At 40.6% G+C, this 144,179-nt stretch overlaps 4 protein-coding genes and 1 long non-coding RNA gene across 8 annotated transcripts in view; 3 read left to right on the plus strand and 2 right to left on the minus strand.

Moving 5' to 3' along the window:
* Positions 1–3,410: 3,410 nt before the first annotated feature.
* LOC138626193 (protein FAM200C-like) lies at positions 3,411–13,336 on the minus strand. The gene is made up of 3 exons (XM_069707683.1): positions 12,810–13,336; positions 11,798–12,517; positions 3,411–3,471 (listed from the first exon to the last, which is right to left on the minus strand). Exons 1-3 carry the CDS (start codon positions 13,334–13,336, stop codon positions 3,411–3,413), a joined length of 1,308 nt encoding a protein of 435 aa, XP_069563784.1.
* A 50,160-nt stretch (positions 13,337–63,496) lies between these two features.
* LOC138626208 (uncharacterized) lies at positions 63,497–67,436 on the minus strand. The gene is made up of 2 exons (XR_011311280.1): positions 67,216–67,436; positions 63,497–66,933 (listed from the first exon to the last, which is right to left on the minus strand). It is a non-coding gene; the product is annotated as an uncharacterized lncRNA (long non-coding RNA).
* Positions 67,437–68,126: 690 nt separating this feature from the next.
* slitrk4 (SLIT and NTRK-like family, member 4) lies at positions 68,127–107,406 on the plus strand. Of its 4 annotated transcripts, none has more exons than XM_069707701.1 (3): positions 68,127–69,453; positions 70,310–72,851; positions 107,177–107,406. In XM_069707701.1, exons 2-3 carry the CDS (start codon positions 70,352–70,354, stop codon positions 107,404–107,406), a joined length of 2,730 nt encoding a protein of 909 aa, XP_069563802.1. In that variant the 5' UTR covers positions 68,127–69,453; positions 70,310–70,351. The 4 variants fall into 4 exon arrangements, with proteins under 4 accessions (XP_069563802.1, XP_069563803.1, XP_069563805.1 ...); XM_069707702.1 differs by lacking the exon at positions 107,177–107,406 and adding an exon at positions 73,214–75,178; XM_069707704.1 differs by lacking the exon at positions 107,177–107,406 and adding an exon at positions 73,537–75,178.
* A 33,082-nt stretch (positions 107,407–140,488) lies between these two features.
* On the plus strand, positions 140,489–143,364 carry LOC138626194 (uncharacterized; the record flags this gene model as incomplete). The annotated part of the gene is given in 4 exon segments (XM_069707684.1): positions 140,489–140,506; positions 142,669–142,844; positions 142,846–142,900; positions 142,996–143,364. Coding segments are annotated over 4 exon segments (618 nt in total), but the record flags the coding sequence as incomplete, so codon positions are not given.
* Positions 143,365–144,039: 675 nt separating this feature from the next.
* LOC138626195 (homeodomain-interacting protein kinase 2-like) overlaps positions 144,040–144,179 on the plus strand; it is a 2,018-nt gene continuing 1,878 nt past the window's right edge. Inside the window, exon 1 of the mRNA XM_069707686.1 lies at positions 144,040–144,179. This exon is cut by the window's right edge and continues 58 nt beyond it. Within this exon, the coding sequence (XP_069563787.1) occupies positions 144,040–144,179 (140 nt within the window).

Genomic DNA, 144,179 nt, shown 5'->3' on the forward strand with positions numbered 1-144,179 from the left:
TGGAAGCATAATGACTAAAGCATAATGACTAAATCATGGCTAAATCATGTGTTTACTTTCAGTCAGACTCCAAAACAACGTTTAGCATGACGTGATCGCGCCGATGTGTGCTGTTTTGTGCAACTTTTCATAGTTTTTTTTTTTAACCTTTACTGAAGTAAAATTATATTCTAGGTAATTAGAACTGATGGAAACATTCTCATCTGCAGGGCCTGTTTTGTGTTTCTACATGTACTTTTGTTGTGCCAGCTTTATGTCAGTATATGATTTCAAACTATCTGTGTGCTTTGTGATTTCTTTGGAGTTCATGTTAGGCTCCCAGCCCATCAGTGCACATGTCACATTTAAACAAAAAAATACCTGATGACATACAGACAGATGTTTCCCTTATGTGCCTATTAAATTAGAATAAATTAAACGTTAAATTAATTAAACTTAGGTGTGCGCTGTTTTTACCCTCCTGAAAACGGGTAGAAATCATCACGAGAGTGATGTGGTGATGTTCTCCCAGGTCTCAAGCAGCCACAGGATTACAGGAAGCATTTTCAGGCACTTTAACAAGTTATTAATACAATTTATTGATACAATTAAATAATACGCAGATACTATGAACTAACAATGCCTTCGAGGTGAGCCAAGGCCAAAACAACAAACACAACAAAACTATCTTATGAACATAATCTTCGAACCTATCCAAACCATAATCACAAAATCTTACCTTCCTAACCAAACCAAAACAGGAGAAAACAGGCAACATAAATGGCAGCTCACCCCTACCAGCTTCACCACTAAAGGTATGCAATGTCCTAAATCACAAGGTGCGTGTGCAGGTTGGAGTCTGGGGGGAAATCCTCCTGCCTCGAGCAACATCTGGGTTGGCCTGGAGTAATGGACGTCATCTGCCAGGGACCAATCATCATCATCGCCAGGGACGCTTTCCACCAATCCGGCTAGTGCACCTGTACACTTATTTGCATACAAACACCACACCAGCTACAACTCTCATTCATACGGAAACAAAACACATACACAATCCCAATGCACAAAAACACCACTACGACCAAAGTCGTAACAATTCGTCATGATGACATATGATCTTTTTAACCATTTTACAGGATTTTAATCTATTTGAGTATGAATACTCTTTTTTTTTTAAATGAGAACAGATCATTAATATTTACACTTCTCACACTGTCCTCTAGAAAATAAATGCCGTCTCAACATTAACACAATTAAACATTTTCTCTTCTTTCTTCTCTCATAAACTTGACTCAGAAGATCTTCTGTGAGTTGTGACTCAAACAGTCTGTACAACAGTTTCTACATTGTCCCTGGGGTTAGTCACATATGTCACGTCAGCAACTTGCTGGAGTCCATACATGAAGGAGGGCTGGAAGTAGTATGGCTGTAAGGGTGGCAGCCATGGGACCAGTCCTGGTGCATGATAGAACGGTAACATCTGAGGTGCTGGCTGGACACTGTAGCAGGAGGGGATGCCAAGCTGATCGTAGGTCATGCGTCGTGGTGGGTGTCTGTCTCTGCGGTCGCTGGTAGAGCGACTCCTCGGATCCAGCAGCAGCACTCGATGAGGGAGAAGCATCAAGTGAAGGTCCATCGGGCAAGTTTCCATCAGGTAAGTCTATTTCCTCACCAAACAGGTTTTCAGCAGGTGCATTCAATCCGTCCAGCTGGTCTCCTCCTGGAGGCTGTGCTGGCGGTGCCAAAGGAGCTTGTGGTCCAACTCTGTCTTCTGTCGTTGGGGGCCAGTGTGTAAGTTCTGTCTCTGATTCACCAAACGTCTCATCTCTTTCCATGGGCACTGTAGTGGCTCGTAATGAAGTTCATACTCATCTCCACTATGAGTTTGTAGACTGATGTCTCTCTTTCTGTTTTCCTCTAGCCCTTTCATGTATAGAGGTCACTACAGTGGACAGCAATTCAAATGTTGTTTTCTTGTATATGCATAGGTTTTGATGGCATAGTTGCACATCAGCCACTACTTTCTGTTAATCTGTACAATCAGCATATGGGAGGAGTAGATCTCATGGATCAATGTGTCGCAATGTATCCCCACAGACGCAAAAACAAACGGTGGTACATCAGAGTGTTCTTCCACTTCTTGGACATGACCACTGTGAATAACTGGCACCTCCACAAAATGTCTGGACATGTCTGGAACAGAAGTCTCACAACGTGTACCGTTATAAACATACACTAGTTTGTTCAGGGACTCCTTCCAGTTAGATTTCTCTCTCTCAGTCAGTGTCTTAAGCATTTGCAAGAGTGCCCTGTTCATCCGTTCCACTTGGCCGTTTCCCATCGGGTGACAGGGTGTCGACCTGGATCCAGCCACCCCGCTGAGTTTCTTTAACTGACTGAACAGTTCATTCTCAAATTCTCCTCCTCGGTCATGGTGGATGCGAGAGGGGAAGACAAACTTCAGAGCAAAGTCGTTAAAGACCAGGTTTGCAGCAGTTTTTCCTGACTTTGACGTGGTGGTGTATGTCTGGGCAAAACGTGTGAAATGATCAACAACGACAAGGATGCACTCGTATCCGTCTTTGCATCGGTCAAGATGGAGGAAATCCATGCGTACCATCTCAAATGGTGAAATTAGGTGAGTCCAGGATCTCTGAAACATCTCTCAGCTTTGTGGTTGGTAAGTGTTCCTCTTTCCATCTTTCATCAATTATGGATACCTGAGAACCAGTGTCCCATAGAGCTTGCACTTGGTGGCTATTCAGGTGACATTCAACAAAATTTGGCACCAACATGGACTCGGCTGCACACCGACATGCGGACTGATGGTAGGTTGGATCTGGTGCTGCATCTCAGGACCAGGGCAATTAGAGGCGAGCTGCTCCGCTCGTACATTGTTATGCTGTTCTGCAGTTCTTTGTTCGTCTATGTTCCTCTTTGTCTCTGTTGTTAACACCATTTCCTCAGCCTGTGCTGTTCCAGGATCTGTGCCAGCGGCCAGGTCTGTGATTTTATCTTTTAGGAGTAACAGTTCTGACATACCGTCATCTTCTGGTTCTGAGACCTCTTCTCTGTCAAGGTATTTCATTATGTGCGTCACAACCGACATGCGTGATTTTCCTTCAATCCTCGTTCTCTGATCACCAGAAATATGTAGAAAATCACACACTGCCAGCAAATCGTCTCTTGTCAGTGTCTGTAATTCTTTCACTACCTCGTCCTGTAGCTCTTCCAAGGCCGTCATGTTCACAGGTCAGTAGAAACGCTACTGTGCAGGAGTCAACTACGAAGTGGATGTTCGTTGATGTCCTCGATGACCTCTGGCTGGCCCCGGTGACATTCAGTCAGTCAGTCCACAGCTTCTAGCTCTCCTCGCACAGCAACACCTTTCACACTGCGCCTGGGTTGTGTAGTGGGAGGATTTAGCTGCCTCAGGGTTCAGCTGCCTGCTTGTAGACACCAAACATCTGAGGAGCAATCCCAGCGGTGCCTCTGAAAACGAGTAGAAATCATCACGAGAGTGATGTGGTGATGTTTCCTCAGCGGACCATTTACTGGAATGAGGAAAACACCGTGAATTCCCCGGGTATGCAGGTGAAGACAAAAGTAATCGATCTCAGGATAGCTGATCAGGCTACTTAGCAGATGATTGATAAAACAATGATGAATTAACTTTGAACAAAAATGGATGAAATAAACAATGAATGAATAACTTTCTCAGTATTTCAACCTATTTTAGCACACTGTGCGTTCTCACTGTGTTAAAACCCTTTTTGAACACATTTTATACATTCTTCGTTATGACATCTGATCTTTTTAACCATTTTACAGGATTTTAACCTATTTGAGTATGAATTGACTCTTTTTTTAAATCAGAACAGATCATTGATATTTACACTGGTCACACTGTCACAACGTGCAGCAGTCCAGCCAACTGCAACAAAGTGACTTACAGTCACACGGATTCCTGCCACGAGTAAGAGAAGTGCATTAGTCTGGGACACTGACACTATCTGTAACATAATGAGGGTCAATGAATGTTTTACTGCCGGCCAATGTATACAGTCTAATGGTAATATATAATACATGAAGCCCCCTGACACTTATATAACTTAGACATACATAATTCACTGGTTTAGACACCCTTTGCTTTTGCACACACACAGTTGTTTCCATCACTTCAGAGGACATTTATTTCCTGGGACAATACTGAAATGTAATGATTTACATTATGGAGACTCATTTTTTGTTCCCAAAGAGAAGCTGATTTTTAACTTAACAGCATGACTTACACACACACACACACACACACACACACACACACACACACACACACACACACACACACACACACACACACACACACACACACACACACACACACACACACACAATAGATGAGATGTGATATAGTAATACAGTATAACTCACATAATGACATGCAAATACACTTCCACCTAACATGCAGTGTACATAATGTAGACACGTCAACGGTAAACCCATGCACGTACAAATTGACATGTTCAGAAGCACGTCTGATAAAAAAGCCCAAAAAAGCCTAAATGACGAGTAGCATAATTCAGCCTTTGACAAATTGATGCCTTCAGCCCATTACTGATGCAATACTGAGATTAAAATGCACAAATGCTCACATACGCTGCATCGCAATTCTAAAACAGCTTTTACACCATACATTCAGCAGACACAGTACAGTGAGTGATGAGGTGAGGGTCATCAGGCAATCATCAATGGTTGTATTGACTGACAGCTACAGAGCATGGACAGGAGAACAGGAACCGCACACAAGACGTAAAATAAGAAGGAATGAATTAAAGTAAGAAGGAATGAATGGACAAAAATGACTCTAATGTCAATAACACGGACAGGCGGGACAAAATAGTTCTTAGTTAATATTGTTATAATTACCTTAAAATGTAAGTGTTATTAGGCCATTCAGGTAAACCAAGCCATTTATTACATATAAATTAAGAAAATTATTAACAATGAAAAACCCACTCAAGATATTTTGTTGCTACATATAAAAAAAATGTTGACACCATCTCATGTTGCACACGGACCATGATCTTTTCACATGGAGTGACTCCTACCAAACCCAAATTAATCAGCACAGTGATCACTAAAGCAGTCACTTGCTAGTAGTTTTTACGATGTGGATGTGACACCACTCCTTTGAGTTGTTCAGCTTTGAGTGGTTTTGATTCTGGTCAAACTGAAGTCCAGCCACTTCTCTCCTTTTCTCCAGCCAGCTGAATTCTGATATTTTCTAGCAACCTGCACGTTGTGTGTGTTTTCCTGCCTTTCCAAGCTGGAAATTTCCCCTCAAATATATATATATATATATATATATTTTTTTTTTTTTTTTTTTTTTTCATGAGAACCAAGTAGAGGAAATTGAGGTTAAAATATGAGATTCTCTCATCAGTCTGAACTTCTCTTGGGACCATTACTTGGATGTATTTGGACTATTGTCTGTCTGTGAAGAGCTTTGACATTCTCCCAGTACATCTTCATCTTCATAGCATATTTTTTTTTCTTTGTCTCTAAGAGCTCCATTGTTGTGCAAAATGATATAACACGCATCAGTGAGCCACACTGTTGCACTGGGTGACGTATCTTTATTTCCGAGCACACACACTCTACTTTATTGCAACTCAGGGCTCTATTGTAACGATCTAAGGACGCATGCACGGTGCAAGTGCATTCAGTGTGTTTCCAAATCCATTTTTGCTAGTTCAGAAGCAGATAAGATGAGCCCAGTCTAAGTCGCATTGTTCGAAGAGAATGTACTTAGTGCCCTATTTACAGTAAGTAAAGGTGTATTTTGAGCCTGAGTGTAATCTACCATTCCTTTTAAGCTTGCACCTTGGTAAATAAAATAGCATCCAAATTGCAAAGTAGTAGCCCAGGAAAGAACACTTCTCTGCACAGGAAACGGTTCTGCATGTGCACAGATTGAGCTAATGTGATGTGCACTATAATGATGTTTTACACTGTCATCTTTGTGTCTTAATAATTGTGCAGCTGCCTATGTAGAAACATATTGCTATCTTAAAAATGCACCCTAAACACAACAGTAATATACTGCACCATTGACTGAAGACCAGGTTTTTGTCCGTCGATGCTAAGACCAGGTGCTATTTAATTAGCGTGGGTGCTGGATGGAGAAATGGCAACTGTGTCAGCCTGAAGCCAGCAAGATGCTTGCGTAGCACTTACAATGTTTGCAACAACCTGTTTTTACAAACATTAGACAAAAAGAAAAACTGACTTAAGCCTTTTTTTTATGGTAAAGTGTTGGAAAGCACATAAACAACCCTCCGCTCTACCTGACCATTGGGTTCCTCAGCAAGATGCATTAAGGGGCCTCACAATGCAGCAGAGCGAGGGTTGTAACTTAATGATAAACCTGATGACAAGCTATCAAAGGATCTTTAATCATATTTGACACTTCAAATAAGGCTGTAGCTGTCGGCTTTGTTCCAACATGCATCTTGCGTACATGTGAATGCCACAGCACCACATGTTTATGTATTCCTGTCTCTCGAAATTATGGATTTTCTATACTCTCACTGATTTGTCTGCGCTGCCTCTTATCTGTACATCCCTGAGGGTTTGACTCCTCTCTTGTCTGAATCTTTAGCATTGCAACATGCGGAATATGTGCTGTCAAAAACTACTGTACAATTATTAGTACTATCATTTGAATTTCATGACACACGTGTTTCTTTTTGGAGTTGTCAGCTAGAAAGTTGATTTAATTTTAACAACACGGCCAGTGAGCTGAAGGTGTCCTTTGATGCTTTCGGTCATGTTCCCATCTGGTTTAGCAGCCACAGTAATAACAGCATCCTGCTTTGGTTGAGAGGCTGAGAAAACAAAACAAAAATCCAATCTGCTAAGGCCTCTTATCAAACTTTTAGGACTTTCAGAGCAATTCATTTTCACACGAGCCAGTGTAAGCACCTTTGCTGCGTTCAAAGACCCCTGACCACTTACTGTTTCACTGCTCATGTGCTTTTGACAACCTGTTATTAGGGATTAAGATATAAATTGTTGCCTTTATCTTTCAAGTAAAATATGCTTTCTCGGTGTGTAGCTAAGTAAAGCTTTGTATTATACTGAAGCACGGGTACTGTCATCAATATGCAAAGCTCAGTCTTTCTAATTTCACATACATAATGACATTCAGATTTAGCGTGTGTGTGTGTGTGTGTGTGTGTGTGTGTGTGTGTGTGTGTGTGTGTGTGTGTGTGTGTGTGTGTGTGCTCGAATATTTAGCGTAAACGTTCATAATGTGTGTTTTCACGAAGTACAGTAGAGCACGGGAGAACGGCAAACCTCACAGACAGTATAATCTGTTGCTGCTGTTTAAACTGCACGCATGTTGATCTACCAAATCATGATTGATGTCTTCATTGCCTTTTTTTTTCCTCCTATAATAACAAAAGCACACATTGAAATTCATTTCCATTCAGTTTGAGTGAAAGCTGCAGAGCTGATGTCTTCATAAGTCCTGTGTTTTCTGTGCCAAGTCAGCTCCACAGAAGAGGCGATGAATGTAAATCCATGCCTATAGATTATCCATTTTCTTAGCACAAAAACTGCCAGCCACAATCCCCTATTCACCCTCTTTATATTCCTTCCCTTCATATGGATTGTAGCACTCAAATCGTATTATGTGGAGACACCTCGGTGGCTCGCTGGGCACAGATGTGCAATGTGGTGCTTGTAAGTTTGTCAGTTAAAAATCAAACCCTTGAGTTGCTTTTGTATGCTCTAAACCTTTTCTACCCCTCACACAATGCAGCCGTTGTTATGAACCTCAAAAGTACTCTTTTTACATTGTGAATTATAATCAAGTAATTTAGAATATTCATTCCCTTGGCTCAAATCTCATTATGACAGCACTCAGTGCATTTTGTATTATTTATTTGTCTAAGTGTTTGTGTTGCTGTGGGAAGTTATCATGTAAATATGGGTTAAGTACTTAATTATGCAAGGTCACAAAGATGTACCGTAAAAGTATGATAAATTCAGCGCTGTCCAAACTGACCAAAGAAAATCAACCATTATCTGACATCTTTCACAATTAGGATGCACAATTTCATAGGAATGGAGTGGAAAAATCATAGCTGAGACTCGTTTTGAATAATCAAAATGTAAAGCTGGAGTTTGAGATTTTAGACAATAAATTATTTGCTTTCTTGCCAAGACTAAGAAGAGAAGATTGATACCTATGACTTTAATGTCTGCACACTACTTCAAAGTGGTCGATAGCTAGCTAAAGACTGGAAGGAGGTCGACTGGCCTGGTTCTGCCCAAAGGTATGCAAATTCTTCCTTGTTAAACACATTGGCTTTTCCTCCTTCGACTGTAGTAGACATTAATGCTGTGTTCCAAATGTTGTACTTGTGTACTAACACTTACTACTTTGAGGGCATCAGTGCGTTTACATCATCAAGTACAGAAACATTGAGGTACACTACAAGTACCAGGATAATACACTCAAAATGGTCATAAAAAAAGAGTGAAACTCTGGACACTTTCCACCCTAAATGGTCAGTCAATCAATCAATCAATCAATCAATCAATCAATCAATCAATCAATCAATCAATCAATCAATCAATCAATCAATCAACCAACATGTATTTGTCTAGCACATTTTAAAACACAACAAAGGTTTCCCAAAGTGCTGCACATACATAAGCAGTCATACATTTGAAAAGACTGGATTAATAAAAATAAGTAACATTAAAATCAAGACAAACTAACACAAATCACACAAAAGTGCCAAGTTAAGATCAAAGCAGATAGGCCAGGGAAAATAAATAGTTTTTTTTTAAATTTGGTAAGGTGGATGACAACCTAATATGAAGGGGAAGGTTGTTCCAGAGTTTAGGGGCAGCAACAGAGAAGGACCGGTCGGCCTGGGTTGTCATTTTTGCTGACTTTGACAATGGATGTAACTTGGAGATCCAATATTAAAAATGAGTCCAAAATCACACCCAGGTTTTTTACATGGAAATGACAGTGGGTTGCCATGGGGCCAAAACACAATGAGGGAGTGTCCGGTATAGCAGCTGAAAGGTGAGAGGGATTGATTAGCAGGATCTCTGTTTTACCTTCATTGAGAAATAGAACATTTGACATCAGCCGGGCAGCTCATTAATCAAACCATAGAGGCAGTTCCAGATTTGAGGGGAAGGTATATTTGAATATCGTCTGCAGAGAGGTGATAAGAAATGTTATGTTTTTGGAAAATGGATCCAAGAGGAAGCATGTAGAGTGAGAACAGTAGTGGACCCAAAATGGACCCCTGTGATACCCCACAGGTCAGGGGGGCCTGTTGAGAGGAGCAGTTGCCCACGTTGACAGAGAATGATCTGTCATTCAGGTAGGACTTAAAACATCGTAGGGCAGTACCTCGGATGCCGACGGAGGGCTCAAGGCGGGAGATTAAACTCTCATGGTCCACAGTGTCAAAAGCAGCAGTGAGATCAAGTAAAAGCAAAATGACGGGATCACCAACATCAGCAATGAGTAAGAGGTCGTTAAACACTTTTAAAAAGGCAGATTAAGTGCTGTGAGACGTTCTAAAACCAGATTGAAAAACATCACAGATGCCTTTAAAACTGATAAAAGATTGAAGCTGTTGAAATACAACGTTCTCAAAGATCTTGGACAGAAAAGGGAAGGTGGATATTGGTCTGTAATTTGATGGGTCAGAGGGCTCCAGATTAGTTTTTTTGATGAGAGGAATCACTGTTGCATGTTTAAAATAGACTGGGACTGAACCAGAAGACAGACAGCTGTTGATAATTGACAATATATATTGGAAGGTTGTCCAATTTCAACAAAAAACATTTTAAACAGACCTGAGGGGATGGTGTCAGAGTGGCACATTGTAGTTTTTAGTTGATCAACAATTTTACTGAGAGCTGTGAGGGAAACGGGCTCAAAGTGGTCCAACACAGCAGAGGAAGTGGGATAATTAGTTGGATCAATGTAATGGGATGTAACACCAGACCTAAGTTTGGAGATTTTATCCTGGAAGAACCTAAGAAAGGTGTCACACTGTGTCGGAGACATACTTGAACATGTCAGGATTGGGGGGTTGATAACAGAGTTAATGGTGTTGAAGATAATTGTTGTCCTGTGGCAGTGATTTGCAATTAAGTCAGAGAAGTAGCTATTTCTGGCTGACTTAACTGCATTCTGGTAGTTTGTGAGTGAGTTCCTTAAGATTTCAAAGGACACATGGAGTCTGTCTTTCTTCCATTTTCTATCATTTGCCATCTTGGCTACGTAGAGGAAGGGGCGCAAATCATTTTCAAATTAAGGAAGCTGCAGCTCTTCCTGAACACAAACATCTTTCTCTTTTAGGACAGAATAATTAGTGTGTTTATTGTGTTAAACAGAGGGCACAAAATCACATTCATTTCTGGGAAAAATAATTAAAGCTGCAGATATTTTGGTTTGAGATGTGTTCACATGCTGAGGTTGTTTCCTGTAAGTGGAGAAGAGCAGTATGCGATTTGAAACAACACTACCCCATATAATTTCCTACACTACACAAGTACGAGTCAGCTACACAAGTGTCAGATAATTTTGGAGAAAGCTTAGAAAGAAAAACGTACATTTTACCAGCAGGTGTTTGATATGTTCAGTTTTGCACCTTCTTGTTAGACATATAAAATATGACATGGCTACATGTGACCTTTTCAGAGATCTCATTATAAGAGACTTCATACAAACTTGCCCCCCAATAAATGCTGTCTTTATCAAATGACAGACAAATGTAAATTAATTGCTAGAGATTATATATTCTCCTCAAGGGGAAACGCAAACTGTCACACTGTCCTTTCATTCCAGCCAAATAATACAGTCAAATCCGTAGGGTGCCAGCAAGTAAGGGTGTGTGTGTGTGTGTGTGTGGTGGGGGGGTTCTTCCAGACAACAAGGCACACATTTTCCTTTCAATCTCCTGTCTTCACCAAGAACTCTCCTGTCATTCCTCTCCATCATAATCTTCTGGTTTCTGTGTTTCCTGTCAAGACTGTGACAGATGCCACACACAGGAGAGGAACATGAATCTCATCCTGTTTTTTATTTTGTTGCTGCTGGCTTTTCTCAGATCCAAATGTCTCAAAGTCTTAACTCTAGATTTTTATACCTGTGCCTTCAGATTTTAGACTCAGCCTTGAATTAGCCACACACTTCACAAAAAGCTTTTTCTGCAGGTCAGAATTTCTCTCAAACCAACAGTTCAGAATCTCCAAGTATTACTTAGAACAGTGGTTCTTAACCTTATTGGAGGTACTGAACCCTGCGAGCTTCATCAGTGCATTCACCGAACCCTTCGTAATTGGAAAAATAAAATATGATTTCTTCAAAACATAGGTATATATTTTTATGAGTGCACAAAATTAACCATGCATCAGTTGCACACAAAATCACTGTGTGCAAAGAACAAAACCAACAAAACGTGAATTTCACACAAAAACATAACTCAATGAATGATTTGCGATCAGGTACGCAACTTCGTACGATGCTGTGAGGATCGGTTTGTCCACAAACAAAACATGAATTTCACACAAAAACATAACTCAGTGAATATTTACTGCAAATCGATGTGACTTTTGCTGTTGCCTTTCAGATACAAGTTCAGAAATGCGCGGCTTCACCTTGGCAAGTGCCACTCTCATATCATTTTCGCAGCAAAGTCTGTTCCTTTTCTTAGTTTTCATGTCCACCATCCTTGAAAAGGATTGCTCACAAAGATACGTTGTAACAAACGGTGTGAGTATCTCAAGGGCTTTCTTGGCAATACGGGGGTATGGTACGATTTGGTGACGCCAAAACTTTGAGAGCATTGTTGTTCCAAAGAGTTGCTGTTGAAGCTGGCTCTGCTGAAGTTCAATGATTTCGTCGAGGCATTCATCATTGACATCTGCTGTCGCAGCACTAAACGTGAGCAGCTGTCTCACCCATGCTGGATATGACTGTGTGGTGGGGAAGTATTCGTCGAGGGACTTTGCGAGCATATCTAAGTGCATGGCAATCGCTTGCTTCAGCTCCCCAGGTACAGAAATGTCTCCAATTCCAGACACGTCTTCGATCTTACTTACGCAGTCGTCCAGCAGGGGAAAGTTTGCGAAGTTGTCATTCTCTGTTCGTCGTTTCCATGAAGGTAGCTTTGTTTTAAACGCATTCAGGTTTTCTTCCGCTTCGACGATGTTGACTCCACCGCCCTGCATCTGTCGATTGAGATGATTGAGAGCATCGAAAATATCGGCCATGTACGCCAAGATGAGAATGAATTCAGAATCTTCGAAGCAATCTGCGTGACAATGTTGGTGCTCTCGCAAAAACAGGACTAATTCCACACGCATGGCAAAAACCCGATTCAGCACCTTTCCCCGGGATAACCACCGAACGTTAGAATGGTACAGAAGTACCTCAAATTCAGAGCCCATTTCCTGACAGAGCTCTTTGAAGATGCGGTGCTTCATAGCACTATTTCGCACGTAGTTTACACATTCAACTACGATTTTTAGTACTTCTGTCAGTTTTGGAGGCAAGGTTTATGTTGCCAACGCATGCCTGTGCAGAACACAGTGTTTAACAATGATGTGTGGTGCATCGGATTTCACCAGCGCTCCAAAACCAGAGTGTCGTCCCAGCATGGCTGGAGCTCCATCCGAACAAACTGAGGAAACCATATTCCATGAAAGATTGTTGTCTCTGAAGAAGTCATCCACGAGTTTCTTCACATCGACTGCCTTGGTTGTTGTTGTAAGAGGCTTACAAAATAAAAAAATCTTCCTTTATCTCGTCGTCTTTCATATAGCGCACGAATACAACAAGCTGGCTGAGATTGGAAACGTCGGTGGTCTCATCGAGTTGGAGGCTGAATTTTGCTGGGCTTGAAATCAGATCTGCAACTACTTGAGCCAAGATGTCATTGCTCATGTCGTCTATTCTGCTGCTGATCGTGTCATTTGAAAGAGGAATTTGGGATAACTTATCTTCAGCAGCTTTTCCCAGCATGATATTCGCCATCTTCAACACAGCTGGTTTCACGAGTGTTTCACCAATGGTGTGTGGTTTGCCCTGCTTTGCGATCAGGTACGCAACTTCGTACGATGCTGTGGGGATCGGTTTGTCGATGGGTACGAAGCCGAGAACAGGCAGAGTAGCCTTTTCATCGAATCTGGCTCTCTTCACCTTGAATTCAGCGAGCGTTGTGTTCTTGTATTTCCCATCATGCAGCTTTAGGAAGTGTTCCTTTAGTTTTGCCGGTGCTAGACTAGAATTGCTCAAAACGGCCGACATTGCTAGTGTGAACCGGGCTATACTACGTGTGTCTTACTGCGGTCAAGTGAGCCGTCAGCCGCTAATACTCGGTCAAGTGAGCTGCCGCTTGAAAATGTATGTGGGTAATTTGTGGCATTCGCGCCTGAAAGGGGGCGGGGCTTATCTCTGTGCCTTATCTCCCTAAAAACAGTACCGTTTCCTTCATCCACCATTGAACTAACCACTAGTTCTGTTTTATACTTGTTGTGTCTGGGTTCATAATATTATCCGTAGTCGCACAACTGTGTCTGAATGACGGCCGCTTCCAGCGTCATTCCGATGGAAATTCGCGTCATTTGCAACCATTCGCGTCTGTGCATTGACTTTACATGTAAACTACCTCGCAGTGTGTGTCTGCCGAGGGGTTCGGCGCATAGGGGTGCAGCATAAGTTTTAGCTTTCTCCATGCTTTTTGGGCTACCCAAGCCACCGTAGGGCTATCCAAGCCACTGTATCATTATGCTGCGTTCACACCGAGCGCCCCGTTCGGTGTGAACGCACCTTAAGGAATAGACGGTCATTAATTTTTAAAGCGGCGGCTCACTTGACCGCAGTGTGTGTCTGCCGAACCCCTGAGAGTGACTCATCGAACCCCTGGGGTTCGATCGAACCCAGGTTAAGAACCACTGACTTAGAAAGTAGCTGCTGTCTGACACAGTCTCTTTATATGCTGCTCGAGTTAAGATGATATACTGGAATTTATTTGGCAGTAATTGACATATATAGGCATATGTGCATTTGTGTGTTAGTATCTATGGAAAGCACTTCTTATAGACCTTTACAGAAAAACTGCAGGAATTTCACGTGCAAAAACTCAGATGTGGATACTAAAGGTTAATCCACACCTGACAGCCAATCAGAATTTAGGATTGTCAGTGACCATACAGCATAATTAAATTCAATAACCACTGGTTGTGCTTCTGAATGATAAGCACCTCTAAAAGCTTCACGAGTCCAGGGTTATCGGTACAATCTATTAGAACATTTTAACACTCCTCTTGCTGCTGTTGTTATGAATGAATTGTAGGTTGACATTTGCAAATGCTTCTGTTGTCAACTGGGTCTTGATGCTTCTGTTCTAAGCTGAGGAAAGCAGCAGAGTTTGAAGATAATATCCTGTAGGTTTTTAAATTTCATTGAGCCTCTTTTTTTAAACATGTGCAACCTGCAGTGTATAACTTTTGTCTCCCCCTTCTGCCACAGAGTATTTACTGTCCACATGTCTACATGATAGGCTCCACCGTGGCCTCCACTGTTGCGGATATAAAATTATAGATACATTGTTTTAAAACAGGTGTCTCCAATTTATAGCTCACAAACTACCAGTGGCCCACGACCTGGTTCCCGAGTTTTGAATCTGTTTATTTTTTGACTCATCTGAGAGAATGAAGTCATCAACTCGATCGATTAGCGAGTGGACACTCTTTACCTGCTCCCTTCACTTGCAGCAGAGGTGTAGCTCCGCTCACAGTGAGACACACAGAGATCAGAGGACAGAAACCGCACCAAATTCGCAGCGGAGACTCTCACACACGGTTGCTCATAAATTAAGTAAATAAAACCCCTTCCACTGAAAACATAAAGAATTGCATACAGAAAAAAGCACACACACAAATGCTGTTGAATTTCAGCTGTTGTGGTGCAAAATGTGTCAAGAGCATCACTTTGTTATTGTTCACATAAAATAAGCTTATTCAGATGGTTTTGGTGGAGCTCAGCTATGTGAATAAATGTTACCAAACATGAGCTCTCAGACACTTTCATTTTGTCAAAGTAGATCTTAGAGGGAAAAAAAGATTAGAGAGCCTGGATTTAGTGACAACATCTCCACGAAGTGACTCGTAGAAGAATTTGATCCATTCTATCAACTTCAAAACTGACCAAATGTTTTTTCTTTGTTTTTTGTTTTTTTGTTATTAGGTGTGCTTCAAACGAACCCAAATGCAGACGCAACAGCGGAATCTTAGGTGAACCAAGTCCTTTATTTCTCCTAGGTATAGATAACCAACAGGAGGCACACAAAAAGTCAGAGTCCAAATGCGCCGGTATGCCTATTCCACTCCAAGTCGGAAGTTGGCTCCTCCGCGAATGCGGCTGGCAGGCTACAGGCAGGCAGGCAGCAAGCAGCGGGGCGTGGGTTAGCTGGGGGAATCCCAAGGTCCTCCCCAGCAGGCAACAGGCTGTAGCCAGGTGGGCGGAGCTTCGCTGGGAATCCCGAGGCTTCTCCACAGGGAGGCAGGCTGACTGGCTTGGTGGAAATCCCGAGGTTCTCCACCAGCGCAGCCGATTGGCAGGATCGAATGTGTGACACCCGAGGAATCTACACAGGATGGCCAAACCTTCGACAGCTGATCTCCGAGGAATGAACTGGAAGGCTTCTTCGTTCAGGTGACACCCGAGGCTCAACACTGGATGGCAGGAAACAGGAAACAGGAAACAGACGGGAGTCAGAACTGGAGTTTCTTCGGGAGCAGAGACAGACAGACAGACTTACGGGACGGGATGTCGGGTAGGTGGACGGACGGACTGACAGTGAGTTGACGGGATACCGGGACATTTAATCCAGCTGGAGGTGATTAGTGGAATGCGATCCAGCTGGATATACTGAGGTGGGCGTTGTAGATTACGGGACTCGGACGCTGAGGCTGAGGTCATTGACGGTATCTACTGTACCCCACCTTCTCCTCCCATACGCCACCGTGCACCGACTTATATTATCCCCCTCATCACCTGTAGTGGGCGCATGTTACAAAAACAAAATGTGTCAGAGATGCACAAAATTAATTGCATATATAGATACAAAAATAATCTTAAATATGGCTGCATGATGGAAATATTTATGTTTCCCTTTCAAGTTAGCTCAGGGCTAGTGGAGTTAGCCAGGTCAGCTAGCAGAAGTCTCTAGTGAGCATGCTCTGCCCATATAACATTTCCAGCATGCATTTATCCAGCCAAACACCAGATTTTAAAACTCTGTATAATGTGAAATAAAGAGGGATTTACATGGAACTGAAAGGCTTAACCTGTAATGTGTGAATTCAAAATATTGACTGTAATTCACGTATGTAAAATTCCTACATGATGGATTTAATTAATGCATCTCCATGAATTTAGTTTAATTAGTCTACTTTTATATCTATCTATGACTCCAGTGGGCCTTCAAACACTTACGTCATCCACTGAAGGTCTGGAAGGGACAATAGAACTTGCAGCTACTTTGAAAGTAAAATGAGAGACGAGTTAAGGAGGAAGGCTTGTTATCGATGAATAAAGAAAAACGGAAAAGGGTAATTGAAAAGAGAAAAAGTGTTTATGTCCTGTGAAAACAAACTTTCCTTTTCTATGAGTCATTTGTTCAGGAGCTGTTGTTTTTGAACACTTTTATATGCACATGGACACCATACTGTGCACATGGCATCAATGCATACATGCGTCCATGTACCGCTGTTGTGTGTGTGTGTGTGTGTGTGTGTGTGTGTGTGTGTGTGTGTGTGTGTGTGTGTGTGTGTGTGTGTGTGTGTGTGTGTGTGTGTGTGTGTGTGTGTGTGTGTGTGTGTGTGTGTGTGTGTGATCCATGTGAGCTGTCTTCCCTGGCTATAATGGGCCAAGCTGGCAACCTGCTGGCAGCCTGACGTTTAACAGAAGACAATGCATATTCATCTCTCTCCCACACACACACACACACAAACACACACTGGATTGGCTCCCTGTGGTTCTGCTGCCACCGAGCCGTATGGTCGATTAGTCAAGGCCGCAGCCTTCACCTTTAAAGAGTTCTTCCTTTTTCTTTGCCCTCTTTCAAACTTGCCTCCTCTGTCCCTCTTACATCTGATCCTCTGTCCCTTTCTTCACTTTTTTAAAGTTCCCCATCATCTTTCCTCTGTACTGTCCTGTCAATATTTAATATTATCCTTCTGTGCTTCTTTTCCACTTAGATGTTTGTTTTATTTGCATGTTGTCTCCTGACATTCTCTCATCTTCTTTCAGTCCTCAGGTTTTTGTTGTTTTCTCATTAAAACTCATTTTGAATGAGATTGCTTTTTCAGGACAATGCTCATGAAACAACTGTTTAAATCTGTTAAGTGTTCTGTAACCATTGTTTTCTTGTTATTGGAGGTTTTCAAGAAAGCTGGGAATGTTTCTGGTGCACAGTCAAAGAGTGGCGAGAGGGCAGATTTGGAAATTACCAATGCTTACCAATTGATGATTACTAATGATTGCTTCAGCTCGACATTGTAAATCCCATTTGGACTCCTTTCTGAACACAGCTTCCTGCCGTCACCCTGCTCCAGTTTACTCACGATATATCTCATCCATCTCAACTTTGCCTCCCTTTGCATCATACCTTTCCACATTAAACTGATTTGACAACTGCTTTGCTACCTTAAAACTATTAACCGCATTATACCGGGGGCTGTGAGAATAACTGGGCTTGCTTCCAATCCTTTTTATGCAAATGATGATGTATCACATCTCCATAAAGATTCCTCAGCGCTTACAAGAAAAGTTTTGGTGGTCGCTTGAGGTGCAAACTAATTTACTGCTAAAGGAATGATTAACTTCAGAGACACATTTGACATCATTTTCATTGAATCGAGAAGTATCCTGAGATGTGTTCTATTTAAGATTGTACTAGTGGAAAATTCATATTTCTTACCATTTGAGTCTTGTTTTCATAGTTTTCCCAATCTTTTCCATCAGTTATGATAACATTTTCCATAAAAAAGGAACTGCTGGGATCTGGTTTTGTGTTTGTGTGTTTTAATTTTTTTGGGACAATAAACCTGAGCAGTCAGGTTGTAAACAAGCCAACAAGTTGTGCATATTATCTTACATTTACACTTGCATTTAAAACAAGACAGAATGTGAGGACATCTGAAATATCTAACAATCCCTCATGGCAGAGAAAAGTTGAACCAGGAAATAATATTTTCTTTTCTTTTTTTGAACAGTCACACTATGTTGGAGCCTATCCCAGGTCACAATCTAAATATTGTAATATTGCAAAAAAAAAAAAAAAAAACATTTTAAAGATTTGTATTTAATACATAGTATCTGTGGTGACTGCTAAAGTCGTATGACTGATCAATGCAATCTACAGTATAAATCAGGGCAACTGAATGAAACCATTTCTAAAGCTTTGAGAGTTCCAATTGTTCCGATGTGGCCTTAAACATTGTAAAATGGAAATAGTTGGAACCCCCAAGACTTATTTAAACCATCCCTACAGTGAAGCACGGTGGCGGCAGCGTCATGCGTTGGGGGTGCGTAATGAAAATCTGCTCCAGACTGCAGTGACCTGAGACAGGGTTGATGGTTTGTCTGCCTGCATGACAATGACCTGAAGCAAACAGCCATGACAACACAGGGACAAACCAAAGACTACACTTACAATGCCTATAAAAACATATTCACCCCCCCCCCCCTTGGATGTTTCACCCTTTTGTTGCTTTTATACATGAAATCATGGTCAATATAATTTGGCTTTTTTGACAAGAAATAATGAAATAGTACAAAGTAGTGGATCAGCAGTACAAGTGGAGAAGAGATGTGATTTCAAGCACACAAATATATCTACCTATTTTATCTAATAAGTTTACTAATAAAAGCTAAAATTAGCAATAAACATACTTAGCAACATACTGGTGTCATTTTGTTTGACAACTTTATTTCCTCGATCATATTTATTCATTTTGTATTCATCCATAACTTATTTGATATGCTGGAGTTTTTGATCTTGATTTCCCTGAAGGAATCATTAAAGTTCCATCTTCACCTTTCCCAGTGTCACCGCTGGCTTTGTACGTATTGTTCCTCTGAACCCAAGTGCAGATCTGACTGACGAGGTGACAACTGCAGATGACAGAAGTCTTATTTTGGTGTGAGCTCTTTATTTATTTATTTTTTTATCTCCAGCAGTGCTGTAACCTGGCTGACTCATTGGCCAGACACAAACATATGTCACAGCACTGTTTTAGAGCTATTCTTCCATTTCAGACAAATAAAGAACATCTCACTAAAATGGAATTGGCATCGTTTCCTCCGGCCTTCACTGTCTCCGTCCGGCCCTCTAGATTTGTATCTTCTCTTCCTCTAACTGTCCCTCCGTTTATTTCCCTCCTCCTCTCTTCTCTTTTTCTTCCTGTCACTTGTCAAAACCTTTTCTTTTCTTCCCTTTCCAATTGCTTTTCTTCTCTCTCTCAGCCTTATTCCAAACTTTTAGTTTAGTTTATTGTTGCACTCACTCCCTTATATTCACCCATCGGGAGTTATCAAAATACATTTTTTTTTCTAGTAATTTAAAGCCGTAGCACATATACGATTCATTCTTGTGCTTTTTGTTTTCCTTCCCACATTAAATGCTCTTCATGTGTGTGTGTTATCCTCTCCTTAACCTCTGTCTTCTCCCCTGAAACACCTCTTGGCACGTTAGAGTAAAGCTTACAACAGTCATGACAGTGAGTAGTCTGGAAGTCTTCAAAGACTTCTGCAGCTCCACTTTTACTTCCTGCAAGTGTGCTCCTGGATGACATTGGCCAAACTGCTCAGATATAAACACGAAGGGAATTCAGACACACACCATCTGAATTAGAGTTTCCAAAGAATCACACGAAAGCGACACAGATGCTACTATCATATGAATAAACACGTTTTGGTTGGTTTCATGGGTTTTATTGTCCATAAATCAAATATATTACTAACACCATCTTGATTGTGTACATAAAATACAAATCTTGCTGATCAATGTACTTTGAGTTAGAAGTGACATTTCCATCCCCTTTTTCTCTTGTTCAAATTATATTTTCCAAGAGTTAAAGCTGCGGGACAAGAGGATGAATGATTACTTCATTATTCACTAATGGTAAAGCTGAAAACCTGTTTGTTAAAGAGCGGCAACTAATCCTTATTTTCATGAATGATTAATGTATCGATTTTTTTTAATGAAATATCATAGAGCTCTTGGGATCAACTTCAAATCCCATTTTTTTTTTGGTCTGAACCGCAGTTCAATCTGTCCGTCTATCTGACGTTCAAACCTCCCTCATTCATTCCCTCTTTTCAGCCATCTATCTTATTTTAATTAATGAATAAGCCAGTCAGTTCAGAGCTGTCAGAGTGTGTGTTTGCTCTCATCAAGTTTCATCTGCTGCGCTCCAGTTTCCCCGTACAGCCTTACAGTAGGGACAACCAGCCCCATCAATATTTAAAATGCATTCTAATTAAGCCCCGGTTGCACCCTCGGCGCCTGAGACGAGCAGAGGGGTGAAATTAAAGGCGCCCCTCACCCTCTGCTGCCCCTCCGCCCCCCGTCCCCGATGACTCGTCATCAACCTAAAAACAACAACAACAACAAATTGCTGCTCACTCACCACATCTGCAGGGGAGAGGAGTGGGTCAGTGTGTGTGTGTGTGTGTGTGTGTGTGTGTGTGTGTGTGTGTGTGTGTGTGTGTGTGTGTGTGTGTGTGTGTGTGTGTGTGTGTGTGTGTGTGTGGTGTGTGGTCGCTGCACAGTGAAACAGGGTAGATCTAATAAAGGGTTAAATATTTATGACCTCCTTGATCCTCCTTTACAATGTGGCTGTGCTGATGGCTGACTGATGTATGTAGGTTAAGTTGGCCGGGGACAAGGAGGGTGGGAGGGACTGTCTTCAAATGTTGGCGTGTCTGCGTTGTTTTACGTTCCCGTGTGATCGTGTTGCAGCGCTGACGATGAGGAAAATGTTTCAGCCTCGTGTGATTGAAGTGTCCTAAAGAGACACAGTAATGCAGTCACAACTGTCTGAGTGTGTGTCAGAGTGCGATACGTATTTTATGTGGCGATTTGACAATGCTGTATGGCATCAGTCCTGCCACCTTCCTCTGACCAGTGTCCTTTTATCAGTATTCTTCAGCACCAAACAATGAAGGATTATGTGAATAAAAAAAGCTGTCAACACGTCACTTAGAAATGCATTGTTTTCTAACTGGACAGCTTAGACATGTATTATACTTTAATAGACCAGTTTAGAAATCTAGTGTGTTTTCAAAACTGAGCCCATCTTAAAGGGGACATTCATAGTTTTGGGAATTTTCCATCGTATGTATGTTGTTGTTGTTGTTGTTGAACATGGTCAAAGTTTCAAAACTTGAAGTCCAAAGGCTCAGGCCTCCTCCGTCTCTGGATATTTAACCACGCCATCAACGTCAAATCAGATTATTTGTGAATAACTGTTATTGCTCAGTGAATTATTGGTTTTGTCGAATCACTTTTTTGGACCTGATCTCTGTTTAAACATGAACAATATTTGAGCAGCTGAATGAATCTGTTTCTATGTTGTTGCTATAACAACAGCACAACACCAAGGGAAAGGAAGCATTTTATAAAACATTGATGATGATGTGGCAATTGTTACATATATAGATCACTAGTGCACTGAATCAAGCAGTTTTAATATTATCAACAACAAATATTAAAAAAATACTTTTGTTGACTTATTTTTCACAACAAAAAATGAACTAATACTAAAATAAAAATATATACATATATTTCAAGAAAGAAAAACATCTTGATGAATAAAAAGTAAACAAAACTGTAAAAGAAAGTCAAATTTGATTGAGATGTTTTTTCTTTCTCGCGGAGTCAAAACCAGTGAGTTTGGGTGGTGAGGAGCAATGATTGTGTTTGTATGAGAAACTTTAAATGACGCCATCTCGCCACATCGTTGTCATTTGCAGCAAATGTCTTCCCTCCGACGTGTCAGGACGTCACAGCAGAACTCAGCGTTGACACAAAACATGCGTCACACAGGTGCCGATGTTGATCAGCAACGCAACTTGGAATAATTACTCTTGCAAGTTATTACTTCCCTGCACCGAACGCATCACTGTGTCCATTCACGCACAACAGGAACAGACTCTGTTTGAACGCACCTCATGTCTGTTGTTCAGAAGCAGCTGATCCTTTTTATTGCCATTAATCAGAAGCACCTCAGAAACATTAAGTAATGTCAGTCAAATACTGCCAGAACAAAACACCAGAATTCAGAGCGGATTATGATGTATGAAAAGACATTTGTGGGATTTTTTCAGTGGCAGGTCCCCATGATAATCTGTAGTGAGCTTTACACCAGCAAACTACGGCTGTAACTCCTCGACAGTGTTTGTAAAAAGACTTTTGTAATGCGGTTTGTTTGTTTTCTGTCCTTTGAGTTCTATTAGATTTCACTTCCTCGCTCTAACTTTTCCTTTTTAGGGATTCTTTTCATCGATCTGTGTGGCACAGCCTAAATCTCTTGTCTGATAAAAAAAGATTGTCAAATTTGGTTTACCTGTGTTCTTGCTCGCTTCTGTGGTTCTGATCCCACTTCTTGCATCATATAGCGCCTGCACGACTGTGTTCATGTGTGCGTACACGCATGCGTGATCTTGACCTCGCTGCGTGCAATTAAAAAGACTCGTCTTCAAAGCTTTGTCAGTTAACAAGATCTATGGGAGTTCACACTGAGGGAAGTGTCTTGAAAGACGCTTGTTTCCACCTCATTACACACACATTTATGCCATACCTCCTCACATTCACACTTTCTCTCTCACACACACACACACACACACACGCACACACAATCAAATGCACAGAGATCATTAAAGACATTTCTTCCCACATATACATGCACACACACTAATAAGGGCTGGATTGAAGTGCTGATGCTTCAGAAAGGGGAGCCTCGTGTTTTGAACTCATGAGAGACTCAATCTATCAACGGATGTGGTGGCAGGTTCATAACACATGCAGAGATTAAGGAATGTGAATGTAAATGTGTGTGCTTCTGTGCTTTTGTCATATTTTGGACAACATGCTGTAGTATGAATTTGTTTTAATATTTTGGAGGACATGCTCAGGGTACTATAGCATGTTGTCTAAAATATGAAAAAAAAAGTCACCCTGGCCTTGACCTGTGGAGCCTGGCTGATTTAACCAGGGTGAATGACATGTCAGGGTGGTGCATCCTGAGCATGTGAGTGTTCGTATCAGCAGTTCATGTGCTCGGATGCAAATACATTTTTGAGCCTGTATGAGCGTGTTTAGCATCTGTTTTTCCAATGAAGTCTCAATTCGTATCTGAGATTACTCATATGTTTGTTATTCGTATACATATACATATACACATATATATGTACATATAACTGTGGAACGTATAGAAACAGAACATGTATTTGTGTCTCTGACTGATGTCTCATCGCATTACCTCAGAGCTGCATATACGGAGCGTCAGGGGAGTAAATATGAGTTTATTTGCTTGAATCACTGCAACACAACACCACTAATAAAAGGGCCAACGGTGGAAGATGATGTTCTGTGTGAAATCAATGTGCAGCTCAGTCCAACTGCCTTCACACAAACAACGAATTGATTCATCTCTTCGTGATGAGCCCGCTCGCCTGTGAGAACAACAGAATGTTTCGGTGGTTTGATCATCGCGTTCTCGTTGCCACACAACTGATTTATGACTGCTGGCGTGGGGACTGTAATTTCTGCTCTTTTCAAGAGGTTGTGCCTATTTCAGCTGTTGTTTTTGACTGTAAGACAGTTTGTGACACCTTGTTCAACCACTCGCATGAACCTTTGTGTCTGTAACTTCACAGTGACCGTCGTTATCACCACAGTACTTCATTTTGGGGTCAAATACATATAATGTATCTGAGAGCTACCAAACTTCATATGGCTTCTTCCACCCTTAAGTTTTTTGAAAGTTGTTTCCGCCAACTTCTGTGACTGAAAAAGTGAATCATATTCCAGGAAATGAAGGCACTCGTAGTTAGTGATGATTATTGAACAGAGCCCTTTCCTGAATGTAAAGTCAATGTATGGTTTTATTTGGGAAAGAACCACTTTATGTCAACTTGTGGCACACTTTATGTGGCACATGTCAACACTTTCACCTGCTGCTAACAAATATCATATGGTCTCATACATTTTAAGACGATAAAAGTCCCACGGACGTTTTGTGTGATTTAATCGGTGAGAATCTCTGTCTCTTTCTCAAAAAAGTCAGGTTGAAATGAATTCAAACTAACTCTATTGAAGTCCACACGGTGTAATGTGCCCCCACCTACCATAGCTACGTAGGATAGTAAGGAATTGGTCACAAAGCCTTGGGTGGTGTGCGTCTTCTAGATTTATTGATGTTAAGTTCAGAGGAGTTGCTCAGTCTCCCGTTGTCTTTAAAAGCCTGGCGAGCTTGCACCTTGATGGATGCATGATGTTTGTGAGCTGCTGCATGTGCCTGTGTGTGTAACAGGCAGAGTGTGAGTGTATTATGTACCTGCCTATGTAGGATCATAATACCCTCTTAATAATGAACCCTTAAATGAACAGTAAAACACTTGACTGAAGACCAGGTTTTTGCCTCAAGATAGCAGTGCACCAACGCTGCTCCTGACCACACCTCATTCTAAAGACCAACACACCAACGGGTGCTTAGATGGTTGCAAGTACATTTTCTGTCTATACAGGATGGGCACTGGATGTGGAAATGACTGCTGTGTCAATCTGACACTTGTGTTGCATCTGCCGCCACGTTATTCTGGGTGAAAGCCCATCCGTCTATTTTCTGATGCTGATGCAAGGTTGAGTTGTGGTGGCAGCAGTTTGACCGAGGTAGCTCAGATACTCTCTGCCGAGCAGTGTTTCCAGCTCCTCCTCGGTGACGGCAGAAAACTAGACTTGCAGGTTTTGAAACATTTGCTTCATACTCCCAGAGTCCTCAGTACTATCAGCTAAAACCAGGACATGACATTTCACTTCAACAAGACTACATCATTGGAATATTACAATTCATACAGCATAAAACTGAGAAACACGCTGACTTTGTAAAAGGCCTGTAAATACAGGGAATGAGCAAAAACAGCCTGGGATTCATTAGCTCTACAGTACATGTGTTGTGGATGACCATAGTTGTAGTGTCAATGGGAAGAATAGACCAGCAGGCATGCAGGGATTTTTCCAAAAATATAAATTAAATTTATTTAGAAAAACCTAAAAAACTAAGCAGACCAGAGGATGCAGTCCTGCCCTTCCCCCAGAACCACCAACCAGCTGCACCTTTTACGAGAATATTAGTTAAATACACCAACTAAAGAGTCACAATCAAACATGCAAGTAAAAACGTCACTGGAAATGACTAACAACAAAACAATATCAGCAAATAACATCACTTACAAGGAAATCTTACAGGGGGAAATACATTTCTTACAGAGTCAAAGGTCAAGGAGTTAGAATCCTCACATAGAAAACCGGTATGGGCAGAAACACTGAATACAAGTGAGCAATCATTTCTCAAATATCACAAGTTCTCAGCTCATATAAATGTTAAGTAAATAAGCGAGAGGAATGTGCACTTTCTTCTCTGCATACGCATCAACATCAAGTAAATTACATATTGAGGAAGCAGACACCATGACAACATGTGTTGATTGTACACATTAACTCCACAAGCTTTACATCGACTAGGATAAAAACAAATTACACATTTAAAATCAGAACAGAATGGAGTTGAATACACTCAACAACAAAGGATGTCTCACACACAGAAAAAACAGGAACTCAAGGATTACAACTTTATCCCCTCCCATGATGGAATAGCTGAGCCCAAAGTCAAACTTTAATTTTACGGTTCCTCTGAGATACAGCTGCGTTGCCGTTTGCTTCACACTAACCCTGCAGTGTCCATTTTGGGTAATTGTCTAATTAACAGCCAACTAATGTCATATCCTATTTCCTTCCTCTCTCTCTCTTTTTTCTCTCCCTCACTTTTACACACACACACACACACACACACACACACACACACACACACACACACACACACACACACACACACACACACACACACACACACACACACACACACACACACACACATACTCTCTCACAACATATTAGGTGCTATTATGCATTTCATCGAGGTAAAAACCACTTTCTGCCAAGCTAATTGAAACCTGTGGACTGGCGGTAAAAGGGAAATGGTCTTAACACAGAAATCAATTATTGTTATTGCTGTGGCAGAGAGAGGGAGACAGCTTGCATTAAACATTCAGAGATGGGCTACCTGTGCACTTGGGTAATGGCTGCAGACAGAGCTGTCCACTATCTGGCATTGCTGCCATTGTTGAGCAGCCACAGCAAAGGAGTTTGTGGATATGAAGAGACACACTTTGTTCTGCTAGAGTGACAGCACCGACTCTCACCAGCATATTACACAAACCCACGAGTATTCTCCAGACGCTGGCTTCTCACAGTCAGAACAGTGAAAGCACGTGGACACACACTGATAGACACACACACGTCACATCCACAATAGACGTTTCATAGAGTTTGCAGCAGACTGAGGACTAACAGCAAAAAGAAACGTCACTTTTCCTTATTTTCTTTCTTTTTTTCTTTAATTCTGAGATTCAATAAAAAGCCATTAACTGCAGTTCTGACATTTACAATGACTAAGTATTCTCAATGGCAGCAGTCTCATTTAACTCCTGTGAAATAAACTATCCCCACTGACATAATTGGTGGAAAAACACTGAAACTGAAGATTTTAGAGAATTGCACTCATTTGATGTATTAATTCTGCAGCTAAGCTTCAAAATGAAAATCCAAATAAACCTTTACACGCTCCATGATGATCAGGGAATTAAAGTTATTTGAGGTCAGTTAGACCAATTTTGTCAGGCCAGGTTTCATTTTATAAGTGTTGATTTATTTTAGGTGCATGATTAATCTACTGTTTTACAGTTTAGCTACAATAATGTCCTCTTTGATAGTTTGTTAGTGTCAATGTTCAGGTCAAATTTAAAGGAACAGAAGAAAGGCCAGAAGCATTTAAGACCTTTCATAGTAAAAATAAAAAAAAAACATAGTCATTTATTGGTCTTGAATAAAAGAAACAAAACAAAAAATAATAAAAAATGATTTAAAAAAATAAATACTTGATACATTTCAAGATCTGTAAGTACCCTGTTGTTGTAAGTCATATGTTTTCCACACATGGCGGTAGGGAGGCTGTGGCTCAGACAGTAGAGTGGGTTGCACACTAATCAGAAGGTTGGTGGTTCAATCCCCAGCTCCTCCTGTCCACATGCCTAAGTGTCCTTGAGCAAGACACTGAACCCTAATTTGCTCCCGATGGTGTACCATCGGTGTGTGAATGTTCTCCTGATGGCAGCACCTTGCATGGTGATCTGTCTCATTAGTGTGTGTGAATGAGTGAATGGGAAAACCATGTTAAAGTGCTTTGAGACCAAAAGGTGATAAAGAGCTATACAAGTACAGACCATTTACCATGGTCTCCTGTGAGCTGTTATTGTTGTACTATTATTTCTGGGATATTCATTCAAACTGTATATGTACCAGAAATGTTTGCAAAAAAAAGAAAAAGAGAATCACAAATGAAAAAGTAAAAGGTTTCATAAAGTTTTTACTTCATCACTATCTTGCTAACACACAAAATGGGACTCAGCACCTTAGTGGTTATCTTCACAATGACATTGAACACATTCAACTCTGTGTGAATTCACATTAAATGAAAAAACGTGTTTGTCCATGCACGATAGAAAAAGAACACAGCATCATATTCTGATCACTACTGTCAGTAGGACAACATGGTTGTCTGCACCTTCCGAAATGTTACAAAGACAAATCAGATCTGTGATGTGATAATTACATGCTAAAGTTTAGTCAGGTGTAGGCACAGAAGTAACTTTGTTAAGTTCAGGGAAATATCATGTTATGAGTTTAAAATAAGTTCTTTGTCAAAGATTGAATTTTTGGGCACTCATTGAATGACCCTGTTTGCAATACCTACCCTGAAATGCATGCTGGTCATAAAGACCAAATATATGCTTTGGATGTTTTCTTCTGTGCTTTATTGATGTGTGACTGAATGAGTTAAATCCTTTAAAAAAGGCTCAAGCAAGCAGCCAAGTTTTTTCAACTCAAGCCCTATGAAAGACTCGTTAAATGCTTTAATTGTCCCATTTTACTAATTGCGTTTTCTTTGCTGAACCAGAGCTTTTAAGGACACTTTCTGGCAGGAAGTTGGTAGAACATCTGTTTCTCCAAGCATCCACTTGTCAATACAATCACACCAGTGATCTGTGGAGGCCGTTCATATTTTAGTTGTAAATTAACAAAAGGTCCTGAATCTAACAGGACATCAACAAAACAGCCTCTAATGAATATCATGCAACCCATCTCACCCTTTGACCTTGGACTGCCCTCCACGAGTGCTTTACAAACACAAGCTTGGGAGAGAAATATACAGTTGAGGGAGCATTACTAAAGGCTTGCTGCACCAGTGTAATTTGAGAAGGGATTTTTAAGGACACGGCATTTTGCCTGACTTCATCCTGCTGGGTGTTACAGCATCCGGGAGCTCTGACTAAAGCTTGTTCACTATCTGAGCCATTGTAAGAATTTGTATTGTCCTGCTGAAGGACCACCGATTGTGTTATTGTTCCTACGGGGTTAAAATGTCATTATGGAGCTCAGCGCTAGACTCCACTTGGTGAAAATGTTGGGGAAAACATAATGCGTGGTTGGTATGCCAGCTTGCTTTTAAACAAATCCCCAGCTTACCCAAGGCTGGATCCCAGCTGGTTAAAGTATACTTGTTTGTGGTCATTTGTAGATGACCTGACATGAAAATCCTGTTTTAGGAGCAAATCATTTGATTTCATGAAATCATTTTAACTCACTTTATGGAGCTTCCAATCACAGCAGGTTGTTACTCGGTTGTATCCTCAGTTGTAATGGAAAACGATCTGTGGAGATGCCAGCTCAGGAACTCATCTGATTCCTTAGCATTTAATTTCATCCAGCACATCATTGGCTCCCACAGCTGATGAAGACCACATAATTTAATTTAAAAAGCTCCAGAAAAAGCTTGTAACTGGAACTTGAGTCTACTATTCCCAAAGCAGTGACCTTTATGTAATTTTTAAAACATTGCATAGGATCCACATTGGAAGTGTACATGAAAGGAGGATGTCAGGATCCCTGTCTGACCTGTGTGTTTTAACCTTTGTTTCCCCAGACCTCCTCATCTCATGTGTCCTGTCACTCCCCGGTGTATTTGTTGTTGTTTGCCATGTGCTTGCGTTTTGTTCTGTGTCCTCCTCTGCCCGCCTCCTGTCACCTCCCATGGCCTGCCCCTCATCATTCTGAGCAGCTGCCACCAATCCAGCTGATCACCACCTGCAGGTTGCTCATCACACTAATGACCTCCCTACACTATATCAACCCTGGTCCTGCAGTCCTGAGGTGTCGGTCCATTCTGTGAGCAACGTCCACTCACCCACAACCTGTCGCCAGTGCTACCAGCTGTCCATTCCTGTTCCCGTTCCGTTCTGTTGATGTCCCGTGGACTACTGCTACCCTGTGTCGGACCTTGGGAAACCACACACTTCATCCTGCCTGATACCCTGTGTCGGACCTCGGGAATTCACACAGTGGATCCAGCCTGCCCTCTTGTGTCGAACCTCAGGAAACCATGCAAGTTGCTCCAGTCTGCTGCTCCTGTGTCGGACCTCGGGAGACAACACAGAGAACCTGCTCGTAGTCCTCGTTAGGACTCCTGCCTGCCGTGTCTACGGTCCCACCTGCTGGCCCCGCCCCCCGGTGAGAGTTCGGTGGCGTTTCCCTCCCGACTCGGGAAGAGGAGTCACCGGTGAAAGAGACATTGGGCACCTAGCCCACTGTAAAATAAAGATTATTCTGTACCTGAACTTGAGTTTGTCTGTCTTTTGGTCCAATCCTACCCCACCTCATAACAGAGGAGCCATGAAAATGGCAAACGCAAAAAAAAGTTCACATTTATAAAACCTGTATGCAATGTGCCCTATATAAACCACAATCCAGGTGGACATGTAGGTACATAAATAAGCCCCATATCCTGCCATCTAAAATCTGGCTTCAATCCACCACCTCACCACTAGTCAGAGTTGTACAGGTGTGCAGTCTCCCTTCACGTTTGTTTTTATAAATCCTGAGTTTTGCATGGGGATTACGCATCATCAGGCCTCATTTGTGTGTAAGTAACGGTTATAAATGAAGCCCCAAGTCTGTTTTAACCTCACCTGCTCCCAGTTCCCCAAATTCCTCAGTTGCTGCCACTCTGCTCCCCATGTTTCCCGGTGTATATGGACAGTTTTTGATGCACGGATTGACAGACCACTAGGTTCCTGTCTTGGAGCTTACCTGTAAGTTCCTGTTTCATATCTCATCTTCATATTTCATATCCTGTTTCATATCTCAGTGTCATACGGTTTTGGCGCATGCTGATTGGTTAAATGGTGGTCCAATATTTTCAAAATAAACCCACCCAAACCTGCCTACTAGGGTGGGATGACTGCGAACACTTCCCCGTGTGAATAAATGGGTCTGGGTACGCACAGCTGCTTTGGTACAAGATTTCTTCTCTTCTCATCTCTGTCAAAATGGTCACTGTAGACAGCGCAGTGTGTGAGCGGAGGTGTTCGGATCTATTCGTAGCACAACTAGCCACAGCTTCAGCATGTTCCCATCCAAAAAAGTCAAGAAGTCAAAGTCGTGCAGATTCTGCATTTTTTTTTTTATTGTATTTATCTTTTAGATAACATGAATGTACACATTATGTACTCAAACACAACAAATTCTGACCTGGTACTATTCTCTCCAACAATCCACCTAAAGAGATCTCAGAGTGAGACTTCTCCTTGAGTGTGACTACTGGTTTACATTGAGGATTCTTTCCATAGTGTTGCCAGACAATTATATTAGGAATCTGAGATATTCAGTGGCAAAAGACTGCACTTTTACACCCAAGCATTACAGTACGACCTGCTTTGTGGCGGCTGGCTGAAGTAATCTTGCTCATTACTGGATCAATTTGAAAAGCTGTCCTCATCAGTCACTCAACCCAAAATGATTGCAAAACACAGTTCAGGTATTTTGTGTGAGTTTGGAGTTGGTTTGAATATCTTTAAGGTCTTTTGTTTGACTTTCAAACAAGGTATGTAAGCAGTCAAAACAGAGACTGAACAGGCCAAGGAATAGGAAGGAAGTACAGCTAAGGATAAAGGAAGTGTTTATGAATCATCTGTAATCATATTGTAATGAACAATGTTGTAAGGTCAGAATGTCATTGAATTAATTTGTAATTGATATATATGAAGCGTTGTACCAAATTGGTTGACTGTTTAAGGATAGCTGTAGGTTTTGAAGCTGGTCTTTCAGTAACTGCCCTACATCAATCTTAGCCTATATGGACATCCCAGCACCATGTGCACAAGCATTGTAGGGGTGAGGATGAATATGTCGACGGGGAGTCAAACCCTGAAGCCTTCTCTCTGTCTGCCCTCCTAATAGAAGCAGCAGTTATTCACTCAGTGTTATTCATTCTTCTTGCAGGCTAGAAACCTCCCTCCTCCCTATTAAAGAGACACACTGAGGTACTGAGATAAGGCAGCGCTTAGGGGCTAGGGGAATACCCGTGTGTGTGCGTGTGCGTGTGGCTGTGCGTGTGTGTGTTGGCTGTAGCCCATTACACTGTGTAATAGTGTATAGGTGAAGGAAAGAGAAAGTGTGGGAGACCTGGAGGAATGTCAGCTCCCATGGATGCACCAATCCCCAGATCTAACCCATGCTCTAATCAGAAGCCTGGAACTACCGGAGGTTCACGCTCCACTGCAGCTGATGAATCCTAAATATTAGCACACGATCGTATTCACATGGAAAACACATGAGGTGAAAAGTTATTGTTCCTCCGACTGAGGGTATCCACATGCAGCTCTCAAGACATGCTTGGAATTTTGATGATGGGACTGGAGGCTTCTGTCTACCGGTTTCTGTTGGTCTTCCATGAGAGTCTATTTATGACTCAGTAATTTTAAATCTCCTATTGATTTAACCCCATATTCCCCGTATGTAGACGGACCAACACCATCTTCTGGGTGTAAACTATTTACCCAACAGGGCGGCATGATGATCGCCATGAATTGGTCAAATCTGCAGGTGTGGGCTGAAATCCCACCACTGCTACTTAGCTTTGTTGTCCTCCTGTGCTTGGTCTTTGCAGTATGTATTTCAACTTTACAGGTGGTCCCTGTCAATATAAACAAGTGCCTTGTCTTGTATCTTTAAATACACATTTCTTGACTACAGGGACACATTGAAGCTTGAGCCGAGGCTAACCACGTTTCACTTTGTACGGATGAAACACCAACATAAATACACACACTTGACACAAATCTAAAAGCTATTGTTTCCTGCCCTCCAAGAGGTGTAACTATCTCTTGTGAACCAAATAATGAAGACGTTTAGGTTTAGATATTGAGAATGAATTCAGGGAGACTTTTGCAAATTGAAGCTTTCACAGCCAGAAAGAATTATATTAAACAACAACAGTTTCTCTTCATTACTCTTCTCTTGTTTCCTCACATATAAACAATGCAGTTTGGCTCAGAGTTGCATTGACAACACTATGTTAAGCAGATAAACACAAGGAAACCAAGAAGTTCATCAATAATGAGAGAAATAGAAGAAGTGAAATCTTTGTTGCTGCTGAAAACAGGAAATATCCATGTCACCATTCCTCCGCTGATTAGAATAGTTTTTAGTTATTTGACTAAAAACTGTGCATTTTTATACAATTTTGAACTTCTATCAAGACCTAGAAATCCCAAAGCATTGGTAAAACAAGGCATAGGTATGGACAGCATTTATTTTCTATGTTATCAATACTCTTATTGAAAACAGTTTCATATGACATGAAAAGTGATGAAAAAAAATTTCAAACGTCATTTTCAAACATGACTGCTGATTACATAGAACATTTCAAGGCACTTAGATTCAAACTGTTACTACTTTTCGAAAATGGTGGAACATATTTGAATACCTTCTCAAAATCATACATGCTGGACCACAATTGAATGAAATCTATGGGCACTGTTGTTTAATCAGAATTCCTCCATCTGTCTTTAGTCTTCAGCTGTCTGTAAAACCAGCAGCTAGAACTTTTAATCCTAACATTTAGTACTGTTGTCACTTTTTTTGTCCCTTGTAAATATATGGTTACATATCCTCAATGCTCTTTGGCAGTCAGTTACTCCATAACAAACAACAACAAAACAACAAAAACAAAGGAAGTCCGTGGGTTTTATTCCAGGATAATTAGAAAGATATACATTTGTACATTTATATTTCAGTGTTTCACTATAGAGCTGGTAAACTATCCAAAAGTACTTAATCTTCAATTTGCATTTTTTTGTGTGCTTCCCAGGCAGGCTAATTCAAGTTAATTGGTTAATTAAATCCCTGCAGCCATCTGAAGGTGGCAGGACAGATATGTGATAAATCTGCAGCCTTCAAGTTGAAGTGCTCTACAGCTCAGAGCCTTTACACACAATGATCCACTAAGTTTATCATAAATCACGTGCAAAGCACATCAGACTGCTGCAATACGACCTCACTAACTTCTGCACATCTCAAGGTGCTCACTTAAAGCCTTTTACCCTGCCGCTGAGGGGTGACATTGCATTCCACTGGACTACTTTTTGGATATGTCTTTCTGCCATTTACTGTCCAATGGACCTCCCCGACGCTGCCAGCTTCCCATTCAATATTAGGTGGAAGGTGATAGCTTGAAATTTGAGACAGATGACAGTGCAGCGACATGAGCCCACGAGCAGTTTGTTTTAATGTTGGCCAGATATCACTCAGACAAGGACAGGCAGCAATATCAATTAGCTAACATGTCATTAAGACATCTAACAGTGAACTCAGCCAAAGAGGCAAATTAATATCGCTTTGAAAGCCAAGTTGTTTGTGTCATGGCATTGTTCCTGTAACCTTCAGGTGATCCGGGTAACCATGATCACCAGTTTTAAATGTCAAAGTCAATTTAGTAAACAATAGTGCTACAGCTCAGCCTATGACAGCAGGTCTAGAAGTAGTGCTTCTGGAAGGAGCTTGGTCAGTTTCAGAAAATGATCTAAGTGTCACCCAAAAGCAGACATACTTGTTCACTCTTCTTTTCGAAGACTTGCCACAATAAGTCGCTAAATTATGAGATAATTTCTATTTGAGATGATTGGCATCAGTGTTATGTCTGTGCATGACGCACAAGATGAGATCAGCTTAGCTAAGCAAAAGCACGTCTTAAAGCAGTGGGAAACAAATTAAACAAAAATGATTATCTGCATGATCCATATACACAAAGAAATATAAAAAACAGGAATTGGTGGTTTTGGTTGCATCAATTTGAAGTATTGTGGGGCTTGGTCTAAATTGATGTTACAAAGTGCATTGTAAAATCCCTGCAGTGCACTTTCACATGAAAAGATTTTTGCTTATTTTTAGCACATTCACATTTATGGTGGGTGGATTGCTGAGACACATTCACTTTTCTCTCAGGATGAATTTGAGTTGCAAAGTGGGAGTAAATTACAAGGTGACTCACAGTTGGAACACTTTTGATCTGGTTTAAATCAGCATGAAACTCTACCAGATAATTGATCAGTCTGCATTATTAACAACTAGTTAAAAAAAAAAATATATATATATCTGATTTTTAATTAAAAAGTTGAAGTCACACACTTGTGTATATGAAAAGTTAACTAACTCCCAAGGTGCATTTTGTCAAGAAATATCCAATCAGCTTAAAATTCCATCATGTAAACTGCAAACTGGGAAACCGAAATATTTAGCTTTTAGGAAAACACTAAACACCATCTTCATTAAAATCAGTTTAATTTGAATTCTGTGTCAGGTTCGATAAAATTCAGCAGCTGTGTTACACAGAACCGTCTGAGAAACTGGCCACGACAACTGTCTACAAAAAGGCAGGCAGAGAAGCATTCGTCATCGATGGGATGAACCATCTGTCTCCCACCGTGTATTTCAGGCTACATTCAACCAATCAGATCATCGTTGTTTTTGAACGAACAGTTCCTACTTGCGTCATACGACACTTCTCAAAACAGTGATTCATCTTAACTACTCTGCTTTCTGCAGTAACACATGATCTAAAGCCTGATGAGATGGGTTCTCGCTTGATTTCATATGAACGCAGCTCTGGCACCACAGTGGTTAACAACGGCTGTGATGAGGTCTTTTGATTTACGTAACTTTCTGATTCACTCCTCAGACCGTCTTCCTCTCCATAGCTATAACGTCCAGAATGGCAGTGTGTGATATGAGACAACACGACCCTGTCATGAGTACACCAGTCAGTGTACTAACATGTTAGAGTACTATATGTGAGTGTACTAAGGAGGGAAGTGGGTCATTTCAGAAACAGCTTTAGTCTTATCTCAACCGGAAGAGGAGCATGGCCTCTCACTGGTTTGAAGCAGAATGACATTATAGCCCTGTTCATACTTGGCATTATCCGTCCCACCCGAGTACAGATATGGATACAGATCATTTAGTTGGTTTAACAAATTCAGATACAGGTAATGCTGTAGGTTTACAGGTGCTACCATGTTTTATTGTCTGTTTTCCATCGTAAACAATGGAAGGGGCTGAGCAGGAGAGAGGCTGTGGAGCCGAGGAGCAGAGGAGCCGGGCGGAGCGGAGCAACGGCCGGACGGGGAGGAACTGGCTGGTGTGGGGAAACAAGGTGGTGACCAGTGTGATCTGGAGCACAGGCAGCAGGAAGTGAGGCAGATGATACTAAACAAAGGGAAAAACAAGAAGACAGCACTTGACAACGTGCAGAATCATTTTAGTAAGTAACGATTTGGCGTTTCCTCTCACAGCTCCTTGAGCTACCGGGTAGATCTACTGGTTGGAGACCGCTGATGGAGAGGCTGGGTTGATATCAGGAGTTGATGAGGTGATGAATGGTGTGCAATAATGATGCAAGCCTTGTGTCTGGGACATCTACAACCAAGTTAAGGGCAGTGGAGAAAAAAAAAGAAAAGAACAAGGGTTATGTGGCGTCTTGCCCTTTGGAACCAGCTTTACTTTAAGATTTAGTTTTAATGAAAGCCAAATTCAATTATATTCATCTTTGTGCACTGGAGTGTACAAATAAGACTATTGAACTGAATAAAGGCTGCTGGTTGGGTGTTACAAGCATCAGCAATCATCAATAAAGAGCCTTGTGACTCACAATTGTTTGCTTATTATGAATCTAATAGGCTGCACACAGAGTTCAGAGCTCACTCTCTCATCTGAATGTCATTCTTGTTTATTTACCCATAAACCACTTGGGCTGACATTCACATTTCCCCTCGCCTAACTGGTCCTAACTGTTTTAATTTAATTGACTATACTAACGCAATGCTCCTCATCGCAATGTGAATAACTAGTGTCTAAATCCCAGCCATGTGTGCAAATGTTTAGCAGAACACACACATATAAATACACACAAACACACTTCTCTGCAGAGCCATGCGCCAGGAACAACCTGCTCGAATGATTTCTGATGTGATTGGATTTCTCTTCATAGCCACTGGTCTGTGTGTCCAATTCTGCCTGCTGCTGATTTGGTTTCCAATGAAGACCCAGTAACGATGTTGAGGTTGTGAAGCAGTGTAGTTCGCAAATCCCAATCCTTGGCATTGACCCTCCAACCCAATCCCATCTCAAGTACTCTATTTCTCATCGTGCTCTTCTTTCTTTGCCATGTTCATCTTCCCATCATTTCCTCTGTAGTTTTCATCTTTGCTGATCCGTCCTTTTATTTTATTGGATTTCTGACAGGTATGATTTTTTTTTCCATCGCATTTTCTTCTCTTACCTTACTTTGTTTTTTGTTTCTTCTCACATCTATTATAGTTTCTTTTCTTCCATTTTTTTTGTTTGTTTTGTCTTTGCATCATGTCCTACCTTTTGTAGGTTGGTGCTTTGGGATTACATGATTAACCAGGTATGTTGGTTGTGACACGTCACAACTCGTGAGCTCGAGCCTTGTAGAAAATTTAGAGTTCTGACGTCGTGAATACCACAAGAGGGGGCCGTTCGTATGGGCTCTTCATAATGACATATTTCATACTTTCAGGTGCTTTGTCGAGCTGGTTGATCACATCAACATCAAATCAGGTCAGAATAGCCTTCAGACATTGATGATGATATATTGAGAAGCCCGTGCTTTTTATTGAAAGGGCGTTGCCAGGGCGATGCAGCAAAGTTATGTTTCACCACAACACAGGAAGTTGATGTTTAAGGTCCATGGGTGCTCCAAACCTCACGAAAATGTTCACATGCAACTGGTTGTGGTGAACTCCACGGCCGCGTCCAGCCCCGACCGCTGGCTCCCGACGCTCAGCATGCAAGGGCCCACATATCACTGCATGTTAGGGCCCGAGCACTGCTGGTGCGAAAGCCTTGTTGTTATTCAAGGAATTATTCCCGTTCCTTATTCTTCTTAATAAATTGGCTTTTTGGCAGCTTTCGCATACTCAAAAATTCATGAAAGTTCGTATACGCATCTCTCCCGGCAAACAAATTACGTATTTTAGTGGTTTCGCGCATGGACCTCTATATACTATATATATACAGGAGATCATTCCTGCCCACTGCCATAAGACTTTACAATTACTCACCTCTGGCAAAATCCATCACAGTACTAAAACACTGTTGACTGTGTTTCTTGGTTGCTTGTATATTATATGTATATTATATATATAGATATATACTGTACCGTATGTATATATATATATATATATATATATATATATATATGTTGACTGTGTTCATTGGTTTGTTGTATATAATATATATAGATATTTAATGTACTGTATATATACTGTATGTACTGTGCATTTTATATTTTATATTTATATTTTTTATTTTATTGCTTTTCTATTATATTATTCTATTCTATTATTATTTTATTCTATTGTTTCTATTATTGCTCCTGTATGTATGCTGTTGTGGCGAAAAATTTTCCCCTCGGGGATTAATAAAGTATATACCTACCTACCTACCTACCTACCATACTCAAATGAATGGCTTGGCAGAACGTGTAACAGAACCTAAAATCTTCTTTTCATTGGCACAGTCCTTTTACACAGCAGATATTTTAACTTGGTGAGCTCCAAAATAAACTTACTTTAATTGATTTGATCTTGTCTCTGAAGCCTTCTTTTGTGAGTTTTGTGAACTTTTTGTGTGTACAACTGTGTGCAACACCTGCATGTCTTTCAGTAGAGAATCCAGGAGTTTACCTTATTCTCCTCTTTGTATTTGTATAATTAATTGCACCAGACGAGCGAAAGACACAATTCTTGGAGAAGAATTGGAGAGGTCGCATGATGAACCCAAGAGGAGGCTATGAAAACAGACGTTTCTCATTCAGAACAGGTACAAACTGGTATTTTAGCCTTTGCAGGTAATGGAACAACAAAGGTAATGTTTTTGTTTGAAGCATTGTGAACCTGAACACAAACAGGACAGAGATTGTTATGTCCCGTCGCCTCTTCTTTGCTCTCAGAAACCACCATCAACTACCCATTATTACATTCTTCATTATTCACAGGTACTTTTGAAGGGGCAGTTGAACCATTGGTCCAGCAACACAATTAACACAACAAAACTAAATTAAAACCCAGCTTTTCTAATACAAAAAAATAAAAAAATCAGTACTTGTGCTTTTAACTCATAAACAAAGGTCCACTACTGACGAGATGGAATCAAGAGTAAACAACTTGGGAAATACTGGTGTGAACCTTTTTTTAAGAGAATAAAATCCCTCATGCATGAATCAAAAATTGGAATTATTGATACATACAACTGTATGAGTTACATTTTTTATGTCATCATCGAAGTCTGCCGCTCTAGCAGCTAAACGGCAGCTTGTTGTTGATATATCTCCTGTCCATTCTCGATAAAAAATATCCAAGTCTGTAGTTTCTATGGTTGAACTGTTGCTTTTGCAAAGGCAATCATCCCCAAGGCTTTCTTTTAAAAAAGTTTGACTTGCTGTAAGTAAGTCATATAGGATTTCTTAACATGAGTCTACATCCAAAAAAGTTAAGCCCAAGAGTAATTCTGGAGGAATCAGGGCTTTTCAAATTGGATTTATGAGCGTAAAAACTGCATCTCAGCCACCGTAAATCCCAGAAACATGTGCTCAAATCATCTTGAATTATGGACGGCCATATGTCATGTAGAACCCGTCTGATGGTGAGGAATGCTGGGACATTCAGCAAGGAAGGAAGGGAGAGATGGATGACAGAAAAAGACTCATATTTCTGCGTTTGTTTTTCGGTATTTTCTCCCTCCCTGCATGCATCCGCTTTGTTTCTTTCAAGTCTGACTCTCATTTCAGTCATAAACCTACTAAAGAAGTTGGGACCATTTGTTGCTACAAATTGTTATCCAGCTTTATTTGGCTGTGTTGGATGATGCTTCCTAAATTAATCCTTACAGCATTATGGAAGCTCTGTTGGGAGCGCGCTAAAATGCCTCCAGCACTCTAGACATATTTCATTCAGCCGAGTGAAAAACAAAACAGTGAACCAGACATAATTCCCAAAAAAGATGGCATACAGCAAGCGTGTGTAGTGTGTGTAGCTGTAAGTAGCAGGAGAAGGCTGGGGTTGATGAAGAGAGGAAGCAGCCGTGAGATTTAGGAGTTGGAATGGAGGGAGTCTGAGCGATCAACTGTTACTGATGAGTCAACGTGCTCACAGCAGGTGATGATCAGCTAATAAGATGCACAACTCTCAAAATTCTTTAATTATCGGGTACAAGACCACTTGCTCTGGGAGCTCCTGGAAAAATAAGGGATGCCGGAAGGAAGCAACAGAGAGCAGTGGAAATAGAGTCTGTAGTCATATTTCATGTAACATTTTTGAAACGTTATGGGTCTCGTCATTTTTTATAGACTCAAATGAAAGCTCTCCGTATATTTTCACCTTTTGCTGATAACTTGCTTGACTCCAAACCACCAGAAGACATGTTTGAAGAATGAGGTTGCAAACGATACCAACATACAATAATACTTATGGATGTGTGTGGTGACGCAGCTGCAGACACTGACGGCTGAACCGAAACAATAATGTTTAACTCAGAGGTTGATCAAAGCAATGTAGAGAAGGACTTGGACAGCACCCTTTGATAATGAACTCACTTGATTGATGCAATTGCAAATGTATTGGGATGTTTGATGCAGCTATTGCAAGAGACATATCCTTACCTGACACGGGTTTAACCATGTGACCACTGCAAAGGCTTTGATTTCCTAACACTCCTGGACATAGACTGCTGAAATTCAGGTCTTATGGGTATGGTTAATTCAATTTAAGTCAATTCTGAAGTGAACAGAACTAAAACAACTAAATATGCTGCACAGACACGTCAGTCTTCTATTCAGCTCTGAGTATAAACTGGAATTCTGCATAAACCAAAAAGTGAGCCTCTAACCCAGCACATACCTGCATCTTAAAAACACGTCAGCTGAAGCATAACAATCGAATATGAGACCCAGAGCCCCAAATTAGAGTTGTAGGTACATTTGTAATTTACTTCTGTCACTACTGACGATTAGCTTACCATGCTAATGTACTGTGATCGTGTTTCCCTCTTTCCACTGGACTGTGTGTACCAACTTTAACAGGAGGAAGGTGATTGAATCAGTTTGAGAGAGAAAGAGATACAAGTCTTAAAATAGTACACCACTAATCTAGCAGTCGATCCATTGAAGCGGAACCAAAGACTGTCCTTGTTGTGGGTGCATTGTCGCTCCTCATTAACCACCTGGCGCCTATCAAGTGCCAATCCACTGGGATGTCACCCATTGGTTTGTAATATTTTCTTTTGAAAACCTTGAGTCCGGTCTTTTGCCTGTCGCCATCATTGTTTATTGTCAGGCTATGATGCTGCATTACCCACAAAATGCAGTTAGAGTTCCCATTTTTAAAATATTGCATTTGGAAATTACAATACCAAAACTGAGAAAAAGCCCCAACAGTTGCTCAAGGAATGGCACCAAACCCAGTCTTTTCATGTGGAGCAATAGATATTTGGATTTGGCTTTTAATGTTTGTTTCTCCTGCTATGCACCGATAATAGTGAAAGTGAATCATCTTTAAACATGTCCTCTTTTTGTTGGCAGTGCACAGATGTTCTAATGAAGCCTCAGTGAGCTTGAAAATCATTACCAATACATTCTAAGACATGTGCCCTCATGTTCTGTTTGGGGAAATAAGGGAGTCTGCAGCAGATTTCCTCCTGAACTTGCCTGAGAATTTCAAGATACTAAATGTCCATGTCTGTGAGAACATATTTGTGCTAATGATCGCTACGGTTGTCCGTTGTAGACTACATATTCAAAGTAGAGTGCCTCTTCATTTTGTGTATTATATTTCCTCTTTTATATTAATATTCTGTGATGTTATACTGTATTTGTCATTGTCATTGCCATGTCATTTCCATTTTCTCATTTAGTCAAAGCTCAAAGTCACTCAAATCACATTTCTAAACCAGCTAGTACATCTCAAAGACTTATAATTAAATAAAAGGCTACAATATATATAATAAAAGTTAAGTAACATTGAATATTGAGTATTTTAAACAATCTTACTGCATAGTTCCAAAGATCTGGGAGAATGTGGCAGCTAGTGGCAAGAATTGTGTATTTTTGGAGACTGCATTTTGAACGGATGCTCAGAGGAGCCACATCCAACTCCTTAATGTGAAACTAAACATAAACATCCGCCTTTAGGCCCTTCCTGAACATCACCCCCAGACAGATGAACCCCTGTTTGCATGCTAAGCAATGTATTTCCTCTAGCAGAATGTAACAACTGATGCAGGTGTGGTGGCTGAGTGCATAAACAAGGGATGGGATGCATCCATATTTAAAACAAACCAACCATATCTAGGATGGTGCCATTAGGATTAGCACACTCAAGAAAATGATACCCATTACAATTTACCATATGCCTCAAATGAATTTGGAAAATGAGAATGCACTATTACTGTTTATTAGTGAGTGCACGTTTGGAGAGAACGTCTGGGAGCGTAGTTCATGTTTACTGGGGGGATCTCTTTTACAAAAGTCCAAAACTGGACTATCTGCCACAGAACTGTTTGCACAAAAAGCTTCAGAATAACACAAGTAGAAGCTCAGCGTCAAAAAAAAGAAAGACAGAATTAAAGGGGGAAAAAAGGCCAAAACCAAAGTCAACACAATGGCTCCACTCAGACCTCAAATGACAGGGATGCATGGTCACCACCAGCTCAAAGGATAGAGATCCACGACCACCAGAGCGAACATCTCTGAATGACCTTCGGTAGAAGGTTTGCCATACCAGTAAATATTATTGTCTATAGTTTGGCAGAGCTTGCTTTGAGTTACAATCTCAAATAGCTCCATTTCGCCTGTGTGGCGTCAATCAGTTGGCGCTGAGGGGCGTGATAGTTGTGTTCGTCCCTAGCGGAACAACCACCATGTGGTGGTTAATGTGTCTCTGAACGAGCTGGTTGTCTGTGAAAAATCACCAGCAGCACAACATCAGTTTATCCATCCATCCATTGTTTATAATATTGCAAATGCAAGGGCTTTCATCAGTGGGTCACAGGCCAAATCACTGTTGTGTTACCTCATTTACCTCATTTGGAGGCAAAATAGTAACTTGACAGATGAAAATCTACAAGATAGTGCAGAAGCTCCGAGGTGTGACAGCACTCAGTCACAGCAGGAGTCCTGGAGAGTAGAAGGAACTTAAAAAAGATTACACAGTCGAGTATTGGAGGGGGAAAATAAAGGCAAGACGCAGGTGTCACAGGAGAAAAGTAAGTGGTGTTCTAGTTAAGTGACAGGATGTGGAGACACCCACTCAAGACTGGGACCTATTGACAACGCACTGGGGATCAAGAAAGAGGAGTGAGAGACAGTAGAGGGAAGAGTTTTACTGAAGGGACTGAGAAGAGAAAAAAATAAATTGACAGCACAGTTGTGAATCTTCCTACTCAATGGTGGGACCCTGCTGAATACATCAAATAGAACAGAGGGAGATTTGGGAGAAAGGAACAAGGTTGATATTTTGATTTCCTTTGAACAGTTGTGATCATGGTGACAGTGAAATATTACAATGGAGAGTAGAAAAACACTGTTGAAAAATGAAGGTGGCTGTTCGTGGCTTCAAAATCAGATATGACAGTTTAAAGGATGCAACTGTTTGCTCATTGGTAGAACTTAGTGTAATGCTAACAATGGCAAATAGTGGTATTGATGGGTTGTGGTATGACACTGCCATGAAGTTGGAGAATGAGCAAAATTGAGGCACCAAAGCATCAATAATATTAGTACAATTCTAACTCCATGCAATCCTGCATTTCCCTGTGTAATCTTGAATGCTGTTGTGAGCGAACCTTTATGCAGTGAAACATTAAGTTACTGCTGTCAATGTGAACATGTGGCCTGTCTTCCCCTTAATGTACTTGAACCCTGAGAGTCTGATCCACCCCGTCAAACATTTATTTTTAAAAACTTGAGTTATGCCCCTTCACGCCCATGTTTGGTCCTCCAATATATATGTACCAAACTACAATACTTGGTCTATTGGTTTTGTATGTCATATCTTTGACATATCTTGATATCCACTCTTTTTTGTACAACCTATAAAGATATAATCGTGAGGGGGAAAAACATTGTATCATAAGCACTAGCCCTTATGATGGGTTTCTTTCTCACATCTCTCATCATTTCCAACAAGTATCTATAACTCTCGATGTCTTCTGATGGCAGAATGATAAGTCACACTTCAGGGAGCCGTCGACGACAGAAAGAAACTCACAGGCACTTCAGTATTTAACGCCGATGCTTGATTCGACATTTCAGTGACTGAGATACATTGGAGGAGGAAGAGCGATAGGAGAGTGGGGGAATCGTGAGCGTCGCTTTCTCTCTGCCTCTCAATCACTGTCAGCGGTTTTCTGAAGCATCATTTTTTAATATAGCAAATAATTAAATTGTGAGAGTTGTGAAACAGCCAACACATTATAGACATGTTCTACAAACGTGATGCATTGTCGCCGCAGTCTCTCCATTATTGAAAGTAATGTTTGAATGGTTATTTTTTTTCTTCCCCAGACTGCACAGTGGTGCAGATACAATGAGTGTCTATATATCCTTTGCATGTATAGAATGTAAGTGTGTGTGTCTGGAAATGGTTAAGAATGTGTGCTCAAAGAGCTTTAAGCATTCAAGAGCATGAATAGGTTAAGTCTGTGTATCTGTATGTGTGTTCTAATCCCTCTATTTTCACCAAGGCTGAACACAACATGTCAGCAAGTCAAAGTTATCAAAGCGCAGTGCCGACCTTTCATTCATGTAGCATTAGCATGGTGTGTGTGTGTGTGTGTGTGTGTGTGTGTGTGTGTGTGTGTGTGTGTGTGTGTGTGTGTGTGTGTGTGTGTGTGTGTGTGTGTGTGTGTGTGTGTGTGTGTGTGTGTGTGTGTGTGTGTGTGTGTGTGTGCGTGCGTGCGTGTGTGTGTGTGTCTTTTATTAGAAAATGTATGCTGTACACGTGTACATACACACATTCACGGGGTTAATAAAAGCAATGTTGTTATTAAGAACTCAGGAAATTGCTTCTAAGACAAAATGCCGACTTGATCTCCTAAATGCTTGAATGCATTCATAATATTCCTCGGCACTAACTCTGGACCGCACAACAGATCAACGAAATTAGCTAAATAAAGGCTGACTCATTGTTTATGAAATGTACTCATTATTCCAACAGCAAATTATTGATTCATTATTATGATATGAGGAAAACCATTTTTTATCCTTAAAGCATTTCATCATTTTTTTAAAGGCAACTCTTAGCCGTGTGCAACAAAGGATTGCTGTCGTAACTTAACTATGCCTGATGAATAACAAGGTCCAACGTAAGTTAATTTAGAAAACCAAAACCTAGCAACAGCTGCAAGAGGCTGGAGGCTGGCAAAAAAGAACAAAAAGATAGATGGGGAAAAAATGGGCCAGCCACAAAATTAGGTATAGGACCCAGAGATTCTTCCCCTAAGCTTTAAACAATTGAGCGATGTGTCCAAGGATGCTTTGTCCAAAAGACAGTTCCTTCTCCTTCAACCTCTCTTAAATAAACTAAGTAGGCATGGCACGTCACTCAGCATGGAGCAGAAGCACCTGCAGGGGAGAGGGAACACAAGTAGGGAGTGGGTGACATCCTGGAGTCTGGGTGCAGTGGCACCAAGCTGGTCCTGATATTGTGGGATCCAAAAACATTCCCAGGCCGGATGAGATATACAATGTCTCCAGTGTGCCCTGGGTCTACTGCCACGTGGCCCCCTCCAGTTGGGCAAGAATGAAAAACCTCCAAAATAAAGTGCCCAGGGGGCATCCTGATCAGATGCTTCAACTGGTTCCTTTCAATTCTAAGTAATAACTCCCATCGGTCTGAGTTCTTTCTATCCAATCTCTCAGGGTAAGCTTAGCCACACTAGGGAAGGAACTCATTTCAGCCACTTGAGTTCACAGTCTCAACCTTCAGGTTTTGATACATGGAGGATTCCCAGATCTAAAACTCCTGCCGTTTCGGGGGGGTGTTTGCCTTCAATCTAATTGTCCTACAGAACTGGTGTGTAATTGCCAAGAGTAACAACTACAGTCACAATTTGGTGTAGAATTTTGCCATTTCATTTTTAACTATACACCATTTTCACCTGGCAAAATTAACCAAACTAGAGGGAAAAAAAGGCACCAAACATTTGATCAACCACTCCAGGTACTTGTTAAAGTATTATTGTAGCCCCCCGTAATATATGGCACTGTGTGTACGAGGATATTTAAAAAATGCATCTCCATCTTGGATTTCTTAGACATTCTGCCCCATTGGATTTATTGTAAGGCTGCCATTAGCATTTTACGTGTTAATAGTGAAAACCCAAAACCAGTTTATCTAGAAGCTCCTTTCAGAAAACCCACTGAAGCTTCAATTGATTCCCAGAGGTACAATTGGCTTCCCAGGTTGGATTTCTCTGGTAACCTAACAAACCTGACATGATTCCTAAAGCCCCCTTTAATGTATTGCTATGAATTTCAACAAACCCCTCATACCTGCAAAAACATCAACACCCGATCCCACTTGATTCCCAGTGGAGCCATTTAGATTTTCATGATTTGTTTCCTGCTTATTGTCTGTGAGATATGGGATCTCTATCTGCTCTATCCCAACAGAACTGGTAGATTGACTCCAACACAAAGTCCATCACTGTTGGTTCTCCACCCTCAGGACCATTCAACTCCCTACTTTAGATATTTTCCTATTTGAGTGACACAAACTAAAACATGTTTCCCTTTATTTTATCTCACCTTACTCACCATTCATTACTCACTAAGTGAAAAGCCTTTTCGTACATAATACCTGGCATTCTCAAATCCAGCAGAGGCTGTGGGACTGGTCATTGGTGACAGTTGAGATTTCACCTTGAAATATTGTATTAGATTAGAACCCCTTATAAAAAATATATATAACTACATTTTCTGACAGTGAATAACACTGACAGAATATCAATTTCTTATCTTTGTATTCAGTAAAGAACTGAAGTCCAGAGAACGTATCATAAAGCCTGGAAGCAGTCACTCAGTACAAAGTGAAAAGAGGAATTTTCTACCAAAATCTCTAAATCTGTCTCATTTCTAGCTTCCATCTTGTTTGTTTTGGTTAATTCTTACATCATTTAAACAAAATCAGATATTTTACTGCACTCATGCACGCAGCAAGTTTTATGGTTGAAATAAAACAAACTTTAACTCGCTCTTTGTATTTATCACCATCACACTGACATGACTTTTATAATTCAAGCTTTCAATTATGCATTTATTTTAAACAAATATGATGAGTTGTGTTAGTTTAATTGTATTAGTAGATATATTTGGATGGACCCAATTGAGCTGTTTCCACCTGCTTGCAGTCTTTATGGTATGCTTGGCTAAGTATACATTGACTCTGTACTCGGTGTGTGCGTCTGCACTTAAATATTTCTCAACTAATAAGTAATAGGTTTTCTTTTAAAATGTTGCGTTACCGTCCCGGCTTGCAAGCTACGACAAAAAAAGGAGAAACACACGGTCGGACTGAAGAAATAACAAAATGAACACATACTTCATGGTGTGATATATTTGTCAGTCTGATCAGATGGGTGTTTGTATGGTGAGTTGAATGTGTTGTTTTGGTGCAAACCTATGTCAACAAAATAACCCAAAATAAGCTCATGGTGCTCCAGGAGTGAGCTGTGTGGAGCGATGAGGTGGATCAGATGGACGGCTGAGAGAAAGTGAACTAGGACAAGTCAGGTCCGCATACTGTGTACTCCGAGGAGACTGTCCTGGTGCTCCCAGCTGTATTGATTAACCCCGCCCGCCACCTACCTGCGAGGAAACACACACACACAGCAGGCCTGGCTAAGGCAGGGGCTGTTACAGTCCCAATACCTTCCTGGTCAAAAACATCATTAAAATTTAAATTTTGTTCAGAGGGACTTTCCAAACATTCCAGACCAAAATAAGCAATGCAACCTTAACTTACTTGCTCAGTTAAACCTTACCTCTCACTTTTTTCATCTGTCTGGCCCCGGATGGCGCTCCAGATCTCTCTCCCTCCCGTCCACTTCAAATGACTGTGGCCTACCGTGCCTCCAGGGATTTCCATTTTAATTGACGTGGTACAGGTGCATGCCGGGGTTAGAGTTGGTGAAAATTAGAGAAATGTGTAAAAAATGAACAAATCAACACCTTCAACACCAAACTAACGACCTTTCAGAAACATCGATGTAAATTAGTCTGGAACGGGCTTGTGAGAGTCAAGAGTAAAGAGACACTACGTGTTTGTCCGTATGGCCGTGCATGTGTTGCATAAATATTTGAAGACAAGATCTGGTGTGTGTGTGTGTGTGTGTGTGTGTGTGTGTGTGTGTGTGTGTGTGTGTGTGTGTGTGTGTGTGTGTGTGTGTGTGTGTGTGTGTGTGTGTGTGTGTGTGTGTGGATATGATGTGTTCAAGCCTGTGATTGTTCATGTGTGATGTGAAGAGTAGGTGAGTCTCTGTGATTAAAGCAGACATGGCTTATTTTCTTCATGGATGTGTGGCTGGTTGGATGTCTGTCCATATGTGTATGCATTTTATATTTCCATCTCTCTGAGGATGTTCAAACATTTTTCCACTAAGAGTTTTAAAGACATCACTTGCTGTCGTTGAAGAAAGCATTAAGGCAGGTTTCATGAACTCTAAATTAAAAACATGGCTTCCTTTGGGGCCATATATGGTTGTCTGTGGTACCTACTGGATATTTTTGTGGCAGCCTGTGATATCCCGGGTAGCCAGCTGAATCGGGCCAATTAGGGCTAAGTGTTGGCACACTCGAGTGTGATCTGGCAGTGGCTCACCAAAGGGGAGTGGATCTGACCTCATAATGGTTGCCATATCATGCTGGGTTTTGGGGATGTGGACTTGGGCCAGTGAGGGCTCGGTTTTGCTTTTGTGCAAGTTGGTTCACTGTCATAGCTTAATAGGGCACTCAATGTCAAGTCAAAATGACTGCCATGAAAACGGTCTAGTGGAAAAATAATTATTTTGATAACCAGTTAATCACTTTTGTAATTTTTAAAGCATTAATTTATTTCTGGGCAACTTAAAAGTTATTTACAGTTGGGCAAAGTGTTTCAGCTCATGAGTAAAACTGATTAAATCTGTCTTTTTTAAGGCTTTGTTCTTGGCTAACAGTAAGACCAGCATTAATGCTTTGGTCACATCATACATTGAATACAGTAAAGCAGTTCCTGCTGGCATTCCTCGCAAATTGTTACAACTCATCATGTGCCGCACTTCAAAAATACTACACCGATGGCCATTATCAAAGAGCAACTCAGTGATTCAGTGGTCGGACCTGGTGACATGCAGCAGGTGTGGACACACACGCAAGCAAGCCGCAGCTAAGACGCGCTTCAGAAGCAACACACACGCCAGGCAGGCGATGTGTTCAGGCTTAAATCACCAACTTCAGCTCATCTAGAACTCTGCAGTACGGATCATCACACCTTCAAAGTCCACAATGTGTCTCACCCCTGCTGATTCAATTACACTGGCTTCTTGTGTCACAACGGATACACTTTAAAATCTTATTATTAGCAATTAGAACCTTTATAATCTTCCCCTTGCCTGTCTCACAGACATCTTTAAATGTGTCATAGTCACCTCAGCACATTGGGTGCCAAGGCCTTCTCCTGTGCTCCTCCCAGATCTGGAGCTCACTTCCTCCTCACATCCACATACGGGACTCTGTTAGAGAATTCAAAACAGCTCTTAAAACTCACCTTTTTGAATTATCTTAGTTACTTTAACTGCACCAACAGGATCTTAATCTTTATTATAACAACAGCTCATTGCTGCAGCTCTACAAACCCTGAATGTGTGCCATTGAGCGAGCGATAAATGTATACCATTGGTTTTCAGAATTCTGGGTGACTGAATTTTCAAATTAACAGCCTGTACTTCAAATAGTGTTTCATACAAGTCACATCTATTACAATATGTTTTGTGGTTTATTTTATGCTTTATTACTGATTTATTGTGAAGTGAAGTGTCCTTAAGTGCAGTGAACGGTGCCAATAAATAAAATAATATTATATTAGTATTTCATTGAAACATCCAAACACTGCATATCAGTCGGGTATTTTCTACACTTTCAACAAATAAAAGCACGTGTCCTTTACATACATATGTACATAGATATGCTGTTTCTCAGTACAGCCTCATAGAGCCGCGGGCATGACTGTAAACATACGGTAATACTTTTAACATCAACATTTTTTAAACCTGCTGCAACTCGCTGAAATCTTTCCCCAGTCTTCTCTGTAGTCTACATCCTTTAACTTGTATTCTTTATTTAATCAGAGCTACTCTAAATCCCGAATTTGAATATAGGTGTGATGATGCAATGGAAATGCTAAACAGCTCCACCCAACCCTACAACTCTTTGTGAGCGGTGATTCATTACCAGCTCATCTCACCCTAATGAACCCAGACGCTGATTACAAGCCCCCCTTCAAACAAAACACCAGCCCTTCCAAGTCTATTCCCTCACTCACGCTGTCAAGTCCCAACTACAACATGACTCACGCTCCTCTCCAGCGGGCATGTTGTTAATATTTGATGTGATGTGCTAAGTCTTACAAATAAAACCGACACTGTCATTATTCCAACTGATGTAGAAACTCTGTGGCTGTTTAGATTAAGGGAGAAGTGTAAGGGGCTGATTAAGAAGGTGGCAGATGCAGTTAAGTAAGATATCCGGAAGTGATATAAATTTGATTCAGGCGTAATATGAACTGTTAAAAGGAGAGGATAGAGAGAGAGGAGAGGCATGATTAGGAAGAGTACACTTAAATGAGACAGTTATAGCACTGGGATTTGTAGTGGTAATGTAGATTTGATTTTAATACAATAGGGCTGGATAAGGGCCTGACAGAAGGGGGTGAGGGGGTGGGGGGGGGGGCTGACAGGGTGATTAACATGTGACAGATATACTTGACTTTGAAATGTGCGTTATAAATACTTCATTTACATATCTGGGACATTGTTGGATGGCAATATGTGAGGGAGAGCAAGAGATGGAGAGGTAAATGTACTTAAGTGAGACATTTAGGGCAATTTTACTTTCACTGCTATAATTAACCATATTGTATTCCAAATTATGAGACAGAGCGAGGGACATTAAACAGCTTTCAAACTGAGCTGATACTTCAAGTACGAGACTTTGCCCAAGTGGAAACATTTACCAAGCAGCAAACTAATACTTTAACTGTGATATGATTAAGTGGGTGAAAAATGAATGAAATTCAGAAAGAAATCTGTTATAATATTTATATATATACACATGTACATACAATAACTGGGAAATGTTAGAATTAAGCAAAACAAGGAACCAAAGCCAAACTTAACCCTTTACGTGATCACCCAAAGGTAAAAGCTCTCATTCTGAGACTATGATTTATGACTAAGAAGTATCATTAACAACGACATTTGTATTACTTTATTTTACAGTTAAATTAATCTACCTTCTGTAATAGTTGTATTTACATTGCATCTTTGACAATTAAGGGGATTTTTGGATATATCAGGAGAGTTGGATGCGGCACCGGCACATTTTTCCAATGGGTACCCTCGGTATTGTAATGAACAAAAACAAAAGAAAAAGAAAAAGGCATGTTCCCCAGAGACCACCACTATAGAAGAGACTACTGTAAAACGTTCAACTGCAAACAAAACACAGAAACCAGTAAACTTTTTTGGCTCATAGACCAGGTAAATAATTTACAGATGTAAGCCTTATCCCCTTATCGCCTGCTAATCAGCCTCCTCTCATTGAGAAATCTGAGCTATGAAATGGTTCCGTTCCAGAGGAGATTTTCATGAAAACAAAAGGCACGAACAACAGTAGGTAGGAAATTCAAAAACAAAACTCAGTCCGCTGGGGCTCGATGCAAAAAGAACTAACGAGGCAAAATCCAAAACTGAGACACTGAAACTAAGTAAAACAGTGAATAATCTAAGACAAAAAAGCTACAAGGAACTATCCAAAGAAAAATAAGTGGCTGTGTTTCAAAAACACAGGAATGAACAGGCAACTGAACCAAACTCACAAAGAAGGAAGAAGAGCACTCGTACTAAATACACTCGGGAGAGGAGGGCAACGAGGGGCAGGTGAAACTAATCAGGGCAGGGTAAACAATCACACAAGGACAGGAAGTGAAGTAGACCAAGACACAGGGGTGAGAGATGAAAAGTTAAAAAAAGAGTAAGAAACACAAAACCCAGACTAAACTGTAGACTGCAAAACAGAAATTAAGTCCAAACCAGGATGAATTTTACAAAAGCGAGCGTGGTTAGCTGGTGTTACAGCAGCTAGAAAAATGTTTGAATTACTTATATAAGTACTAATAAAAGTACACTGAATGTAGATTTCTTGTGCTTCTTTTCTGCTGAGAGATTTCTAAAACAGGCGTTCCTTGTGCATTTACTGTTTGTATTTGACAGGGAAAAAGTATATATTTTGTTTCACTTTTAAAATTTTCACTCTATGATAAATACAAGTAGACTCATTGTATTTCAAAATGTTCCCAGTTGAGTCTTATTCAAACAGCCCAAGGTTGTTCATCTTGGCCTTCCGGTTGTGGAGCTGTTACTGAGTTGTCTTTTTTCAGGTGGAAATTTTTAAAAAGGCTTTAGTTTACGGTCTTAATATAGACGGGACCATTTCAATTTGTTGATCGAAGGGTTTTTATGTGATGGTTAATACATGAAAAACATGTTTTGAATTTCTATGTCAATTAAATTTTAAATGTACTGTTACAAGGAATTTAGACAAACACCATCGTAAACTTTCCTTACAGGGGCTTTAACCTCAGCCCTAACAATGAGAACCTAAAACTCCAGATTCAGCTCAGTGAACTGGGAACTGATTTGCTGTTGTGTTTCTGAACGTGTTCAGGACTCAGAGGGTTTCAGGTTTTATATCATTTTTGCAGCTCACATGAGTCTGTTCAGACCAAATCTGTAATCCTGTCACACGTCGGCACCGGATAATCTTTTCAAACTGTCGACCCCAGCCAAGCTTCAGATCAGGATTTCCCTCCCAAATGTCACGATATGAAATGGTCTGATAATCTTATGGTGTGTCCTCAGCCTCAGATGAATAGATGAGATGGCCTGTGGGTCAGATACATGCTGTCGTTACTGAAAAGGTTGGAAGAACTCCAACTGCTCTAAGGATGCCTCTGCTAAAATATGTGTATTTATTTTAAGATGTGCAGAAATATAGGAAGAGATAAAGTGACTGAAACCCTGAAAGACACTTCATTTGTCAGTATGAAAGCAGCACTATTTTTTGTGCATTTGCTTTTTAAAATGAGATTTCAAAGTTTTTGTTGCATTAATAAAAAGGTTCACTGGGAATAGATTTCAGTTTTTGATGATGATTGAGACCCAGATGCTTAGCCTTGATGGCTTAACACTGTTGTGTAAACCTGCTTGGATTTAATTCGATCTTTAGGCTTTTAGTTGGTGCTGGCCAAAAGTGAAGAAACAAATACTTTTAATGGATATTTTTTTATGGTTTCATACCAACCAATCGACTCTTACTGAATGTACCATCTCCATTCAATCGACAATAGCATTCACCTTCACTCACCCCCACAGCTTTTACATGTTACCCAACGAACTGACAGCTGTATAAATGGAAGTATGTACAACCTTGAATTGTATAAAATCTCTCTTGAGAAGTGTGTGACAGTGTTGAGCTTAAAGCATTCCGGGTGGTGACTGACTGATAAGGTTTTTTTCCCTCGTGTCTTACCACAGCTGTAAGCATCGCTGCTCAGACTGTTCCGTGCTGCAAATCTGTACAAACCCATGTTTGGACTCAACTGATGCTGATATCAGCTCTAGAAAATATTTGCTGCCTGCATCACTTCCTGTACGTTTTAAACTGTAGGCCCAATGTCAAAGGCTTGCAGAGCTTCAGGTCAGGCAGTACACTCATTGCCCGTTAGCCTCCTCACTTATTAGCCTTTGAATGTTACTTCTGAATTTTACTGCCTTCAGACTTGCTGCTGCACTTTTGGGTCTGTTTGTGTTCATTTTTGCATTTGTATTGAAAAGCTTTAACAGTGTTTAGTTTGATGGTAAACTTTTATGTTTTTCTTCTTTTGCAGTTTTTTTTTTGAATTTTTGAATTTTGAATTCTCAACAGCACTCCGACCAAAAGTGACATTTACAGGTTCGAAAGCAAAAAGTAAAACATGTTGGTTTTTTTTTGTCGAAATGACATACTTCCCTTACTACACTAACAAATACTGCTGTTACATATGTGTACTACTTGCATTTCAACAGGATAGTGTTGTTTCAAATAACTAGAAATAACTGTGGCATATATATACATATATATATTTGTATACAGTGTATATATACAGTATATCGGCTGGCTTTGATTATTAATGTGTTTTCTAGTCCGCTGTTTCATGCACACATTAAACGCATCAATGAAAAATACAGCTCTTTGTGTGGTTCTCTGCAACAACTGCAGCTAACTCAAAAACATTCATTTGAAAACCCGATTGTGAAATGTGTGTTTCACACTCAATTTTTAGACTGTTTTGAGTGTATCATCCAGGTACTTTACTTTAGTGCACTGCGTGTTTCCATACTTGTCAGTGTGAACTCATCTATACACTCAAAATAGTGAGTTAGTTTGTAAATACGCCATTTGGAAAACAGCAATAATGTGGGAATAGTACAGAAAAGTAAATAAGTCTGAAAACTGAGTGACTTTGTCTGTTGCACGAGAAGATACATCTTAGATAAACATTAACAAACATCGTGAGCCGCTGGTCATGCCATACAAACGTTCTAAGTTCACTGAATAGATAAATGATGTGTTTAATTGATTATGAATTCAACTTTAAACTTGTAAGAGGAAGAACGTGTTATTTTGTCTTTTAAAAGTTATGTGGTCTCAGTCTCACTCTGCAATTTAGAATTTATTAAAGTACGCAAATAAAGCTAACACAAAATGAAAGACAGAAATCATGAAGGTCTTATTGGAATAATACTAATAAAAAAGGAGAACATGTGCGCATGTACAAAATAAGGTGACTCTGTTGAGCTCCCTGTCAAAAAGAACATCTTTTTTAAGGTCTTAAAACACAAGATTTTTTGGAAAGCAGTGCTTATCAGACTCTTGCTGGGCTGGGACCCAACAAGTGGGCTGCTGGAAGATTAAACTGAATCCCTAAATGATTTTGCAGAAACAGTTGATGGGTTTTAACCAGAAAAGTCTAATTTAGTTTCTAGCTGCAGGCTGTGTGGTCCTGCCAAAACATTCGCTGTCCCTGAAATGGAAAATAAAGAGCAGAAAACACTGTAGGCTAGTAGGTTAGCAGCCTCCCCAAACGGGTCCTTTTAACAGCTGTACGAGCCTGCTTTGAAAAACAAAGGAATCTAAAAGGTTAAAACAAGTGATCTGAAAGGAATATACAATTTAACGTGAATGTATTCAAAGCCTGTACACTGTAGTAGCATGCTAACCTCAAATAAATACATTTCAGCTGAGCATATTTTCAGCGGTCAAATCTTTGTTACGAGTATGTAGTAGTGAATCCCAGTCACAGTCACCGTCTTCTTCTTACATTACCTGGCTTTCAAAATCAATGTAATAGAAAATAAACGGACCTTTTTTTTTCTCTCGTGATTATTGAGCTTCCCCACATTGGCCCGGTGTCTGTCTGTTCTCCTTGCTGTGGTCATGCCACATCACTTTGCTGTATCCTCGAGGGCAACAGAGCTAACAACCACGATACTCGACTGCAGCGAAATTGATTTGTATTAATGAAATTGTACTTTCTGCAGACTATACTGCTACACTGCTACATTACACACCAAGTGCACTGACTAATGGCAACTGAGTCACTCTTGTTTGCTTGTCTGATTTCTTGCGCACACACAAAATAAAAAAAGACTATTCTGTCTATCTTTTCCAAATGCTGCTGAAGGAGGATTGAAAAACAAGATACTTTTCTCACAAATTTACTGTAAAGATTTAGATTATGCAAATCCCAGTCAACAAATAACTTTGCCTGCTCTCTGCTCTCATAGTGTGACACAGAAAATACATCTGAGAAATAACATGCGCTGCTTTAATTCTGATCAAATATGCCCTGCCAAAACATATATTCTTGCCTCTCTGGAAAACAATGGGTCAAACAAAATATGCTACTCAACTGGCGCAGGACTGAAACTAATTGCAGACACGCGCTGTGCAACATCTATTGATCGTAACATGTTCCTGACTGTCCTCAAAGATAATCCATATGAACATATTCTGATCAATCTCCCCTATTGGAAGGATAAAATCTTGAGTCGCTGTTTTACCAAAGTCACATGACTACTTGGTAACCACAGTTTATGAGACTGAGACTGATCACAAATACCAAGCTGTACTGTATTCCTTTTTAAACGGGCATCACACCAAAGTAAACAGCCGTCAGTCCACTGCAGAATACTGTGTCAGTGTCACGTTGACCTTCTTTGGCCAGGAGAATAATGATCTTTCATTTCTCTGAATCAAAAGCAGAAGTGACTCAACGTTGTTGTAATGCTGTAAAACGATATTAAATTAGCTCTGTGTTGTCAGACCGATACGCTCCACGTGGTATCGTTTTCAGTTGTTGCATCAACTCCCGTTGATTTGGAAACTATTGCAGCATCTTTAACAAATCGGTATTCTAAAACTGCTGCAACTGCATTTAGACATTGGTTTCAATGTTATCGCACTTAACTGCAGACGCTGGTCACTGATCGTTCAGCCCTTCAGAGTGGTTGGTGCGAACGGTGTGTCCAGACTAGAACGTTGTGAGTGATAGTCTGGCGGAGTAATTGGTTCCCTGTAAAGATTAACTTCAGTATCATGACAAATAGTGCAATACACCCGTTAGTCCACAACAGTATGCTGCGTTGGTATCAGGTTTTCCCTTTAGAAACCCCATGGTTGGGTTAAGGGGGGAAAAAAATGTTGTGGTTGACATTTGGTTGTTTGACTTGCAGTCAGGTTGTTGATGTGGGTGGGCGGGCATCCTCCGGTTCTCACTCAGATCAACATCTACCCAGTACCGCCCTCTTGACCAAATATGGTCACCTTTGACTCCAAAGAAACAAAATGGCGAAGGCCAAAATGTCACACTCAAGGCTTCAAAGGACAGTTTACAAACCAACTGGTGTCATCACAGTGGGTTGTCTCTGGATAGGGAACAACATACGAAAAACATTTTAAAACTGTATTTTGGTCGATTCATTCAAAATCTTGAGAAACTTGTCAACAATCATCAAATACAAAAATGAAAATGTTAAAACTATGAGATTGAAGGAATTGAATATCCTGACCACCATATGCTGCAGCAACAATGGCCTGACTTGCCTGTGTACACTACAGAATCTGAGAATTGGCCGTCAGCTCACAAGCCACACTTATTGGCTCACAGCTTCCCTGCACAATGGCTCCTGTCTTTTCCCTTACCCCCCTACTCTGTCTTATATCATTATCACTGTGTACCGGGGAAAGATAATGATATGTATATCTATTCAACCTGGGTGACATGGCTCGCAGGGAGCCACTGAGCAGACAATCCGCCTCACCCCTCACTCAAACGCTCTCCTCTTTCTTTTTATCCCTCTCTTCTCCCTCAGCAGACATGGGGGCATTTGTTATTTGTCCCCTAACCTACTATGTTTTCTCTCACAATGATTTATAAATAGGGCTCTGCTTAGCATATCAAAAGACTCTGGGGCAGGGAGAGGGAGAGAGGCAGAAAGAGAAGGAGGGGAGAGACAAAAAGATGTTGGGAAGACGGAGAGAGGAAGAAGACAAAACAGTGTTTGAACTCAACTCAGGTGTCTAACACTGTCACTCAACCTGTGTGTTGATATAATGGATAGCTGCGGTGTTGAGCTGTGACTCTGAAAATCTACGGTCTTAAGCAGTGAGTTAAATATTCCCTGTTACCTGAGTATATACTGTGTATTTGACCTCATCATTTTAACTCGTGTTACATACATCACTTTATATGAAACAGTAGTTAATGTAATGCCTGTTAAAATATATGTTTTTTTTTCCTGAAAAATGAATATATTGTTTGACAGTTCATTCTAGATATTGGATACATATGGCTGTCTTCCACACAGTTTTACATTTGCTTTATTTAATGCATAATAACTGCTCATGTAAACATCACAGAAACATGGTTAATGGCTCAAACTGAGGAAGACACCTGTAAAACGGATTATTTATATGTAGGACATTGGGCATCTTTTGTGTTGTGGGTTTTACAGTGAAATTACTCAAGCCATATATATATATATATATATATATATATATATATATATATATTTATATGTATATATATACATTTTTTATGACAAAACATTTTCCACTCCTCTTATCCACAAGTGTACCAAATTACAGGGTGTAGTAAATCAAATAAAAGGGGGGCAACTACCAACTAGTTTCACATGTAAACACACTTTAGATGCATGCATGTACACACAAGTGGATACAAGCTGAAAGGTGTTGACTTATTTTCATTCCAACTGAACAAATTAAATCTGCTGATGAAGACTATGTGATGTGATGTGAAAGTATTTCCGTTCAAGAATCAACTGTCAAGCTAAACGTGAATCTTTGGACATTCAAACACCTGCAAGCAACTAATAACTCAGGAGAACTCAAACTCTCGGAATCTCTTGAATAAGTAAGAAAGTGGACTTCAAGATAAAAAAAATAATGACATCAACTTAGACGATAAAATACAGCCACTAATACCATCTTCATTTAGCATTTATTACAATTCCAACACGAGACCCATTTAACATGCTAAAGTCCCTGACAGATTTATGTGCTTTTTTGGACATTTCACAATAACAACTCACATGATATGGATAAATGTTAATATCATATTGCATTTGTTCAAACATGAAAGTCTAACGTAGGATTTGTAAGGGCTGAATGAGCCTGTGCATTGTAATTATTTAGAAAAGCGATCAAGTCATCGTGCCAATGCCTGCTGGGGTCTTAAACCCTGTTTAAATGTACCACAATGCAAATATGCTTTCACAGTGTTTGTCATGATTATAAACATTTCCGTTCTTTTGAATACATAATGTTCCCATGATTACTTTTAGTTTTCATCTTTTTTCTGCAACTTCTATTTGTCTAGCCAAATCAGTTGCACAGAGTTGTGTTCATTGGCCAGTGCATGCATACAACTTATTGAAGAGAAAGTCATGAAACTTTAGCAAGTTGTTTATTTTATCATCACAAGCTGAATCCAGATGAGAGCAGGAACCATGAACGTCCACAAAGGGTCATAACAGATCATGTATTTATAACAAGCATTTCCAAGTAGCCAAACTGAGAAAGCAGACGTCCCATGTGGTGCTGTAGTTGCACCAAAACAATGGACACTTCCTCAGTGTTATCACACTTGTTGAATGCCTTAAAAAAAAAGAAGGAATTTGTGTTTAAACAGTCATCCATCTTAACAGTTTGTTAAAAGCCAGTTTTACTCAGGAGTTCTTGCAGTTTTTACCCAGACAGTCGAGGGAACCATTCCAAATTTTGGGAAATCAGTTAATTTGCATTCATGCTGGGAGTTAGATAAGAACAATGACACCAGTCTAATGTCTGTAAACAACATATGAAGCTATAGTCAGTTAGCCTAGCTTAGCATAAAGACTGGAGAAAGGAGGAAACAGCAAGCCCGACCTTTATGACAGTAAAGCACTGTAAAGCTTAAACATCACCTCTCATCACATCTTGTACCTGATACAGTAATCCAGAACAGAGGTCAAACGGATGACTGGAACTGTTTCAGACCAGAAACAAGTACTTTGCATGCCCATTGTGTAACCAGGTATTAACTATTTTTAGATAATCATCCAAATGCAGGAGGTAGGTGTAAATATCAGACCCCAGAACATATATATATGCTGACAATGTCAACAAAACTGTGATTTAGGTTCACATATTCACAAGCTTTACTTAAAACAGGTCTGAACCAGACTGTGACCCAGTATCAGACCACAGTGCACATGTGAACAAAGCCGCTGTGTCTTCATGTGGAAACTGGGGCTTGGACTGACTGTTAGCTGAGCGGCAGGCCGAGCCCGTCGGGACACCGAGGTGCATCTGAGCCCAATTAACCTCTGTCTATATCTCGTGTGTCTCGGTGGACGGCGGAGATGAGCTCTGGACTGAACCTTGACAGGCTCACATGGTGAGTACAGCATCCTGAAATGACACCACAGACGTCTGGATGCATGAACAAAGAGAGGATCTTTTTGGTTGTTGTTGTTGTTGTTGCTGGATGTGTGGATTTAAATGGAGTACAGTTCCAGCTGCTCATCTCTGCCACTCCAGTACACAAAATACTCACTGTGACTGTCTCTGTGAGTGCGTTTGCATATTTCCAAACGCTCTATACACCTCAGCTGTTTGTAATAAATAGGGGAGTACCTCATGCCACGATGAATGCTGCTAAATAACTAATGAGCTATCAAACACTGCAGATTCATGTACAACTAGCCGGAGTCAAAGCATTTATTTTCCTTTCATTGCTGGTTGAGAGAGTAATGGGCTGCACACTCTGCTCAGAACAGGGTGTCACTATCAGTGTTAAAGCTGTCCCGCAGTGCTGATGACATGCACTAAGTCTGACTGCTTTCTTTCACCCATCCTTCCTGTCACACTTTATTTGGCTCGCCCAAACTGAGAGTCAAAATATTTTAGAGTGATTATAGCATGTTAGAATATTGTTGATATGGTCATCTTATTTTTAGAGTTTGGGTTACGTAGTCTGTGGAGGATAAGTGCTAAGTAGTACCGTAATTAAAACAAGAGACCACCCAAACGTTGCCAAATATATCTCAGTATTTTCATCTAAATGTTTAATTTAGTTTTTAATAAATATGAGAGAGGAAGTAAGAAAAAAAGAAACAGAGTTTTGCATTTTCAATTAGCTGTGTCTGTTTTGGAAAAAAATGTACATTTACTTAAGTATACATAAAGAATAATACATTAAAAACTAATAATCCAATCTGGTGTATTTTCCATTAATGTGTATATTGAGGCTCCATGGGTGATGCTATCTTTGCATTCCAGTACAAGTAATTCAGTTTTACTTGAGTATTGCTGTTGAATGCCACTTTATATATTTTTACTCCACTACACTTATCTTGCAGCTGTACTTCCTTATCTCACATTAAGACTTCGCGTATAACAATTTTATGAAACCCAATGCATCGATATATATTGAACAGATATGTCTGAGTTGTTCACACCTTCACTAAAGAGTGATTTTTCTTTTAAAGTGAATTTAATTTAAATACTTTTATCACACGAAAGAACTTAATATTTCGACTGTAAATTAATCTGTATTGAAGAGATAAAACACCATTCTTTGAAAAGATATTCTCTCACTTGATGTTTCTGTGATGGTGGTGGAGATCGCTGTCTGATACATCCAAACCCTAGATGTTCAGCTGGGTTGAGATGTGTTGACTGTGAACTTTTACTTCAAGTATTTTTACATTCTCTTGTGGTACTTTTGCTTTATTAGAAAATCGGAGTACTTTTTCCATCACTGATGATTTTCCTTTCGCATATTGTTTATTTAGAATCATTTGGAAGCCTATTATTTATAGTCCAAATACAAATTACAATCATTTTAATTGTAATGTTGCCCAAAATCAGACCTCCATTCCAGTTTCTTTCTTTGGAAAGTAATGCCTGTAAAATAAAGGGAAATGACTTGTTCTCCCTTCGTATTCCATTAATCACCTCACAGCCTCTCCGATTCATCTGCGAGGGTCCTGACCTCGAGACTGGCAGTCAGCAAAAATGGAGGACAGTTGTGATGGAAGTGTTCAGAGGAGGGATGTTACATCAGATCTGGGCTTTCTTGTTGATGTGTTAAAAATCCAGGCACCCCTCCCCCTGCTGCCGCTTCAAAGCTTATTAAACATGATACTACATATCAGAGCTACAAGGGGGTTCTATGCATGTTTTTTTATTGGCTTTGATATATGAACTATTTTTACATGATATCCATGGACCGCAAAATAACTGCAAATAATGATGTCTTAATTTCCCAAATATTACACCTTTCTTGGAAATATCCTTTTATAATGTACAGCTATGTAACAGAAAATATTATGAAATTGTTTGGAATCCGTTCAGAAAAATTGGATTAAAAGTAAAATAAGAAATCACCAGTAATTCTGAGAATGTCCTCCAAAAATGACCCTATAGTCTTCTGTGCAAGCATCTTATTATGACCCACAATTACACTCTACACTATATATATATATATATATATATATATATATACATATATTTATAACTATAACTATACAAATATTTTCTCACTTTTTCTGTGATGTGAAAAACTATATATATATACACACCATATGATCTTATGGGTTTGAGGACTTGTTAATTCTTCAGTTAGAACACTTTTATTTATTTTTTTTGACCTAATGGCCATCCTTATGATTTACAGTATGTGATGGGATGGGGACCAGGCCAGGGTGTACCATGCCTTCGCCCACAGTCAGCTAACATACTGCAGGCTCCAGCATCCTCGAGACCCTATTCAGGATGAAGCAGGTCAAAATGGATCATTTTTCAATGAATTAACAGACAACGTTTTACAATTTTCAAAAACACTAAGCCTACTTTACTTTACATGTTACAGTATATCTACATTATACACCATGAATGGAGGCCTGTTTACTTTGACTTTTGCAGCAGGCTAGAATGTGATGTGTTGATGTCTGGTGTGCATGTAGGTCAGCTCAGGACGGTGACCTGTTCAGCCTGATATCAAATAGTGACCACAGCATGCTGTGCATGCCAATCTATGAGAAAGAAGCACTGAGGCGTCAGTTCGAATGTTTTCCTGATTCATGTTGACCTCGACGACGATTGTGTTTAGAAGGGCTCCTCCATTCTCATGACTCAAAACTCTACTGCTCGTCTCTCCAGCTTTCCAAATAGGGACTGATTTATATTGCGTCTCGCCGATCTGGTAGAGAACCAGCAGCACTGAGTGGTTGTAGTGTCAGGAAACATAGCATGATTACTACAAGCGTGTTCAGATAAACCTGAAACATGTCTTCTGCTTTTCACACATTTAAGACTGGATTCACAGCAGATTGGTCACAGACTGCTTGGGAAGTCTCCAAAAACTGCTCAAAACACATCATTGACCCACACTATCACTCCATTTGACATGTTCCTTCACTACCATGAACACACTCTGTAGTTTATTTAGCCTCGGCTCCACCAAGTACGCCATCTTGCTGCTGGAAACTCATCCGATAATAATCTGAAGTTCTTTGGAATTGATATTGAACTGTATGTTATTTAACCTTTTTATATGAAAATAGCAACTGCAGTAATAACCTCTGAAGTTACAGAACATTACTGCAGCAGAGCCCTAAACGTATTAAACCACAGCTAAAAATACAACACATATACTTCAACAAATACATTATTTGACTCGTTTGTCAGAATTTGGGACTCAAATGCTCAACCAGAAACACAAACATCAGAAACAAAAATCTTTAATGAAGAAGGTGCAGAAAATAATAAGCAGAAGACACTCAGTCAAAAGACAGTCCAGAGTCCAAAAGCCAGGCAAGCAGATTCACGCACAGAGGTACCAAAGGGAAAAGGCGAGACAGACAGAGGACGAGGAAAAGACAGGTTGACAAAACTAAACAACTCCATACTAAAAGGGACAGGAAGAAACTGATATGACAAAACTAAGCAACAAGGACAAGGATGAAGTGTGACATTATTTGCTCTTGTTGAAGCATACTTTCTAAAAAAAAAAAAAAAAAGCTACAGAAACTACTGTTGTAGGAAACCTAAAATAAACAATATAAAAAACATGTTTGTGATTCATTTCTGAATATGTAGAACAACAGGACTGGACATTCTATTTGCAGTATATGATCACCATCTTATTGCCAGAAGGGGTTAGTAGTTAAGTACATTTACTACTTAAAGTGGTACACCAGATATGTAATGAATACAAATAACTGAGGACAGATCGTTGGCTGTATATAAAAAGGGATGTTAGAGGTCGGCTCCCAAAAGCCTCCGGCTCCACAGACTCCCGTTCAACTTCTCTGAGTCAGTGAGTAATTTCAGTGTTGTTAGCTAGTCACTCCTTCTTATTAGTTTTCTGGAGGTCCATCTGAAAATAATCCCTCATTCATTAGAAAATAATCCTTAAAAGAATAGTTTTTTGGGGTGTGTCTGTTTGATTGACAGGCCTGTGGTGCAGTCAGGTTACAGCTCTCGATGGCCGGGGTTTAGTATCGGCGGGATTTCCAATCAGATCGGTCAGATCCACCGCTGGCTCCTCCCCAGCTCGTCCAAATATGGTCACTTTTGCTGGTAACAGAGTATTTCTTGCTTTTACTGCTGTTACTTAAGTGAGAGAGAGATCTGGATATTTCTCCATCAGTACGAGTCAGTAGTCAGAGACTATTCTCACCTGTGCTTCCACTCCGGACGGACATCACATATCTTTGCTCTCGCTGCACCGCTGCTGCCTATGTTAGATTAAAGGTCTGAGCAGTAAAAACCTGGTGATCTTAACACTGCTTTATGATCTGCCCTTTTTTTACTGCTTACATTAGACTTTCATAAACTGCAGACGGGGTCCCAGAGTGAAAGACTGCAGGCCTCTCTTTCTGCTGATGACGTGTCTTGTCTTGAGACTAGATTTAGAGCAGCGTGACAGATTGTCGAGGCGACCTTCTTCCCAGTGTGCCCCGTGCTTTTCCATTACCGCATATCACTTCATTACTGTACAAGTTTTACATTTAATCCTTACAATTTACAGTCCGGATTTTTTACCTTGGGAGTAAATCGGATTTAGAAACACTGCTTGTATTATTATGAAACTCCCACTTTTGCCACTATTAAAATATCGGTGAAAGGAAAGACAAAGGAGAGAAAATCTCCCCTTTCATGGGGCTAATATGAAAAAAAAAAAGGAGTGTGAAAATGGTATTTTGCTAACAGTTTTGCATCAGTGCTGCTGCTGGCAGGATGCAGGATAACTGGTAACTGTGATACAAACAGGCCAAAGCCGGTGGTCAGAGAGCGAGAACGTCCATGGAACATTATCAGAATGAGGAGAAAACAAGCCTCACCTGAGCAGCATTACCTGCCTATTTATGAATGGGGTGCAGTTACTTTTTAGTCCAGATGAGGGCGACACATCAAACACTAAATTCCGCAGCGGAGGAGACATTCCCAGCAGTCACAGAGCTGTGAGGGACAAAACAAGAGCAAAAGAGTGGGGCGGCACACAGATCCCTTTAAAAGACATCATAAAATGCTTTATGGTAATCCAAGAAATGGGATTAGAGCACACGAGATTCAAGGTTTTTCCAGCGTTTGGACACAGGAAGCAGCGTCTCGGCCACATGGCCAGACTACCAACGACAGCTGAGACGGAAGCAGGGGCTTTGCCAACTGTCTGGCTCATTCTCTTGTATAGGCCTGCTTCCCTCAGGCCACTCACAGCCAGAGTAGGAACATGTCCAAGACTGTCAAATATCAGCACACATTTGCAGTCCCGTGTATTAATCTGCACACACACACCGAGGAGGAGCGCTCGGTTTGCTGTTCACACGTAGGCTGCTTTGGAGGTGGTTTATAGGAACTCAACCACACCCCAGTTTGGAGACATTGATGTGAACCAGTAACTGGAGAGGGGGAAATAATTGAGACCATAAAATGTCCCTAATTACCATCTGACTTTGTGGAGTGGAGGGGATTGTATCAAAGGACTGTCAGAGCAGCACAAATGCAATTCACTTTTCAGACATGTCTAAAACCCTTCGTGTGTATACTCATTTGTACAACGGCTTATTGTCCGACTTAATATATTTCTTAAACATTGAATGAATGTGGTTTCAGTTTAAGACAATGTATTTCATTCAATTATGCTCCTTCCAGGACACAAATATATATATTTTTTTACTGTAAAAGTTACCAAAGTATTTACCTTTACAGATAAAGAAATCACATCAAAACACATGATGCAAGACAGTGAACGGCTGAATATGTGCATTCTCTGTTCTAAAAACACTCTTTATTAGCACGTGATGTGACGTTTATCAACACATATTTACAACTATTTCTTCCATGTTATGATTATGCACTGACACGTTTTTGAAGGCTCGTTGTAGGCCGTTAGGCAGCGACGCTCGTTTTCACCTCAGACGTTGCCATTTGACAAAACAATTGGTTGAAAGCTGCAGAATAAGGCAGTAAGTGGATCTTAAGTATTGTCAAATGTTATCTCTGAAATGGATACCAACAAGCGCAGAAAAGCATAATTTGGAAATATTAACAATACACACCTGCGATGCACCAAACGTCATTGAAAAATGTCCTGAAAACTGCTATCACCTGTATATTCAATTTGTTCTTCGGTTTACTGCATAATAAGATCTTGTTACAAATTACAATGACTGTATTCAAAGTAGGAACTTAAACATTTTGTTTTGGGTGTTGACTCAAGAGTTGATAACCTATTTGTTGGTATTTGGTGTTGAGAATTATACAATTCATAGTCAGGCATTATTACATAAAGTTGTAAATCATACAGTGCTGAATGTTACAGTGCTGATGAGCGAAGACACTTAAACGTCTAGATTTTAGGCACAAAAGTCCTCAATTAACAACTAAATTATGACAATAAGCAATAATTGTACATTTTATTTTGAAATTATGTGGAGCATAATCCCCAAAAATATATATATTTCTATTTAAGCAACATTCCTATCATATATTCTAACAATATATGATTCACCCTCGCTGTTGCATCATAACCATCATCATCATCACCATATTTAAACAAATCCAGCCACACTGCGGGGCTGGGCGGATGAAATCCATACTTCCCGTCTTGCCTTTCTCCAACCCTGGTTTTATTTGTGCGTCACTTGGCTCCGCCACCTGTTGCAAGAGGAAACCAGAGGTGAGGCTTCCGGTGAGGCCGAACACTGTCAGGTTTCAGGTCCGACTCCCTTTTCTCCCAAAAGTGTCAGCTGTATGGACAAGAGCGCGGGCACTGCGCCATGCTGCCACTACACTCAGCCCGGGACTCATCTCGCATGCAGAGGGTTCATAGATAGATAGATAATATTTCCATATATATCTTGACGATTATTCAAAGCAGATATTTGACAGGCTACAGTTGGAGAGATGAGATTATTAGAAGTAGTGGTGTTGCTGTACCTTAAGGCGGTCCTCTCCTCCTCCTCCACTGCTCCTCCTCTCCTCCGCTCCATCCATCTCTCCGCTCCGCTCCGCTCCCTTCTCTCCTGCAAACACACACAAAATGAGTGGAACCGCGTGAGCCGCACAAGCCTCTGATTGACTGATCCCCCACCTCCTTCTTCGGTTTTTCCTTTTGCAGCTCGTCTAACTGCAGCACTCTTGAATAATAACTCCCTCTCCTTCTTTCCTCTATTTAAAATGCCGCTCACAGGCGCGCTCCCGTTCCCGATTTTAAGCACACACAGATTCTCTCTCTCTCTCTCTCTCTCTCTCTCTCTCTCTCTCTCTCTCTCTCTCTCTCTCCCTCTCCCTCCAATCGGACCACGGAGACGCGCTCGATCGGGCCGCGTCGACCAAGTCAAACCCAATGCAACGATTTGGCAGGTAAAGCTTTTTTTTTTAAATTACCCCCACCACCAAGTCCACCCAAACACACACACACACACACACACACACACACACACACACACACACACACACACACACACACACACACACACACACACACACACACACACACACACACACTCCCCTCCTCGGTTTTCATCAGCTTTGATCTTGATCCCCGTGGAGGTTACACAGGAGTAGGACTAAAACAGGTGAGAGCCTTCTTGTGTTCAAATTAAAATGATAGTAAAAATAATATTTCAGAGGTCATAATACAGAAGGAAGACATGCAGACGTATAGGTGTGCGCGCCACATAATGGATCTGTTTCAAGGTCTGAAGTTTATTTTTTTTTTCCAACGCGAGAGATCCCCCCCCCACTCCTCCTCCTCCTCCTCCCCTCTCTCTCTCTCTCTCACCTCCCTCCCTCCCCCTTCTCTCTCTCGACATCTCTGCATTCTCCTCTTTTAGTCGTGTAGGAAGCTCAGTGAATGCGGCTGCAGAAAGAGCCAGCATACTTATGCGCCTGACACGGATACTGTTCTGTCTTTACAGGAGGGGGGAACACAAGCTTGGTTTCCTCCTGTTTGACTCCCCTCCGTTACTTCGACCTGGATATTTGTTTTCTTTTAGGGGGACGTTTTAAAAATCCTCACATTCACTCATCAAGTTTATTTCGATGGCATTTTCTCTGGATGGAAGCGAGAGAAAACGCGGACTTTCCAGCTCCTCACTTGCACCACAGCGGACTAAAGGCTGAATAACTGCATTATTCATTTTTACGCACCGGTTTCTGTTGTCCTGACTAGTCTCTCTTGTTTCTCGCCGCTTTTTTTTTTTTTTTTTCTTTTAATCCGGGAAAGGAGCTTCAATATCGCCACAGCCCTTCATTTTACATCCGTCCTTTCTTAAATTCCCTCCCGTTTGATGAGACTGAAATAATCTCCTCTGCCTGCAAACAAACTGAAGAGAAAAGAACTGTTTTGCACAAGGACTGGATTTATGATGCCTGGATGGGAAACAGTAAAGTGATATCCTGATGGGAGCGTTTTGGCAGCTTTTGCCCTCTGAAGCATTATCCCGGTGCGCAACTTCGCTCGAAACAAACCAGTATTTATTTATTGGATCGTTGGGGGTTGCTGAGCCGAGCTGAAGCCAGGCGCACAGCGCTGGCCACACTCTCTCCCCCATTTTCTCTTTTCCACTCCTTTGCTCTTCTTCCTCATCCAGTTTCCCATCAAATAAAAAACTCCAAGAATGACGGACTCATTTCACCGCATCACCGTCCGCCTTGCGCCTTTTTTCACGCCTTGGAGTCGCCGGACGCGCCGTCAAGATCTCTGAAAGCTGTCTGCCTCTCCCTTTCTCCCTCTATCTCCCCGTCCTTCCCCTATCTCTGCCTCTTTCTCCCAGTCTCTCTCTCGATCTCTACTGCGCCCAAATGAATGCTCTCTCATGGAGGTAGGACAGCCACCTTGGGGACCGAACGACCAGAGGGGTGATTTTTCCAAGCAAGAGGAGCCCGTCAGTAAGAGACGCATCGGGTGAAATCGGACCCCCCCCTCCTCCTCCTCCTCCTTCCTCTGTTTCTCCATCTCCACCGCACCCCCCCCTTCCAGTTTGCTTGGCTCGTGTTGATCTACAGGAGCCTGCATGGGGATATAGGCGCTGAAGAAACCTTGTTGCGCCCTATAACTGCCTGCATTCTACTTCAGCTGGGAGGACTGTTTGCGCACATCTCCATCCATGTCTCACCAATGCTGCCCCGTGTCTCCAGAGGGAGCCGCATTCATTACCACCTCAGCTTTGGGTAAGTCTACTTTATTTAAATTCCACCTGTGTTCATTTTAAATGACCTGATTTAAAAAAATAAAAAAAAGCCATTAGTCTACCAACATTTTAATATCTTCCTCTATTTGGTGTTAAAGGTAGAAAAATGGTTCTCCGGGTGATATATGGGTGCTGCTTAAAACCTCTCAATATGTCAGCGATGGGCACAGACCCAATTCTTCCTCTTCCTTTTTCTCCCACAGTTGCTTTGCTAAATAACCTGAATGTGCAGCTCAGTGGCACTGTTGTCGGCTTCAGCTGAGATCCCCATGAAAAACACAACTGCAGTCGTTTGACTTTGATTTTGTTGAATCTGCACGGGGGGTGGGGGGGGGGGGTACGGCTGCGGTTCTTCAATATTTTCAAGACAATGCTTCATGCTTTGGATGTCAGAATAAGATGCATAGATGTGCAGCAGTTCATGAGTTTGGTTAATTTCGAGAAAATGTGGTACTTTTCCTGCAGGACCGAATAATCTGCATTAAACATTTGTGTCGTCCAGGGATGAGGGAGAAGCAGTGTCAATGCCAAAGCCTCTCACTCAAATGATTCCAATGAAAAAGTGCAATAACTGGAAATGTGCATCACTACGGTAGATATTGTAGTACGCTGTGTATACAGTAAAATATCAGAATAATATATCTCGTGTCTTTTATTAAAAAGCATGCCAAAATTGATGAAATATTGTAATTACAGTATAATCAATCTACAATATGCATTTTGATGGTTTGCTTTCTGTGTGTTTGTGTGCACACATGCTTCTCTGGTCTCGTATGTACATGTGTGTCTGTGTGTGTGACTGTGCATGCACCTCTCTCTTTTTTTCCTCTCCAAAGGTTACTAAATGGTTTTCTGGGGGAGGATTTCTAACCGGCGAGATGCTGCTCGTACTCCTGCTGGCAGCCTTTTCTTCTTCCATCTCCGGCTCCCTCTCCTCCTCCCTCTCCTCCCCCTCCATGTCGGACGGACCCCCGATGGTAGACCCGTCCGCCTCGGACTTAATGGCCGAGACCTGCAGCGCCTGCTCCTGCATGTCGGTGGAAAACGTGCTGTACGTCAATTGCGAGAAGATCACCGTCTATCGACCCACGCAGCTCATCCCCCCGGCCTCGTCTCTGTACCACATGAACTTCCAGAACAACTTCTTAATCATACTCTACCCAAACTCGTTCCTCAACTTCACCCACGCAGTGTCACTGCAGCTGGGGAACAATAAATTGCAGAACATCGAAGGTGGTGCATTCATGGGGATGAGCGCATTGAAACAGCTGCATCTGAACAATAACGAGTTAAAGGTGCTACGAGCAGACACTTTTCAAGGGATAGAAAACTTGGAATACCTCCAGGCTGACTACAACTTGATTAAATACATCGAAAAGGGAGCATTTAACAAACTTCACAAGCTAAAAGTGTTGATCCTGAATGATAACCTCATACAGGCACTTCCTGACAACATATTTCGCTTTGCCTCGCTCACGCACCTGGATATAAGGGGGAACAGGATCCAGAAGCTTCCATATTTGGGGGTTCTGGAGCACATCGGGCGCATTGTAGAGCTACAGTTGGATGACAACCCCTGGAATTGTACCTGTGATTTAGCACCTCTCAAGGCATGGCTTGAAAACATGCCCTATAATATTTTTATCGGCGAGGCCATATGTGAAACACCGAGTGACTTGTACGGGAGGCTCCTGAAAGAAACTAACAAACAGGAGCTTTGTCCCATGGGAACAGGAAGTGATTTCGATGTCAGGATGCCGCCCGCACTGCCTGATAATGGGCAGTTTCCCTCCAAAATGTCCCCAACCACTGTGGCTCCTCTTGCCACGAAAGCGCCAAAAACCACTGACTCATCTAAAATTTACGGTAATGGTATTGTGGCTGGTTTACCCCCTTTTGGAAGAAATAGCCAGATTGTTTCCTTCCAGACACGGACCCCTCCGTTGTTGTGTCCACAGCCGTGCAGCTGTAAAGCCCACCCTTCTGACTTCGGCATTAGTGTCAGTTGTCAAGAGAGGAATATTAAAAATCTAGCCGATCTCATTCCCAAACCCCCAAACGCCAAGAAACTTCACCTGAGTGGGAATTACATCCGCGACATCAGCCCGATTGATTTCCAGGGGTTTGAGGGTTTAGATTTACTTCATCTTGGCAGCAATCAAATTGTCACAGTGCAGAAAGGTGTGTTTGCTAACCTCACTAATCTGAGGAGACTGTATTTGAACGGAAACCAACTTGAACAGTTACACCCAGAAATGTTTTTGGGCCTCTCAAACCTGCAGTACCTGTATTTGGAATACAATGCCATAAAGGAAATCTTAGCGGGCACGTTTGACTCCATGCCGAACCTCCAACTCCTGTATCTCAACAACAACGTTCTGCGGAGTCTCCCCGCCTACGTTTTTGCGGGTGTCTCTTTAGCTAGACTAAATCTGAAAAACAACCACTTTATGACCCTGCCTGTGAGCGGTGTCTTGGACCAGCTGCGGTCATTGACCCAGATAGACCTGGAAGGGAACCCGTGGGAGTGTTCCTGCGATCTGGTCGCCCTCAAACTCTGGCTACAGAAGCTAAGTGATGGAGTGGCTGCCAAAGAGGTGAAATGTGCCTCCCCTGTGCAGTTCTCCAACATTGAGCTGCGCCTCTTAAAAAATGAGATCCTGTGTCCGAGGCTCGCGAGGCCGCCATTTGTTCAGACGAGCGCCACCCCCATTTTGACCTCAGTGTCGCCTGCCGGAGTCGGCAAAGCACCACCGGGCGGACCTGTGCCTCTTTCAATTATGATCCTTAGCATCCTCGTAGTGCTGATCCTTACTGTGTTTGTGGCCTTCTGCCTTTTAGTCTTTGTCCTGAGGCGGAATAAAAAACCCGTGGGAAGGCAGGAGGGGCTCGGGAACCAGGAGTGTGGCTCCATGTCGTTGCAGCTTCGCCGCCACAGCCACAAATCTGGCAAAAAAGGCTCCATCCCTGGAGACGACTTGGGAGGCGAGACATTCATCCCCCAGACCATCGAGCACATTGGCAAGAGCCACACCTGCGGGATGGGACGCTCCTCAGACATGGACGCTGGCTTCAAGTTTGCAGACTCGCAAAGGCAGAAGATCATCCTCCGGAACAGCGCCGACAAGGATAAAGACTCACTTTCCACCCTGGAGCGCAACAAACGCCTCAGTACCATCGATGAACTTGAGGAGTTTCTCCCCAACCGAGAGCCCAGCATGTTCATCCACAACTTCCTGGACAGAGGAAGAGATTTCAACAGTATAGGGATGGGCGGGTATGAAATTCGCTACCCAGAGAAAACCTTGGACAAAAAGATGAAGAAGTCGTCGCTGATAGGCGGGAACCACAGTAAGATCGTGGTGGAGCAGAGGAAAAGTGAGTATTACGAGTTGAAAGCCAAGCTCCAGGGAACGCCTGATTACCTGCAGGTGCTCGAGGAGCAGACTGCACTGAGTAAAATGTAGGGATTGTTGTGTTTGATTTTGTGCATCAATTACACACATGATACACAAGGAAGTCAGACACACAGACAGGCAGACAGACAGACAGCCAAACACATCTGCCTTTCTCTGATTCTTTATCCCCCTCTATAGCCACACACACACGCACACACACACACACACGCACACACACACACGCACACGCACGCACACACACACACGCACGCATACATCATTCAACTCCCAGTTATCTCGCCCTCTATCTTCATCTCTCTCTCTCTCTCTCTCTCTCTGCAGCCACACACACACACACAATACACACATGCAGCAAAAAGTGCCTTCTGGAAATCCTTAATGACCAATGCAGAGATGGACAAAATGGCTCCACACTACAAAGCTATTGCTAGAATCAGCGTGGATGTATTTCACAAGGAAAGACCTTTTGGATTATCCATGCCACTACACGTATGAGTCCCGCAAACACACCACAGGACACCCTAAAAAGCAACCAGACAGTCGTAGTATTTTTGCTGCTATTGAAATGGGTACTTATCTTCTTATTTTTTTGTCGTTCTTGTTGTTCTTTTTCTCTTCCTTTTGTTTTTCCAACCAAATCAAAGGGTCTTGAAAACAGTGCTTGAGAATATACCTCGCCGTCTTCAGCCCCTGTTTAAAAAAAAAAAAAAGAGAAAAAAGAAAAAAGGAGTGAGTGTTGGTTGTTCCTTTGTTCTGGGAAGTATCCAAAATCGGTATTCTCGGATGAGATTAACAGAATCAGTGACTCAATGGATGCTACTTTGCTTTCATTTGATTTTTGTATCATTTGTGGGGATGTCTGTTTGTTCTTGGGGATGCTCTCTGGAGTCGGCTGCAGACTCTCTGCCATCTTGTCTGGATTACACACCAGTAGCAGGACACCTGCTCTTTGCCGGGAGGCTAAACGGCTCCTGTTTTCCATTCATGGGAATTGGAGGCACTGCGAAACTCTTTTGGGGAATGATTTCATGACTTGTTTTCTTTGTGTAAAGAGCCATGTTAAATATAGTGTCTTCTGAATGGAGTTGTGTTTCTCTTCAAAATTGCTACTTACAGTAACTGTATGTTTTGGGTGAAATCTAACGGCACATACACTGTCAGAGGACATTGTTTCTGAAAAATGAAAAATGAAAAAAGAAAAAAAAAAAGGATAAAAAATTACAAAGCTGCTTGCCATGTAAGCGTAACCTGGAATTTATTTTGTAAGTCTTACATTATTTGTATCTGTGGGACTGGTTTGTAAATTACAAGGAAAGACAAACATCTACACAAGAACACACTCATACTGTACGACGGAGCATCATCATCAAGAGACTACAAGCCACAATTGTCAAACAAACCGCAAATATGATTCAATCGGTGATCCACCTCCCCTTGTCAGCTCTCAATTCGTAGTAAAAAAAACAAAAAAAGATTTAACAACATAGTTAATTTATTTTTCTATGCAGGATTATTTAAAGAGTTATTGGTATTATTTAAAAAATAATAATACACAAAGAGTGAAAAGGACTTGACAGAACGACGCATCAGAGCTAATTCAGGCCACCAGAAGTGACTGTTGAGTCGATTCAAGGGTTTTTGTGTCTCTCAGTTTACTGAGGAACTCGACCCGCCGGACGAAGGGTTGTGAAATGTGATCTGTGATGTTTCCTTTTTATTGTGTCGCACGACGAGCCGAGGCCTGAGAGAGTCTGTGAAGTTTCAAGCCGTTTCCTTATTCTTATATCTCCCACAGTATCTTGTAAAAGGTTTCTTATTAACATTATGCAACCAAAATAAATGTGCATTAAACTTGATATGCTTCTGGAATTGTTGGGATTGGGAAAGGAGACATCTCAGAGGACAAGGGAAAGCTACCAATTGAGGCTCTAAATTGTTAGATCAGGACAGAGTCATATCGTAAAACTCCATGTGCAATATTAGTAAAAATGCTCAGTCATGATGGCTTCAGATAATTTTATTTAATTTATTTAGTTTGAGGTTATATTGTCAAGACAGGTTCTATTTCAAAATTCCTTTATCAACTTAACTCTATCCGGTCCTTATTTAAAAAGTATTGTTAAGTTAAAATTATGAGTGTGTATTGACATTACAAATGAATAGAATGTATCTTGGAAAGTATAATAAATACAATTTTCTATCGGTCATAAATCTCCTGTATATTGGTTAATTTTCTCTTGTATAATCATGTTGAAATCAAGGTATTAAAATCGGCACCTATTTGCACTGTGTCCCCCCTATTTCTTTTAGTTACCATCCTCTTGGCTTCTTCTAGGCTGCTTTACTTTGAAACTGCCAAATCCCTCATTTCCCCGCTTTGAGTTGTTCACAGTACAAGATTGTCTGACAGCTCAGTGTTAGACAGACTACAGTTCAAGTGACAGGATGTTGTACTTGTTTTGTTCATGTACAAAAACTGGCTGCCCTTCAAGCATAATATACGATTGCTTAGTCTGTTTAGTTTGAGGAAACTGGCTGAGGGAGCTTGGAAACTGTTGCTTATGAAACCATTTACGCTTCTTCTCACAGAGTTAAAAATGGTGTCTTCAGTGTGGACGTGCCTTCAGCCAAGCCTCAGTTTAAGCAACTTTTCATGCCAAACTAAACATCTTAAGCTTGAAAACATCATTTCAAGATGCATATGTGCTGTTTTTGTGGTTTATGTCATGTAATGCTCTGAAAAAGATATGACCAAATATTGCATTTATTCATGGTAATCATTTCAGATTCTTTTATCCATTTCCAAACATCATTATTTTCCTTTTCTTTTCAGCTTTTTTTTTTTCTTTGTCTTTTTATGCCAACCTTATTGTCAGCGGTTATCAGAGTGCCATCTGTTTTTAGTCACCTATCAAACATTCATGCGTGTTCCATTTTAGGGTTAAAAATTCAGATTTACTGTTTCTCCGTTAATCCAACCTTTTGGGCTTTTGGGAAACCAAGTAGCAGAAAGTATGACTCATCCAGACGCCAGAGAATTGTCCTCATTAATTATTAATACCCAAGGCAGTTATGAACTAAAAAAGGGATATGGGGAGGGAGGTGGTGGTGGTGGTGGGGAGGGTGTGTGTGTGTGGGGGGGGGGGTATGAATCTGATATGTCCACCCCCTCCAAACTCTCTTTGCCATCTTCCCTTCCTTTTTTGTCATGTCTACCGTACTGCTCTGTAACGGAGCAGAAATGTAATTTAGATACTTCAAAAAACTAGATTCAAATTGGCTGGATAAGTGTTGTTTCTGTCCAACATTTTACTGCAGTGACTTGGCTCATGAGCAGGGTTCTGTTCCTGGAAGCTCCGGGGGTCCTTGAGGGGCTACAGTGCCATCACTAGAAAACAGAGAAATTAATTATTTTTACTGTAAGTTAACTCACTAGACATTAGTACAATGAAACGTGCACAAAAGCTTCTTGGTTGTTTTTCTTCTTTCCGTCTTCCTCTCATCACGGCTGTTATCATCCCACCTGCTGTAGAGACAGTTATGCAATTCTGTGCTGAAACTGTAAACTGTAAACTGTAAAAATCATCTCTTCTGTGCCTCAGAGTACATTCTTATCTGAAGGAGTTGCTTGGTGAAATGCATGGCGATTTGAGAGGAGGGATTTAAGGGGGAAACAGTTGGTAAAGCAGGGCTAGGAAAGGATTGTCAAGTGTTGACCACAAGGGGCGCTGTGAGCTAAGAACACAGCGGAGAGTGTGAAATGGTGTGACTGGACTGCAGGATCACTGAAATGATGCAATTCAGATTATATTTGTAGTTCTGCCTGATTGTCAACCATTATTTTGTGATTTTAAAGAAAAAATACACATCACGGACGCCACAACCTGCTTTTCATTATGATGATGCTTTTTATGTCCAGGAATAATTTATAAATTCTAGCATTAAGTCAAGGTATACTAACAAAAAAGCAACAAACAGATCAAAACTAAAGGGACATGTGTAGTCAAATCATTAAACAAAAAAAAGAAAGATTAAACAATAAACAATTTGAAATGATGTTTAAAAACAATCTACATTTTTTGTGATTGGTTTTGAGAACGTATTCCTCAAAATCTACAACTTGTTCTGTACTGTAAAATTCTCAATGCAGCAGTGGTTCATGGTTTACACATTACATCTGAACATTCTCAAGATGATTACTCAGATAAGAAAGCAACAACAACAACAACAACAAAAATGCTACAAAACCCTAACCTTATTGGGTTATTTCAAAATGAAGTGGTTCACCTGCCAACCAAAGAGTGTGTCTAACTAAGAAAGGTTGGGAGCCACTATGTTACAGTACAGCCTAAAACAAAGAGCCAAAGCGGAAAGTAATCAACACTTTATTTCAACGCTTATTCTTTGTATGAAGGACACATTTTTATGTTCAATTCTGTTTCAAACTGAGTGAAAAATTGCAGCTTATTTATTGTTCAGAAAAATGCAAATTAACTGCTTTTTTTAACAGTCCACTTCAAACTGTCTCAGCGGCACTTGAATGCAGCCTGAAAGTTGCAGGAAAAATTTAAATTCTAAGCCGTTGAGATCTGAGTTTCATTTCTGTCTCACCACGGAAAGACAATGTTACAAAGGATTAATATACGTGAAAACTAGACTGATTGTAGTTGGGTGCAATTGTTATCTGTGAATTCAGTATGTTATTTCATTTCTCTGGGGGTTTTAATTTCTGTCTTTACAGCTCTTTCCACTTTGTTGTCATAATAATGTTGTTTTGTAGTCTGGAATTTCTTCCACTTCTTCCTTTCTTGGATATTCCCCTCAACTTTCTTCCTCACTGTTTGGTCTCTCATTTGTCCTCCCTTTTCCATTTTGTTTTCAAATTTAAAATGACCAGAAATAACAGATTCACTTCATTATAATAACAGCCACTGTGGAAGCCTCTTTCCTGCAGTGTAAATGTGTGCTTTGTAAAGGAAATGTCTGCCCTCCCTTATCTTATTTGTTCCAAGTGTGCTACATTTGTCTCCACAGTGTTGCAGTCAGTTCTCTTTTCATGGGCAATTCTATCCAGAAGAAAGGAAGTCAGACACCAACAATGTTAAGTTTTGAACGTTGCGATTGGTAAAATATGTATTTTTTGTTTTCATTTACACTTGTTGACTGATGGTGACCACTCAATAGTCTAACCCTAACAATGTTTATTTGTCTTTCATTTTTACCTTGAGCACCTTGAAAGTTAGAAAAACAACATTTTCTAAAATGTATGACCATCTTGCACATACACAATTCACATTTTTGTTTGATGCTTTCAATATTTTACTATGAAATGTATCTTTCATTTAATTTCCCCAAAATTAAGCTCTTATTTTTTTTTTTTTTTTATCTTGAGCTTAATTTGAAGGATCACACCAGTGGGTTTGAAAACTATAAATCACGTATATAGTACTCATGTGTCACATACTTGGCTTGTCATTCACAATGTGTGCTGTGCATATTTTGATTTTTCCGTTGTATTTGTTTACATTTCCAGGCAGTTATTGGTTTCCAGTTATTTCTGTAATGTTGAAAAATCAAAGAGCAGAATGTTGAGAGTGGATTTTAATTTGTCACCATAAACATCAAGTCTGCATTTTTATACAAAACATTACAGGTCATGTTACATTATTATTGTATCATTGTGCAGTTTGAAGGAGCGGTTTTGCATGACAAACATATTACATGTCACAACAAGTGTTAATCAAGCTTTAAAAAAAGAACATTATCTTTACTTGTGTTTTAAAAAGTCTGAAAAAATAACCCTGATGATGTCATAATGATGTAATAAGTTTCATCTTAGACTGGGGTTTAGACCTCACTTATGAACTTGGAGTTTGTAAGATGTCAATAATTACCAGGCAAGAAGGGTCGAACAAAATTGTGTCATAAAGTTGCATTATGGGAAATGCAGTGTCTTGTATTTATATCTGGAAGTAAATGTCAGTGTATGTTGTCTTGGGCTGATTTAATTTTGATGATTTTAGTTGTTATTGGTTGTTGTTTTTTCTGAATCTGTTTTTGCTGATTCCCCCAACGTGCAATGAAAGTGGAATGTTAATTAATGCAGACGGTTTTGCATTAGTTCGCACAAGATTACCTTCATACATTTATGTAACTGTGTCAAAAATATGAGTGCAGACTTGATGGATTGCACATGTGCAAGCTTCAAGAGTTGGCTGATAGATTTTCATATAAAGCCAGCAATTATATGTATTGGTAGAAAAACATTTTCTGAAAAAAACAGATAAATGGTTTGCAAAATAGTAATAATAATAATCTTATTGGAAATAATAGTCATTTGAAGTCAATTGACCAGAACATGCAAAATCACTGGTGTGGTTCTTCAAAATAAAGTTTATTCTCTTTTGCGCTGCATCAGTAATAAAGGCCCCAATGGTTTGTTCAGCAGAATTAAAGAAGTTAAAAGAACAGTTCAAATATTCATTGCCCCATCAGGCTTGAATGCTAAAATCCCACATAATTAGGTACATTCCATTACAACAGCTTTTACTCATGATTCTAGTTTGTATTAATGCGGTATTTGCTTTAATTACATTTCTATTTTCTCTTTGACACCTTATTAGACTGTGAGGGCACATTTGTAGCAGCGGTGCCTCATGTCTGCTGAATGCCAACAATGTGCTCAGGAATGGTACCGGGGCATTTTGGGCATCCGCCACGGTCAGGCGGCCATTTGAGAAGGGATGAAAAGGGATGGCATCTCCCTGGTTACTGCAAATTACTCGGTGCATCCCCAATGAGAGCAAAACAATGCCTCGCCTTCCCAACAGCTGCCTCATTAAACGTAGACAAATCCACCAGTGCTGCTCTGTTGTTGCTGCTTGGCTGCCATTTTCACACCATTTAGTGACATTCATAGAAGGCGATCACAGAAAGTCTCCTGTCACCTGTCGGTTGAAGCCGTCACAGCCTCAGGGTCAGCTTGTTAAAACAAAAGCTGGATGAGGATTGTGTCATGCGTGGCTTCCTGTCGTTATACAGAAGGCTTTGCGTGTGTTTCACTAGCCCCTGTGGTCATGAAACTTAAGCAACTTTGTGCAAACGTTCTGCACAGGCTCAACACACTTTCACAAAGCAGCAGCCAAGTGTGATGTGTTCAAATCTTCCATTTCCCCCCTTTCCCTGCCTTTAATTTATTGCAGGCACGTATTAAAGGACAGCACTCTCGTAGAATTTCACAGCCCCTACAGGGCCTATTTGGCCTCCACATCATTAAATTAATTTAATTTTTCATTCAAATTCAGTCCTTTGAATACAACTTTTTTAGCACCAGCTTGGTCTTAAAAGGATAATGAGTTCCTTAACAAAATGAGATGTTCACATTTGAAAAAAGTGACATCCACTCTCTCTTTCAAAATAATAGAGTGAACTAAAGTAAAACTCTGTTCACTGATAGTATTATTATTTCATGTGTCTGAGGCTTATACTTCCATTCAGATTATGAAGGAAGCTTTTGATATCATTTTCATCAGTGTTTTCATTGTTTCATACGGTGTATTTATTCCCTTCTTTGTTAAATCAATGGCAAACGCTGCTGTCCACTTTTAGTCCAGTGGTGTAATTACTTGGGTTTTGTTGGTGCCTGGTTCTCATGAATGCGTATTTGTAGCAGTTTAGTTGGCGCAAAATTACCTGAATGGATTGTATGAGTGGTGATGTTGGATTTTTGTTGTGGTGGTGCATTTGCTGCCCTTCTGTCAACAGTTTGTTGAGATGTCTGTCGGTCTTTTTTATGAAGTGAGATAACGTTGCTGTCAGTAATTCCTCACATCTTGGAATTACAAGTCTGTGAACCTTTTTGTTTCAATGATGTGAGGTGAACTCAACTTAAAGCCGACCTTCTCTGAGATAGGAATGTCTTGAATTTAAACTCTGAATGGAGGTGAAACCGAATCAAAAGTATTCATTGTAAAGGGCATCTAATTTCCACAGCATGCTGCTCTGTTGTGTGCAGTTAATATACAATCGACTCAAAATACCAGATCAAACTGTGACATTGGACAGTCACTGTCAATTAAACATCACAGACAGATACCAAATTGTCTGCTAATGAGTTCATGAAGCTGTTTCACCACAGGGGAAAATAATTACTATTTAAAAGTGAGACTCAGCTCTATTCTCATCCATTTTGAGTCTGTTTTTTTTTCTAAAATACAGACAGTTTTGTTTGTTTTGCTACTGTTGTTGTTGTCATCCCCCTATCCAGTTGCCTATACACTGATCAGAGCTAAAAAAAAAAAACAAAAAAAACAATTAAAAGTAACTATATTACAATCCCAATGCCAATATAGTCGGGACGCTGTGTAAAATGTAAATACAAACAGAACGTGATAATTTGAAAATCACATAAACCAATATTTTATTGCAGATCAACAAAAGACAACATATCAAATGCAGAAACTGAGAAATGTTATTGTTTTATAAAAAAACAAATATATAGGTATATTTTGAATTTGATGCCAGCCACATGTCTCAAAAAAGTTGGGACAGGGTCATGTTTACCACTTCTTCGTTTTACAACAGTCTGTAAATGTTTTGGAACTGATATCAGTTTCTGGAGTTTAGGAAGTGAAAGGTTGTCCTATTATTAAGATTTAATTGTAGCTGCTCAACAGTTCGGGGTGCAGGCAGGCCAGTTTACCATCCAGACTCTTCTACTAAAGAACCTGCATTGGTTCTTTAGTAATGCTTCCTTCCAGATGTGCAAGCTACCCATGCCATGTGCACTAATGCATCCTTGTACCATCACAGATGCTGGCTTTTTAACTGAGTGCTGATAACAAGCTGGATGGTCCCTCTCCTATTTAGCCCGCAGGATGCCAAGTCCATGATTTCCACAAAGAATCTCAAATTTTGATCAGACCTCGGGACAGTTGTCCACTTCACCTCAGTCCATCTTCAATGATCTCGGTCCAGGGAAGGCGGCGGTGTTTCTGGATCATGTTTCTATCTGGTTTCTTCTTTGGAGAGTTTTAACCTGCATTTGTGGACGCAGCGATGAACTGTGTTCACAGACGATGTTTTTTTTTTTTAGAACTTCTTCTTAGCCCAGACTATGTTTTCCACTACAGATTCATGTCTGTTTTTTATGCTGTGCTGCCTGAGGGCCCGAAGATCACCACCATCCAACATTGGTTTTCAGCCTCGTCCATTGTGTTCAGAGATTTCTCCAGATTCTCTGAATCTTTTAATGATATTATGAACCGTAAATGATGAAATCCCCAAATTATTTAACATTACATTGAGGAACATTATTCTTAGATTGTTGCACTACTTTCTCAAACAGTCTTTCACAGAGTGGTGAACCTCTCCCCATATTCACTGCTGAGAGACTGACTCACTGAAATTATATTTTTATACTCAATCATGTTACTGATCTGTTGCCAATGAACCCAATTAGTTGTGAGCTGTTCCACCAGGTGTTTTTGTTTAGCTTTTGAACAACTTTTCCAGTCTTTTGTTACTCCTCTCCCAACTTTTTTGAGACATGTTGATAGCAACAAATTAAAAAAAGAGCACATATTTTCAGAAAACAATAACATTTCTCTGATTCAAAATTTGATATGTTGTCTTTGGTTTCTTTGCAATTAAAGTTGGTTCATTTGATTTGCAAATCATTGCATTTTGTTTTTATTTAAATTGGACACAGCATCCCAACTTTTTGGGAAATGGGGTTATACAATTTAATCATAGTTTATAATAATTTGGGTTTGAGAAATGACAATGCATGTTTGGTGATCAGGCTTAAATTTTAAGAAGTATTTTTTTTTAATCATTTTTAATGTTAAATACTGCAATTTTTTTGACAGTTACATTTTCCATTCTTCCATACTTTTTCTGTTTGTGAAATATGAAAGCATTGTTGTTCTGTTGTTTTTAGTGTTGTAAATACTGCATTGCTGGCATGTTTAGCCAATAGCTGAGATGACTTAGCTAATATCACATATTCTGCTAAGTACTTTTCTTACTATTTAAAGTAGCAATGACAGCGTTTTGGAAAATAAAGTGAGTTAAAAAGTTGAATCTCACTAAATGGGCATATTTAAGAACAATTCAAATTTTTCCATTTTACGATGACTATTAAGTACGAAAGTGAATGTTTCTAAAGTATCAATTGTGTTTCTTTCTTCTCAAATTTGATTTGCACCACTCTACTCAGTTGGTTATGCTATACAGATCCCCAAACTATCATAGGAATACAACAGGTATAATGCGGAAATACTTTTACTTTTTTCTGTTTGCTTGTTTGTTTGTTTTATGGTCCAAACATCCTACTCTAGCAACACTTTAGAAACAAGCGAAAAGACTTAGCAAACACAACATTCTGCTAAACTACACTGCTAAGTAGCAATGACAGCTAATTGGAAAATATGAGTAACAGTTTTATAAAATTGACATGCTTAAGAGGAGAACTATTAATTCAAATTTATACTTGGGTAACGTGCTAATTAAATGCATTTAGCTACTTTACATCTCTTAAGCTCAAATGTCATTTTGAATCATCAGATTTAAGCTTTCAAAAGCCATGAGAGTCATTTAAATCCTGATAATTGGACAGTTGAGTCTTGAAAATCATTGTTAAACCATTTTGCGTTAGCTGGGGAGCAGCTGTATGTGTATGAACGCAGGGCTGTGATTAATGTGCCGCTGTTTCCCCTTGGCGTGCAAACCTACACCTATTTCTATTGTATTACATTGATCTATGGATGGATCAGTGAAGGCAAGGGAACAATTGCAGACAAGTAGAGGATACATACTTAGACCTTTGGGACTGCCCCTAGAGGTTACACGCTTGTTTGTGTGTTTGTGTTTGTGTTTGTGTTTGTGTTTGTGTTTGTGTTTGTGTGAGAGAGTGCTTTCCTGTGCTAATATCCCAGGGGAACACATCAGAAGCTTCCCTTTTGCTCGTGCTTTCACTATAGCTTATATCTTATCACAGACCCCAAGCCCTCTATGAATATACCACTGAAAAGCAATTCATGTAAATTATTTTTAAAAGTTAAATAGAATATATGTACTTTTTTATGCTAATTATGACTCAGAACACAGAAAGAAGTGACCCCGCAGCAGGACATGGACGTGTTTTCATTTCTTGTTGCATAATGCTCATGCTTCTTCTTCTCTCTTTTAAAAAAAATAAAACAAGTGTTCTCATTATTTCAAGAGAAAAGTCTGAAACTGAAATTAAAATGTACTGCAGGGTTTTTTGCTTGACAGGAAATATCTAATGACTGCAACACCGAGCAACTCCTGGTATACTACCGCCTTAAACTGTCTGCGGATACAGACGCAGTCATCCTTCTCCCTCTCTCCCTGCCTGCCAATCTGTCTTGTTTGCCTATCTCTCCATCCATCCATCCCCCTGTCTTTTCTCTTTACTGTACCTGAGCTGAATTATGATCCATAGTCTTCCCAGATACATTGTGATTGATTGGGCTTTCCAGCTAACTAATGAATTGGCCCCTCAAGGACATGTAGTGGGCCAGCTTTGGTAATAATGTGGACTCTGCTGAAGGCAGCTCAAAGACTCCTGACACCACAGATTTAGCGCTTACAGTGTTTATATGGATTTGGCTTTAGCAGGGGGTTTGTTGGGGTTTTAATTTTTAAATAGCTACCAATTGCTTTTCTCATAGCTTTTCGCATAACGTCTAATAAGTGACACGCTGCGAGGAAATTATATTCTTTTGTGATGATACGGTAAATAGCATTAATAGACAGGTAACACCTCAGCACTGTCAGAAATCACTTAAAGCAAAGGTTTTGCCTTATTAAAGGTTTGAATGGTTTGCTGCAGTGTTTAGGTACTAGGTGTTTATGTAGTAGCTATCACTTAAAAATGGACTAAACAAATGTTTTGTATAATAAATATTGATCAAATGTCAGTGTGCATTGTGAAATGTGTAGTTCAAAGAGATGAAAATACAGACCTGATTCTGCGGTTTCCTTCAGCTTTCAGTTTCGTAGCATCTTTCCTTCCTTATTGTTTGGCTTCTGAGCTCAATCTTACCTCATGCTAATACATTTTCATAAATGTGATGTGTGCTACCTACAAACAGCTGAACATGATAGTGACAAGCTAGTGGACATAGTTAAGCATTAATTGGTTAATGTAAGTTAATGGAGAACAAAATGGAGCTAAAAGGAGGAGGAATATTGGACTCGGCGATGTAGTCAGAATCATGACTCAAAATAAATGCTAACGGTGCTCCATGTAAACTGGATTCGTAAATTGGCAATTTACCAATTTAGGTTAGGCCTAATAATGGAATCATATGTTTAGAGTTTGGTCCATGACTAAAAATGCCTCTTTAGAGCATTTACACACTTGCCTTTAGCCACACATTTGCATGTCTATGATGTTTAGCTTGCTTGTCCCAGAGAGGAGCATTAATCTCGCACTGTAAAAGTGTTTGCTGTAAAGAGACTAACAGATGTCAGCACTGCTGCTCGTTCTGCCATGAAGTTAATAACAGTGTGGTAACATCCACAATTGTTGCCCTTGTGTTTGAGTTTTACAAAATCTGAAGTCAATATGGAAAATATTATGTAATAGTTCCCCAGCTGTTTCTGTGTTGTATTAAGTTGCTGCCTGTAAAAATATTTAGATTTGCAAAGCTAGAACTTGTTTTAATGGATCTCTTGACAAACCTTTTAGCTTACTTTTATCAGCTCGGGGGAATAAAAAACAAAAAAACAAATGAAGGTAGCAGGCTTTCCCTTTTTCATTTGGTGCTGACCATTGCTTTCATTGGACAACATGACTGAGATCACTTCCAGCACATTAGGTTAGCATCTGCTGAAAATGTTTGATCTTATGGGATTTTGTTAAAGATATTTTTAACTTGCGATACTTAAAACTGGTGAAAGTGAAACCTATTTAGATTGAAGAGGGATTCCAATGGATTCTAAAATGTGTTCTGAAACCCAAATCAAATTCTGATGTGTGAGTCAGTCATGATCTGTCTCCAAGTAAAAAGTTGTTCATCTTTAAGTGAACACAAGTATAAATCCAATCAATGCCATTTGTATTGTGGTTTTCTTGTCAATGCCTTTGTAATGTTAAAAAGCAAGCATATAATGAGCCTTTGGGTGTTTTGTCCATTGGTTACCATACTGAACATGTGACAAGACATTCAGCACCACGGACGGCGACTCCTTGGCAATCGGACTGGTGATATTTTTTATTCAATTAGTCAGCATGCAGTTTATGAGTAGTTTACCTCTAACCAAACTTCTACAAGTGCTCAATTAATATGCATCATTAAAATGAAGGAACCATTCATCCTTTGACGCTGTCCTCTAGTCACATGTTGGTAGAACTGATGGGATAAACAACCAACAGAAGTAGTTGATTGACTTTAACCTAACATGTAATAGAAATTAGGCACTTTAAATATAGTGCCAGTGTTGGACACAGCGTTCTTGCACAGCTTATTTTATCCTGTGCTGCTGGGATGCATCAAAGTATTTTATGCATACATCATCCACTTGTATGTGTTTATATCATTTGCAGAGTGCAGACTGAATCAGCACCTGCTGTGATGCTCGGTGATGCAAAAACAAGTGTGTGGGTATAAAAATACTGTCAGGATGAGATGGATTTCAGATATTTTTTCATGGAGCTTTTACTGTGCTGACGGAGGACACGCAGACACATTTGTAAAAGCATTTACCTCATTTTAAAGATAATTTTCTCTTTTGTGTGTGTCAAACAGCATGAGTATTGTAAATAACTACTTATGAGTATCTGAGCTGATCAAACCAATCAAAATATGTGGTGGTGCATCATGCTTTTGCTGCTGTTTGTTTTGTGTCCTGCCCCCAGCACACCTGGCATTAACATCTGTCCCGTCTGATTGGATCACAAGTGGTCAGCTAAAAGTACAGGTGTGCGCAAACCCAGGACGCATTGCTGTTGCATTGAGAAGCATATGACCACGTTCTTTGATGAGTGTCAATGCAAATACGCCCTTTGCCATTTTGAAGGACCGCCTACTTAACTGTCCGTCTGAATAAGCAACAGAACTACTGAATGCAGGTCTCAGTGCCATGGTCCTGTGTTCATATCTGACCCGGTGCGTCCACGTGTTACTGTCGCATTACAGCAGGTCTGTTAGTTTGGGATTTTTTTCTCTCCTCTCAGACTGTTCTTACACCTGAAGATCTCTGCTGGCCCTTCTATTTTGTATTAATTGTTCTCTCCCCATAACAATCCTGCTTGATTCTGCCATTCTGCTGAGATCAGCTGAACTCTTGAATTAAACTTGTGGCTATAAAGCAGCTGTTTAGTGATAAAACACAAGCTGTACATGATGCCTGTTTCACCAAAGCCTCCTCTGGATTTCTTTTTTTCTTTTATTTTGTTTTCTCATTTGTCTCATCTAATTCCTGACATACACCATCCCGACAAGTGTGGAAGCCCTCACAGTTCATTTATCCACCGCAGTGCAGAGTCTGACCCAAACTGATCGGGTCCTGACGATTCTCGCCATAAATTACAAACTCACAGAACTCTGTTCAGACATATAGAACTGTGAAATACATTATACATTTGTAATAGACACAGTAATGCATTAAAATGATGCTGCAATGAGCAAGGCTGTCTCATGTTGTTAAATGCTTGTTGCTTCAAGTCCTCTTCTTTCTGTATGTATCCATGTTCTGATTTACTTGTGTATTTACATAATATATGTGTTCATTTTCATATAGAGAGGGATCACAAGTGGTCACTTGAGATCCATGATAATGCCAGGACTGCAGTCTCATACTTAAAGCCGGCCACTTGTGATTGGATCACCCAGGCCGAATGATAATGTCAGGTGTAAACCCTGTACAGCTCGCCAGTCTGTCACAGGACCAACACAGAAAGACAAGCGTGTGTTTGGACGGTGGGAGGAAGCCGGAGCACCCGGAGAGAACCCACGGAGAACATGCAAACCTGGCTGAGGTTCCAACCCAGAACCTTCTTGCTGTGGTATCGGGTTTGTCTGCATTGTAAATTATTATTTGCATCTGAAGTCCAGGTGTTTTTTCATCAAGTCCGTTTAGAATCGCACACGGGCTAAGTTTGCCTTCAAGTCTTTCAGCTAGAAAGCTTTTATAAGAAAAATTCAAGCCCCCCTCCTCTTCCTCTTTCCCTAACCCAAACCCTTTCTGTCAAAAAGACCTGAAGGCAAACGTCTCCCAGAACCTCAGATCAGGTCCAAGACTTTGAACCCTAAAACCCTATTTAATAATTTCACTGGGGCAGATGGGCCTTGTAGAAGAAATGGTGCTCTTTTGTCTGTAACTCTTGGATAAAAAAAAGTTGAAGTGAGGCTTTCTTGTGAAATGAATAATCTACCTTTCTAATATGGACAACATGTCAACGTTTTAAAAATCAATAATTGTCCAAGAAAAATTTGTTTCCACATGTGGCTGCAACACATTTTTACATGTTGCAATGAGTGCAAATGCAGGTTTGACAGAAGTTGTAGAGTTTGATGATAATGTGCCTGCATTACTCATATGTCATTATGAAAACCAGTTTTTATTTGTTCTCATATTTAGAGGACAGTTGTGAGATCATAGCTGTCGTTAGTTCCACCAAAATCCTTTCTGATGCCACTGATTTTTTGTGTTGAATTATTACATTTAGCAGCTTCAGAGTTTTATTAAACTGATTACGTAGGAGGGAATTCTGCATTGACTGAGTCAATCTAGTTTCAAATCTTTATCAGGACACCTCAGCAGGGAGCAAACCTGTGAACGTTCTGCCACAAATCGCTCCACTCAGAAGGTTGCAGCGCTGCAGACGTGTGTTATTAACTCAGCTATAGCTCCGGGATGATGCAGCTTTCATAAGTTTGCCTTTTCAGTCACAGGATGCATTTTGCATTGTCTCAGGAAACAGTCAAACTAGTTTTGACAAGTGTAGTTATACAGAATGTTATACAGAATGTGGCACCGCTGTTTGTTCAGGCTGATATTTTCAAAACGCAACAAATAAGTATTTTTTAACCGGGATGTAAAACATAAGTGAGGTATGTTATTAGATATATTATCTGCTGCTTGATAGAATGTTTTCTGGTGTGAGTGTGTGTGTGTGAGTGCTTATATGTGTGAACAGATACCTTTACATTTAGCCTCTATAGTTAGTTTTCCACTATCAATGCAGCATTTCAATCTAGAAAAAAGACTGAATAAGACCAATTTGTGTGTGTATCTGTGTGCGTGTGTGTGTGTGTGTGTGTGTGTGTGTGTGTGTGTGTGTGTGTGTGTGTGTGTGTGTGTGTGTGTGTGTGTGTGTGTGTGTGTGTGTGTGTGTGTGTGTGTGTGTGTGTGTGTGTGTGTGTGTGTGTGTGTGTGTGTGTGTGTGTGTGTGTGTGTGTGTGTGTGACTGCAGTGTGTCCTTACCTCCAGTGCTTTCATGCTCTCATATTACCAGTTCTCTATCTCTTATCTCTCTCTCCAGCTCTTCGCTCCCTCTCTCTTGCTTGCCAAGCCAGCCGGTGTTGACGAAGCACTAGCTGTTGAAAGAAAACGTGTGTGTGTGTGTGTGTGTGTGTGTGTGTGTGTGTGTGTGTGTGTGTGTGTGTGTGTGTGTGTGTGTGTGTGTGTGTGTGTGTGTGTGTGTGTGTGTGTGTGTGTGTGTGTGTTGTTGACAGAGCTGAGAGATTTAATTGACACCCACAGAGAGAATTATACAAGCTTCCAAATGCTCTCTCTCTCTCTCTCTCTCTCTCTCTCTCTCGCTCCTCTGTGTGTATGTGTTTCATGTTTTTTTTCTTTTCTGCATCTACGTGTCTGCATGTGCGTGTACAAGTGTGTGTGTGTGTGTGTGTGTGTGTGTGTGTGTGTGTGTGTGTGTGTGTGTGTGTGTGTGTGTGTGTGTGTGTGTGTGTGTGTGTGTGTGCCGATGCTCCCCCATGAAAGCAGTGCACATGTGAACAGGGTCCCCAGTGTGCATGGAGTGTTTTTCTCTGTAGTTTACAGGGACAGGTCACATTAGTGTTCCTTATCCACACTTCTGTCCTTCACTGCTCCCATTTCCTTCTCTTGTATTTTTCCCTCTTTCCTTCCATCATTCATTCTCCTTCATTCTGTATTCTCTTCCTGTCTTTCCCTCGGAGCTGTAGCTCATCCTCCCGTGCTGTAAAACGAAGATCTTTAATCTATTGTCTTTACAACATGCTGCTGTACAAACGCAGGGAATTACAACACATCCTACAAGCTGTTATCTTCCTGCTATCTGATTTGATATGTATCTGCATTCACACACAAGAGTGTATTACTACACTTGTGAGGGCTGTGTTTATTGTCTAACCGTATACCAATGGAAATCAAAGACTTTAAGTTCTTCAATTCATTAAGAGTAGTAAGGCAGTGTAAAAATACTAAAGTGCGAGTCAATATGTTTATGTTATCAGTTTAACTTGAAATGGGTCGCTCATGATGAAAAAAACAGAATTTATCCAAATTGTGCAGTTTTTAAGGGACCATGATCCTCCATTAGGAATGTTTCTTAAATGGTTGAATCATGTCAAGTACCAGCTGCCCCTTCACACCTTCCTGACGTTGGCATGGAGCAGCCAGTGTGCATCCGATCCGGTAACCTCCTGAAACCAGCGATCCGACATTCACACCCACTTCAGCTGGTTTGAGGTGAGCAGGTATGCTGGGGTGTCTTTAACTTCTCTGAGACTACTGGCTTGAGTATGGAGTATGTGTGTGAGTATGGCTGCTCTGGCCGGTTCATTTCCCAGTCCAACCGATCCATTCGCGTCTTTCAGCTCGGTGTTTGGTTTTCCTCGTTGTGCGACGTGTCCAGCACTAAATGGAAGGAACACACATGTTGTGTTCCAAATGACACACTTCCTTTAGTACACAAACTAATAGCGCTCTGACATGTTAGGACTCTTCCTTGTGCAGTGCAGGACTTTCTACAGGATTGTAGGAGTGCATCATTGGGAACTGTAGCGCACTGCATGCTTCTGTACTTGCTGGTGTTAACGCACTTATGCACTCAACATAGTGAGTATTAGTAAGTAAGTACACCCTTTGGAGCACAGGAATCGAGCTGATGGCATCAGTGGAGTATTTAGTGGCTCCTGAACTCATTATGTTTCTGAGAACGAGAGTGAATATTGGACTATTGGATGGTCAGAAACACAAATTAATGGAAATGTTGCTGTGTGTTTGTTCAATGTGTTAAAAATGTAGATGGAGTATACGGAAAGTACATGAAGAGATATTATGTTGAGGTTTGTGCCAAACATCAACTGATCATCTTTGTGCACCGGGAACAGTTTGTGCCGAGCATCATGAATATTGCACTGCAATCTAGCTTGAACAAAAAAAAGAAAATCGATCATACAAAATAAGGATTTCAACGTAGTAATCCAAGCGTGTCGATGCTATTTGCTTACATGCCAGTAGTGATAGTGTGTCAGCAGAAGAGGGCTTGTAGTCACAGCTCATTGCAATCAGTGCAGTCCATGAATGTATTGTGAACCCCATGATGGAAGATATACATTGCAAACACAATACAGAGGAAATGTTCCTAATTACTTCCTATCACTGCCTTTGCTGCCAGAAAACTAGTTTAACATCCTTATGGTTGGATTATTCCTTTTTCCTGTGCATACAGGACAGCGTTTTTGCATTTAGTTGTATCTGTAGACAAACATTGATCACAGGAGCATGTGCTGTAATTACAAACGCACAGACTTAGCGACATAGTTTATTACGAGGCTCTGATCTATACCTGAACATAAATCCACTTGTGCATAGATCACATAGAGTAAAGCATATATTCATTCCCCCTCTTTATCTATCCCACTGCTGCCCTATTACCTTTTACACATGTTTTATGCAGATGTTTTGGCAAAATCATTGAGCGCATGACATTAGCTAATCCTGTGGATGTGTTTGCTTGGCAGTGTAGATGTCTATAGACAGGAACACGCATGCTTGTGTAGTCATGTTTGGGTTGTTTCTGTTACGGGCTGAGAGCCTTTCCCTGGAGTGTTGAGTGTATTTATGGTGAATAAGTGTGTATGTATTTGTCATAGTCTTTTCATAAAAATAAGGATGAATGAACATTGTAGAACCATAACTCTGAGTCATCCACATGAGCCACCACAAATTTGTGTTTTGTCTGCAAGTGCATGTGTTTGTGTGTGTGATACCAAAGTGGAACTAGAAAAAAACAAATCACAAAAGGCCCAAATGATGTGATGTATGTGACTAAACCTACGATAAAAATGAAAGTAATCTGTTTTTATTTTCATATAATGAATCATATCAGTAGAGGAAATACGTGTTTGAGAAGGCAGAGATAAAGAGAGTACATTCAGGAAGCTGATACCATATGGGCAGCAATGGGCAGACACATATCCATGTAAATGAATGTTCTGCACTCAGGCTGAACGTCGACCCAGAGTGATTCATTGTGATGCATGTTAGACTGTATAAATATTCTCCACTCAACGGAAAGAGCCAACCTTGTTCAGAGTGTCGGGCTCTGTGCTGTGGCCTCGTCATCCGGTTCCTTCAGGAGTAATTAAGGTTAAAAGTCAGTGTGATCTGTCGAAAAGGAAAAATGGTACAAAATTCTGTCTCAGTGTGCACTTAGAAGAACAATAAAGAAACAAAAACTGCACACATTGCAGTCATTTTTTGTAATATTATATTGATATAATATTTGCACTGTTAAATTTTGGCTTCCCTAGTTAGCCAGCAATAGCCAGCAGCCTAACTAAGCAATTTATTGAATTTTTAGAGGTAATTACTGCAAAGTTTAGCTTTCAACAAAGTTAAAAATGATGGATTTCAGAATTTAAGTCTCCCAGTCATACAGAACATTCATTTTACTTCAGCTACGTTGGTGAACATGCAATTAAGTGACACAAAATACTCAAGCGCCAGAATTACAGAGAATTAAAGGCAAAACAAGAATGTACACCACTACAGGATAAATAAAACAATCTCCACAGTTATCCAGTGTTCTTTTGAGGAGATAAAGATCATGTAGACATGTAAGAATGTGCTTCTATTAATTAACAACTCTCAAGACCCGTTCTATTGAAAATCAAGTTTTCAACCCTGGTAACATGTTTTTGTTTTGTTTAAAAAAAAAAATATGTTAGAAGATATGTTGTGCAAAATAAATAGTCAATGCCATGGCTGAGCGTTTCCACTGAGAAGTCGTGCTGGAGACTGTCAGACAGTCACTGCAGTCCCAGGAAACCAAAGTGTCATTCATCACAAGCCTAAGGAGCCAAATGTGTCACCTTCCAGGGTGGGACTTTTTCATATCTTCAAACCGCCAGCTCGGCCTGCAGGCGGAGGCTATTTGTATAATCATTTCTGCAAGAAAATGTCCTAATATGCACCTTTGATGTGCAGAGATGAGTTATCAGGGGTTTAATTAATGGCAAGAGAGTGACTTCAATATGCTGAAACTAAAGGTTGTATGGCTTGAACTTTGTCTGTCAGTCTGTCCAATATCTTGGTACAATGGACTTTGGTCCAGACCTCTATGGTTCCCTGTGGATGAATCCTGCTGACCATCATGAAGCTGACTATCCAATTTTAGAGTAAAGTACACCCTGCCTGATGGATTGTCTTAAAATTTGCCATGAACAGTATATATTTAAGATTCTTCCAGGATTCATTTGAATGAAATTGATCCTTTGACTTGTCATCCAGCTATTGGATGGATTGACGCAAAATCTGGCACTGACATTTTTGATCCCCTGATTTGGTTTATGATCTGCAACCGTATCAGCTGGACTTTGTGTTTGATGCTAGCGGTATACAGAGCCTTCTTAGTTGCAGGCTTAACTCAAAAAATGAAAATGGTAAGAATTATACATCAGCATGAGCATTTAGCTCAGGCACAGCGTCGGTCAGTAGTGCGGCTGTCGACCCCATTCTTGTTGATGTGTTTTTGCTCTGTCACTCTCAAAATTAGTTTTGTCCTTGTCTCCATCAGTCGCTCTCTTCTTTAGTTTTATTCATGCCAGAATTGTATTCAGTTCCCATATAACTATTTTGCTTTAGCCGGTGCTGAAAACATATGTTCATATGTGTTATGCACTTTTAATGCTTTGTGCTGTTATAAAATAAAACTGTTCTTGCGGAGTACCGACTTGGACCCGAAGTTCCACTCACTGATCAAGTCAATTAAAGTGACCAGAACTGGAAGCTATCTCACATGATAGTAGCTGCTTCCAGAACTCTGTAAAATGTGACATTTAATGAATAGTAGGCTTCACTGTTTGTTGTTGTAACAGTCCCTTAGAATTGCAATCAATCAGTTTAGTCCAAAAAAATCTTCACAATTCAGATTTTCAATGTTTTCTTGGCTGCAACGTCTCAAGCTGCGTACCTGCTGGGAGGAGGAGAGTGAACTCGCCACCGGCAGATTTCAAGTGTGAATGTACTTGATGAGAAGGCTGTTCCAAGTCCATGGCTGGGTCTCAAATCTATTCAATTATTCTCTTCCTTAGGACGAAAATAGCTACTTACAGTCATAGTCACTAGATTAAAAGACGTTTCAAAGGTGGGTGGCTACAGTAGCCTCAAATCATTATCTTTAAAGGAAAATCAAAAGCTTCAATTGAAACAAAACTACTCGGGACCATCAGCAATCAGAAGTTGTGGACCCACTCCAAAAAAGAGTCACCTTGTTATATCATCAGTTTAAGAGGTTTCCAGCTGTGAATTATAAAATGTCCCATATGGCAAATAAGTCAGTATGAGTGCAGTCAGTGTTCAAGCAGTTGTTCCATTATTTACTGTCAATGGAGAAGCTCCAGGATTCATCAGTGCAGTTTGTCCCTTTGCAGTTAGGCTTAAAAAACTAACTTGGATTTTCAAAATATGACTACGCAAAAACTACATTTTATGTAAATTCTATTTTTATTTAAATGCTCATAAAACATAGCCGTTTTTGGTGTTCTTAAATATAGACTTAGACTGTTTAAAAATCACATCAGTATTGCATGAAGTCATGTAAAGTGTATACTAAACCGTAAAATATATATAGCACATGTGCATGCAAAGTCATATAAGCATGTAGAATGTCAAAGATGACAGAAATATGCAGCATGATTGCAGGAAACCCCTGTTCTTAACATCATTTTCACCTGAGGCAAAAACAGAACATTTTTGTCATTAATGAATAGACCCTGACTATAAATCACATTTTACATAATGCAAGTCCTAGTCTAAGCTAATCTTTATATTCTGCTAGATGCAACTCTTTCATCTGCCTCTCACTGGCACTTGAAGAGGCCTTTGGCTTTAGCACCTCGCTGCAGTGCTGCATCTAAAATTATAACTCTCAAAGTGGGCCAACGAGATTTAGATTTCACTGCACTGATGTGTAGGTGCCCTGATGCTGAATTGGAGAGGTTCTCATGATGCGCTCCACATACTGTGAGACTGTTTAAATTAAATATGTGCCATTTGTAATCACAACAGATCTGATTGAGATGTATGTATGCATGTACACTAATGATTGGCAGTTTCCATTTAACTTGATGCTGCAAGTTAATAGCAGAAGAAAAACAGTTATATTTTAAACTGTTTTTATATCAGTGCTGCATTCAGAGGTCTCGCACTTTTTCTCCACTGAGAATTTCTTCGACAAAAAGAAAGTGTCCGAGAGCTACATCAGTAGCTAACATGTATTCACATAGCTGAGCTCCACCAAACTGAATAAGCTTCTTTTATGTGAAAATAAATTGCTACTCAACATATACATACTCAGACATCTGCTCTACATGTAGACAGCAATGAGTGGTACTTTGAGTTATAATTTGATGTTTTCCAGGAAGCTCTTAACAGCACACCTAATAATTATAATTAAGGCTATTTTCATACCAGACTAAACAACCAGTGGCGAGTCCAAGAAATCATTCAGTCATGAATAGTGTCCCCCAAACTGTTATTAACACCGGGGATTTACTCCTGCACTCTCATAATGTACAGAGAACTGGCAGCGACAGATTTGGAAAGTAATTGTTTAAATTGGTGAAGAGGCAGAGATATTGTGACTTCAGCTCCTACTGGGCTGGTGAATTTTCAGACACAATTGATCCCTCACTTTACCAAAAATCTACTTAAATATTGTCTTGCATTACATCCTCCCTGCCTGGTAAAGGTCCATCACTCTCTGTGCCAAATTTGTAACATAGGTTTTTGGTTTCTGTCTCTAAGCCCAAACTGATGACATCACCAGGCTTATTTCCATGAAACTGACAAAACTCCTTCAGAGACACGTAAACCGTTTCACGTCTTTTTTTCACAGTCTGGATCGTGCTACATTGAGCCTGGATTACCAACCGTGGAGGCCAGGGGTTAAATTGGGCCGGAGCACATCTAAGCTGAGCTCACTCGTGTACAGGGTTTCAACTCTGACTTCAGGCATGAGGCTTCTCAACACAGCTACTACTTGATAAGAAATATGTTTTGTAGAATTTAAGATTCTTCCCTCACAACTCCACAGTATAATCGATGAGGTTGTTTTTTTCTGTTCAATAAGTATTTCATGCACGTTTAACTTGATTAAATTATTAAAATTCCCTGATACAGAAACAGCGCTACTCAGCTTGCAACGGAAATTAATGTTCAGTGTTTTCCTTCAAATCAGACAGGTAAGATGTATCACACAGGTTCCAACTTTAATAGTGATATTATCTCCAATACCGCCGCCACCCCCTGAATGATTCTGAGCTTCATCAGAACTGCCAAAACCTTTTCATTTCAGCTGAACTCCAAACATGGTTTCCTCAGAATCTGAACATTGCTTTCTGTCCTGTCAGAAAATGTATGTGTGGAGTTTGCAGGTTTTCCACAGTAAAATGTGCATTAATTCTCAGTATTGCACAATATATTTATATATTTACAGTATTGACATTGCATTGAACATGAGGCTATCCGTATGCTGAACACAACCTCCACTTGAAACAAATTACAAAAACACCTTTTATCTGTTACTGCAGTTGTTCTCTCATTCTCTCAGTCTGCAAATGTATTTTGTTCAATCTTAAATCAAATAAAACCATTAATCTGAACTGGCCGAATACTTTGGTTGATAAATGGTGCATTAGGATGATGTTTCCTCTTACAGGCCTGCACTTGTTTTAAAATTACATTTACCGGTAGCAAAACCATTTAACTTTTTGAATCAACAACATGAATTACATGAAACACAATATACTTCAGTTACACAGTGGATGTTCTTCCAAAGAAAAATGTACCCTGACTGATGTACCATTACAACTAACTAGCTCACAGCTAGCAAAAATAATGCAATGATTTGCAAATCCTGTAAACCCATGTTTAATTGAAAATAGGCCAAAATAAATTAATAAATGTTAAAACGGAATTTTTCTTGTTGTTTTTTGAAAAATATATTCATCAAAATATTTTGAATTTGATGACAAAATTGTGTCTGTTTTTAATGCAGTGCCACCTGAGGGCCCAACTATCACGGCCATCTAATATTGCTTCTCAGCCTTGTCCCAGAGATTTCTCCAGATTCGGTGAATCTTTTAAGGATTTTATGAACCGTAGTTGATGAAATCCCCAAAATTCTTTAACATTACATTGAGGAACATGATTCATAGATTGTTGCACTATTTCCCAGAAAAAGTTATTCCCATCGTGATGAATCCCTCCTCATCTTCACTGCTGAGAGACTGTGCTTCTTTGAAATGCTCTTATTATACCCAGCCATGTGACTCAACTGTTGCCAATGAACCTAATTAGTTGTGAGATGTTCCACCAGGTGGAGATTATTAGCTTTACATAACTTTTACAGTCTTTTATCCACATTTTTTTGAGACTTGTTACTGGTATCAAATTCAAAATGGGAATATATTTTTTCATAAAACAATAACATTTCTCTGTTTCAACATTTGATATGTTCAAACAATGGTTTAAATAATTTGCAAATCTTTGCATTCTGTTTTTATTTACACTTTACACAGCGTCCCAACTTTTTTTGAAAATGGGGTGTCATACAAATTAAAAACAGTGATAGTGATGGATTTTCTTATCATGCCCAATGAACATTTTCACACATTGGGCCATCTTCTGTAAGGAAGAATTTTGTTCTTCCAGTGAGACTGTTGAGTTGGTTTGAGGGCCAAAATGTGACATGCTGTTTGATTCAAGGTAGAAAATTGTTCCTACCGAGTTTTTCTTTTACAGTGGCTTCCTGGAGTCTAGAACCTGATGGAGCCATACAAGATGTGGATCTAGCAAGGGCTTCAGGTGATACATTTTTGGCTTTTCTTTCAGTAAGTCTCTCAACCTTGAAGTCATGTCGTTCGGTACATAAGAGGTCACCCACTTTATTATTTTTGTCCTGGAATTTCTGGGACAAATTTTACTTTAGGTCAAATGTTTTGATGCCACAATCATAAACATCTGAATATTTGAGCTTGGTGTTGTACAATTCTAATAGTTATCATTCATCTTTCAGTAGAATTTAAATGTTTTTTGTGCTCCCCTGTTCATTTTACGGTGGTATAAACACACGTTATTAAATTGCTCTCAAACAATGCACATTTCTCCACTTCCTGCTCTGAAAAATAAGTTTATTTTTGTGAAGTTGTGAACATAAAGAACATAATTCAAAAGAAAAAACAACCTGAAAGAGTATGAATAAATAAAAGACATTCTTTGCTCTCTGTCCTGCTGCTGATTTCTAGTTATTGTTGGAGTAAACAGTTAATTTGCTGAGTGACATGGGCCGTCATATTTGCACAAGTAAGCACAGAAAGTGACAAAGGACGTGCTTTCTGTAATGTTCAGACATACTGTCCCTGCGGTAGTCAAGGCTACAATGTTTGAATAACATGTTAAATGTTTATGACCTAACAATATGATTAAGAGTCAGAAATGCAAAAGGAATTGATGCCTGGTTTATGTTCAGTGGCAGCATTGTTTCCAGTCTTGCAGGTGTGGCAGACTAATCTCAGAATGAGAGTCATCGGGGTCAAAGTGCTGCAGGTTTCTTACTCTGGAATATGTTTGGCTTGATGGCAACAAAGAGGTGAATTCCATTATTGCGAATGTCTATCACTCACTCACTCACTCACTGACAAAGTTACACCATTAGTCGGCTGAATTTCCCGTATCCATCTCAAATTAAAGGCCCTCGTTTCAAATTAAAAGCTCTTTATTTCTTACACAGTCAAGTTATATATTAGGTTTTGACCTCATCTTGTTTAACCTTCATTTAAACTTCTCACCTCAGTTTGTACTTTTTAGTGCCAATATTTTAATAAGTTTACACCCACTGGCATTTATTTTTTATTATTTTCAATTATATTCCTTTGAATAACTTGTAAAATAAGTTTTGTACTCTGTCTCACCAAACCTGTATAACGCAAAAAAAAAAATAAAAATGACCAGCTTTAAATTGTGTATCTGACAGAGTTTAAGGCTACTGACATAAAGGATTGGGAAAGATCATGGTTTTGCTTAAATATATATATATATATATATGTGTGTGTGTATGTATAAAAAAGATGTGTGAGAGGTGGTAGACTTGTAGCCAGGCATTTTCTGAAAAAATAAAAATGCTGCAGGAAATTTGTTTAATTAGGCAGTTAAATGATAAAGACATGACTTCAGTACAAGTATTTCCTGGCAAGAATCCAGGTGACATAATTTTCCCTACAACTTTTTGTTGGTAATTTAAATGAGATGTATGTAAACAGATTTGTACGACACAGGTTGCTTGGTTAAAAGCCTTTGATCAACTGACCTATCGTGTCTGCTGATTTTGCTGACCTCAGGAACATTTTTGAGTGTTAGCCTAAAATAAGCAATGGCCAAACAACACCAAGGTTGAAAAAAACCTTCCTTTTCCTTAAAAAGCCCTCCAGCGTGACCCGAGTCCAACATGAGTGGCATGACAACATCGTCCTCTGCCTCTTCACAAAACGGCACAGGAGTAAAAAAAAGAAATGCCAGTCATGCTCTCTGACCTGGGCCGGTCTCTCAAAGCAGTTGAGAAATCAAATAGTCTTTTGTTTCAGAGACATGACAGTGCCACCAAAACACCTGAGCTCAGCAAATGGGTTCACAGCCCTTTCCTTGCCCTTTCTCGTCCTTCCCCCTCCTTCTTCTCATCTCTCCATTGTTTCCCTTATTGACCTCAACTTGCTGCAGCCTCCACTTAACTGTCCTCCTCCTCCACGCCTGCCTCTTCTCTGCCTTCGTCTATCCGTCCCGTCGTCTTCTCTTCATCCCTTTATCTCTCCTCCTCACTCATTTTATCTCTCCTTCTCATCTTCCTTTGTATGCTCTTCTCGCCTCCTCTCCCTCGGCCTCCCAACCTTTCCTTTCAGAGATGCGTTCATTATTCTCTCTCAGTCTGTCCGTTATGCCACACAGACACACACACACACACACACACACACACACACACACACACACACACACACACACACACACACACACAGATACACACACACACGCACGCACGCACACATACACACACTGTCCTCTTATTTCCCGTCAGCCCAAGCCCCATTTGACCTTAGTAAATGCAGCCATAGAACGCATATTGATTTATGCATACAGATGGAGTGTGTGTGTGTGTGTGTGTGTGTGTGTGTGTGTGTGTGTGTGTGTGTGTGTGTGTGTGTGTGTGTGTGTGTGTGTGTGTGTGTGTGTGTGTGTGTGTGTGTGTGTGTGTGTGTGTGTGTGTGTGTGTGTGTGTGTGTGTGTGTGTGTGTGTGGCTGTGAATGTGTGTGTGTGTTGTGTTGTTCACCCTTCTCAATGTCACATGCTTGTTAGCTTCCCAAGTCCCTTTCAGAGTGTGTGAGTATGTATTAGTCAGAAAAAGCCGGGATGAGTGTTATGTGCATGCTGCTTGTTTGTGTGTGTGTGTGTGTGTGTGTGTGTGTGTGTGTGTGTGTGTGTGTGTGTGTGTGTGTGTGTGTGTGTGTGTGTGTGTGTGTGTGTGTGTGTGTGTGTGTGTGTGTGTGTGTGTGTGTGTGTGTGTGTGCATGAGAGCATGCTTGCAAAGCCTGTAGTGATTGAGATGGAGAGGGTGTTGCATGGTCGCTCGTCTGCATGCAGAATCATCCAGACCCCGATGCAGTTTGATGGACAGCTGCTCTACCCAATCAGGGCGCAGAGATAAGGACAGGGCAGCACTTTGACTGGTAGATAAAGGAGATGGATTAGCCCACAGGACCTGGTGCTCTCTCTCATGCACATGCTTGAATAATGTTGCTGTTTGTTTGATGAAGAACAAGTGAGGGGATGAGACAGAGGGGTACATGTTGGTGGAGAGGGGTCGGGGGATGCGGGTGGGGGTACAGAGCTATTTGCAAAATGAGACAAAAGCAAAAGCAATGAGGAGGAAGAGAAGATATCCAATCTGCATAAGGGACAGGGAAATGGGAAAGCAAAGTAAAATAGGAAGAGAGGAAGTGAGACAGAGACAAAGAGAAAGAAAATAAATAAATCTATGACGTGTAAAAAACAGTTAATGAAAGACGCGAGAAGAGGAAAAAGGATGAGAGAGAAATAATACATGGGAGAGCAGAGGGGAGCAGAGTTAGAGGGATTCCTGATTCACTGCTGTGTCACCTTCCCACGCTGCCATGCAGAACTTTATATTCAAAGCAACTTTGCAGTGTATAGATTTCCTGAGGGTCACGAGGGAGTTGAATCCCCTGCTTATACCGTTGGTCTGTGCATTCAGAAGAGTGAATACTGGAGCAGTGAGCGGAGGCAAAACAAGACGAAGAATTTACAGCGGGATGACGATGCTAAAATAAACATGTTCAATGTCAACGTTTTGCATCGTTAGTTTGCTAACTTTTGCTTGTTATAATGTTTATTCCACATTTCATACCAATTTATCCAGTTATAGTCAAAATAGTTCGCTCAAAACCACAAATACGAATAAGTGATAATATGATCAAATTGGTTATCACTCTTCATATAATAATAGTCGTATGGTGCAATGTTGTTAATGCAATGACCTTGATTTAAAACCTGTTCAGGTGCCTTGACAGAGATGCTTCAAGGAGGCTTATGTTTAATCAATTTTCTTTTCAAGCATCTTTTTTCGCAGGATATTAAGTGTAACTAAACATACAGACACAATTTGTTCTTATTTTGCCTGAAAAAAAAAATGCAGAGTCAGTGAAAGCATTTTTTTTCTGTCCGTAAAAGCGTCTGCAGCTCTTTCCTTCAGGTTTCATGTAGTGCCAACAACCCTCCACGTACAGTCCATATGCAGGGAAAATGATCAACCTTCATATCAACTCCTCTCTTTTCTCATTGGACTGTGATGACAGAGCAGTCAGAGAACAAGAATAGGTCAACATCTTGTCTATGGCTAACGTGAGGGCAATTCCATTGAAACAAGGGCTTTTATCTTAAAACTGATGTTTCAAGATAAAAGCCCTTGTTTTAATTCTTCTGTATTAACAAGTCACGGCATTTAGCCGACCAATGGTTTAACTTTATGACGTATTTACTCGAACAGTTGTGTTTATTGGGTTGACTCAATCACCAATGTTCAGAGTCTTTAGGAAAATGTGGGCGACAAAAATCTAAAAGTGAGGGAAATGTGTTCCAGAGTTGTGACCTTGGTGGGATCAACTGATGAAGTTGAAATCACAGGCCGTGTCTCAATTTGTGCACTCACGTACTTACACAAGTCGCACTGTCAAGTATGAAAACACGCAGTGCACTATAAGTATCCGTATGGTGTACTCATAATGCTCAAAACATGTATGAGATGCTGGACACTTCTCACCCGTAACGGTCGCCATGTTGGCTACATAATGAGAAGGTAGGAACCACAGAGCTATTTTCAAACTACTGAAAGTGCCCGTCATTTCTGGTAAGCGAAAAAATGTCCCCTCGGGGATTAATAAAGTAACTACCTAACCTAACCTAACCTAACCTAACCTAACCTAACCTAACCTAACCTAACCTAACCTACCCTAACCCTAACCCTAACCTAACCTAACCTAACCTAACCTAACCTAACCTAACCTAACCTAACCTAACCTACCCTAACCTAACCTAACCTAACCTAACCTAACCTAACCTAACCTAACCGCAAAGTGACTGAATTTAGACAACACTGCCCTGTCGAAATTCATGCACTAAGCAACCAAAGTTTACTAACATGTAACATACTACATGGAAGTGTAGTGATGGGTGAATGCAAATTGAGACAACCAAAGTATTGAGCCTTTTGTTGACTATATTTTAACATGTGGTGTGTTGCAGGATTCACTTGTGTAGTTCCTTTTTTAATTATTGTTATAAACGACAGCTTTATTCTGTGGGGTTAGAAGTGAGATACCACAGCTGTAATGTCAGTTCTTCTACTTCAGTTGCATGACACATTTTTTTATGGCTGTTCCAAAGTAAAACAAAAATAATTATTTAGTATAATTTAGTCCAGTTTTAATCTTGGTCATTCAGAACTTAATGGATCCATAGAGCCTGAGGGAAGACAACAATTATATGACACAGTAGTTAAGTGAATACAGAAATAAAGGCAAATAAAACATTGCAATGAGTGTATGCAAAGTATTCAGATACTTTTGGCAGCACAATAACAGGTCTAAAGTATTAGTGTGTGTATTCATGTTAATGCATCACCATGACATGGATCGGATGAAGGAGGTCGTTGCAAATTTAAGGTAATGTGTTGGTTTGAGGCCACAGAATTGTATTTTCGCTGTTTATCAATGCTGTGCATGTGTGAGGCTCAGCTGGTCTCAGTGCTGCTTGTCACTCATTTCCATGAGCTGTCTAAACTGAGCCAGAGTGTGGCCTGAAGCCGAGGTAACCCCCATCTGGGAAACCTCTGGATGCTGTGAAGGAACAGACGGTCAGTCAGCGAGAACAAAACGCAGCACTGGTGGGCAATTTTTTTTTTTTTTTCAAAAGGTGCTTTGCTGTGTTTTCTCATACTGTTTTCCTACATTGGTACTGCTGACACCTCTTTGCCATGTGGCTGGTAGCCTCACGATAGTCACAACTGCAAGCCACACCTAAAGTTAACTGCATGCCAAGTGAAAATGGTTAATGCCCTGGAGCCAAAAATATGATTTTTGGTAAAAGTCAGGATTAAGGCCAAACAGTCAGAGTCATACTCACATTAAAACTGAATCTACAATCTGCTTATTTAGTGATTAAATTGTTAAAACACTGTACATCACAACGTAAACCATATTTAGCATCCTAAATGGGTGACTAATGTGTTTCTTTTGTGTCCAAGTGTGCCAACAATCCGAGCATTATTGTTGTGGATTGTGGGCTTTAAAAGGTTACAGAATCCCAGCCTCATACGGGAGTCTGCTAATAGCTTTAACCAAATCTGGCTTTGTAGGAAATGTGCGTGGACCATCATCAGCTCAGCCAGCTCGGGACAAACATTGAAGATAGCGTTAGTAAACCAGCCGGGCCACAGTGAGGCCGGGCTAAATAGGTCATGGGATGCGCACTCGCCGATCCCCTTGAGAGGAGAGCAGGGGTGTGATTTGATGAGTCTGGGTCCCGTGGTGAGACTCTACCTAAATTTACTCTGAGTCAGTCTGGGGGATGGAAACGCAGTGCTAGAAATCTCGGGTGTGTAAGCCCTAAGTAGGAAGGACAGTGTGTATTCATGTATTTAATGTCATTTGCATAACTTACTTATCAGCTGTTGATAGAAATGTTGACCATATTGGGGACTGGATGAGTGCCTGTCTGGTTCAGGGACACTCTCTGTAACCAATCTGCCTTTCTAAGCCGTAGTAAGCCGCGCTAAGCCAGTTTGAAAGTTGCTGCCGGTCTGCTGTATGCCTACAGCATCGGGTGACGTGTGTGTGTGTGTGTGTGTGTGTGTGTGTGTGTGTGTGTGTGTGTGTGTGTGTGTGTGTGTGTGTGTGTGTGTGTGTGTGTGTGTGTGTGTGTGTGTGTGTGTGTGTGTGTGTGTGTGTGTGTGTGTGTGTGCCATAATGCCCAGAGGAGGTTGTTGGGCTGTAGATAGGCCACATACAATGTTCCCATTTGTGATAGATAGAGACAGGGAGGGAGGAATGAAGGGAAACAGGCAGAACTGGAGAGAGGAAGTGAGTATTTTTGGGTCATGTGGGTTGCCCTATTTATCAGTTTCTGCCGAAATCTCAAAGGTACAGTACACACACACACACACACACACACACACACACACACACACACACACACACACACACACACACACACACACACACACACACACACACACACACGCCGTTACACACCAACAATCCATTTTGCTGAGTAACATCAAAAAAGGCCTGTTTGCTTGAGCAGCTTTTCGATATTACCTGCCATCAATAAATCATGTTTTTTTCCCCCCGATTATTGTGCAGGGACGGCGGTAGAGATCACAACACGAGGGCACATGTTGAAAAGCAGCTTCAATAACATAACCCTTTAATTCTACATATGCAACGTATGTACCTCAAAGTCCTTTCTAGTGTTCTTCAGGTTTCACTGGAATAGTGCTGAATCTGCATGCTGCACACTCTTAATATATAAGAACGCCGTGAACAAAATCTCCAAGAGGTTTGAACACCTCTTCTTATTTAAAGGATGTGCTTTACGGGATCTGTGTCTAGTATAAAATGTTCAGCTTTAGCAGAACACTGTGTGCAGTATGAATATTTATACCTTTATTAACATTTCCAATTCTTGAAAGTTAAGACCTCTCCTCTGCTGCAACCTCAGCGATGACAACCACCAGTCATGCTGTTGTACATCACTATAACAAGACTGAAACAACACTTCATTTAATCGTGTAAAGGCAGAAGCATTACAATTACAGTGTCATGACACATTTAAAAAAGTTAGTTCGTACAGTCATTAAAATGTAATATAAATAAATGTTTTCTCTTTAAATAAGAGTATAACTGGTCACATCACCAGAGTTTACTTAAGGTCATAACCATAAAAATATGGGTCAGAACCAAGACCCACAGCCCCAAAGATAACCTTATTCTGCATGTGGTCTAAGAGTGTGTACACAGTAACTGTATGATGTTTTTTGATGCGTCTTTACACGGACAATGTGATATGTTTTCAGGAATTATATTTGATTTCATCACATTTCTTGCTCGAGAAACTTCATAAATGACTGAGAGATGAATGCTTCAAACCTCTATTTCTGCTGACTAAATCAATCTTCAAAAGACATCATTAATGTGTTGGACCAGTGTAGCTGTCTCTCTTCAAGGTTGGTATTCACTGGTAACCAAACTGGTTACAACACAAATCGAGAAGGAGTACAAGTCATCGGGATCTGTGGAAAAACTTGAGTGAACTTTATTTTTTAAATTCCATTTTACCAGAGATGTGTTTTATAAAGATGGAAAATAATATCCAGGCTCAATAAATAACTGGAAATAGTTTTCAAAACTAAAGCTTTCTCATTTATAGTCAGGCGTCAGATCGACTTGTTTAATCGCACCAGTGCAAGACTAGAAGCCTGTATTGGACATGATCTGGCTTTATCATACTCTAATTACATTCCCCACAATGTGTTAATACTGTTTAATTTACTTTGTAATGAAGAACAATGGTGGTCTAAACAGATGCTTTGGTTAAATTCCGGTCAGCTTATTTTGCCTTGACATTTCTGATTCTATTTCAGTCACTGCCCCTCCATGGTGATCATGGTGACGAGCCAGTTTGTACATTAAGAAATAAAATACTATTGAGTCTTCCTTCAACTTTCTCAATGTGGTCTTCATTCTCAACAAACTCCCCCAACATCGGAAACTCGTAGAAGAAACGATCAGCAGCCCATGCTGACCAATCTTATCTTCGCTGCACTTGTAGCCCTGACATGCAGTTACATTTTAAAATTGGTGCACATCAGCTCTGGTTTACCTTGCAAACTTCCATAGTCAAAGTCGTTGTTGTGGTATTTCCAGAATAAAAATCTGACGAAGTATTTAACTCTTGGTATTTTACAGTTTCTGATACTCAAACCAAAGGCAACTTTTATGTGACCAGAAAAGTGAGATTTGATACCCAGCTTCACAATTATACATGGTGCTAGCTCATGTTATAAAGCCTCTAGACCTGGAGAAGGCACACTAATTGGTGCACAATAAAGTAAATGGCTTAAGAACCTCTCCACTAATTAAAATCATCTTCATCTACATTGTCATGTTGTTGTGTAATTTCTTTCACTCCTATAGACGGTTGCCAGAATCTGCCCTCACCGTCTGTCTCCCAGGTGACTGAGGAGGCCAGGATGGGAGACCGAATGACCTCAAACAGGACCTCACAGACCGCAGAACACTTCATCAGCCATCACACTGGTCGAGGAAAGAGCCCCAATTCCTTACTCAATGAGCAGAGGGAAGTGAGCCACAGTGAGAAACACGTTGGACAAAGAACCAAAGAATGCCACAGCAGTTGCAGATAAATACGTTATGTCACATCCAATACTGACAGTTTTTAACTTTCAATTCCAGCATTTTTTTCACCACTAATCGGCCCTGTAGTAACTTATGCATATGTACTGTATGTAACCAGACCAGAACTCTTTCCACAACAAAGCAAAGAAGCTAAGTGAATCTGCGATTACCAATCTGCATGTTATTCAAAGCATGTTTTCTTCCCCTGAAGCAGACACTGTGAAACTCATGGTTCCCATTACAAGAGCTTTTGTAAACCATGAGACTCCGAGGCCGGAGTTTCTACAGATTCTGATTCCCCTCAAACATTGTCGCAGCTCATTTCACCATTTAGTTCCTCCGCTTTTGTTGAGGTCATGTTAATCAGCGCAGCCAGCTGCTGGAGTTCTTGGCTGGAATGAAAACCAGCACACTCTCAGGCCTCAGTGGGACACAGTGTGAAAAGCATTGATGTGCTGCATTCAGGAGGCTGACATCAGGATGCCGCGATGCTTTGGAGTAAAAAATGAGGCAGCATTAGCGTGCTTGGGAGAAAACAACAGCAGTAATTGCATTCCCCTTCTATTCCACGACCTATGATGGTTCTGCCTAATGTAGTCTCTAAGGAATATTGAACAGTTGCAAGTAAATATCAGCCATCTGTGTGAGTGTAGAGCTTCCTGTTCAGTGCCATTCAGTCAAATCTGCCTCGCCATGGATGTGGATTTAGTCTGGATATCAGCCTCTTTGGATCTTCAATCCATCGAGATCTGCTCAGTGAGATGACTGATGGATCAAAAGGGCAGGTTTGGATGCCTATAAGTTGCCTTTAGCCAGGGCAACAACATATGTTTTTACATGTCACATCCTGTGAGGTGTTCTTTTATGAAAGCTCTGTGTCAGACTGCTGTGTCAGTTTGAGGGACGTCCAATTGTGCAGTGAATGTGCGCTGGATCGTAGTCTTCCAATGGAAATGGAAATAAAAAGGATAGGAGAGAAGAGTTTCTTAACAGTGCAGCTCTTTAAGATTTCCATCTTTGCCAAAGTCACGCAAATTTGCTCTCCTTTTGCCTCCATGGTTTTGGTTTGTCTATGTCTGTTTGGTTGGTTTGTCAACATGGCTCATTGCAGCAGTGACACTGTGACATCTTGGTCCTAAATTTGTCAGAATTTTGCTGCAGGCTGTCTTTGGTAGTCATGATAGTATTTTTTAATAGCGGTCACTAGCTGCGTATGAATCAGCATCACTGTGTCATCTGTTGGTTACTCCACAATAAAAGGGTTCAGCTCTGCTGTGTTGCATCATGGGGGCCTACATCTCCTGCAGAGGCCCTCTGATCATCACACCGTGGGTCTCCAACCTGCTTATGAGAACACACTGAGCTAAGAAGAGGAACTGAAGTATCAGGTTAAAGTCTGGACTACTCTCCTGCCTGGTGTTTTCTTTTTTTCTTTTTTCTTTATCTCCTTTGGTTACTGTGTTTCCTTTTGTCAAGATCATGTGATTATAGTTAGATTTCACTAGTGTAAAGAAGTATACTAGTGATTTATACATTTAAAAGAGCATTTTATAGTAACCTGGTGTTATCAGACCTAATTTCACTGCGTAAAATAAAGGTCTTCTCACCCTCCATTTTGGACAGTTTCCAGTGAGTCCAGGTGCTGCAGCAGCAATAGCTCAGACTCACTTGAACATTTAAGTTTTACACTGTCTAATTCCAATTAAATTCAAGATGTACTTTTATAGAGTTAAATATAAAATCATTGATCCAAATAATAATCATAATCATGACAATAAAAACATATGGTCTCAGATTTTTCATCTCAATGTGATCATAGAAGAATAGGTTTGTTTTAGGTTGAGGACATTGTCCAGATGACATTTTTATGGTTTAGTTTGTCTTTTAATCTGTTTTATGTACACCCTTGGATTAAGCAGTCAACCCGACACTTCTTCCTCTTTGCAAAGTGGTCATGGTTCTCATCAACGATGTGAAAGGGTCACGGAGACTCCAAATGCAAATGCATGCTAATAAATTTCAGCAATTTCTTGGGACTACTCAGGCTGGGTTATCTGCATGGGTCATCCACACTTCATGGACAAATTCTGGACCTTGAATTTGTTTCAGAGGTGTTGCTTAAAGGTTTAAGAGATCCAGTGTTATTTCTGTCTCCGCTGCCATTGACTTGGACATCATATGCATAAGCCACTGCTGCACATAACCTACTGCTGCTTTGCATTGTCTTATTTTACTCTGAAGTTTCTTTGCTCTCAAGTTTTGACTTGTATTTTTCTTTTATTTGCACACTGGCTGCAGCATCAATTCCCTTGCCTGGTCAATAAGATGATACGAATATGATTGTTGATGCTCACAGACTTAAACATATATTATTACAATAACATAATCTGCCAACATAGCTATTAAAAAGCACACACACACACACACACACACACACACACACACACACACACACACACACACACACACACACACACACACACACACACACACACACACACACGTGCACAACAAACACATGCACTAACACATGCCGAGGACTAGCCTTCCACCTCCCCTGCTGCATATTGTGCACAAACAAGTCATGTCAGCTTTCCGGTCACAGGCTTTCTCCATTGCCAAACATTTGAATGGATGTTGATCCATAAATATTTAATTGGCCTTCCGTCCCCCCTGGGAGGAGCGACCGAAGCCTCACTGTCTGACTAACAAGACTCGGTGAAGAGGAGGACCGAACTGAGTGTGGAGGAAGAGAGAGAAAAGAGATGGCAGGAATAATCACATGACGTCTGTGTGCATGCGACACCACAAAAAACTGGAGTGTGTGTGTTCTTCTGAGTGAGTGGATGCATCACAGCACATCGTGACAGCGATGTTCCATTGACGTTCACTGCAGGAAGTAGAGAAGTACGGAGGGAGAGTGTCAGAAGGGAGGGTGAAGTAGGACTCATGTAGTGCAAGATGACATCCATGTATAACAGAGATGTATAGATTGTGTGTGTTGAACTTGGAGGGAGTACAGAGAAAAGTGCATGATCATCATGATGGATGGTTACGGAACACGACGGAGGATTTGGGGGTGGGAGGGGGGTAAAAAAAAAAAGAGGATGAAATGGGATTTTTATTCGCTGCAGATGGCTCATTTTCATCTTAATTTTATATGGACATAAGAGATTCAAGGTAATTACAAAGAAATGATGGTGCTTTGTGATTTGACAGTGATTTGTCTCTGGTCTGATCTCCTTAGGAGCAGCCAACTCAGTGTGTGTGACTCAACGTTACGACTTAGTGATGTTCTCTGCTTTATCTGTGGGTTGGCCTGTCCGGGGGGCATTGATATTTTCCAATGAACTCATCATTCACAGTCCTATAAATACAGCTTTAAAGACAGTGAGTCACATGTATGTAAATATTGGAACAGATAGACATCGGTAAATGAGTGCAGCAAATGATACCAATATGTCCATCCATTATCTCTACCAGCTTGTCCTTCCCCAATATTGGAGAAGAGGTAGAATAAACCGTAGGCAGATCACCAGCCTGTCACAGGCCTTGTATTAATACAGAAACCTTTAAAGTCACCCATTTACACTGCTTCCCCAACAACAAGCCATGGATCACCAGTGACCTGAAAGTTATTCTTAATAAGAAGAAAGCAGCCTTCAGGTCTGGGGACAGGGATGAGCTCAGGAGAGTGCAGCGCCACCTGAAGGAGAAGATGAGAGAGTGCAAGGACTCCTACAGGAGGAAGCTGGAGGCCAAACTCCAGCAGAACAACGTGAGGGAGGTGTGGAGGAGATTACTGGGTTGAAGGGGAGAGAGAGACAACCAGGGGGAACCTGGAGAGAAACAACCAGGGGAAACCTGGAGAGGAACAACCAGGGGGAACCTGGAGAACAACCAGGGGGAACCTGGAGAGGAACAACCAGGGGGATCCTGGAGAGGAACAACCAGGGGGAACCTGGAGAGGAACAACCAGGGGGAACCTGGAGAGGAACAACCAGGGGGATCCTGGAGAGGAACAACCAGGGGGAACCCGGAGAGGAACAACCAGGGGGAACCTGGAGAGGAACAACCAGGGGGAACCTGGAGAGGAACAACCAGGGGGATCCTGGAGAGGAACAACCAGGGGGAACCTGGAGAGGAACAATGAGCTAAACTGTTTCTTCAACAGGTTTAGTTCACCACCCTCATCTGTCTCCTCCACACCTCACACCTCCCAAACACCTCTGCTGCCCCTCTGCCCCCCCTGGTGAGCTGCATAGAGCCCTCAATCTCAAAGGGCTCTTCCTCCATCGACACCTTGACCTCCCCCCCCACCCCCCTCTCTGTGATGAATGGCCAGGTTAGGAGACAGCTGGAGAGACTCCACCAGTGCAAGGCTGCAGGACCTGACGCCATCAGCCCCGTGGTCCTGAAGACCTGACGGCATCGGCCCCGTGGTCCTGAAGACCTGACGCCGTCCAGCTGGCTGAGGTCCTACAACACCTCTTCAACCTGAGCCTGAAGCAGGAGGAGGTCCCGGTGCTGTGGAAGACGTCCTGCTTGGTTCTAGTCCCTAAGAACACGACTCCATCCGGCCTCAACGACTACCGACCGGTTGCCCTCACATCTCATGTGATGAAGATGCTGGAGAGGCTGGTCTTGGCCCACCTCAGGCCGCTGGTGAAATCTTCTCTGGACCCTCTGCAATTTGCGTACCAGCCTCATGTGGGAGTGGACGACGCCATCATCTATTTTTATTTTTTATTTTTATTTTTTTTATACACTTTATTAATCCCCGAGGGGAAATTTCTTTACTACAGCAGGGCTCTCAGGGGGGAGATGCTGCAGCAGGCTGCCACTAGCGCGGCGCCAGGTAACCTGACGTGCATGTTTTTGGATGATGGGAGGAAGCTGGAGAACCCGGAGAGAACCCACGCAAGCACAGGGAGAACATGCAAACTCCGCACAGAAAGGCCCAGGACCGGATTCGAACCCAGAACCTTTTTTGCTGTGAGGTGACAGTGCTAACCACTGCACCACCGTGCCGCCCATCTACCTGCTGCAACGAGCTCAGTCTCACCTGGATGGAACCGGTGACTCTGAGAATCACTTTCTTTGATTTCTCCAGTACATTCAACACCATCCAACCACTGCTGCTGAGTGAGAAGCTGCGGGTGGTGGGGGTGGAGGGGGGGTGGACACGTCCACCGTCTCCTGGATCACTGACTACCTGACAGGCAGACCACAGTTTGTCCGTCTGGGCAGTGTGCTGTCTGATACGGTGGTCAGTGGTACTGGAGCTCCTCAGGGAACTGTTCTGTCTCCTTCCTGTTCACCTTCTACACCACTGACTTCCAGTACAACTCAGAGTCCTGCCATCTGCAGAAGTTCTCTGATGACTCTGCAGTGGTAGGGTGTATAAGGGATGGGCGGGAGGAGGAGTGCAGGGCAGTAGTGGAGGACTTTGTGGAGTGGGCGGGAAGGAATCACCTGCTCCTGAACGTGGCCAAGACCAGAGAGATGGTGGTCGACTTCAGGAGGAAGGCGACGGCTCCACAACCGCTGAGAGTTCTGGGAGAGGAGGTGGACATGGTTGAGGAGTACAAGTACCTGGTGTCTCCATGACAACTGACTGAACTGGAAGACCAACATCAACGCTGTCTACAAGAAGGGGATGAGTCGACTCTTTCTTGAGGAAACTTCGATCCTTCAATGTGTGCAGCGAGATGTTGGAGATGTTCTACCATCTGTTGTGGCCAGTGCTTTGTACTTCTCTGGGGTCTGCTGGGGGAGCAGCATTGGAGCCGGTGACACCAACAGACTTAACAAACTGGTGAAGAAGACCGGCTCCATCATCGGCTACAAACTGGACAGTCTGGAAAAGGTGGTGGAGAGGAGGACGCTGAACAAACTATTATCCATATTGGATAATCCTGTCCACCCTCTCAACCACCTGCTGCAGGGACAGCGGAGCATTTTCTCTAAAAGATTCCTCCAGCTCCGCTGTCACAAGGACAGATACAGGAGATCATTCCTGATACAGGAGATCATTCCTGATACAGGAGATCATTCCAGATACAGGAGATCATTCCTGATACAGGAGATCATTCCAGATACAGGAGATCATTCCTGATACAGGAGATCATTCCTGCCGACCACAATAAGACTGTACAATAACTCACCTCTGGCAAAATAATACTGTTGTCTGTGTTTCTTGGTTGTTTGTATATAATATATATAGATATATACTGTACTGTATATACTGTGCATTTTATATTTCATATTTTATATTTTTACTGCTATTTTATTGCTTTTCTATTATTCTATTATTATCTATTGCTTCCTGTATGCTGCTGTAGCGAAAAAAAATTCCCCTCGGGGATTAATAAAGTAACTACCTAACCTAACCTAACCTAACCTAATTTACTCAACCTACCATTCACCAGCCACAAGAGAGATCCATGCAACCATAAAGAGAACATGCAGACTCCACACAGGGAGGCCACAAACTGGTTCATCTTGCTTTTGGGTGACAAAAGTAATCAACACATTCCACCTTAACAGTTAGTTACCATAGTCAAGTTGTTGGCTGTGCAAGAAATAGCTAAGCATGAAAACCACCTATGATTTAACTGATAAGTTTCCTGAAAAACAGTTTTGAAACACAGTTCCAGGTGGCTTTAGCTATCTCCATCTCTACAGGTTGTTAACATGTTTATTTCTGCTCTAAATGTGGCCATTTTAACATGGGGGGGTCTATGGGAACAAACTTTTGGAGCCTGCCTCAAGTGTCCATTTGAGGAATGGCATCCTGAGCAATCAAATTGTTACAACCAGCCAACTGTGTCTTAGCATCTCCCATTTAGAAGACTTGTGGGGTGCCAAGTCAGGAGCGACGAATCTCAACCGATAGTGGTGTGAGGGGCGGCAAACCATGAACTGGTGACAGGGTTTGAGGATTTCTTTAAAAGAACATTATTTATTACTGCTCATACTCACAACTTTCAGGACTGACAGGATGTGCTACTAACGTCTTTTAGGAATTGTTAGCGGTCTTGTCGAGTCGATGCCTTTGCGTGTTAGACGGGAGGGTCATAATGTTTTGGTTCATTGGTGTAAATAAAGTATTATGCCTCATGCACACTGAAGGATTTTAAAACTGAAATTGATTTTAACAAATTATATTTCACTGATTTTTTATATTTAATCATGAGAAAGCACACACCAGACGATTCAGCCATGAAGCAGGACCGAACAATTAGCGTTTATGTTAAAGTCCAAGCTACTGCTATAAGCTAACATTATTGTTATTTCTACACAGGTAGGACAGTTAATTTTGTGATCCATGTCATGTTTATACATTCTCCATCCTGCCACCACCATTAAAATGCCATTCCATACTCATATTATGTGCTCTGGGCTTGTGGGACAGGTGGCACTTTCCAGTCAGCTCACTCTCATTGGCTATTGTGGGTTTCTGCTCAATATTTCCTCACTGTTCCTTTTCACAGTACAGGATTCAAAATCAGTGAGACTCCGATCCGGTTGGTAACAGAAAGATTATGTCCGTTACCCCTTCAGGATCATTTGTGCATCTAATCAGTTCAGATCAGCTTTGACTCTGGAATGACCCACAATTGTCGGATCCAAAATTGGCCCAATTATCCTCTGGTGTCGAGCCAGTATTAGTTACTGCCTTCCAATCAATCCCTATGTGTTTTCTGATCCGATGCACCATGGAGGGCCTTCCAAAAGCTTGTTTTCGACTGACAAAGGTTGGTCAAGGTTTGGTTACATTTACTTTTAAATTTAAGGTCGTGATCAATATTAGGGGGGTGTCCTGATCAGGATTATTTGGCCTTGTTGCAATACCTATGTTTCTTGAATGTTAATTAAATATATTAAACTTATCTGACACACTTAATTAAAATGTGCACTCGACTAAGTTTGTTAAATTTGTATGATCAAGACAGAATGCTAACAGTGTGTCAGACACTTTATATGCCCAATACCCCTGACAAAGACATTTTCCAACAGACAAATGTTGTTATTCTCATCAACACAAAAAGTCACTTGTCAAGATCATAGGTTGTTTCAAGTGTTTTGACAAATGATCAATTCTGTCATTTTTAGACCAACACATTAATTTAAAGGGAAACTTGTCATCGGAAACAGAAATTAGGGAAGCTGTTATGAGCAAGGCATTGGAAGAATTTGGGACATACGACCAAATCAAAGGATAAGGAAGTATGAAAGAAGTAAGCAGTAAAACTAGGGAGTGAGGAGGGAAATATAGTCATAACGGAGAGGAAGAGCAGAGAGGCAAAGGAAGGGAGGAAAGGAAACCGAGTGAGACAGAGATTAACCTCTAGCAACAGCGCCAGTGAGCTGTCTGTCTGATTAGAGCTGCTGCATACTGACTGTAGCACCAAGGACGCTGCAGTGATAGGCAGGACTTAGTATTAATTAATCTATGACCTTTATTGACCTCTATTGGGGAACAGTAAGAATTGCAAAATGTTAATGGAAAAATCTGTTCCAGCATAAATCTGCAACGACATGGCTCTGAGGTAGCCAGCTGAGTTGGACTGATTGCAGTTCACTATCAACATACAGTATGTAATTTCAGTATATTCTGGCACCATGGCTGCCAGTTTTGCATAGTGTGTTGCAGTGGAAATTGGGAATACTGGGCTCAGAATCAAATCCAGTTAGGAGAACTCAGTGCCGCTTTGGGCCAGTGTTAGTATCGTAAATTGGACCAGTGTACTTGGGACCAATTCTGGCCAGAGGCCTCTGGACCAGAGCCTCTGTACGAAGTTAGCATTAGCAGTTCTTTTTGGACAGAGAAACAAAGTGACTACACGGAGAAACAAAGACAAACAAAGAGAGAAGAAAAGCGACTACAAAGAAAAACAAAGTGACTACAAAGAAAAACAAAGTGACGACAAAGAAAAATAAAGTGACTCCAAAGAGAAACAAAACGACCGCGAGGACACATATAACAACAGGTAGATACACAATGACTACAAAGTGGGTGCGAATTTACCACTAATCACAACATAATAATAATAATAATAATAATAATTAATCAAAGAGACACTAAGGGAGACACACAATGATTACAAAATACCAGAATGTGATGACAAAGAGACAAAAGGGAAAGAAATAAAAACTACAAAGAATATACAAATATACAAATCAACTGCACAGAGACACTAAACAGCTACTAAGAGATCCAAAAATGTTCCAAAAAAATGATGATTGTATCATAAATTATGCATGACTGTTGACTACCTGGGGTTGCCATTTATAGATTTTAGTTTATACATACATATATATTATACTATTACCAAGAATGTGGATCACAGCTTTACTCATTTGTTCCTTCTTAAAACTGTGTTCAAATCTGGCCCTTCTATTCAAAAGTTTCAAAACCCTTCCCTCATTTATCACTTAACTGTTCACAAAAAAACTTGAATAATTAATGAATGACAAAGATATTTGACGGCAGTGGTGAGCTACCTGCTAATATTTTAGACTGTTACTGATCCAAAAAAAACTCAGAGACACTATGATAAATATTTTGTTTCGCTGATGATTTTAATATTTTCCAGAATAAATCTTTGCTATACTACTGATATCACTGATCTAATATTGATGATATGACCAAGTTTTTAAAAGTGCCTGAAACAAAGTTATCCTTGTTGAAAGCTTTTCTCGGACCATGATTAAAATGAATGTTGCCCCCGCAGTGACTGGCTGCTTAACTTGTGTCTCTGTTGTGAATTCATGGTGAGAGCTGGAATATGAAGTGCCGGAGGTGCAGAAAGAAACGATAAATAAGAGGTACGACAGATGAGGGGAGGATCGTAGAAGGCAGAGAATGGGAAAATTAGTTTGAAGTGCAAGTAAGCAAGTGCTTTTGGCAGATCATTGTAGTCTGAACATCTTCGCTGGAGCAACTCATTCCTCCTCCTGCTTTCTCTTTGTTAAACTTCATGTCACCTCCTTTTCTTCACTGTCTCTTAATTCCTAGATAGACTATATGACAGCCTCTTCCTCTCATACCGCTTACACTCAACAGAGATATTGTCTCTCTTCCAAACCTCTTTCTGTTTTTTTACATAGCAATCCGACCAAAGCCTACGCCCTTCTTTTGTTTTGCTTTGTGCAAGAGGAATGATGTTAAAATAGTTCTAATTTAAATAAATCCAGTCTGATCCCACTGCAGATGGTCTTTTGTCCTCTTAAGTAGTTTGGCTCCCTTCATACACTGTTCAATATGGTGTGAGTTTGGGGGATGTCCTTTCCTGTTTGTACGTGTAAACAACACCCATAAAGAAATTGTTTTTCAAGTCGGGTATGGAAGATCTACATACATAGCCTGGCTCCGCCCACCTATCACTCCATCCATATCACCATATATTAGCCTCCCTAAAGGCTTGGTCACATTCGAAAGTTACACAACAAAGTTCCTTTATACATTCTGGCAAAATGGCTGGTGAAGGCAGCTTGATGACAAAGTAAGCTTGTATAGCAGGTGAGTTAACCCTAAACATTTCAGTCAGTGTGAAACTGAAAAGTGTGAAACTGAAAGCGCAAATTGCAAATTACATGAACTATAGCGTGATGGCACTTGGCTTCTCCAACATGACGATGCGCCCACTCACACTGCGGTAAAAATGCACAAGTTTTTCAACCTTAACAACACAATCTACGCTCCCTTCCAATCCTGCTCTCCAGATTTGGCTCTCTGACACTCGGTGTGAGGGCCTGTGTGTCTCGCTATGAACGAGGGTAAACAAAAAAAATCCCGTGCCTGCTTTATGGTTACAACTCTTCACTTGTCTGACCTCAAAAATACCATACTGACGGGCATTATCGAAGAGAAACTCATTGATTCAATCGTAGGACCTGCAGCTGCAGCACCGCAGCTGCAGCACCGCAGCTGATACGCAGCCGGTGTGGACACACGCACACGTAATCAAGCTGCAGCTGAGCAGCATGTGAGAGGCAAGGCTGGTGTTACCATTGCAAATTCAGTTAAGTGTATCCTAAAACAAAACACTAGGTTAATATTAGTGGACCTAATCAACTGAGTAATACAAATGAATGCACATGCATGCCTTTCTTGAAGTGAAGGGTGGAGCAGCCTCATGACCCGTCAGATACCGAGCCAGTCCACAACACATGGTTCAGTTCTGATATCTCGCCACCAGCAGACACACCATCACTCACCGTATTCAGTCACTTTAATGCCTGTTTGGCATCCATACTTTTTATTGAGCGATGCACAATTGCACAACAGCATTGGGTTACTTTTACTACTTTGGTGAAAACCAGGGTTTGGATGGGCATGTAATTCCTTTTTTTGGGGCATTTTTCCTGCGTCCACATGCAATGGGCCACTTAGCATATAGTATGATCACAAACATTTTAATGTCCTGAGCCATTTATTCAAAAAATAAAGTGAATATAGATTTGTATTTTGATATTCAGATAGCCTATTTCCCAAATGATATGAATTTAATAATCTGAGCCCAATGTACATTTTATTTTATTGAATTATGGAATGTACACACATGCTTTATTTTGTACGTACAATTATCATTGTAATACAGTCATTTCATTTTTGTCTTATTTAGGATGCTGTAAGGGTACTGTCATTCAGCAACTGTGTAAAATCAATACAATGAATCTGTGTCTTTGTCTGCCTTTGTGGTAGTGCACTTTATATTGATTACACTTGTCACTAAGCCAACAGTGCAGCTTGTAAGAGGAGTGTTGACATGACACAGATCCAACTTGTTCTATTACCAATAGTACATACTTGCCGTGGCACAATTTAACTGTAGTTTCGGTCTACAGCTTTTTTTTTAGTATATGTGTGGCTTTTGTGTGAAAACAGGGATTAATGCCCCACCTCTGTCTCATACAATGTAAGCCGAGGTTGTTCCCCTCCTCCCTGTCTTATCTGGTTTTGGAACAGGCCTCTTGGGATGGAGATTAGGAAGGACAGAAATAAAGAGGTGCCGCCGAATAATATCCATGTTGAAGTCTTCTCTACAATATGCTGTCAAAGAGTGTTCACTGCACAGCAGCTAGGATTTTACCTTCAGCCAGCTTGAGTAGAAAATGGTAGATCTTCTGAGGTTTGCGGTCCGCGCAGGTATTCGTAAGGCTTTTCGAGGCATTTTGTTAAAAACTTGTGATTTGTACTTTTCCAAGTAAACATGCAATGTATTGCAACAGTTCTGAAATAAACCCCTTTCCCTTAATGACAGTTAGTAGGTTTGACTGGTATAGACCTTTTACATGGCTGCCATTTTTACTTGTAGCAGTAGGGTAAGCACAACTATAAATAGTGAAGCAGTAAGCATAGTGGAATAATACACCTGCTTTTATTAGTTTCTTCATGCCATTTGTAGCGATGATGGTAAACTAAATAACGGAAAGTTCAGACCAAAGATTTGGGGAGAAATAAAATTGTTTTAGCAAGTTGCAGTGAAACATTTCAGCAGTACAAACTAGACCGTCTCCAGCCAACCAATGATGTCACCTGCCACTCAATTTGTCAAGTTGCCAGTGGACAGTTTCAGAGTGTAAGGCACGTCACCTCTTTTAGCAGCCAATCAGCTCAAAGCAGAGTCAGCTGGTTACTTTAGTTACAAACTGTCAGCTCATCCATGGAACTGCACAACAAAATAAAGGAAATATTAACAAAATAATTTTCCTGCCTCAAGTTTATGGCTTTCATTTGCATAAACTCTGCATGTACTTCATTAAAGCACCAGTGGGAAGCTTCAAATGCTCGACCCTCTCATTTTATATGTTTTTGCTTTTTATCACTACTAAAAATCCAATTGTTCCAAAAGACAAACTCAGTATCCCTATTTATGTTTTAAAATGTTACAAATCATATCCAACTACAAAAATCCCTTAAAAGCCAGAGGGTAAAACAAAAACATCAATAAGATATAAAATATAATTTGTAAATGGGGCTGTCAGTTTTTCCTGTGAATGTGTAGCTGTGCGCCTGCATGCACAGCTATGGAGACAGTACGAAACGGAAAGCGAAAGGTCAACTGCTCGAGGAAATATTCTTCTTACAAGTCAAGTTGTGAAACTGATGAAGAAAGAGGGAAGAGTAATTGTTGTTGGCGCTCTCACACAAAGTGATAGGTCACCAACAGCACCTGCTCTATCTTGTGTGATTAGCTGTCTAAACTCATACATTGTCACAGATGTGTTGTTTTTGGCAGGCATGGGAGGGCCTACAGGTTGTAACAAATACCACGCAGGTGTACAGCTGGCAGGTCGAAAAACAATTTTCTGCCCAAGAACTAAAAAAGTGCCCAGAAATTATGTGAATACAGTCAAACAGATGGACATATTCATAGGCATATTGGTCTATTGGTGTGATCACATTTGTATGTCATTTGAACTGCAAATTACTTGTTTGCTTTTGAAAGATTGTAGGTGGTACAACAGGCTCTGATTACAGCTGTGTGGCGGTCAGCCTCATATTATTTTTTTTTATTTTGCTTCACTCTTCAGGAAGTGGTTGTAATTGTTCATAATGTTGCTTATGTTTCATGTTTGTTGTGTCACTATGCAGTTACAGTGAGCACTCCTAAGTGACGGACACAAATAAATAAAAGATCCTATGATGAACATTTGGTCATGTTCAGTACAAGACAATCTTGCTGTTCCCAGCTTCTCTTTACAATGATGAGCCAAAACATTGTGACTGCCACTGCTTAATATGCTGTTTGTACTTTGTATTCAGCCAAAACGGCTCAGACCGGCTGTGGCCTGGACTCTAAAATAATCTGCTGGTAATGTCTTGGTCCCAGATACCACGGTGCACCTTCAGAGGTCTTGTAGTCTTAAAAGTTGTGAGTTGGAGAGACGCCACAGATCAGGCTCATTCCAGCACATCCTTAAATTCCTGTCGCTGATTCATGGTCAGTAGGTACGCCCACCGTCTCCTGGATCACGCCCACCGTCTCCTGGATCACTGACTACCTGACAGGCAGACCACAGTTTGTCCGTCTGGGCAGTGTGCTGTCTGATACGGTGGTCAGTGGTACTGGAGCTCCTCAGGGAACTGTTCTGTCTCCTTCCTGTTCACCTTCTACACCACTGACTTCCAGTACAACTCAGAGTCCTGCCATCTGCAGAAGTTCTCTGATGACTCTGCAGTGGTAGGGTGTATAAGGGATGGGCGGGAGGAGGAGTGCAGGGCAGTAGTGGAGGACTTTGTGGAGTGGGCGGGAAGAAATCACCTGCTCCTGAACGTGGCCAAGACCAGAGAGATGGTGGTCGACTTCAGGAGGAAGGCGACGGCTCCACAACCGCTGAGAGTTCTGGGAGAGGAGGTGGACATGGTTGAGGAGTACAAGTACCTGGGTGTGTCCATCGACAACAGACTGAAATGGAAGACCAACATCAACGCTGTCTACAAGAAGGTGATGAGTCGACTCTTTTTTCTGAGGAAACTTTGATCCTTCAATGTGTGCAGCATGATGTTGGAGATGTTCTACCAGTCTGTTGTGGCCAGTGCTTTGTACTTCGCTGTGGTCTGCTGGGGGAGCAGCATTGGAGCCGGTGACACCAACAAACTCAACAAGTTGGTTAAGAAGGCCGGCTCCATCATCGGCTACAAACTAGATAGTCTGGAAAAGGTGGTGGAGAGGAGGACGCTGATCAAACTATTGTCCATCTTGGATAATCCTGTCCACCCTCTCAACCACCTGCTGCAGGGACAGCGGAGCACTTTCTCTAACAGGTTCCTCCAGCTCCGCTGTCACAAGGACAGATACAGGAGATCATTCCTGTCCACTGCCATAAGACTTTACAATAACTCACCTCTGGCAAAATCCATCACAGTACAATAACACTGTTGACTGTGTTTCTTGGTTTCTTGCTTGTATATTATATGTATATTATATATATAGATATATACTGTACCGTATGTATATATATATATGTTGACTGTGTTTATTGGTTTGTTGTATATAATATATATATATATTTAATGTACTGTATATATACTGTATGTACTGTGCATTTTATATTTTATATTTTTTATTTTATTGCTTTTCTATTATATTATTCTATTCTATTATTATTTTATTCTATTGTTTCTATTATTGCTCCTGTATGTACGCTGTTGTGGCGAAAAAATTTCCCCTCGGGGATTAATAAAGTATATACCTACCATACCTACCTACCTACCTATTCAACACTAGCCTGACTGTGCCTGCCTTTTGCCATTGCCCTGATCTCAGCATATCATTAATATTTGCTCAGCTACTCTGAAAGGTGTACCAATTGGCGACCAGTAGGGTTAGCTCATGTTGTCATGGAACTAGTCCCAACAATGGTGGTAGGGGTAGAGTTTCAGCGCATAAAATGTTGTGTATGCTTATCAATACCGACTGGTGTAAGGCTCCTCCAATGGTTTCAAAATTAACCCACGGTCTGCGTCCATTAGGATGCAATGACTGGAAACTATCCTCAATGGAGCATGGTCACACTGGGATCTGGTAATACCAGACTAACTCCTCATGGCTGACTCGAAGCATCCTACAAGTCTTGCTGATATGAAGATGCTCTGTCGTCTGACCGTTATTATGTCACCCTTGTCAAAGTCACTAAAGTCTTTACACCTATCCGTTTCTCCAGCATCCAGCAAGTTGACCACGAAAACTGACTGTTCACTTATTTATCAAGACATAGACATGTGGTGTTGTTACGGGGCTGAGTATGCGATGATAGTTTGCCAACAGTCAAACCATGAATCAAATCTAAACCATGCCGTTTTAGATGCCTAAACTTGACCATGTTTTAACCATAGAAGTTGCAGCTCTGAATACACTCAAATAAGTTAATTTTGTGACAACGATAGTTTTGGAGGACACTGAGTCGTGACCAATAGTATTGGTTAGACCTAAGGACATTGTAGGTACTAAAGGTGAGCAATTAAAAGTTGCAGGAACTGAATGAACCCACCGCATGACTGTTTTTTGGGGCTTAGTCTGGACTTCAACTCTGTCGGCTACTTTCACGCTGCATTGCACTGTTTTGTTCTATTGACAATCTGGAGTCAAGTGCTTCTTAAAGATTATTGCAAAGCCATGCTGTTTCAAATTACTTTTCCAAGTTCTCTGAGATTATTAACAAAGCTGTGCAGTGTTTTACAGTTGACTGTGGAGTACCACTAACACTTGGCTCAGAGCCACAGCGTATGAATATATTAATGATGGTGCGTGGAGTGCTTCTAACCCTGATTTTATCACTTAAATGGAAAGTTTACATAGCCTCCGATGTGCTGAGTAAGTTCTGTAATCCTCAGACTCATTACAAGCCCACTTAAAATTTTAAAGCATAGCGAAAAATCAATTGGCAAAACAAGAGCTTATTTTTCAGCTTGTTGAAAAGCTTACATTTTGGAAAATCCATGGCGGCATCTGAAAAGCAGCATTATTGAAAACAAAAATTCACGCTTTCTGCCTGGCTAAGTGAGTGACTGACTGATTTAGTGACCTGTCACTGAGTTAAATCCAAGAAATCCCGCTGCTATGAGTGACACGTTGACAGCTCAGTAAATTAAATCCAGCATTTTTACTGCCAGCAAGCCACTCAGGCAGTGCTTGGCCTTTTCTCTGGGATTAGCAAGGAGAATGTAGAAAATCACACACTCGGCAATCACGTTTCATCAGAAGGTAAACGGAGAAGCAGACAACAGAAAGCATTAACAGTCACTGACGGGTATAAGCCCCCTCCACCAGCCCCCCAACGCATGCACACACAAATCCATACACACTTTATGCGTCAGTAATATTTGTCCGTGCTCCAGAAAGCTGCGCTGCATGACCTGGTTATGTTATTACCGTAGCAACAAGCAGCCTCATAGCCTAGCTGTGCTAAGCTTTGTGTGGTGTGTGTGTGTGTGTGTGTGTGTGTGTGTGTGCGTGTGTGTGTGCAGTGAAAGGGAGAGAAAGCCATGCATTGCTTTTTCCTACAGCAGATTCCAATTAAAGTGTGGACTAATGTGTGTTTAGCCTATGTATGAGTGCATATGTGTGTATTGAATATTTGCATGTATAAACCTGGATTTGGGTTCTTAACGGCAACACTTTGGCCCGTTGTGACCTGCAATTGCTTTAATATTCTTATAACAAATATTGGATTACATTTACAGCGGCCTGTTACTGTACCGGCAGCTCAATAGCTCTTCTGCTTGAGGCTTACTGTAATTGTTTCAGTTATGGTTAATTAGCTTCCAAACACAGGATTCAATCTCAAATCAATATGAGGAGGGAAAAAAGACAACAAGTGTGCTGCTATACCACGGGTGCCTTTAAATAAAAAGGAGAAACTTCCGGAAATAAGGATCTGTTATCAAAGATGTTATAAGTACAATTTATGCGTCAATAATTCAATACCACCCTTATTTTAAAACTGATATAATGAGCAGGATTATCATAACAAGCAAGATAATCACTGAGAAGACTGGCAGCTTTTACAGCCTCAGTGAATTTGGCATTGTTTGCCAACAAGACAGATTTGGCAACAAATCTAATTGTTTTAATTCAGATAAAAAAAGGCAATGAATGTGATTCTTCCAGCTCAAATGGAGCATTTAGAGTTCCCGACAAAGACAGATGGTTTGAGTGAAAAGCTAATACAAGAATCACTCCCAAAATTTTGATCCCATTTTATTTGATTTCAGCAAAACTGCCTGGCACAAAACATGGCAAACAGGAAGCGAGGTGTCCTGGACATGTTTTCTGAATCTTAATGAGCACTAACAGTGACACAAAGGCAAGGAATTCAGGGTACCAATTTTCTTGAGTATGGTATAATCTATTTGACAGTAATAATAGGATTCATTTTAAGCCTCACATGAAAATATTTTAAAGCATCGAAATTAAACACTGTGTTTCAGCCAGTCGCCACCTCCTCCACACACTTGACAATCACCAAAATCAACCGGGGCTGGAGTCGTTCCCTCAGTTATCTTGCTGAGAATCCATGTAGACGAACACACTGCTAATGTTCAAAAGCAGCATTTATCTGCATTATTGAAATCATTAACATGCGGCCAAAGCACTAATGCTACTTCTGTGCTGGCTTCCGTTTATACAGCCATATAGTGTACGTATGCTGCATTCACTTCATATTTTTTTTAAACCTTAATTATGGGCAGCTCTGTATTTCCCAGATTTGGGGAATTCCTGACAGACATGCTCACAAACTGTTGGTAGAATCACAGCAAACGCACCAACACTGGATAGCTATATCAAAATAAAATCCAGTATTTAGACTTATGCAAGCAAGTCAATTCATTTGATTGTAGCAGTAGGGTTTGTTTGGTCAAATGAAAGTCATAATTCATTGTTTAAAAGACATTTTAATAATTGGTTGTGTTAGATGAAAAAAAGAACATGCAGTGCAGTCCAAACTTAATTCATATATTTGCTCTTAAATATAGCATTTCTATACAAATAACAAATTAATAAATATCATGAATTCAAACATGATTGAATCTTTTGGTACTTTATAAAGAAGGAAGTGCAATAAACATACTTGTTATACCTTTAAGAGTAGCTTCATAACCTAAAAAGCAATGCAATCCAATAGAGAGTTGCTGTTTTAAATCAATGGAAAATCTGAAATACGGACTCAACTCAAGCGCTTCATGAAGTTGTATTAATGTTTGGGGAAGGCAGGAAGAGGTGAAGGACATCCTCTGTAAGAATCAATGTATGAAAAAAAAAAAAAAACAGTAATAAAGGGTTTTCTATCTCACTGTCCTCCATTTCAGAATAAGTTTTGATGCTTCTGACAACTATATAAAAGGGTTCAACATAATTTCAAAATTTCTCTTTCAGATTGGGATAAATCTGCAGCAGCATCGACAGGAAAACACAATATACAGTGTTGTGTACAGTTTCTGCTGTATAGGGATAATGATCGCTGACACGTCCAACACATTCTTATTGGAGCAGAAAATGGGAAATGAACCTGCATTTCCTGCGTGTGCTGCAGTGGCCAGGTTAAACTCATATTACTTAGTGTCTCACTAAGCTCTCCAAGCTTCTTCCATCCTGTTGCCCCTCCATCGTCCTTACCTTCATCCCATATGCCCTTCCAATCTTCTTTCCTATAGGTCATGTCATGTAACCCCCCCCCCCCAACACACACACACACACACACACACACACACACACACACACACACACACACACACACACACACACACACACACACACACACAATTCTCCCTGTTCTCACCATTCCTCCTGTTATTTCTTAGCTCTGCAAGCAGAGAAATATAATTGCAATGTTGGAATGGAGCCCTATGTTTGATTTCCCTGTGGGCGGTAAAGGTAAATATATATGTGCCAGAAAACTTTGTTGTTTAAGCTTCAATGGGAAAGAAATGCTGAAATGCTTTTCTTTATAAAAACATTGGGCCTTCACCAAATGTTGTTAAGGAGAAATTTCATCATGAAAGCCACCCATCCATCCATTGTTAATAAGTAGTCTGTTTGATCAAAGCCTATTTGTTGACATATTAATACTTTCTAACATTACAGCAGTGACGTCCTGGAGCCTTGTTGCCATTGTGACTTTGCAAGATAAGTCCTCTCTACCAACAAAGAGATGGACGCACAAAAATAATTAAATCTATAAAAAAACAAATCAGGAAACAAAAGTGTATTCAGCTTGTAAATGAAAATGTGAAAAATAAAACCTTGTCTAATCGACCCACTTATCAAGCAAAGTTGGCAGATATATTTTAAGTAACACTGACGCTTGTCTAAAAATATATTAATTAATTGCGTAAAAAACAGCACAATGAACTTTTGAGGAACCTTGACAGTTTTGGAGAGAATTAATAAAAGGGTGAATACAAATCAGGAACACTTGTATTTTAAATCCTTCAAACACATCATCAAAGCAAGCAGCATAACATGCATCGAGTTCCAAAAGGTACGAGTACGTTCATTATGTAGCAGCAAAGACAGTCAGTCCAACTTTCCCTGAGTACTTAACCAGCTCTCTCAAAGAGCCTTCTGTGTGTCATACATGAAATGAAGAACTCCAGTGTGAGCAGAATTATTTGGATGCAAAATGGTGTGGTTGCCTCTCACAACACTTGGTTCTCAGCAGTGCATCAAGTTTTTTGGACGCAGCAGTGAAAATAGAATGAGGCCATTACTCTGTACTTGAAAATGGCAGAAGTGGCTCTTAGGCCTTTACAGCTCAAGGCGGCAGAAGTTGCTTTGACAGAACATACCAGATATTAAGACTGATACAACTTGACTTTTCTTCAATGAAAGGCTAAACTATCTTATATGCTGAGGTACTTCACAAACCCAAAGGACTGTATTCAGGAATGCATAATCTAATTTTAAATTATGAGAAAGTGAAGCTTTGCTGAGGAGTAAACATGCAAGAAATATCCCCGTCGGAAGATGAGACAGATTGTCTTTGAAATGAGGTTGGTCAAAGGTTACGGTTAAGGTTATGGTTGTACTAACATCACGAGTATTGGTTCTGGCACGTGAATTTACCCTGAACAGTAAGGCAACACAATCTTTCCTGCACTGGCTTTCTAGGAAACCTAAGAAACCGTAGTCATCAAGGAACAGAGGGCCCATTCTCCTCTCCAATCTCTCCGGCAGTCATTTGGGATTTGAACAGATATAGAGTAGTCATGGTAGAAGCCTTTCTGAAAGGCTACTAAATCTCCTTTGAGGAGGGAAGCACACATAGCCTTTGTAAGGGAGAATACTTCCATCATAGCCACAGTTTTGGAGGAAATATTCAGAATCCTATTTTGAGCAATGGTTGTTCAACAGCTCTGCAGCTCCTGCATAATAGGATTCAAATTTATGAGTGAAATTGACTGAACACGCCTGCGTACCTCCCATTCTGTAGCTCTTTTGCTCAGTGTGTTAGCAAATGTATTCAATACCACAGTGTCTTTATTACAATAGCTGAGCTCTAACAGCTCTAAATGTGCACAGTGTACAATGGTAAGCACTGTAAACATGCTGTTATAAAAAAAAGTATACTGGCCGAAGGGCAATTATTGGGTTATATGCAAAGTATGATTATAGGCCAAACAATTCCTGACGACTGTTCCTGTTGCACATCAACAAAGTGCAGCACAGTTTGTGCACAGAGCAGAAGGAGAAAATAACCTTCATGAGTAAGTATTCCAAGATACTTTGCTACATGTGCCGCTGTGATTTCAACATATTGTCAAACTTGAGATATTGGCAAAGGAAACCTTTGAATTACTTCAGAGAATCTACGGCAATGAAGCAATGAGTTAGTCAAGCTGCTCCGAGTGGCATTCACACTTAAAGAGGGACAAAACATCACTATCCAAGACTGAAGAAGACGCATCAGTTCAGGAGCGTAACCGGGATTTCCACCACGTTCATCGTGCACTGAGTGAAACTGTGGCATTATGAACATTTTGTCACCTGCGTTAATGCAATCGTTGCTCCCTACCAAACCTACTCGCCCGATTTGGCTCCCTCAGACTTATTTGTGTTACCCCCAAATTTACCTGAATTAAATCTGCCCTCTCTGCTCAAATTGAATTAAAGCCAGATTGTAGAAATGAAGGACCCTATTTCCGTCCGCCTGGGCTCGTTGCAGTGAAAGCACAGGTGCCTGGGGGCACGAGTAGCTGCGGCCAACGTGTTTGGTATTTTTGATGAACAGAAGCTCAGGCGTAACTCTGGTGCAGCGCGGCACAGTGGTGAAGTAGGACAAATAGAAGATGTGTTGCTGACTTCAATCATGGCTCCTCTCATACTCTTTCGGTAGGCTGTTAGTTTCATAATGGCTGAAGAAGAAGCAAACCAAACTTTATGCAGGACGAAACTAACATAGTTGGTCTGGATGTTCAGGCTGCTATCACGGGATTTATGGTACAATGAATCGGCAGGCCGTGGGGTGATCATATGTATTTGGCTTGGGAAGAAGTAACTAATATAAATAACTCCTCCCCTGATATTATGAAAACTACTGTCCATTGTTAAGATGAAAATAAATACAAAATATTTAAAAAATAAGACAAAAACCTGCATCTAATAAAATGTCTAAGTGAACAAAGACCACTCATCCAATAAAGTGAAGTCAGGTGCATGGACATTGTTGAGGCGTGAGTAAATTAAACACTTAAAGCTCGCAACACAATTAATTTAATTAAATTAACACCACTGATAAAGACTAATGTGCTCCTGATGTTACTGATGTCGTTGGGTTATAAACAATGATCAATTATGAGGTCTAAACTGTGTAAATGACGCAGTGTTACAGTCCGTGGCCCATGTACAGCTGGCTAGATTACAAAATCAGAGGTGAAAAGCCTTTTAAATTGTTATCTTTTTTATTCATGGCTTAGTTTGTCTACTGCTTCATTATATGTGCCAACTGCCTGATTCAAATCTAAATCAATAGACAAGAGCCAGGTTAATTTTGTATATGTTTTTATAAAGTGATATAAATATGTAGAACATCAACCAAACCTGTCTGTGGGGTTTTGGATTGGTCTGTTAATGTGCGCTCTGCCTACTGAAGCCACAAAAATAGCTCTGCTGAACCGGACTTAGACCGTTTCCACGCCTGCCGGCGGTGCAAGGCGAACCTTCGACATGAAAACTGCAGTGCACTGGTGCATCTTCAACAACACACCCCATGTTGTGCCGGTCCGCCCATCACGGCTCAGACCGGTTCACATTGATCAATGAAAGTGGCAAATTGTCACAAGGCCGGAAAAAGGCCTGACTTCACGCTACACCGAGTACAAACAAAAATGTCTGAAGCGTTGTTATATAATGATGCCTTATTGTCACATTGAATTTCACTTCATATCACACACAACCTATAGATTCACTTAGCATAAACTTTCAAACCAGCAGTGTAATTTCTGCTTGTGAGCCATAACTATTGCATAAGACCATTGCAATTGTAAAATATAGAAGCCAACTCCAATCTTAAACCATATTGGCTTTCTCTGATACAGGTGGGATATGATTGAAAAGGGAACGCACATGGTTTATCAAATCTGATTTTTTGGGGGGGATACACCATTTTTGCCATATGCCACATGTGCAACCACGCTGCAATTGAATGTAATAGTTTTCCAGAATTGTCCAATATCGGCATTGTGTTTTTCCAGTCAGGTTTCTACAATGATGATTCTGGGAACCGGTGTTGAATATATTGATGTGATCTAATGGAGTGCATATGACCTGATCTTGGCAATATGCTATAATTCACAGGCTTTCAAGTTCTCAAAAGACCTTGTCACAGACAAGATAATTGTATGTTTTAGTACAATGTTCTACACAAGACTTGAAATGTCAGCTGTCATTTATGATGGCAGAGGCAAATCTTTTCTATACAAAGCTAAATTCTTCTTCCCTCCGTAGAATCCACTCACCTCCAAGGAAATGTCCCATTATAGCTCCATGTTTTTTTTTAAGATAAACCTGCTATCTGGCCTTACAAAACAATCAAATGTTCTGACAGTGACGGAGAGATAGCAATTTAATCTCTCGGAAACTGTTTTCATAAGCAACATAAAGAAGTACAATAACTGACCTAACAATGTCCACACAAGACATTTATTCTACTTTACAGCATGATTCCCTGACTATGAGTCATTCACACATGTATATTTACTCTGGCATAAGTTATATCCCTAGGCAGTATGATTTACAAAGTATTGGTAGACCTCAGTCAGCAGCACCTCCATGCTGGGATTTGTTCCTGCACATAACAATTCACACCTCTGTGATTGAAGAACAAGTGTTGGTGCTAATGTGTTAAGCCTGCTTTATCCATACTAACTGTGTGACAAATAATTATTTCATTGAGAATAATTATAGTTTTCAATCATGAAAAAGCGTCATATCTTTAAAAAAAAAAAATGAAAAAAATAAATAAAGAAATGTGTCTTTTCATTGCGTTTGTCACAGGATGATGTCATCCCTCAAAATGACACTGAATGGCAGCTGGCTTGGTCTCTATCTAACCAACTTCTATTTTTCATTTAGCACCATGCAGGGTAAGGTTCTAGGGATGGCAATGTCAGTCAGATAGTTGGTGTGCTTCTTTGGTCCAGACTGAAATATATAAAGAACTACTGGATGGATTGCCATGAAATGTAGTTTTATGGTACCATAGGATAAACCCCAGTGACTTTGGTAACCCCCTGTACTTTTCCTTCAATGCCAAAATAACATCAAAGTTGTTTCTCTTATCCAGTGAAATGTCCCATCATCTATTGTGTAGACTGGCACAAACATGTGTGGAACCCGGAGGATGACTTGTACTCTTTCTCGTGATCTCCTGATATTTCCTTTAATGCTGCTATGGAAACTTAGCCTGGTTCCTCCCGACTATGGGTCACAGCTTCACCTTCGCTGTGATTATCATCTTGAAACCCATGTTGGTTGAATTTCAACACACAACATACGATATATGGTGGTCAATTCCAAATGGTTCCATGGTTCTCCAGTAGTTTTCAAATGGACCCAGGGTCTACTGCGATTAAGATGCATTTACTGTAAACAATCCTCAGTGGAGCAGGGCCAGACCAAATCAATTCAAACAGCAAATTATGGTCTCATAATTCCAGGCTAATGACAAGTGTGGTGATAAGTGACTTGTATCGCCATGGATTACCACTTGATTTGACATCTGTTTTCATCTTAAAACTTCTCATCTAATGCCATCTCAATAATCTCAGCAGTGTTGTTTTGTTTGGTCCCAAATAAGAAATAAAAGCACGATAATACTCTTAAAACTAAGATGATACAGTATTGTGCCAGCCAAACATCAGCCCCTCAGCATTGTCATTGTGAGCATTCTAGAATATGTTGTTATCATTTTACCTAAACAACACTGGACAGGTACAACCTCAAAGATTCAATGTTGGACCTCCACCTCTCCGCCCTAAGGCACTTGTACTTTTCTGAAATGCTGTTGTATATTGTGATGTATCATATATTATATTTATTCTAAATCAATTCATCACAAATTGTTCAGCTGATATGTGTATCTGGAAAACAGCTGTTAGTGTGAATTTGCCTTTCTGGGGCCAAACATATAAACATTTTGGAATTCAGGGGCAACAGTTGTTCTGCAGTTGGGCTTTTGGGCCTTTAATGTATTCTCCTTTAAAACACTAGTAGTAGAACTAATTTGGACTTTTTTAAAGATGTTAATATTCCATGGAAATTGGCGGCATAGGCATCACGTCCGCATAAATCAATTGTGCAATTACTTCTCCAAGTGGGTGTCGGAGATCATATTTATTGGCTAAATATTATATTTGCTTTACACAGGCAGACTCGGAAATGAGAGGAGCTACTTAGTAGTTATTGATTAGATCACAAGATCATTTGAAAATGTCATTAATGCAGGCAAGCAAATTGTAGCACAATAATAATGCATGGCTAGCTATTCAAAACCAAAAAAAGGTTTTAGGAGCAGGCAACACTGCTTTTACAAAAATAAAACATTTTATCTGCCCTCATTAAATTCAAATTATTAAACCTTATTTGAATTCAAATTCAGCACATTAGCTAAGCAAGTTCAAGCTAAATTAATGTATGTGTTGACCTCCAGTGTTTGCTGGAAGTCAACACGTACATTGAACAACCTCAAACTAAGCCTTCAGACGGTTCAATAAATGGAAGTACGAATCATGCATTTTACTATTTAAATGTTCTAATGTACCAGTGCCAGTCTGCAGGAGCACATTGACCAGAGAAAACTCCATGTTCTAAAAGATGCAATATGTATGTGTATTCAGCAAGATATGTATAGGCGGGAAATGTCTGCAATTAATTCTATTGCGTGATGTATACATTCACTGGACAGCATCACATGCAGAACTATAATTGTATGAACTTATTGTACATGGTATTAACTTTGGGGAAAAACATTCACCATCTTGCTTCCATTTCCTGATTCTCTGTGAGCCTGTTTGCTAAGAAGTACAAACAATCCTTACTAACATGTCTGCTACCGTGTTTGTTGTTAATGCTGACTTGCCTTCACTTTCTAAGGAGCCCTGCGGGATGAAAATGGAACCTGTCTCAGAGGGTAAACACAGTCTACAAAGTGACATGAAAATTAGTGGAAACAAGAAACGGCTCCTGTGAGTAAACAGCACGGCGTTTCCTTTGACTGGAACCACTTTTTGAAAGTACATAAAAACACAAATCACACAAAAAATGCACACAAATCTGTAGAAGAATGAACGGTGCTGCTTCATCATTTTGTTTGGAATCATTAAATTCAGTGTGAAAGAAGCTCTGACAACAGGAAAGTCCTGCACCAAGTACATAGTTCCCACTTCATAATGTGTCAGCCACACATCCAAGTATCCCTACAATGAATCATTCTGCATGCCATAAAATGTAATACATATTCCTAAAGCATTTTCAAAAAAAATGTCAAAGATGAGGACCTTTTTATATCCTGACAATTTTCTTTCACAAGTGCAGTTCTGAATTTCTGTCCTAATCCCACAGCAACAAAGCCCTACATCATACCCAACCCATTACCTGCAATTACTGGATCAATCCTTAGGTCTTTAATGTAGCTATGATCTTTGACCTGAAATCTAATAGGCCAGCACAAGCAGTATAGGTACATTTACAGAGTAGGGGAGGTGCTGTTAAACTAAAAGAGAAATAAAAAAACAAATTAAAAAACAGCAAATATGCCATCCCTTTTTTCCAGGGAATTATGTATTTTTGTCTACTCAGTCCAGTTTGGGGTTTCAGACTGCAGAGCTCATTACAGCTTTTTTTTAATTTTATATTTTTTTTAAGAGATCATCCGGTAATTCAATCTACAACCCTGTTTTCCAAAAAAGAGACTCTGCCTCTCTGAAATGCTTTTTTTTTTTTTTCCGCTCGATCAAGTTACTCACCCGTTGACCGTTAGCCTACTTAGTTGTGAGATGTTCCACCAGGTCTTTTTCTTTAACTTTGAACAACCTTTCCAGTTGTTTGTTCCCCCTGTCCCAACTTTTTTGAGACCTGTTGCTGGCATCAAATTTAAGATAACCATATATTTTTCATAAATCTACAAAATTTCTCCGTTTCCACATTTGATGACATGTTGTCTTTGGTCTATTTTGCAAAATCATTGCATTCTGTTTTTATTTACACTTTACACAGCATCCCAACATTTTTAGAAAAGGGGTCGTATTTCATCCATCATACACATGAAAAATCCATGATGTACCCACAGACACTCTACCAGTTACAAGGCAACATCAGGCTCCAGCCCCACCCACACCAACAAAACTACAGCTGTCAGCACTAGAGACGGTACGGAGCAAGCAACTGGGACAAGCAATAGAGGAAATACTACCTAGGCAACTCGTTTACAGTATTGATGAGTATTATAGTGTTTCTTGTAAATTGATGCTATCCATACCATTAATTGGGTTGTTCTCCACTGGCTCTGCTAAAGCTTTGCTAAACTAAGTTAGGAATGCAACACAGCTCTAATCCAAAGCCTCACTCATCACTGAAGGTGGAGACTCAATTTCAGCTGTTCGGTCACTGTTCAGTTTTGTCATGTCAGGGTTCAGAATGCATATTTTCAATTTGTTATGGGGCAATCAAGCCAGAATTGGTGCGAAGGAGGAATTTCACCATCGCAAATCCAGTTGTGTTATACAACTCGGCTGTCTATGTAGCAGAAAGGTGCAAGTCAATGTGATGTATCTTCGGCTGTGCACAGGATTGTGGAGGATTTTTGGAATACCGTGTATTACATACTATACTATATATTATACTATGTATTGGGAAAGACTAAATCTTTTTCTGGTGTACCAGGATGGTAGTATGGGTATTGGAATGCACAGAGAGTCAGGGATTTAGCTGGCAAAACAAGAGGGAAATCTCAGCATGTAGGGAAATAAGATCAACTTTACATAGATATACATCCAATATTTGATAATAAAGTTGAGTAAACAGATGAATTAGTTTAAAAGCTGGGACACCCAACAATGTGATTTTGAGGTTTTCAGAAGACTACATGGTTGTACTCTTACTTAGTGTAAATCAAATAACCAACACCAAACAAATGTGCACCTCATGGTGTATTTTAGGAAAAATAGAAACCTGAAGTGATAAGAAAGAGAGGTAACAGAAATTACACTTAGGAGGCTCTATCATGCGGTGGTTTGAAACGGCGTTGTTATGAAAATATTTTGTGACAAAATATGGACAGGTGCGGACTGAATACCCCAAATCTGGTAAATCCTCATAACCAACAACAAAGGAATTGAGTAGAAATACGTTGAACTTGCCTATAGCATGAATACACCTGGTGCTCTTGACTCCCTCTGTAGGATGCAGTTGTGTTTATTTCGGGGAAGTAGGATTATTATGACGTAATATTAATGTATGTAAATCCACCTTTCAGTGAGTCGAAAAGTACTGAGAAAAGAGTATATGTTTAGTATAAAAATAAATATATGTCAATATATTCACTCTAGTTATAGGGTAAAGAACAACAGCTGCACTATATGAAACACCGGGGAGGCATTCAGATTGGTGACACACCACAGAACGCCAGCAGCTTTTTGCCTTTTCCCTCATTAAATCTCCACTGCAAAGTCATGTTATGTCAACTCCAGCCATCCACCCACCCACTCACTGCCACACACACACACACACACACACACACACACACACACACACACACACACACGCACGCACACACACACACACACACACACACACACACACACACACACACACACACACACACACACACACACACACACACACACACACACACACACACAAGCACGACAACGCACACATGCACAGGAAGGCATGACATGCATCCAGAGAACACCCGTGGGTGGTCACTTAACATGTTTGCTTCTGTTTGCAGTGGTTAAAGACTGCCTTGCCTCAAGCCCTGCAAATAGTAAGACGTCACAGTGTAACATTTCAACTGTGTGCTTGTCTGATTTGTGTTAAACCTCTCTCTCTCTGTGACAAGCAGAAAAACAACAACATTAGGATCCCTATTTGCTCCCAACAAAGTTGCTGCTTTTCATCCTGAGATCCAAGATGTGGTGTGTAAATATGCTGTAGATGAAGCAACAACATACGATATATGAAACAACATGAGAAGACTTTTCTCAGCGTTTTTCCTTTTCTGTAGGGACTTTTCAGCGCATTACATCATGCATTATCTTATGTGCAAGCTGAAATCTTGATGAAACACCGCATCACCTTCTAGGAATCACATACGACCAGTTCCATATACATTTGCTATCATTTATCTTTTTTACAAAGCTAATCTTCAGTTTGAATTACAGGAAGGTCATTCTATGAACACAATGGAGGGCGAACAGTATGACTCGTGATAATGGATGTCAAGATAATGTAGTTTGTGTTAGACGTGTGGATGGACCAAATGGACATATCCATTCTTAGCTCTCACTAGAAATGGGGCAAACAAAATTGATTAAATTAACTGAACATGAAACACTCCAAAATTACAATTCACCATTTAAAGTCCACTGTATTAATTTATGTATTAAAAAATGTTGTACTGAGGTAAAGGCTTTCAGCCCCAGTTATGAAAGTTCTTGCCATGTCAAGTGAGATAGGCACTCATGAGTTGTGAGAAATTGAAATCAAATGTGATTGTAAAATAAACACCGTTGAGAAAGGACCAACATGACTTTATTGTTGATGCTGATACAACATTTGTGTCAGTATCAGAGTAATGGTCTTGCACCTCCTAACCATGCTGGAGAAATGGAGAATTTGCTATCATGGTAATTTTTATTTCAGATTTCTCATTACAACCCAGTCTCCTAATGTATATCCTGCAGAATACAGACATGGCGGGTGTGTTGCCAAGGACCGTTCTTGACACTGGAACCACGACTTTACATAGTGTACATGCTGTCGATGTTTAGGCCACAAGGACGTATTGCATGATCTTATCGAGAGATAAACACATTGTAAAGTATTGTGGTTTGGGGGAACATTGTTTTCATGGATAAAAGAGACCTGAGAAAAGAGCGCGTAAACATCCATGAGCACAACAACACCACACTGCTTTCACCTTTCCCACTCACAGAGGCCAGTCATTATTTAATAGTGTTGATGGTTTGGCTGGCTTATTTAATTTAATTAAAGCTATCATAAGGTTTGAATTTCGGTTTGGCGTTTTATGGAAGCGTCTCGTTGTCCATATCATAAAGCAAATATTCATTTCATCAGAAAGTGCATCCTGAGGGATCACTCCCTCGACTGTTTGCTTTGTTGACCTGTAAACAGACGCACACAGTATGTCATCAGACACTGCTGCTCTCATTCGATTGGCATCGCTTGCTTCATTAATATCCTGGCATACTTTTTGTTCCACTATCAAACACTTTGCAGCAAAATGGTTTTAAATATTTGAAGTACAAAATTAAACTTGTAAAGGGCACAGGAATGATATGTCACATGCTATTTTATTCTTAGCACTTTTTATGTTTTGTGATGTTTGTGTGTGTGGAGGGCATTTTGTCAGTTTGATTTCAACTGTTCTGTCAGGCAAAATAATCCAATAATCTGTCATATTTCATGCCAATTCTGCCCTTATTTTGAGTGTGTTTGGCACCTTTTTTTTGTTTTTTTTATCTAAGGGAAAGTTTATTCCGACCACAATCAGTATTAAACTTATTTTCTGGTCTTGCATTTATGCCATTAAGTGTGGATTCATGACACTGTTGGATTTATTTTTTTGTATTTAAGTGAACCTTACTCCTTCATTGTTTGGGTGCCTGTGATTTTGCGAGCCACATATGCTAATTTTCCTTTTCCCCTCTTCATAACTGTTAATGTGCACATTCTTATTCTCTACTGTATTTACTGTATATTTTATACCCGATGACCACAACAGCAGCTGTCATAGCAAAGATACATCCTTCATAGCAACCAGTAACATTCAAGGGATGGCTAAATCCAATATTTGTTTTAGATTGGAGATACACACCTTTCTCCTCTCTCACTGTCACTTTCTGCATATATGTGGCTCCGAAGCTGCATGTTTCTGATCTGTGGTCACTGGCCACATCAATCTTCACTGTTTGATGTCTGTCTATGCTGTTCTTTTCTCTCTCCCCTCACCCCTACCGGTCTGAGCCTGGTTCTGTCACAGGTTTCTTCCTGTTAAACAGGAATTTGTCCTTCCCCCTTTAGCTCATGTGACAGTTGTTTAATTGTTGGGTTCCTATACAATGTTGCAAGGACCTTATTTGGTTAAATACCATAAGATAACACATGGCGTGCTTTGGAGTTATATGACAAATGTGGATCAACAATACGCACGCCATAGTTGGGTTACAAATAACTTATGTAACATTTTCATCCTTTTATTGACAGTTTATCTGTGTCTCCTTGCTTACTTTCAATGCTTTTACTTGTTCAGTTATAGAGTAAAACTAGTTTTATCACCCAATGATTCCAGGTGTCTTCTTTACAGGTAGTGTGGCCTAGTGGTCTAAGGCACTGGATTAAGGCTCAAGTCTGTAAAGAGGCGTGGGTTAAAATCCCATCACTGCCATTTGACTCCATTATTTGTTGACTGCACAGTTGATATTGTTAATCTCTTGGCATGGAGAAATGTTGTGAAAACTGTTTTTAGTCGACTTCACACGACAAATAGTAACTTACTAAAAAACCTGAATTAAAAAACATTATTATAAAAATGATTGTTATTTAACAACAAACTGTCCAGTGTTATTCAGGAGAAATAAGGTTTTGCTAGATGCACTTCTAATGCTAAAAGTGAGAATCATATCAGCCTGAAATCATCCAAAAACATGCACCTCAGGTCAGGTTACCTGGCGCCGCGCTAGTAGCAGCCTGTTGCGGCAGCTCCCCCCTGAGAGCCCCCCTGCTGTAGTGAAGACATTTCCCCTCGGGGATTAATAAAGTGAAATAAAAAAAAATAAAAAAAAAAAGTTCAATGCCAAGACCAAGAAAGAGAGAAACTGGTCCTCCGTCCTCTTGCTCCATGTCAGTTCTAATGTTTTTCTCCATACTTCATGAAACCAACAACCTATCTATAAAGGCTTGTCGGTTGCAAGTCCCAGAAGGGGAGTGCTGAGCCCATAACCTGGTGTATGCCAATATATCACAACATATGGCCTGGTATGTCTGGAGTTAGTATGTCATAAGAGAAGAAATAAAGGGCGAAAATAAGCAAAAGTATCTTCTGGTTTAAGATGTTAAAAGGCAAAGCTGACCGGTGCTCCAGATAATATCGGTCTGGGGTTGTGTATTTTTGGAAGGACCTTGTGTTAAAATGGTACAACTCGTCTTCATAGAGCGGGGGAAAACATCTCACTGTGGGATTTCCTGATGATTGGTTTTGATCAGCCTTCTGTCTACTTGTCTTTTCTCTTCATGTGCTTGCTAAACCTCCACAAACTGGGTTATATTTCCAATACCTCTGTTTCTGCAAGTTGTCACCAATCATTAAAACTCGATTCAATCAGTCCTCTTTGTCAGAATTAGCACTTTGCCAAGTACTCGAGCTAAGATTCCTCCTTGATGTCAGCCAGAAACACTCACCTAAGGCTAATTTCAATATTTTTGAGGTTGGAGACACACACATAAAACTGTCCATCATCTGCACAACAATAGTAGGTGATAATGTAGTAATTATGCCAAGAACAGGGCTGGAGAGGTTCCATTTAAGCACAAAAGGATATGGTGATTGTGTTCCTCTTTAGTTAGAATGCACTTTCATTAACTTACAGGTAATGTGCAGACTTTATACATGTGTAACTGAGAGGAGAGCTGTAGCAACAGCCTGCTAAGTTCATGAAACCGGAAGACTGATCATAACCATGCACTATTCAAAGTCTTTTCTTCTGAGCACTCTGCACACCATAGCATTTTCATAGTTACATTGTCACCTTTCTCACTGCCATTGCATTTACTTTTTAAGTCATAGTACAACTGTGTTTTGTTGCAGTGATTTGAAAGAGTTCTGACTTTAGCAATGATGAATATGACTTCACAGGTACGAGTTGTCGAAGGTGCTGGACTCTCATGAGGTGTGGGTTCATGGGTTTTACAGTAGACTTCATCACGCCTATGGCAACTTAAGAACTTAAAAAAAACAGATTGAAAATCAATGTCATGAAAATACAAATAAATGATGGTAATTGAAGCACAAAAAAGGCCGTGTTCAGAATGCAGGCCAATCAGATTTGTTTCTTAAATCATATTTGCTGTCAGCGCTGTTATTTGCGAGTGAGCAGATTGGATTTGGTGTGTCCAGACATCACCAACCTATTGGCATGAGTTGCTGTGGTAACTATATACGCATCCCTTCTGTGATAGTGCTCTGCTAGTGGTAGTATAGATTCTGTCTCTCTGAAATGACGTCACTGAGTGTCGTCTTGCGCGTGACCCAATGAGTCAGATCTGAGCCACCAGAGTCCGGACTGAGACTCATCAGTAGAAATCTGATTGGAATTGCATTTCAAACCACCTCCAAATGTTGTTTGAATCAGATTGCAAAAATTCCATTTCCTGTGATTTTTTTGCTGTACAGACTTTGAAAACTCAATCTGGATATCATTTGGATGTGACAAAAACATATTTGGGCTAGGCATCCAAACATGGCTAAACTGTCCAGTGTTCAGGAGAAATAAGTTGGTATTTTGTGAAGTACTAACCAATGCTGATTCTACGCTTGTGCATGGTACCTACCTCGCTGCACTGCTGCATCTTGCGTCACGACAATAATCCATCTTGTTCATGTTATGAGACATATAATCTCATACAGTGACCATTTTATCACAAAAATGAAGTATCACTGCAGACATCATAATTTGCAGAGTTAGTTATTTAGCTAGCTCTGCAAAATAGGTTTCATGACTGAAAGCAGTGTAGCGTAGTCGTAAGAAAAGCACCCACATTAATGAAGTGTCCTTGATTGACACTGTTCCTTCCCATCTCCAGGGTCTCTAACTGTCCATGACCTTTGTCCCCAGCATGGAGGATTAGTTATGGTGTTTAGCAGGTACAGGTTTAGGGGGATGGATTGCTGAGTTGGGTGGCTGTCTAGGACAGCGTTACTGTGCTTTTATTAGTGTTCACTTGTCTTTATTTCAGTCTTTCTGGGGAGCTGATAAAAGGGGTTTGGATGGAAGTTTTGTTTTGTTGTTGTCTGCGGTTTTGTTTGCCAAAGGTTCTATGACTGGGCATTCATGCCAATTTTCAGAAAAGCACTGCTCGTGTGAGATATGCAGTTGGAAATAGATAGGTCCGTAGATAGAGACAGACAGGCAGCCTGTAACACAGGAACTGACTAGAGGGAAGCAAAACAGGGACTCATTGTTTAATGACAGTGCTCTGAAAAAAAAAAAAAAAAAAATCCTCTTTTATCTACAGTATAGCAGCTTCTCAGAAATAGAGAAAAATGACCATTTTCCCCCTCTGACATTTCTGCATTGGTGGTATTTTACAAGAGGGGTTGGCTTGAATGTTTTTTTTTATGCATGTTACCTTTCATTTTCTGTACAAAGAAAATAAGAAATGTGACTGTAAGGTTTCCAGACAGGATAAAGTACAATAGTAGTGTGTTTGTGAATTTGAGCTGTATTTCCATGATGCTGATTTCTATTTTTTTTTTCCATTCTCTTTCTTTCCAGAGTGTTTGAGGGAAAAAAAAAGTTGCAGGGAAAAAGGGATTGATTGAGGGGATTTGAGGAAGGTGGACTATTTTGGTTGTTGGTATCCACCAGCTATTTGAGATTTAAAAGAGGTGCAGCATACTGGTGACTCTGATAAAGAAGACAGCTTCATTAAAACTGACATTTCAGTGAGAATGTTGCTTCCTTGAGGGTGACACTGCTGGTGAAAGGTGGCTTGCTGTCATAATAAAAGTTTTTTTTTTTTAATCAATTTAAATGTGTAGCCTAACTTAAGGAGACAAGGTTATTGTGTTAAAAATACACTTGTTCCATAGCCTTGATCTTAACTCTCTCTACACTTCTTCTAATCTCATGTTAAAACTCACGATTGCTCTTCTTGAACAATTCTACTGTTAAATCTTTGACCAACGTTCACTTAACTTGGTGTTTTGGTACTGCTGGCTTAGCAGTTAGCAATGGCTTCCCTCTCTCCCTCCACCTCTTCTGGTTTTTCCTGCTCTGCCCAGGGCTACAGGCTTAGTTAGCCGGTCCCCCTGCAGCGCCCGAACAGCCGGGTGGCTGGGTGGCAGTACGAAGGAGGCATAGTCCCAAGAAGAAGCCCACAGTTCATCACAAACCCCTTCACGTCTCCAACCGATTTCCCCCCCTCGGCGAAACACCTGCTGAGAAACCAACCCCAGTTATTGGAAACTCTATTTAACGTGAAGTTAGTGAAACCAGCGGCCATAGTCAGATGTCTTCCCGGGGCCAGAGTCAGATGTCTTCCCGGGGCCAGAGTCAAATGTCTTCCCGGGGCCAGAGTCAGATGTCTTCCCGGGGACAGACTCAAATGTCTCCCCGGGGACAGACGGGCGACATTGAATCAAACCTGAAACTGCTGACTAAGGCTAATCATAAATCCAGTCAGATTGTTATTAATGTCGGCAGTAACGACACCCGGTTACACCAATCAGAGGTCACTAAAGTTAACGTGGAATCGGTGTGCAACTTTTCAAAAACAACGTGGGACTCCGTAGTTTTCTCTGGACCCCTTCCTAACCGGACCAGTGATGATATGTTCAGCCGTACGTCTTCACTTCACCGCTGGTTGTCGAGGTGGTGTCCCGCTAACAATGTGGGCTTCATTGACAATTGGAACACTTTCTGGGGAAAACCTGGTCTGATCCGGAGAGACGGCATCCATCCTACTGTGGATGGTGCAGCTCTTCTTTCTAGAAATATGGCCGTGTCTCTTAACAGCCCTAAAACCTGACATCCAGGGTTGAGACCAGGACGCAGAGCTGCAGTCTTACAGCTCCTCTGCAGCTTCTTTATAAATAAAGTTGAATTGAATTGAATTGAATAATGATGAAACATCCTCAGCCTGGTCACTGTTGACCGTTTTCAGTCGGGCCAAATGCACAAGCTCCCACTGAACCAATACATGTCTGTTGCACCACGTTGTAATGAATACAGCACGCACAGAAGGATTTAGTAGTTATAAATAAATGACATGAACACACTAAGTCAGTAAATATGCAGTTTGCAGGTGGACTGTGTTACATAGCAACCATTGAAGCAGGTGTGACTGCACGTGGTTTTATAAATCTGTATGCTCACACCCTTTTAGTGTGGAGCCTCATACAATTGAATTAAAGTGAAAGCAGTTATTGCTGAATGCTTCAGAGTCTATTCTTCAATGACCTTTATTCAAATATCAACACCGGTGAGAGAATGTTGCCTTTTGAACTGAGTGGAACCATCAGTTGTGACATCAGAGCGCTCCGGAACTATGATGTCACAGAAGTCATCAGTCCTGTGAAGAATCTGCTCACTGCTGTGTACACATTTGGATAGAGAACAATATTTTAACATTGTTCTTCTCTTTTCTTTTTCGGAAACAGAAACAAACATGACCGCCAGCAAATACAAGTCACGCTCGTTCTCCGACGATGAAGAGACCCCCATCGGACTCCCCCCCGAATACGAGTTGCTGCAGACTGTGTATGAAGGAGACTTTGGAAAGGTGATGAAGTGTTGGAACAAGATCAC

This window comes from Brachyistius frenatus, unplaced genomic scaffold, assembly GCF_029030835.1.
Source record: "Brachyistius frenatus isolate BFR_SWC_R1_liver_20210118 unplaced genomic scaffold, ASM2903083v1 Contig_71, whole genome shotgun sequence".
NCBI classification, from domain to species: Eukaryota; Metazoa; Chordata; class Actinopteri; family Embiotocidae; genus Brachyistius; species Brachyistius frenatus.

Excerpts from the sequence above, each read along its gene's own strand:
- slitrk4 (XM_069707701.1), top strand. The coding sequence starts at position 70,352 with ATGCTGCTCGTACTCCTGCTGGCAGCCTTTTCTTCTTCCATCTCCGGC. Across the intron at positions 72,852-107,176 it reads CGTGGTGGAGCAGAGGAAAA|ACGGTTGCCAGAATCTGCCC; the intron begins GTGAGTATTACG and ends TCACTCCTATAG.
- LOC138626193 (XM_069707683.1), bottom strand. The coding sequence starts at position 13,336 with ATGTCGGCCGTTTTGAGCAATTCTAGTCTAGCACCGGCAAAACTAAAG. Across the intron at positions 12,518-12,809 it reads AAGGAAGATTTTTTTATTTT|TGCTATGAAGCACCGCATCT; the intron begins GTAAGCCTCTTA and ends CGTGCGAAATAG. Across the intron at positions 3,472-11,797 it reads GCCCTTGAGATACTCACACC|AGGCACCGCTGGGATTGCTC; the intron begins GTTTGTTACAAC and ends ACTCGTTTTCAG.